General features: G+C 56.1%; 5 protein-coding genes and 2 long non-coding RNA genes across 19 annotated transcripts; 3 read left to right on the plus strand and 4 right to left on the minus strand.

Annotated features, from left to right (window-relative positions):
* The first annotated feature begins 1,748 nt into the window (after positions 1 to 1,748).
* Positions 1,749 to 24,389, plus strand: LOC134475931 (death-inducer obliterator 1-like). Its single transcript, XM_063248050.1, has 2 exons — positions 1,749 to 2,014; positions 20,412 to 24,389. Exon 2 carries the CDS (start codon positions 20,505 to 20,507, stop codon positions 21,345 to 21,347), a length of 843 nt encoding a protein of 280 aa, XP_063104120.1. The 5' UTR covers positions 1,749 to 2,014; positions 20,412 to 20,504; the 3' UTR covers positions 21,348 to 24,389.
* Positions 24,390 to 30,995: 6,606 nt separating this feature from the next.
* LOC134475933 (uncharacterized) lies at positions 30,996 to 37,420 on the minus strand. The gene is made up of 2 exons (XR_010047258.1): positions 37,301 to 37,420; positions 30,996 to 31,586 (listed from the first exon to the last, which is right to left on the minus strand). It is a non-coding gene; the product is annotated as an uncharacterized LOC134475933 (long non-coding RNA).
* On the plus strand, positions 37,044 to 53,439 carry Tcfl5 (transcription factor like 5). 8 transcript variants are annotated; one of them, XR_010047251.1, is made up of 7 exons: positions 37,046 to 37,794; positions 38,821 to 39,004; positions 39,254 to 39,416; positions 40,975 to 41,221; positions 42,829 to 42,970; positions 43,066 to 43,223; positions 43,423 to 43,628. XR_010047251.1 is itself a non-coding variant. In XM_063248053.1 (6 exons), the coding sequence occupies exons 1-6, from the start codon at positions 37,172 to 37,174 to the stop codon at positions 43,621 to 43,623; spliced, it is 1,560 nt and encodes a 519-aa protein (XP_063104123.1). In that variant the 5' UTR covers positions 37,044 to 37,171; the 3' UTR covers positions 43,624 to 44,047. The 8 variants fall into 8 exon arrangements, 7 of the variants coding, with proteins under 7 accessions (XP_063104123.1, XP_063104124.1, XP_063104126.1 ...); XM_063248053.1 differs by lacking the exon at positions 43,066 to 43,223 and having other exon boundaries at positions 37,044 to 37,794; positions 43,423 to 44,047; XM_063248054.1 differs by lacking the exon at positions 43,066 to 43,223 and having other exon boundaries at positions 37,044 to 37,794; positions 40,978 to 41,221; positions 43,423 to 44,047.
* Positions 53,440 to 53,605: 166 nt separating this feature from the next.
* Positions 53,606 to 71,938, minus strand: Col9a3 (collagen type IX alpha 3 chain). Its single transcript, XM_003462812.5, has 32 exons — positions 71,783 to 71,938; positions 71,251 to 71,319; positions 70,100 to 70,135; positions 69,478 to 69,549; positions 68,897 to 68,950; positions 68,196 to 68,231; positions 67,942 to 67,965; positions 67,656 to 67,709; positions 67,362 to 67,415; positions 67,029 to 67,070; positions 65,918 to 65,974; positions 65,444 to 65,497; positions 65,102 to 65,155; positions 64,830 to 64,883; positions 64,583 to 64,636; positions 64,151 to 64,204; positions 63,541 to 63,594; positions 62,927 to 62,980; positions 62,775 to 62,828; positions 62,343 to 62,387; positions 62,183 to 62,236; positions 62,039 to 62,092; positions 61,554 to 61,607; positions 61,351 to 61,422; positions 60,118 to 60,153; positions 59,673 to 59,717; positions 58,459 to 58,491; positions 58,158 to 58,304; positions 57,989 to 58,043; positions 57,398 to 57,580; positions 55,111 to 55,188; positions 53,606 to 54,131 (listed from the first exon to the last, which is right to left on the minus strand). Exons 1-32 carry the CDS (start codon positions 71,846 to 71,848, stop codon positions 53,941 to 53,943), a joined length of 2,043 nt encoding a protein of 680 aa, XP_003462860.1. The 5' UTR covers positions 71,849 to 71,938; the 3' UTR covers positions 53,606 to 53,940.
* Positions 71,939 to 75,453: 3,515 nt separating this feature from the next.
* Positions 75,454 to 82,217, minus strand: Ogfr (opioid growth factor receptor). 2 transcript variants are annotated; one of them, XM_013144567.2, is made up of 7 exons: positions 81,990 to 82,217; positions 79,920 to 79,988; positions 79,237 to 79,315; positions 78,413 to 78,491; positions 77,677 to 77,743; positions 77,068 to 77,216; positions 75,454 to 76,699 (listed from the first exon to the last, which is right to left on the minus strand). In XM_013144567.2, the coding sequence occupies exons 1-7, from the start codon at positions 82,158 to 82,160 to the stop codon at positions 75,751 to 75,753; spliced, it is 1,563 nt and encodes a 520-aa protein (XP_013000021.2). In that variant the 5' UTR covers positions 82,161 to 82,217; the 3' UTR covers positions 75,454 to 75,750. The 2 variants fall into 2 exon arrangements, with proteins under 2 accessions (XP_013000021.2, XP_063104122.1); XM_063248052.1 differs by lacking the exon at positions 81,990 to 82,217 and adding an exon at positions 81,262 to 81,451.
* Positions 82,218 to 84,396: 2,179 nt separating this feature from the next.
* Mrgbp (MRG domain binding protein) lies at positions 84,397 to 88,882 on the minus strand. Its single transcript, XM_003462813.5, has 5 exons — positions 88,703 to 88,882; positions 88,097 to 88,218; positions 86,141 to 86,222; positions 85,813 to 85,887; positions 84,397 to 85,388 (listed from the first exon to the last, which is right to left on the minus strand). Exons 1-5 carry the CDS (start codon positions 88,848 to 88,850, stop codon positions 85,201 to 85,203), a joined length of 615 nt encoding a protein of 204 aa, XP_003462861.1. The 5' UTR covers positions 88,851 to 88,882; the 3' UTR covers positions 84,397 to 85,200.
* LOC134475932 (uncharacterized) lies at positions 85,388 to 89,145 on the plus strand. 5 transcript variants are annotated; one of them, XR_010047254.1, is made up of 4 exons: positions 85,388 to 85,952; positions 86,118 to 87,467; positions 87,569 to 87,729; positions 88,076 to 89,145. It is a non-coding gene; the product is annotated as an uncharacterized LOC134475932 (long non-coding RNA). The 5 variants fall into 5 exon arrangements; XR_010047256.1 differs by having other exon boundaries at positions 86,118 to 86,319; positions 86,395 to 87,729; XR_010047257.1 differs by having other exon boundaries at positions 86,118 to 86,281; positions 86,395 to 87,729.
* Positions 89,146 to 109,732: the final 20,587 nt, after the last annotated feature.

Raw genomic sequence — 109,732 nt, forward strand, 5'->3', positions numbered from 1 at the left:
ATTGTTCTCCACTGAGCACTTGCTATATTCCTGAAGTTTGAGAGTCGCCCAGGGTTGCCTCACAGCCACTGCTTAGGTAAGGAGGTCAGCAGCCTACAGCTCATGTACAGCTGCACCTTTCCCAGTAGGGATCCGTTTGATTTCCTGCTGTTCCTATTTCCCCCAAGCAGGCACCAGGCACCAGGGTGCACCCGAGGAGGAACTCGGGGTTTGTGCTCAAGGTGTGATTGCCTCCCTCTCCAGGCATGGATGATGTCGGGACCAGAGCAGTGAGGACACATCTGAGGCCAGCAAGCCCCTGAGGAAAGAATTCAGGAAGACCTGGGGGAGCCGGAGAATCCTGGCCCCACAGCAGAAGGGCGCTGGGGACACGGAGGGGAACCCTGCCAGGCAGAGGCTGTGCAGCCCCTCCCTGCGCCACAGCAGGAGGCCAGGGCGCAGGGAGCTGGCCAGGGAGTTCCTGAGCACAGTGTGGCCACCAGGAAAGGATGTGGTTGTGTCCCTTGAAGAGTCCACAGAGCCAGTGTCCTGTCTGGTGACCCCTGTGCAAAGCGCCTTGGGAGGGTGCGTTGAGAGCAGCCTCCAAATGAAGAGGGGACCAGTGCCCAGCTCCTGCTGTGCGAAGGAACGCCCCGCCCCTTTTAAGAAGGCCAGAGGATGGGCTGAGCCATGCAGCACCTCTGACAGTGATGGCGATGGCTTCCCTTTGGGAGCACGTCAGGATCACCTTCCAGGAAAGCCAGAGCCAGAAGCAGCAGTGGGGTGGCTGCAGGGTGTCCCCAGTCACCTAAGAAAACCGCTGAGGGAGGGGCACCCCAGCTACACTGCAGAGGCCGAGGCAGGCAGTGCCGGCCACAGTGCGCTGCCCCGCAAGCTGGACACTGACACCGAGGCTGCCCAGAGGGCTGTGAGCCAGGCAGCAACAGATGACAGAGCGCATGCATTGGAGGCAGCAATGATGTGGGGACCTGAAGACAAAGACCCCAGGCACCTGGGCAGACCTCAGCCTGAGGGCGAGGGCTGTGACCCCAACGCCATGTCCTGCGTCTGCTGCCAGCCTCTCAGCAACAGGTGGGTCAGAGTGACAGGCGGGGAGGTTCCTGCTGGCTTTCAGAAAAAGTCAGGGTCCTACCAGGCAGAGTACTCTCCGTCTCCATCGGGTGGGATTGGTACACAGTTAGACTGGAAAAAGCTGCACAGTCCCTGGGGGAGAGACAGAAGCTGGAGTGCAGATGACTGCCTGCCACCAGCCCTCCACGCTGCTGCCACCAGCAACACTTTTTGCTTAGTTCCAGTGTTGAGCAGCAGACGGCGGGCAGAGCTCATTGCTCCATCCCAGAGCCACCTGCACCCAGGGCTGTTGCATCGGTGGTGTGGGCGCATCTGCCGTTCCAGATACCCAGGGCAGGGGCCGGGCAGCCCAGACCCTGCAGAGCGCAGACCCAATGGTGCCCGTGTGGTCTGTGCTGGCACAGGTGCCCGGGAGGCTCGGGTACCCTGTGGACCTGTTGGTGGCGCAGTGTTGCTGCTGTGTGCAGGCACACGCACAAGCCACAAATTCACTGTGAAAAATTTCCGGTGGAGAAAATGACGGAGCAGGCTGGTTGCATGTGACTGAAAGGGAGGGGAAGGACGCACACGTCACTGACCTGCGCTTGGGCCGGTTTGGCCTCCCAGCCTGTTGGGCAGTGACTGTCGCCATTCCCTCCCCGTCCTGAGACACCGCTTTGTCCTCTCAGGGTGGTGATCTTCTGTGACCGCTGTGAGGAGTGGTTCCTGGGTGTTTCTGAGGCTCGAGGGCAGCCCTTGGAGAAGAACAGGGATCCAGCACAAGGGGACTGCAGAAGCCACCGATGACCAGGAGCCTGGGCGCAGACCCAGAGGTGCTGACGACATAGAACGCAGGAGCAGCGGGCCAGGCACGCAGAGTGCCTGTGCCAAGCAGGGGAGCCAGGGCGGAAGTGAGGAGACTTCAAGCTGCAGCGGTGAGAAGCCCACAAGGACGGCCCTGCCTGTGAGTACCTGGCAGCCCTGGGAGTGCGCAGGGGTGGCCCTGCCCATGGCCGACTGGCGGTGAACAGAAAGCCAGAGCCCAGAGGGGTCCTCCCTCTGCCAGAGGCAGCTTTGCTGGCCGTACAAGGCCTGTGGCCTAGGGTGGCCCACAAGGAAGTGTCCTTCACTCAGATTCCTGCTCAGTGCCACGGGCCCAAAAGAGCCCTTAGGACAAACACTTCCTGACCTCCTATGAATGTTGCTGCGTTTTCCTGCAGGACTCAGACTTGACTGCGGGGCTCAGCACTGAGCACTGAGCACTGAGCCCACCCCAGGCCGGTCTGTGCCCAGGCTCTTCTCGAGCTCATGCCCTTCCTGTTTCAGCCTCCCAGAGTTCTGGGGTGACACGTGTGGTCTCCCATGGCTTACTCTGCCAGTTACTATGCCAACACCTGCCCCTCTGCCTGGGTTTGAGGTCCTGTGTGTTTTGCATGTGTTCCTTGGCTCAGTGCCTCTTTTCCCTGCCAGGGGTCACTGCCTTCATGCCCTTTCCCTCCTGGCCATGGCTGTCACATCTGCCACCCTCAGCAATGCTGGTGAGAGCTACCCGCCACTGCGGTATCTCTGGTCCAGTTGTGTGACAGCCGACTCAGCGCAGTTCGCCTCGGCCGTCCCAGGCTCCTGGCTGCCCGCCTGTTCTTTTGCAGGCACAGAGACAGTGAGGTAGGGGGCGCCATGTCTCTGAGCCTCTCTGCCCTGCCACGCTCGCCGTGTGTGTGCCGCACACTGAGGCTGCAAGGTCCTGGCCACTGCAAACCAGAAGGGAGGACATGTTAAGAGCAACTGCCTGAAAACGTGGTGTCCACTGGTAATGCTCGTTTACTAAGGGAGGATCCCCAGTTTCCTGTCTTCAGCATTGTAGTTTGACCTGCCCCACGTTAGCCGATGTTTCACGGAGACTTGGCTTTGGTGCAGAACCCTGTGTCCCGCTGATGTGATGTTCCCTGGGGAAGCGTGAGGGGCGCCTGGTGGCTGTGTGGCCTGGACCTTCAGACAAGTTTTAGGGTTGGTCAGCAGGCATGGGCAGGCGTGCTGCTCCTTGTGGGCCAGTGCTCTGTGAGGAGTCACAGCTGGAGGCCACACACCGAGGCCCCATGCCCCAGCTCAGAGCCTGGACCGCAAAGCTGGCCCAAGACTTCATGGGGCGCCACTGGGGCTGGGGACTCGGCTGGGAGGTGTCCCTCCTGGAGCCCTCGCCTGTGCACAGCATGCGTCCCTGCCGCCTTGGTGACGGTGGTACTGAGGAGTCATCACTGGTTTTCTGGAGTCCCTGTGGGCACCTGCGTTTTAATTGTCATCCCTGCGCTCCTGTCTTAACCACATCAGCCCCACCTTCTGCCAGGGCCTCTTACGTCCCTCCAGGCCCAGGGCCTCCTGTCAGACTTTCACCTGGTTAAGCCTCAACTTTGTGACTCCAAATTGTCTCACCGGAGCCACCATTTGGTCTTGGGGACCCAGCTGTGGGCTGCAGCATTCGCACAAGGGGCTCAGAAAGAACACTCTAACGGTGCAGCGCAGGAAGTTTGTTTAAAAACTACACCCACGTTGGAGCTGTTGGAGCTGAATACACCTGCAGGGCTGTGGCGTGGCCTGGGCGTGGCCACACTGAGGCTGAGGAGACACCTTGGGGGGCAAGATGGGCCACAGCCGAGACCACCTGGAGGCTCTCTCCTGGGATGGTTCTTCCTGAGTGGTATAATCTGTTGCTTGGAGGGCCCATGGGCCCCGCCCAGGTTCCTGCTCAGGTTTCCTGCATTTTCCACTCTAGCCCCTTCCTCGTTTGAATATTAGGGAAATATGGGCTGCCCAGAGACATTCCCTGTCTTGGCCCACAGTCTTGAGCTCTGCGTGGTCTGGACCTTCAGAGGTCTACAGAGGGTTTTGGTCCTCCTGGAGCCTTAAAATCACACATCTGTCTCATTCACCTGGGCCTCCCTCCGCGTGCTGGGATACAGGTGTGTGCTGCCCCGCCTGGCTCCCTCTCCTCATATTTTGCCTTTTGTTTTTGAAGTTGATCCAGAGTTGGTTCTGTGATCTCATGACGCAGCATAGGCCATTACCTAGGTAACAGCCCGTCAAGGGAACTGTTCTGGATCACCATCAGCCCGAGGCAGATATGTGTCCTGGGTCTCATCCCTGCTCGTGGTCCTTCCTCACAGTGTTTCCCAAAGAGTTGTATGAGCCTCACTGCTAGCACTCCGGTGGGGTGCGGGCCTGAGTGTCCCGCTGCGCGCAGGGCCAGGCTCTGGAGAGTGTCTGTATCATGTGCAGCAAACCCAGGTCTCCAAGGCCAGATCCAGATGCAGATTCACCACTGCGTGACATCAGCGTGTCACAGCCCTGCACAGAGCCCCAGCTTCCTGCAGGTAAAGTCACTGCTGCTCTGGCGTGCTCGGGGCAGTTAGTCCTCTTCAGAGGCCTTTGGTACAACTCTTAGGAATCCACCAAGCTTGGGACTTGTGGGTTTCACACACTGCACACCGCAGGAGTGGGCAGTTCAGTCTGGACAGTGTTTTGCTGCTGCCCACAGATGCCACAGTGAACGTCCTTGCTGAAGGGCGAGCCACAGTCTGGCGCTAGGGGTCCAGGGCCCCAGTTCCTCTGCAGTGCTCAGGCTGGGACCCCAGCCCAGGTTTGCTGTGGTGAAATGAAAAGCCCTCAGGCTAGTGTGCAAATCCCCAGATTAGATCACACAGCTTGGATCTGTCCTTGTTTCTCGGTCTCCTGGTCTGACGTTAAAGCCTAGACTTTTCTTTTTGAGACAGGATCTTGCTGTGTAGTTCGGTTTGGCCTTGAACTTACCATGTAGTCCAGGCCGGTTTCCAGCTCACAGTGATCCTCCTGCCTCAGCCTCAAGTGCTGGAACTTACAGGTGTGTGCCCCCACACCTGTACATGCTGATATCTGAGTTGGAACCCTCAGGACACATCTTCCCTGCTGGGAACGGGTTTGCAGGTCAGGTTCGCAGATGCTCTCACCTCTGTAGCACTCTCTGTCCCTTCATCATGCACCAGCAGGTTGGGCGCCCTGATTCCAGAGTGCAGATAGTGTTGTACTGCCCTCTTGCTCAGCCTGCAGCACAGCACTTAGGGGAGGCACTGAGGCAGGTGGGTGCCGGGGTCAACTGAGACCCCAAAAGGCCCAAGATGGGAAACAGGATCACAGGTAAATTCAGGGAATCAGCTGCTGCATCCTCATACACTGTAGGTGGGCTGAGAGGTGAATTTTATGTCATCGGATGCCCTTTCTCAAAGATCCACCAGGACTGGCAGCTCTGCCACAGCTCTTCTACAGAGGGACAGTACTCAGAGAAATGTGTGGGCACAGGGCAGCTGCTGCACACCACTGCGCCAAAGCGTGTCCTGCAGCGTCCGTACCACAGTGCAGGAAAGCAACAGAGGGTTTGATGCGGCCAAGCCAGCGGGGTGTTTGGCTTCCACCCAGCTCACCCCTATCTGTGCATCCAGGGTAGAAAGACCACCCCTGAGCTCCAGGGGGTGCTGAGGAGACCCGGTGTACTGACAGAGGGAACACAGTGGGCGTGGGGAGGGCGGGGTCCGCAGTTATAGCTGCTGTGTCCTGTGTCACTCGAAGGGAACTGAGGGATAGGAGGAGCTCAGGGGACCATCTGGGATGCCTGTTTCTGTGCACAGAGGCGGCAGGTCCAGCTCTGCTCTTCCTACCTTTTCTGCTCAGCAGCTGTGCTGTGAGAACACACAGCACCAATTCAAAACTGATGGACACCCAGACTACAGCACGCAAAAGGGACACACTTGGAGCTTCATCCAAAGGGCAGAGATGCCCCCTTGCCCCATTTCCTCACCTTGGGATGGCAGGGCACATCCCATCAGCCTCAAGGAAAGGCAGGACAGAAACTCGAGGCCTTGTCCCTGCCCTCCCAGCTGCCCACAGGCTTACATCTGCTGGCCAGGGTGGGTGGCAAGGTGCAAGGGAAGCTGAGGCCTGCGGTCCTTTCCTCCTCTGACTCCTCCCCTGCTTCTGGACCTCTCTGTCCACCTCTCTGAGGGCAATAAGGTGCTGCTAAGTTGGAGAGGGAATCTCAGGCCTTGCGCCAGGGTCTTCTCCTCCTCTCCCTCCCACAGAGGGCACATAGGGTTCAGGACTGGAAGCCAGCAGACATCATGGCCCCTTCCTCCCCTTCTGCCCTGCTTCATGTCTCCCCTCAGCACTCCTGCATGTCCTCCTCTCTGCACTCCTGCATGTCCTCCTCTCGGCCCGCCAGCATATCCTCCCCTCTGCCCTATGCATGTCCTCCTCGGACCTGCATGTCCTCTTCTCTGCCCTCCTGCATGGCCTCCTCGCTGCCCTCCTGCATGTCCTCCCCTCTGCCCTCCTGCGTGACCTTTTCTGTGCCCTCTTGGACGTCATGTTCCCTGCCCTGCATATCCTCCCCTTGCCCTCCTGCATATCGTGCACTCTGTCCCCCTACATATCGTCCGTTGTGCCTTCCTTGAATGTCCTCCTCTCTGCCCTCCTGCATGTCCTCCCCTCTGCCCTCCTGCATGTCCTCCTCTCTGCCCTCCTGCATATCCTCCCCTCTGCCCTTCTGCATGTCCTCCCCTCGGCCCTCCTGCATATCCTCCCCTCTGTCCTCCTGCATGTCCTCCCTTCTGCCCTCCTGCATGTCCTCCCCTCTGCCCTCCTGCATGTCCTCCCCTCTGCCCTCCTGCATATCCTCCCCTCTGTCCTCCTGCATGTCCTCCCTCTGCCCTCCTGCATGTCCTCCCCTGTGCCCTCCTGCATATCCTCCCTTCTGCCCTCCTGCATATCTTCCCCTCTGCCCTGCATATCTTCCCCTCTGCCCTGCATATCCTCCCTTCTGCCCTCCTGCATATCCTCCCCTCTGTCCTCCTGCATGTCCTCCCCTCTGCCCTCCTGCATATCTTCCCCTCTGTCCTCGTGCATGTCCTCCCCTGTGCCTTCCTGCATATCCTCCCTTCTGCCCTGCATATCCTCCCCTCTGCCCTCCTGCATATCCTCCCCTCTGTCCTCCTGCATGTCCTCCCCTCTGCCCTCCTGCATATCCTCCCCTCTGCCCTCCTGCATGTCCTCCCCTCTGCCCTCCTGCATGTCCTCCCCTGTGCCTTCCTGCATATCCTCACTTCTGCCCTCCTGCATATCCTCCCCTCTGCCCTGCATATCCTCCCCTCTGCCCTGCATATCCTCCCCTCTGCCCTCCTGCATATCCTCCCCTCTGTCCTCCTGCATGTCCTCCCCTCTGCCCTCCTGCATGTCCTTCTCTCTGCCCTCCTGCATATCCTCCCCTCTGCCCTCCTGCATATCCTCCCCTCTGTCCTCCTGCATGTCCTCCCCTCTGCCCTCCTGCATATCTTCCCCTCTGCCCTCCTGCATATCTTCCCCTCTGCCCTCCTGCATATCCTCCCCTCTGTCCTCCTGCATATCTTCCCCTCTGTCCTCGTGCATATCCTCCCCTCTGCCCTCCTGCATATCCTCCGCTCGGGCCTCCTGCATATCTTCCCCTCTGCCCTCCTGCATATCCTCCGCTTGGGCCTCCTGCATATCTTCCCCTCTGCCCTCCTGCATATCCTCCCCTCTGCCCTCCTGCATATCCTCCCCTCTGCCCTCCTGCATATCTTCCCCTCTGCCCTCCTGCATATCTTCCCCTCTGCCCTCCTGCATATCCTCCCCTCTGCCCTCCTGCATGTCCTCCCCTCTGCCCTCCTGCATGTCCTCCCCTCTGTCCTCCTGCATATCTTCCCCTCTGCCCTCCTGCACGTCCTCCCCTCTGCCCTCCTGCACGTCTTCCCCTCTGCCCTCCTGCACGTCCTCCCCTCTGCCCTCCTGCACATCCTCCCCTCTGCCCTCCTGCACGTCCTCCCCTCTGCCCTCCTGCATATCCTCCCATCTGCCCTCCTGCATGTCCTCCCCTCTGTCCTCCTGCATATCTTCCCCTCTGCCCTCCTGCATGTCCTCCCCTCTGCCCTCCTGCATGTCCTCCCCTCTGCCCTCCTGCACATCCTCCCCTCTGCCCTCCTGCACGTCCTCCCCTCTGCCCTCCTGCATATCCTCCCCTCTGCCCTCCTGCATGTCCTCCCCTCTGCCCTCCTGCATATCCTCCCCTCTGTCCTCCTGCATATCTTCCCCTCTGCCCTCCTGCATATCTTCCCCTCTGCCCTCCTGCATATCCTCCCCTCTGCCCTCCTGCATGTCCTCCCCTCTGTCCTCCTGCATATCTTCCCCTCTGCCCTCCTGCATGTCCTCCCCTCTGCCCTCCTGCATGTCCTCTCCTCTGCCCTCCTGCATATCCTCCCCTCTGCCCTCCTGCATGTCCTCCCCTCTGCCCTCCTGCATATCCTCCCCTCGGCCCTTCTGCATGTCCTCCCCTCGGCCCTCCTGCATATCCTCCCCTCTGTCCTCCTGCATGTCCTCCCCTCTGCCCTCCTGCATGTCCTCCCCTGTGCCCTCCTGCATATCCTCCCTTCTGCCCTCCTGCATATCCTCGCCTCTGCCCTGCATATCTTCCCCTCTGCCCTGCATATCCTCCCTTCTGCCCTCCTGCATATCCTCCCCTCTGTCCTCCTGCATGTCCTCCCCTCTGCCCTCCTGCATATCTTCCCCTCTGTCCTCGTGCATGTCCTCCCCTGTGCCTTCCTGCATATCCTCCCTTCTGCCCTGCATATCCTCCCCTCTGCCCTCCTGCATATCCTCCCCTCTGTCCTCCTGCATGTCCTCCCCTCTGCCCTCCTGCATATCCTCCCCTCTGCCCTCCTGCATGTCCTCCCCTCTGCCCTCCTGCATGTCCTCCCCTGTGCCTTCCTGCATATCCTCACTTCTGCCCTCCTGCATATCCTCTCCTCTGCCCTGCATATCCTCCCCTCTGCCCTGCATATCCTCCCCTCTGCCCTCCTGCATATCCTCCCCTCTGTCCTCCTGCATGTCCTCCCCTCTGCCCTCCTGCATGTCCTTCTCTCTGCCCTCCTGCATATCCTCCCCTCTGCCCTCCTGCATATCCTCCCCTCTGTCCTCCTGCATGTCCTCCCCTCTGCCCTCCTGCATATCTTCCCCTCTGCCCTCCTGCATATCTTCCCCTCTGCCCTCCTGCATATCCTCCCCTCTGTCCTCCTGCATATCTTCCCCACTGTCCTCGTGCATATCCTCCCCTCTGCCCTCCTGCATATCCTCCGCTCGGGCCTCCTGCATATCTTCCCCTCTGCCCTCCTGCATATCCTCCGCTCGGGCCTCCTGCATATCTTCCCCTCTGCCCTCCTGCATATCCTCCCCTCTGCCCTCCTGCATATCCTCCCCTCTGCCCTCCTGCATATCTTCCCCTCTGCCCTCCTGCATATCTTCCCCTCTGCCCTCCTGCATATCCTCCCCTCTGCCCTCCTGCATGTCCTCCCCTCTGCCCTCCTGCATGTCCTCCCCTCTGTCCTCCTGCATATCTTCCCCTCTGCCCTCCTGCACGTCCTCCCCTCTGCCCTCCTGCACGTCTTCCCCTCTGCCCTCCTGCACGTCCTCCCCTCTGCCCTCCTGCACATCCTCCCCTCTGCCCTCCTGCACGTCCTCCCCTCTGCCCTCCTGCATATCCTCCCATCTGCCCTCCTGCATGTCCTCCCCTCTGTCCTCCTGCATATCTTCCCCTCTGCCCTCCTGCATGTCCTCCCCTCTGCCCTCCTGCATGTCCTCCCCTCTGCCCTCCTGCACATCCTCGCCTCTGCCCTCCTGCACGTCCTCCCCTCTGCCCTCCTGCATATCCTCCCCTCTGCCCTCCTGCATGTCCTCCCCTCTGCCCTCCTGCATATCCTCCCCTCTGTCCTCCTGCATATCTTCCCCTCTGCCCTCCTGCATATCTTCCCCTCTGCCCTCCTGCATATCCTCCCCTCTGCCCTCCTGCATGTCCTCCCCTCTGTCCTCCTGCATATCTTCCCCTCTGCCCTCCTGCATGTCCTCCCCTCTGCCCTCCTGCATGTCCTCTCCTCTGCCCTCCTGCATATCCTCCCCTCTGCCCTCCTGCATGTCCTCCCCTCGGCCCTCCTGCATATCCTCCCCTCGGCCCTTCTGCATGTCCTCCCCTCGGCCCTCCTGCATATCCTCCCCTCTGTCCTCCTTCATGTCCTCCCCTCTGCCCTCCTGCATGTCCTCCCCTCTGCCCTCCTGCATGTCCTCCCCTGTGCCCTCCTGCATATCCTCCCTTCTGCCCTCCTGCATATCCTCGCCTCTGCCCTGCATATCTTCCCCTCTGCCCTGCATATCCTCCCTTCTGCCCTCCTGCATATCCTCCCCTCTGTCCTCCTGCATGTCCTCCCCTCTGCCCTCCTGCATATCTTCCCCTCTGTCCTCGTGCATGTCCTCCCCTGTGCCTTCCTGCATATCCTCCCTTCTGCCCTGCATATCCTCCCCTCTGCCCTCCTGCATATCCTCCCCTCTGTCCTCCTGCATGTCCTCCCCTCTGCCCTCCTGCATATCCTCCCCTCTGCCCTCCTGCATGTCCTCCCCTCTGCCCTCCTGCATGTTCTCCCCTGTGCCTTCCTGCATATCCTCACTTCTGCCCTCCTGCATATCCTCCCCTCTGCCCTGCATATCCTCCCCTCTGCCCTGCATATCCTCCCCTCTGCCCTCCTGCATATCCTCCCCTCTGTCCTCCTGCATGTCCTCCCCTCTGCCCTCCTGCATGTCCTTCTCTCTGCCCTCCTGCATATCCTCCCCTCTGCCCTCCTGCATATCCTCCCCTCTGTCCTCCTGCATGTCCTCCCCTCTGCCCTCCTGCATATCTTCCCCTCTGCCCTCCTGCATATCTTCCCCTCTGCCCTCCTGCATATCCTCCCCTCTGTCCTCCTGCATATCTTCCCCACTGTCCTCGTGCATATCCTCCCCTCTGCCCTCCTGCATATCCTCCGCTCGGGCCTCCTGCATATCTTCCCCTCTGCCCTCCTGCATATCCTCCGCTCGGGCCTCCTGCATATCTTCCCCTCTGCCCTCCTGCATATCCTCCCCTCTGCCCTCCTGCATATCCTCCCCTCTGCCCTCCTTCATATCCTCCACTCGGGCCTCCTGCATATCCTCCCCTCTTCCCTCCTGCATATCCTCCCCTCTGCCCTCCTGCATGTCCTCCCCTCTGCCCTCCTGCATGTCCTCCCCTCTGTCCACCTGCATATCTTCCCCTCTGCCCTCCTGCATGTCCTCCCCTCTGTCCTCCTGCATATCTTCCCCTCTGCCCTCCTGCATGTCCTCCCCTCTGTCCTCCTGCATATCTTCCCCTCTGCCCTCCTGCATATCTTCCCCTCTGCCCTCCTGCATATCCTCCCCTCTGCCCTCCTGCATATCCTCCCCTCTGTCCTCCTGCTTATCTTCCCCTCTGCCCTCCTGCATATCCTCCCCTCTGCCCTCCTGCATGTCCTCCCCTCTGCCCTCCTGCATGTCCTCCCCTCTGTCCACCTGCATATCTTCCCCTCTGCCCTCCTGCATGTCCTCCCCTCTATCCTCCTGCATATCTTCCCCTCTGCCCTCCTGCATGTCCTCCCCTCTGTCCTCCTGCATATCTTCCCCTCTGCCCTCCTGCATATCTTCCCCTCTGCCCTCCTGCATATCCTCCCCTCTGCCCTCGTGCATATCCTCCCCTCTGTCCTCCTGCATATCTTCCCCTCTGCCCTCCTGCATATCCTCCCCTCTGTCCACCTGCATGTCCTCCTCTCTGCCCTCCTGCATGTCCTCCCCTCTGTCCTCCTGCATATCTTCCCCTCTGCCCTCCTGCATATCTTCCCCTCTGCCCTCCTGCATGTCCTCCCCTCTGTCCTCCTGCATATCTTCCCCTCTGCCCTCCTGCATATCTTCCCCTCTGCCCTCCTGCATATCCTCCCCTCTGCCCTCGTGCATATCCTCCCCTCTGTCCTCCTGCATATCTTCCCCTCTGCCCTCCTGCATATCCTCCCCTCTGTCCACCTGCATGTCCTCCCCTCTGCCCTCCTGCATGTCCTCCCCTCTGTCCTCCTGCATATCTTCCCCTCTGCCCTCCTGCATATCTTCCCCTCTGCCCTCCTGCATATCTTCCCCTCTGCCCTCCTGCATATCTTCCCCTCTGCCCTCCTGCATATCCTGCCCTCTGCCCTCCTGCATATCCTCCCCTCTGTCCACCTGCATATCTTCCCCTCTGCCCTCCTGCATGTCCTCCCCTCTGTCCTCCTGAATATCTTCCCCTCTGCCCTCCTGCATGTCCTCCCCTCTGTCCTCCTGCATATCTTCCCCTCTGCCCTCCTGCATATCCTCCCCTCTGCCCTCCTGCATATCCTCCCCTCTGCCCTCCTGCATATCCTCCCCTCTGCCCTCCTGCATATCCTCCCCTCTGCCCTCCTGCATATCCTCCCCTCTGTCCTCCTGCATATCTTCCCATCTGCCCTCCTGCATATCCTCCCCTCTGTCCACCTGCATATCTTCCCCTCTGCCCTCCTGCATGTCCTCCCCTCTGTCCTCCTGCATATCTTCCCCTCTGCCCTCCTGCATGTCCTCCCCTCTGTCCTCCTGCATATCTTCCCCTCTGCCCTCCTGCATATCTTCCCCTCTGCCCTCCTGCATATCCTCCCCTCTGCCCTCCTGCATATCCTCCCCTCTGTCCACCTGCATATCTTCCCCTCTGCCCTCCTGCATGTCCTCCCCTCTGTCCTCCTGCATATCTTCCCCTCTGCCCTCCTGCATGTCCTCCCCTCTGCCCTCCTGCATGTCCTCTCCTCTGCCCTCCTGCATATCCTCCCCTCTGCCCTCCTGCATGTCCTCCCCTCTGCCCTCCTGCATATCCTCCCCTCTGTCAACCTGCATATCTTCCCCTCTGCCCTCCTGCATGTCCTCCCCTCTGTCCTCCTGCATATCTTCCCCTCTGCCCTTCTGCATATCCTCCCCTCTGTCCTCCTGCATATCTTCCCCTCTGCCCTCCTGCATATCCTCCCCTCTGCCCTCCTGCATGTCCTCCCCTCTGTCCACCTGCATATCTTCCCCTCTGCCCTTCTGCATGTCCTCCCCTCTGTCCTCCTGCATATCTTCCCCTCTGCCCTCCTGCATGTCCTCCCCTCTGTCCTCCTGCATATCTTCCCCTCTGCCCTCCTGCATATCCTCCCCTCTGCCCTAGTGCATATCCTCCCCTCTGTCCTCCTGCATATCTTCCCCTCTGCCCTCCTGCATATCTTCCCCTCTGCCCTCCTGCATGTCCTCCCCTCTGTCCTCCTGCATATCTTCCCCTCTGCCCTCCTGCATATCCTCCCCTCTGCCTTCCTGCATATCCTCCCCTCTGTCCTCCTGCATATCTTCCCCTCTGCCCTCCTGCATATCCTCCCCTCTGCCCTCCTGCATATCCTCCCCTCTGTCCTCCTGCATATCTTCCCCTCTGCCCTCCTGCATATCCTCCCCTCTGCCCTCCTGCATATCCTCCCCTCTGTCCTCCTGCATATCTTCCCCTCTGCCCTCATGCATATCCTCCCCTCTGCCCTCCTGCATATCTTCCCCTCTGTCCTCGTGCATATCCTCCCCTCTGCCCTCCTGCATGTCCTCCCCTCTGCCCTCCTGCATATCCTCCCCTCTGTCCACCTGCATATCTTCCCCTCTGCCCTCCTGCATGTCCTCCCCTCTGTCCTCCTGCATATCTTCCCCTCTGCCCTCCTGCATGTCCTCCCCTCTGTCCTCCTGCATATCTTCCCCTCTGCCCTCCTGCATGTCCTCCCCTCTGCCCTCCTGCATGTCCTCTCCTCTGCCCTCCTGCATATCCTCCCCTCTGCCCTCCTGCATGTCCTCCCCTCTGCCCTCCTGCATATCCTCCCCTCTGTCAACCTGCATATCTTCCCCTCTGCCCTCCTGCATGTCCTCCCCTCTGTCCTCCTGCATATCTTCCCCTCTGCCCTCCTGCATGTCCTCCCCTCTGTCCTCCTGCATATCTTCCCCTCTGCCCTCCTGCATATCCTCCCCTCTGCCCTCCTGCATGTCCTCCCCTCTGTCCACCTGCATATCTTCCCCTCTGCCCTTCTGCATGTCCTCCCCTCTGTCCTCCTGCATATCTTCCCCTCTGCCCTCCTGCATGTCCTCCCCTCTGTCCTCCTGCATATCTTCCCCTCTGCCCTCCTGCATATCCTCCCCTCTGCCCTAGTGCATATCCTCCCCTCTGTCCTCCTGCATATCTTCCCCTCTGCCCTCCTGCATATCTTCCCCTCTGCCCTCCTGCATGTCCTCCCCTCTGTCCTCCTGCATATCTTCCCCTCTGCCCTCCTGCATATCCTCCCCTCTGCCTTCCTGCATATCCTCCCCTCTGTCCTCCTGCATATCTTCCCCTCTGCCCTCCTGCATATCCTCCCCTCTGCCCTCCTGCATATCCTCCCCTCTGTCCTCCTGCATATCTTCCCCTCTGCCCTCCTGCATATCCTCCCCTCTGCCCTCCTGCATATCCTCCCCTCTGTCCTCCTGCATATCTTCCCCTCTGCCCTCATGCATATCCTCCCCTCTGCCCTCCTGCATATCTTCCCCTCTGTCCTCGTGCATATCCTCCCCTCTGCCCTCCTGCATGTCCTCCCCTCTGCCCTCTTGCATATCCTCCCCTCTGTCCTCCTGCATATCTTCTCCTCTGTCCTCCTGCATATCTTCCCCTCTGCCCTCCTGCATGTCCTCCCCTCTGTCCTCCTGCATATCTTCTCCTCTGCCCTCCTGCATATCTTCCCCTCTGCCCTCCTGCATGTCCTCCCCTCTGTCCTCCTGCATATCTTCCCCTCTGCCCTCCTGCATGTCCTCTCCTCTGCCCTCCTGCATATCTTCCCCTCTGCCCTCCTGCATATCTTCCCCTCTGCCCTCCTGCATATCCTCCCCTCTGCCCTCCTGCATATCCTCCCCTCTGTCCTCCTGCATATCTTCCCCTCTGCCCTCCTGCATATCTTCCCCTCTGCCCTCCTGCATATCCTCCCCTCTGCCCTCCTGCATATCCTCCCCTCTGTCCTCCTGCATATCTTCCCCTCTGTCCTCGTGCATATCCTCCCCTCTGCCCTCCTGCATATCTTCCCCTCTGTCCTCGTGCATATCCTCCCCTCTGCCCTCCTGCATATCTTCCCCTCTGTCCTCGTGCATATCCTCCCCTCTGCCCTCCTGCATATCTTCCCCTCTGTCCTCGTGCATATCCTCCCCTCTGCCCTCCTGCATGTCCTCCCCTCTGCCCTCCTGCATGTCCTCCCCTCTGCCCTCCTGCATGTCCTCCCCTCTGCTCTCCTGCATATCTTCCCCTCTGCCCTCCTGCATATGCTCCCCTCTGCCCTCCTGCATGTCCTCTTCTCTGGCCTCCTGCTTGTCCTCCCCTCTGTCCTCCTGCATGTCCTGCTCTCTGCCCTACTGCATGTCCTCCTCTCTGCCCTCCTGCTTGTCCTCCCCTCTGTCCTCTTGCATGTCCTGCTCTCTGCCCTCTCTGTCCTCCTTTATGTATTACAGAGGTGAATTGAGGTCTCTTAGCCTGCCTGGCTCACAGCGCTCACATAATTTCTACTCTCCCACAGTCACACATCCTCGGCCAATCCTTCCCTATGAGTTAATAAAATCTCGGCTTGGCCCTTGGCCCATGCCTTTGTTCCTATGCACCTTTCTCATTGGCACTGGTAGGACCCGTTGGCTCCTCCCAACTAGAAATATGTCTCTGTGTCTTTATTCTCATTGTGAGTTGCACTGGAAATGGTAGACCAGAATTAATTTATTGGAATTAAGTTTTCCATCGGATTAGAAATATAAACTTCCCAGACTGCAGTGAGGTCCAGGAAGGCTCTCTGCACTGTGGAGAATTTTTCATCTGCTTTATTTTTCCTAGGCCTAATTTATTCCTCATTTTGGCTGAGCACCACGCCTGAGTTTCCTGTGTACCTGACACGCTCTGTGGAGGTTTCCTCCGTACCTGGAGAAACACTTAGCTCATTTCTGAGCAACTCCCTCAGGGAAAGGACTGGTGGATCAGGACTCCAGGCTCCGTGGAGCCCGGGACACTTCTCACACAGCATGGTCAGCCTGCGGCATGTGCAGCTGTCCAGGAGGCTCTTAACATCCAGTTTTACTGCCTCGCTTGGCCCTTGGCGGGCTTAGCTGGTTGCTGCGACTCCTGCTTTTCTTTCTGTGTTCACTTTGCTCCTCCCGAAAGTCTCAGGTTTTCCCGCAGCTTCCGTGTAAGGACACACCCAGGCAGAGCGGGCTTTCTCTTCTCTACCAGCATCGGACCCCATGGTGCAGAAACCCCCTCTCTTTGATCATGTGTATTGAACAGACCAGGCTGCCGACCTTTGGGAGAGGGGCAAGAGTGAGACTTTGTTTCTCAATCTTTCAGGAGCCGGAGCCAGCCTAGCAGGCAGGTGGGCAGGCCTGGGGCAGGCACGGCACACTTGATTGCCTGGCACAGAGCTCTTTCCCCCAGCTCTTTGCTGGCTGAGTCTAGGGGTCACAGTCTGTTGGAGACAGGTATGAAGCAGCTCTGAGCAGGACTGAAAATGAACTGATTGGCTTTCTGTGTTTTATCTGTCGAGTCTTCCAACAGGGTTAGGTAGGCCTCTTGCCTGGTGATGGGAGCTGATTTCTAGTGAGTGAACCTCTATAAATCACCACTGGTCCTGGCTGAGGCCTGCAGTGGCCTGTGATGCCACAGATGAAGCCACAGTTGAGGACACCTGACATGGACAAAGGCTGCAGTCCCCTCACACCTGCAGTCTCACTCCTACCATAACGTAAATGTCGTCCTGGAGATGAGACTGTTCTCCTAAGTTGGCATAATTAACTGCTTGGTGACGTCTTGGAAGGGACTCCCTAGGTCCTGCTCATTCCCCACCCCCCATCCCCCACTTTCCTCAGGATCCCCGCCCTTTGTTTGGACCCAATAGATAGGGGAGGCCCAGAGAAGCTCTTTGTCTTATCCCTCGTTGTAACCACAGAGTCAGAACTCTGGGAGAGGACTTCGGTCCCCCCAGAGCCCTAAAATCACACCGCTCATCTCCTCATCTCATTTCGGCCTTCGCTGTATGCTCCTTTGGGGGAGATGGAGCTACATCACGCCCCTAACAGTCTCTCCAGATTTGGTTCACTTCCTCTAAAACCCTTTGTGAGTTTATAGGCACCGCCACAGATGGTAACTGCTTAGCCGCGGGACTTTTCCAATCAGAGCGTGTAGGGAGCCCACTCTCTCATCCACTCTTTCTCCCTTTGTTTGGGGGCCTTTGGGGTGCACAACCTTGGACTCATCTGCAGGCAAGTTTTGTCCAGCAGTAGCTTTTCACTCAAAGTTAAAGACTGTATTTTCAAAAATGGACTGCTTTAAATTTCCGTTTCTTACAGCTGAAAACACTGAACTCTGTTCCTGGAGTAAGAGCCCAAGGCTGGTAATGGTTTTACAACTACTTCTGCTTCAGGAAAGCCTGGCGGTGTTCAGGCTTCCAGTCCAATGGGCTGTGTCCTTTGATTAGCTGATACGTGGCCCTAGTATTCATCTCAAGTGTGGAATACGTGAGTGGCCGTGTGCCCCACATCCAAGAAGGCCTGTGATCATTTTGGTGTGGTTGGCATGGGAAGAGCCATTCCGACTGTTTCGTTACTTTTCTCATAGCTGAGACAAAATGCCCCACATCCAGAGTTAAAGGTGGAAGGTTTGTTTAGCTCACAGGTTGCAGAGGTTTCTGTCCATAGGCAGCTGGTTCCAAGGCAGGGTGGCTCATGGCAGAGGGCATCGCGGAAGAGAAATGGGCAGAGGGCAGCAAAGCAGCAGCAGTAACCAGCAATGACAGCTCTCTTCCCGTCCCTGATAGTCCAACCGGGCTACCTGCCCTCAGGGAGCACTCATTCCCAGGGCGGGGGCACCTGGATCCCAGCACCACACACCTCGATCCCCGCCTTTGAAAAGCTCTACCTGTGATGACATAAGGTGTGGGGGATGTGGAGTCACTTTGAAGGCCCTAGGCCCCCTCGGACCTGCAGTAAACAATAGCCCCCGGTATGTGAGACAGAGGCGGGACAGGAATGCCTGTTCTCAGTGAAGTTCTTATCACCCTCTGAAACCATGTTGTGTGACCTGGCTTTGTTTACAGAGTCATGAGGAAGTGGCCGACCACCTTTTGTGACACTAGCAACAACATAATTAACAACATTCTTGGGCTAATGAATTTCCTCCTGGGCTAGAGGGGCTAGAAGAATTGATGTTGATTAACTTAGATGAACATTGTAGTCTGTCACATTGTAGCTTGTCACAAGGAATGCTTTTTCTCTAGTTAATTGTCTGTGCTCTGTGAATTGATCCGGTTTACTATATAAGAATCCTAGAATAAAGACTGGGGGTGCAGTGCAGTGCAGGCAGTTGCAATTGCCGTCTCTTCTGTTTCTTTTCCGAGCGCTGCACCCCCCGTGTCCCGATCTGGTGTATGTGTGCCTTTTCCCGGAGTTCAGAGTGCTCTAGACACTCCCGACAATAAGGCTTTGGGGGGCATCTAGACAGGAGCCCTAACACTGACCTGCACCAGTGGAGGGTGTCACTTTTGTGCTGCTTGACCAAAACCCCCCAGCCCCTGACAGATGCCCAGGTCCCCCAGTGTGGAGGCAGAGGAAGTCCATCCTTCTCTTCACAGCTGTTACTTCCACAGATGCTGCCCCCCAGCTCTGGAGGACACTTAGGGCTGGCATTACGTCACACACATCATGAGGGATCACCTCTGGGCTTGGTGGTGACCATGGCACTGAGTCTGCTGGCACCAACCAGGGCCCAGAGTTGTGCTACTCAGACACCGTGGGGAGAAGACCAGGAGCCCACTGCAGCAGAGCCACTGAGGGAGCAGTTACTAAATCTCCTGCACAGGGCCAGCGCGGGGCTCCCCACCCCACCTCAAGCCACTGTCAGGCACGGCTGCGCAGGAGGCACGGGCCTCTCACTTCCTGATCATCCACTGTTGTAGCCCAGCAGGCTCCCTCCCAGCCAGAGCTGCTGTTAGAGGGCCACAAGGGGCTTAATGATACCTATCCCTGCTGGCTCCAGAAGGCACGGGTTACCGCTGAAACACCACGGTGCATTCTGCACTGACTGACAGCTGCTGTGCAGGAAAATGGCTCTGCTCCCCAGCTGAGCACGAGGCTATCACCTGCTCAGCTCCTTCAGTGTGCGACCTCACTGGCCAGTGGGGCCAGCTGCCATGTGTCAGGTCATCTCCGTGCTTAGTATACCTTCAGGATTGGGGGCCACGCGTAGTAGGTACTTCTTTGGGTGGGATGGCCTGTTTGAGGGTATGAAGGACACTTGACTTCTCCACATTCATCTGTGCACACCATCTGTCCTGTACCCCTGCAGGCACTGCCGCGAACACCAGCAAACCCAGCACTGTGTCTCCTGATGCAACACAGCTTCTCATTTTTGCACATGGCCTCCCGGCTCCCAGTAAATCCCACATGGATAAAGCAGGGCCAGACTGTCCAGGAGACCTGCCTTCCCTGTGGTCCAGAGGACCAGCTTGTCCCACATTGGAGCAGAAGGCAGGTTTGCCAGATCCCCGCTTTTGAAACATCCAGAAAAGCAGTGTTCACACACCAATGTTCCTACTCTGTTCATCCTGAGCTTAGGGTCGAGGGGTGTGCACTGCAGTGTGAACCTCTGATCTAAGTCGCTTCAACTTCGATGCCTGTAGGAATTCTATTTCAAGCAAGGATCACATTCAGATGCCTTTAGCTAGACCTCCCCATGTCTTCGCCCTGTGATGTGTCCTTTTGTACCAGTTTCTGAGAACCGGTTTAATGAGCACACTGTGTTTATAGAGCAGTCTGAACTGCTTCCAAAACCCGAAGCATGCACCCATTTCAGATGGCTTCATTTTTTCTCTCAATTTTAATTCCATCACCAGGAACAGATGAATACTTCACTGGTCACCGCTAGCCAAGGTGGCCTGGTCCTTTGTTGCTTAGTTCGGTATATTCTGCCTTATGTACCTGCTGAGCTCCTATACTAGACCCAAGACAGCTGCTTCCACCCTCACACGTGGTGAGGACATGAAGGGCCAGGTTGGGGCTTCGCTCTGAGAATCCCAGCGTAAGAGGGGATGCAGCTCAGGGCACAGCACTGCTCAGCCTATGTGAAGCCCCTGTGCCGAAGAGGAAATCAAAGAGCGGCTCCTCGGGCGGACGAGCAGTGACCACTGTGTGCGCGTGGCCTCCTGCCCTCCTCTGCACTCCTGCGCCGGCTTTGTCTGCAACTGTTGGAGACACAGAGGGACTGGACCCACCTGGATATTTTGCAATCTGCTATGGCTTTGCTTTAGTCTCAGAATCTTTCTCTACCTCTTAAATATTTCCCTTGAAAGCCCTTTTTGTGAAGCCAAAACCTAGATTTTGATTTAAAATTTTACTAATACTTTGTTTTTCAGGCCTTGAGTCACCACGTCCAAATCCGCTCCTTGGGTTGGTCATCAGTGAGAAACAGAAACACCTTCCAGAGCCTGTGGAGCTGGACAGAATACATGAGAAGGCCCCCCTGGACACGCCAGGCCGTCACCGCCTCCCTGCAGCCCCATGGTCCAAGAGGAAGCCCCCGAAAAGCCAGCCCTCTTCTGCAGCTGTGGGGACCCCAGCAGCTCTGCTGCCTCTCTCTGAGGCCCCTGTTTGGAAAACACTCTCCCCAGGGGCCACCTACAGCATCACCACTCCTGCCACAGCAGTGCCAGCTCCTGAGGCAGCTTCACCTGTCCCTTCGAGGCCTACGAACCCAGCCTCGCCACTGCGGTTCCTCCTGCAGACTCTTCAAGGGGAGCTCCTCCCCGGCGCCTCCTCCCCATGACCTTGCTGGCCCGACCCCACCTCCCCAGCAGGACGGCAAAGCCAAGGGCCAGGCTGGGCTGTCAGGAGCACTTGTCCTCGATCCCATTGTCCAGCAGTTTGGCCACTTCATAAGCAGTGACGCTCAGGAGGAGGAGAAAGATGACAGGCCCTATGACCCAGAGGAGGGGTACGATGTGGAGCGAGCCTCTGACACCCCAAAGTGGCGGGGTGTGAAAACCATGCCTGGTGCTGCAGAGCAGGCTGAGGTGGCCTATGACCCGGAAGACGAGACCTTTCTGGAGGTGGCCAGGGAGACCGTCGCTGACCTGCCCAACGTAATGTGCACAGACCTGGGCAGCAGCTCCCAAGAGAGGCCTGGGGACCACAGGGAACGTGGGCCTCCTCCCGCTCAGCAAGGGCACCAGGAAATTGGGGAGGAGCTGAAGTCTCTGCTGGCTAGAAGACAGCGCTTCCCCAGTCAAGGACCCCAGGACTACTCACACTTGGGATGCAATAGAGACCCCAGCAGAAAGCAGCAAGCCTGAGACTCTCGCCAGGGCCCTGGCAGGCAGCACACAGGGTGCTTCCCTCGCACACAGCCGGCTAGGTGCCTTGGCAGCCCAGGGACCGGGGCATCTGGTGCCCGAGCTGCAGGGAGCAGGCTGCACTCATGACCATGCAGCAGTCACAGTCAACTCCAGCGGCCCCCAGGGAGCACCCGTGGCTCAGCAGCTGGAGGCAGCATGGCTGACCTGAGCAGACAGCACCACCGTCCCGATTTTTCAGTGCCTCCGAGCACCCGCACTCAGCCCAGGCTGCATCTCCAGAACAACACTCAAAAGGGGTCTGCCATTCAGCCCCAGTCTCCTTCCTTCCTTCCTTCCTTCCTTCCTTCCTTCCTTCCTTCCTTCCTTCCTTCTTTCTGTATCAGGAATCAAACTCAGGACCTTTGTTTGCCAGGCAGGTGCTGTGCTGCTGAGCTATATCCCTGGCCTCTGTGACCTCTGTCCTGGCACATTTGGGCCAGAAAAAATGGTCAGGAGGTCAGGTGAGAGCATAGCAGGAAGTGGGATGAGGAGAAAAGCTCGGACATAGGGGAAGGGAGGGACAGACAGACAAGGATGGGCTGCAGCTTGGACTGGGTCCTTGACACCGAGAGGAAAGCTATCTGGCGAGCAGAGTCAGAATGGGCAGTTGCAAGATGCAGCCGAGCTCCCTGCCGGACCGAAACACACGGTGCCTGCAGCCAGGTCCCAGGTCTCCAGCACGAGACTTCAGCAGCGCAGTCTGCTCCGCTCCCGAGCTCCCCGAGAGTGCAGCACTGCCAGGCTCCTCCAGTCGGTGTCTCCCACCCTTTCCAAGCCCTCCCCCAGCTGATGCTGTGTGAGATCCCACCCACAGATCCCAGGCCTTTGCATCGTTCCAGCAAAGAGCCGCAGGTGTACATCAGATGGCAAGAGGAAAAGCACGTGGTTACTGGAGATGGCAGGAAGACTCGTGCAGGAGAGTCCGTGCCCGCAGAGAGAAAGGCGATGTAAATAGGAAGGTGGTGCTGGGACCCCAGGAAAATAAAAGCACACAGACCAATCAGGCTTTTGGAATTTCATAAATGTGTGCCCCAGTCCGGTGCTCTCACTGGCTGGCCGGAGTAACTTCCAGAGTGCTGAGTGACCCCAGCACATCACGAGCCCCTTGGCCATCCTGGAGTGCGCTCTGGTTGAAGCACATTCGTGCCGTCCACCCGCAGGGAACTTTAATGAGGTCTTTGTGGAGGGGAAGTTACTGAAGTCAGGCTCCAAGCTCTGACACACGTCTCTGGCCTGGAGCTTTGTTATTATTTCTGCTTCTCCTAGCATACTGGAAGGGCAGATCGAACCGGGGGTGCAGCCCAAATTCAGGTGAATGGAGGGAGAGTGGTTTCTGGCCCCAACTGTGCTCCTTGTACTATCCTGCTGAGAGACATGGTCCCCAAAAATCTTTAAGGGGTACAGAAGGATAAAGGTCCATCTTCTATGACTGCTTCCTGCTGAGTAGGGGTGCTGGCCCTACCTGTGGAGACCGAGGCGCACTTGCTCTGTCTGATCTAAGGGGCTGGAGGCCCTGTCTGCCTTGAAGGATTTCTTGTCAAGCTGAGGGCACGGAGGTGGGTTCTGGGCTCTGGCCATCACCAGTAGTGTAACAGCTATCAAACAAGAACAAACAAGCTTGACCAAAAGGTTAAGTAGGTACATCTAAACAGTAACCCTACAAGAAGCATTGATAAATGTCCATCCAGGAAAGTGACCAAGCTCTCCAGTTCCGAGACTGGGCAGAACACCCACACTCAGACACAGTGGTTCCTAGCAGATCTGGGAAGCGCAGTCTGCTAGCTTCCAGCTGCATCTCCACTGTTTCAGCCTGGCGGGCACAGGAACCGCACCCCACTTTAAGAGAAATAACCCCTCTGCTCTGTCGAGGCTGGTCAGCTCATCAGGCTGTCAGACCCTCGGCCACCATCAACATAGCAGACATGGGCGATGAGCTTTAAGGCTATAAGCAATGGCTGCTCATTATCTCCGTTAGAAGCACTTTCTTTTAATTATTCAGGAAGACCCCAAGACAGAGAAAAAGAGTGCTGTTATAACCCAGGACAAGGACTCCAGTGTGGTGAACCAGAGTACCGAGGCTAGCTCTAAGGTTTACTTGGGGGAACAAAACCCACTTACCCGGTTCAGCACAGGGTTGGCGTTTTCTCTCTGGAAGAAGCTTGAAGGTGCACGCTGGTTCTCGGTGTATGAGGCCTGAGTGCCTCCGCATCTTTGGGCATCTCAGCTGGCTTGGATTTCACTGCTGGCCAGCTGTGCGGTCCTCGTAACCTTTTCCTTTCTGCTGCAGTGCAGTGAGAAACCAGAAGGACCAGACATCTCAGCAGGCCAGACCGAAAGCTATGGTTAGTGTATGGAGACGTCAGCAAACCTTCAGGGTCCCCGTGAAACCTGCCCAGTCTTCCTTTGCGTTGCTGAAGATCCATAGGGGAAAAGGGGCTTGAGAAGGCATCTGAGTAGTCAGGTGGGGTGGGGTGGAGGAGGCGTACCCCTAAATGGGCCCCATGGGCAGGAGGAGCTGTGGGAACCCAATAGGCTTACCCCTGGGTCCAGCCGCCAGGGGGGACCTTACCGAGCCTCTCCTGCTGGGCCCCAGCCAGGCCTGAGCCGACGGGGAGGAACTCCCTGGGATGGGGGTCATAGAAGCCACACACAGCCTGCTCCCCGCCGGTCCCCTCATGGGACTCTCTGGTCCTGGAAGCTGTCCAGGTCTCCCTGGTGCACTCAGCAGAGCTGTATGCTCGGGGCCTTGTGATGGCGCTGGTACTTTGGACCTCTGGACGCCTCCCTAGGACCACAGCCGCCACCTGCAGCAGGGCTGCTCTCCTGGCTGACGCTTTAAACCAATTATCAAGCCACCTAAAGTCACAGAATATCAGTCTGAAAGAGGAGCCGTGGCGCTTTTCTCAATAAAACCCAAACCTGGCAATGTTCTTGTAAATGTGAGCCTTGCCTAAGAAACAGGCACTTTAACAGCTGATAATCTGCTACCTGCCAGTAGGTGGCAGTGCAAGGACAGGGACAAACACGTCTCTGAGAAAATCCCGGCCAAATCAAGCAAAATAGGATTTAAAATACACATCCAGCATCCGTGCGGCTCGCGGCTTTTGAAACATGTGCACCTTTGGATGGGACCCTCATCCCTTCCGAGTCTCTGCCTCTGTCATGCATTTTTGCTAGATCAAGCCACTAAAAAGATACGCATCAGATGATGAAAGAAAACTTCACAGTGCAGAAACTACAGGTCACATGTTTGCTTAGACGGGGATGAAATCTTGAGGCCACGGATATTAAAACCAAGGCAAGACCAAGTAGAAAGAGCTTGAGTTGGAGAAGTCCCCCAAGAGGGACCACTGTGGGGTGGCCCTAGGAGCCAGGAGAAAACGGTTGTCTCATCTCTTACACACACATACACACACACTGGAGTGCAGAGCGCCCCCAACAGGGGCAGCTGGTGCAGCCCTGCTGCCGTCCAGGCAGGGGGAGGGGGCAGCCCAGGGTCAGGTCGCTGGGGCCGTCCCCCTTCTGCTGCCGCCCATGGCTCACCCAGTAGGGCCTGCGGGGGCTCTCACCCAGAAACACACAGAGATGGGGCGTCAGGAGCAGACCCCGCAGGAGTCCACACTCTGCCCAGTCCCCCAAAGCTACCAGCCACGGGGACTTTTCTGGAGCTGCAAAACCAGCACAGGACAAGGCCCGGGTGCTCCTGGCCGCCTGGCAGCGCTCTCCAGCTGGTCCCGACCCCCGCTAATCTGTCAGGGCTGTGCCCTCTCAGCTGCCCAGCCGTGTGCTCTTCCCTTCCAGCCCTGCTGGATGGGCCACCCAAGCCTCTCACCAGGGGACTCTTCAGCCGGCCTCCACGCAGAACCCCCCTGACAGTCGCACCATCTCTGTAGCGGGCCTGAGGGGTCACAGGCTGTGGGGCTTCCCTGTCAGTTTCAGGGACTTCACCCACAGCTGGGAGGGTGAGGGGACAGGTGTCTCCTGCCAGGGTAGTGGCAGCCTCCCACTGCAGGCCCGTGTCCAGCAGCCTTCTAGGAACTGAGGCCTCGCAGAGATTCGGGTGTGGGGAGGAGTGAAGATTTCCTTAGCAGAGAGCAAGGCTGACCAAGTGTGGGAGGAGTCACCCCTGAGCCCCTGAGGTCCCAGACCACAACCCTGGGACATGAGAAGGGCGGGCACTGCCTGCAGAGACCCCTCAGCCTCCGGTCCTCCAAGGCCATCCCTCCAGCTGCTGGGCATGAGATAGAGCGCTGCTGTGCCGAGCACCACGGTGGTGGGGACTAGGTCTTCACGGGGTGGCAGCTTTGAGCGGCAGCTGTGGGCAGGGGAGACAGAGCCACAGTCGGACTCCGCGCCCTCCTGTGAGAACCCTGCCCGCCCCTGCAGGGTGCTGTGCCTAGAGCTGCTCCCCACACCCCCACCCCCCCACCCCGCATCAGTGCCCACTGCAGCAGCGCCTGGCCACGCTGCCTGCGACCTCCTGCAAACGCGGCCCGAAGCTGTTTGCCTGGGGCTGAATGTCTGTGTCTCTAGTATTCACTCTGCAACCCCGTCCCAGAGGTGATCGGTGGGGAGGGCTCAGTCCCCACGTGTGGGCTCAGGGCGCCACTGGACAGGAAGGAAGGAGCTGGTCAGCCCTCTTTTCTTTCCCTCTTTTTGATAAGATTGGCTAAGGGTTTGTCAATTTTATTTAATCTTTCAAAGAACCAACTCTTTGATTCATTGATTCTTTGTAGTTTTTTAGCCTCCAGTGTGTTAATTTCTGCTCTGATCTTTATCATTTCCTCCCTTATACATGCTTTTGGATTAGCCTGCTTTTCTTTTTCTAGAAGTTTGAGGTGCAACATTAAGTTGTTTATATTTGCTGTTTTCCTGATATGGATATTAACTGCTATAAATTTCCCTCTTAAGACCGCTTTCATTGTGTCCCACAAGTTCTAGTAGTGTAGTCATTATCATTCAACTGTAAAGACTGTCTTAATTTCTTCTTTAATTTCATCTGTAACCTGTTGGTGTTCAGTAGGGTGCTATTTAACTTCCATGTGTTTATGAAGTCCTTGTGGTTTCCTTTGGCGTTGCACTGTGGTAACTTCAGTTCCTTTGCACTTACTTAGCGTGTGCTATGAGCCAGTGTGTGGTCTGTTTTGCAGAGTGTCCCGTGTGCAGGTGAAAAGAATGTGTATCTGATGTTGTGGGGTGGAACACCTGTAGACATCTACTAGGTCCATTGTTCAAAAGTTTGATTTCTAATATTTTATTATTGATTTTCATCTAGTTGATCTGTTTGTGACAGTGGGGTATTGAGGTCTCCCAACACAACTGTATTAGGGTTTATTTGATTTCTCATCTATTAGTAATTGTTTTATATGGTTGGGTGCACTGGTATTTGCAGTGACTTTCTTTATTTTTCTTAATCAGTTTTGGCTTGAAATTCACTTTGTCTGCTTTTTTCTGGGTTCCTGTTACATGTAGTATTGTTTTCCATCCTTTGACTTTCAGTCTATGAATTTCTTTTTGACTTAAATGTGTTTCTTGGATGTAGCATGTTGTTAGGTCTTGCTTCTTGACCCATTCTCCAGTCTGTCTCTCTTGACTGGGGAACTGAGACCATTACCCTTCATGATTATAACCAATAGGTATTGACTTATCCTTGTCATGTCGTTGGCTCCCCTGTTTTTCTCCCCTCCCTCTAATTGTTTGCCTTCCCTGGTGGATTCCTTCTGTTGGGGTTCATGGAGCTGTAGTCCTTATTATCTCTTTATAGAGTGTCCTTCAGAACATTTTGGAGTGCTGGTTTGGTGGTCATAAATTTCCTCAGATGTTCTTTTTCATCTTATTTGAAGTATCTTATTTCTCCATCAAGTTTGAAAGATAGTTTTATGGGGTACATCAATCAGAATTGAAAGTTGTTTTCTTTTAGAATTTGGAGTACTTCACTTCAAGTTCTCCTTAACTTGAAAGTTTGTGCCGAGAAGTCAGCTGTAATTCTGATGTGCTTTCCTTTATGGATGATTTGTTTCTTTTCTCTAACAGCTTTTAGGATTCTAGTCTTGTGTTGAATTTCTGGAATCTTGACTATGATATGCCTGGCTGTAGATTTTGTTTTTTGTCTTTTTCCTTTTTATCGGTACTGGGGATCGAACTCACGAATGCCTGCTTGCAAGGCAGGCGCTTATGCCGCTGAGCTAAATCCCCAGCTCCAGATTTTTTTTTTTTTATCATTGGTAATTGAAGTTCTATCTGCCATGTTTATTTGTATGTCAAATTCTTTTTCTCTACCAGGAATGTTTTCTGTCATGATGTCTGTGAACATTATTTTAGTGTCATCTGTGGCATCTCCTACTTTTTCGTTGACTCCAAGCACTCTTAAGTTATTCTTCTTTGTCTCACCAACAGCTGCTGTATTGATTTCTCATGGTCCCTTGCTATTTTGAGAAATCTTTCTTTTTTCAGTTGCTAACTGCAAGCCTGTCTTCAGTATCTGAGATCCTGTCCTCACATTGGCCTAAACTGCTTCTAATACTTTAAATGGAGATTTTATTCTCCTAGATATCTACTTGAATCTGCTTTATGGATTCCATTTCTTTCCTATGCTGCACTTTCATAATTTTCTTAAGCTTGTCTATTTTTTGTCTGTGTCTGCTCTAACATTGCTAAGCATGGTGTGTAGTTTGGTCGTCTCTGTAGTTATCTGAGAGATTACTTCCGATTTCATGTTTCCCAGAGCCTCATTCAACTGGCTTGTTTCCACTTCAGAAAGACCTGGTGGGTGCTCTTGGATTGTCCTCCTCATTGCCCCCTGGGTTTGCCTTTGGTGAACTGGATGCTGGGGTTGCATTTTGCTTAAGTATCTTCTCATTTTCTTTTCTCTCTTTTTTTAGTTTAATTCCTGGGGTGATGCTTGTAAGTTGCCTAGGGTGGGTTGCTTTATTGCTTGTATTTTGGACCTTTAGGTGATGATTACTTCTCTGAGGTAGCTTCTAGGTGCAGCTGGTTTTTGGGTTTTGAGTCAGTTGGAAGATCTCTTCAGTTTGTTGATGAGAAATTGTTGCTTGTTTGGCCTGGTCCCTGGTTCTTTGGCACTGTGCTATTGTATTTTCTGTGACCTTTAGTTAATCTCAGTCACGGAATACCAGGACCACAGCTATTTAGAGCAGTTATGTCAATTTTGGCTATAGTGATACCAATAGTATCAAACACAAGCTTAGGGAACAACAAACTGAGCTAACAATTTACAACTTTTAACCACGTGAACTAGACTTGTGATTCTATAACAAAATGTAAAACAAACCAGATAATTATATGCAATATGTAAGTCTATAATGTGTCAATTTTGCCCTCAAGGGTTAAAATTTAAAATGAATTAAGGAGAAAATAGAGAAGTGTGAGAAGAGGAAGAGATTAGAAGTAAGGTTGGAGGACAACGGGGATCACACAGTTTGGAGAAACTGGTGCAGAAGACTGAAAGGAAAGAGATGGAAGAGGTAAGAGGAAGAACAGAGCAGAACCACACCCACAAAGAGGCTGGGAGCCGTGTTCATACTCATATGAAGGAGAAAGAGAAAACAAAACAAAACTTAAAAACAAACAAGTACAACAAGAAGAAAATGAAGAACAGTCCACTTCTGTCCGGGTTCCCCGGTAGACAGCCTGTGGAGACAGAGTCCTGAACCGGGCGGCTCTATTCCAGCAGGCCGGCAGTTGCTTTAAGGCAGAGTAGTGTGTGAGTGATCTCAGCAGGCAGCCCTGAGACCAGACTCACTGGGCTCGCCACAGCCCAAGCATTTCCCACAGATCTGTGCCCAGCTGGGAGCTGCTGGAGGAAGCTGGCAGTGGTTGTGGGTTTCAGACTTATCCGGCCCAACTCCAAAATGGCTCCCAGCTAATTGCTCTCTCCCCACAGGAGGACCGAACCCTCTGCACTCACTGCCAGCCACTCCCCTTCACTGCTGTGTTCTCTGCAGAGGCCTCCAGGTTCACCAGCTGTCACCAGCACAGCGACCGTGCGTCCCCAGGTTCCACAGTTCCCCGCTGCCACCACCCTCTTCCTTGGAGTTTTTATTTTCACTCTCTCCGTGGGTTTCAATGCGCACTTCAGATTCTTCCTGGGCCAGGGGACCCACTTCCTTCCTCCCCGTCTGCCTCACAGTGCTGCATTCCAGTGTTTGGATGGTGACTCTCAGAGGCTGATCTCTCTGCTGCTTAACACCCTGCCATCTTTCCAGAAGTCACATTTCTTTTTAATAGAAATATTAAAAATAGTGCAGAGAGGCCCCGTGTACCTTGAAAGGTTTTGGCCCAGACAGGACACTGTAGCCAGGAAAGCCACAACCGGAAGCAGGAAGCCCATCTTGCCCTGCCCCTAGGAAGTTACCTGTGATGCCATCTTCCCGCCCCTGGAAATTTACATATGGCGCCAAACCTAGGACCAATGGGCTACCTGTGCATCCCTAATGCCCGCCTTAGGTTCCACCCCAAACCGAGGCTATTTACAGGCCCCCACGCCACGTGTCCGACGGAGAGATCGCCGGACGCCAGCGGTGGGGTGCCGGTCATCTCTCTCCGTGTTCTCAGAATAAAGGCCGCTTTTTATTTTATATTTCTCATCTTTTGTTAATATTTTTCATCTTTTGGAAATAACTCTATCATACCTCTCACCCAGTCCCCTGCCTCCCAGGGTTACATTTTGTTTTTAAAGAGCACACTCTCAGAAGTGGAGCTGATAAGGAACATGGGTGTGTGTCCACTTCTACTCCATCTGTGACAAGTGCTTCCTAACCCATCAGTGTTACCAGCACACAGCAGCCCATGGCCAGCGCCATCCTCAAGGTCAGCCCCACTCTTCTTGCCCCCAGTGGCCACTAATCTGCTCTCCACATCCATAACTTTGTCATCTCAGTGCTGTGACCTGAAAGGAACCAGAGAGTACCTTCCTGCTAGGGCTGCTAGCGCAGACACCACTGACTGGAGTGTTAACGAATCGTGTATCCTCATGGCCATGGGGGCTGGGAGCCCAAGTCAGGCTGCCAAACTGTCCCTCTGTGGATGAGAAGGGGCCTCTCTCTATGGTCTGCACCTGGTCCCTCTGCAATGGCTTTTCCCTTGTCAGTTCCTTTTATACTAAGGACTTCAGGCCTACTGGGTTAGGACCCCATTCTAATTATTCATTTAATTTTAATAGGACCTACCACCAAGTACATGGGCATTAACATATGCATTTTTATGTGCTTACGTCAGTCCATAACATCAATTTATCCCTGATAGGAGTCCTTTTCAGATATGTAGTTTGCAAGGATTTTCTCCTAGTCTGAATGTATCTTTTTTTTTTTTTTTTCAGTTCTAGGAATTGAGCTCAGGACCTTCTGTGAGCTAAACACTACAAATCCTGTGGCTCTGTGTCCAGCAACTGGGAAGCTTGGTGAGATATGAGCTCCAAAGGGTGTGGGTTGCCCTGGCCTCATGGCATGGCCTATTGCAGTCCTCCTGGTTTCTTTCTTGGTTTCTCTGCTGTGCTTTTGTGCTCACTCATAGCTTCAAGCGCTGCCCTCTCAGAAGCACAACTCCTCCCAGACCTCCTCCTGAAATCTAGGCGAAAGTCTTTGTGACTCCTTTTTATAACATTTTTAAATTTTATTTACAATGTAGTAAAAATACAACAGAATAAGAGAAAACAAAACCAGTCTAGGCAATGTAGTGACACTGGTACAGAGCTTCACAGCAGGACACTGGGACAGTAGTAACAGGTGCTATAGTACATCTCGTTATCTTCACAACAGTTGTCCAATCAGTTAGGTATAGCGAAATCAAACCAATAACAGACCATTGTAAAACCAATTGAAAGAGAATATTGAATAGAGCATAACAATCATTACAAAACGTAACAGTGAAAATAACCTTTGCCTTGAACCAGAACAGAAGGAAATCCCCCTTCCTTGCTATACTGCATATGGTCATCCTCCCAAGAGATGCTCAGAACTCTGTCCCCAGTTGCTGAGGCAGGGGATGTTTGATTCTCAGCCCGCGCACCTGTAGGCTCACGGGAACAGCTGACTGGTTCTCCTCCCAGCTGGTGCCAGGGGCTCTTACCAAGAAGACGGGCAAATTGCTTTCTTGTGCAGCCGCCTAAGTCCAAACTTAGGTGGGGTCTCAGGTGGCCACTTCTGGTTCTCCCAAGTCTTGGTGACTCTTGCAGCATGCCTGTAAAATCAGCACCACACGAATGATGCCAGGGTTCGCTGCCAGTTCTAGAACTAGTCACACACTGCAGATTGTAGCTGCAGAAGCCTCTCTGTACCTGGATGGCTGAATTCTGAGAAACTCTTTCCTAGTTGGCTCTTAATAGAATGGGCTCCCTCAGGCTCTCTTCTCAAAGCAAACTTTGTCACACTTGCACTTTTGAGCCTGCAAAAAGCAGGGTCCTGCTGATTTATGAGATATCCTTAAGGCTTCTTTCCCTATTGTACTGATACAAACTACTTGGCTTCTTTTTAATGCTAATCTTTTCAGCAACCAAGCTCTCCAAGGCCCTAATTTCACAGGCTCTAACTTAGTAGGTACTTCCTTTCTGGCCACCAGTAAAACTTTGCAACTTAGCTGTTATTTTTTGGTCCTGATTTTGGTATATATGGTTAAAAGCAGCCAACAATACTCCTGCAACAGCTTAAATGTTGGGCTACCTTGAAATTTCCTCTGCCATATAAATTAGCCAGCCACCCTAAATCTCAGTCACTAACCAAGTCTCAAGACATGGGAAAGATAAATTTCTGAGTACAATACTCATAGCCTCTGGTCCAATTAATTGCCAGTGGAGTCCTTGTTCCCAGTTGAAATCTTCTAAACCATGCTTTAACAGTCTGCATTTCTATCACTATACTGGTCTTCTGAACTCTGATGAAACTCTCCCAAGTGTGGCTTTACAGCATTCTGAGTCTTCTCTAGCTGAACTTTGCATACATTGCTTCTAAGCTAGTCCCATAGGCTTCTGAATTGCATGATCAGGTATTCAGTAATACCTCAGTTCCCAAATGCTTCTATTTGTAAACAATTCAGTTTTCTTTTCTTTTTTTAAAATTTTATTTAAAAGGAAAAAGACAAAAAACAAAACAAAACAAAGTGGTATAAGGGTTCAAATAATACAGAACTACCAAAAAAATAAAAAGTAAGAAATCACCAGTTAATAGATAACATATTATCATCTTAGAGATAGTTGCTCAAGTCACAGTATCAAAGCATACAAAGTGGACATTCAAACAGTGAGACTGCAAACAGTTGTGTTCAATGATCCAACCAAAAACATTAATATGGTCAGCTATTTAACACCCCTAAACACACTTGCTGTTGTATCCTTTAGAGCACTTTTTTTCCCCTCTCTTTTTTACAACAATTCAATTTTCAAACAAAGGCATTCAACAAAATTTGTGCTTCCATTCACAGACTGCACATCAGGTGACAAACACAACCGCAGACACTTTCCCCAAGTTTGTAAAACAAATTAAGCTTGTCAACCAGGATACTTCTGTAATCATGGCAACAACCCCACTCCTGGTACCAAAAATCTGTATTAAACCTCACTAGAGTAATGTATTTAATATAATAATAATGGTTGAGCAATTCAATTAAAGGTGGAAGACCTGGAACTCACTGCAGTGTCTTGTTGGTAGCTGAAGGGTCTACAGTGGAAGGCTGAAGAGTTTGTGCTGGAAATTATACAAAGACAGAAGCCCCTCTGAAGAAACAAAAGCGAGGCTTTCTTCTTCAGTACCTTTTTTTTCCATTCAGGCTGTAAGATTATTGGCTGGTGTCATTCACATTCAGGGTAGGTCTTCTGTCTTCAGTAAACTCATTCAGCCACACTCAAAACTATACTAGTCCAATTCGTTGGGAATTTCTTGTTCAAGATGACACAACAGTTAACTGTCATGTCATGCAAAGATTTTACTGATTTCAATTACACAAAACCAGTAAACATATTTTATATATGTGTGTACATATTACATATATACACACATATACATATTATATGTTTACTTGTTTTATATATTATATATGTTATAGATTAAAAACGTGGTCAACTTAATGCCAGCTGAATTAAATCATCATGGTGCTGAGTGTAGATATTCCACCTCAGGAAAGTTGCCAGCATAATTAGAGACATGGAGAAGGCGATGGGAGGCATTGAGGTTCTCCTATGTGTTGCTGTTTGAGCCGTTGTTTCTCCTGGAGAAGCTCTGTCCTTACATCTAGCATTGCTTCCTGGCTCTGGAGGGGAAGACATGTGTCGCTTCATCTCCAGGATGAACTCTTCATGCTGGCTTCCTAGCATGTAGTCAACTGTGCTTATCATCAGAGGAGCTCGGAGCCTCTCTGTCACTGAGGATGGCAGTGGTGATTTTCAGGACAGCCCTGGTTTCTGTTGTGAGTGTGACTTCTTGGTTCCAGCATAGCACCCTCAACCTCACAGCTCCTTCATCTGATGGCACAGACTTTCTAGTTTCCACCACTGACCTTTGGGCCTTCACAACATGGATCCATAAAAGAGACTGGCATGAGTCCTTCTTGTGGGTTCTAGACCTCCAGTTGGACTCGTAGGAGGCATTGCATGAGCCCTGGGTTTTCATCGGGACTCATACAGGACATTGCTGTGGGATTCAGGCCTTTGGCTAAATATTCTATGTCTTTGGTGTTATGGATAGATTTCCTGCAGTTTCTTGTGTTAATTCTGGGTGACCAACATAAAACAATATTATAAATTCCATGTCCTGGTTTTAATTTTTCTCATAACCCCTGACTACAACAATATGTTTATTGGTTTTATAATTTTTTTTTTTTGGTACCAGGGATTGAACTCACAACTGCACGCTTGCAAGGTAGGCACTTACACCGCTGAGTTAAATCCCCAAACCCTGGTTTTATAATTTTTTATAATACCAAGAATTGAATACACAGCCCTCACACTGAGCTCCATCCCTCGCCTTTTTAAAATTTTGATACAAATAAATAAAAATTTAAAATAAATAAAATTTTAATACAAGGTCTTGCTAAGATGCTAAGTTGCCCAGACTGGGCTTGAAATTCCAATGCTCTGAACTCAAATATTTTTGAAGTACTGGGATTATAACTGTGCCCTGTCACACTCACTATAATTATCATATATTGGTACTACAATCATGTGGAGTTAGCTTTCCGTGTCCATTGTAAATAAGGGCTCTCATCTGAGGTTTTTTTTTTTTTTTTTCAAAATGAGTAATCAGCTGTCCTGATGTCCCTCATTTAGAGTCCATTATTTCTCTACTGAGGGGTTATTGGAAATGAAAAGTATACTACTACATACATAGTATATTTATTTGAAGAAAAAGGTAATACAAAAAAAATCAGTAAACGTTCTGGAGATAAGCTGTGAACCATAGTAGAATGAGGGAAAGATCCATGGTTTCCTTCAAAGAAAACCATGCCTGAGCTCTCAGGACTTTAAATATCCAAATTCCTATACAAAAATTGATGGCAATGACTGAGACAAGGATACAAAAATAGAAGACACAGTAATTATTTTCAAACAGCAAATACGAGACTTTTAAAGAGTGCATGTTATATGATGCTATCTAAAGTACTTAGATTGGTTCAGATTTAATGCAACCCCAGTCAAAATACCAAAATCATTTCTCACAAAGCCAGAGAAAACAATCCTAAAATTTATAGGGAATCAGAAGAGACACCGAACAGCAAAAGCAATCATGGACAACAAAAGCAAAGCAGGTGATATCACAATTCTAGACTTGAAGTTATATTATAAAGCTACAGGGATGAAAATATCATGGCACGGCATAAAAACAGGTGTGTGGAGCAGTGGCACAGAATACAAGAAGCAGAAACAACCCAGGCACATACGGCTATGTTATCTTGGACAAGGGAGCCAAAAACACACACTGGAGGAAAGCCTCTTTAATAAGAGGAGCTGGGAAAATTGGATATCTAGATGCAGAAGATTTAGTCTAGATCCATTTATTTCATCATTACTAACTAAAAATGGATCACAGACATAAATATTAAAACAGAACCTACTGGAAGATCAAGCAGGTTAATTCTTGAAGACACAAGTATAGGTAAGGACTTTTTAAACAGAACCCCAATGGGAAAAGGAATGAAACCAAGAACCAACAAACGGGATCATATCAAATTAAAAAGGGTCCACACAGCAAACGAAACAAACAACAGAGTAAAGAGACAATCTACAAAGTGGTAAAAACTTCTGCCAGCCGTTCCTCAAACAGAGGACTAACACCATGAATATGTAAAGAACTCAGAAAAAGACCTAATCAAAAAATGGACAATTAAAATAGACACTTCTCAGAAGAAATGCAAATGGCTAATAAATACATGAAAAAATACCATCACCGGCCGTCAAAAAACTGCAAATTAAAACTACACTGAGATACCATCTTGCCTCAAAAAGAATGGCTATCAAAAAAAAATCTAATAACACTGCTGACAAGGATGTGAAGGAAAAGAACTCTACTATACTGTTGGTGGGAATTTAAACTAGTACAACCACTATAGAAATCAGTGTGGAAAGGCCTCAAAAAGCTAAAACACATTCCATTTGACCAAGGTGATCCCCTCCTAGGAATCTTCTCAAAAGAATTAAATCATCATATTATAGTGATCCATGCATACTCAGTTTATAGCAGCACAATGTATAAAAGCCAAATCTCGGAAGCAGTGTATATGTCTATGGATAAACGGACAGTGAAAATATGGCATTTATACACAACGGTGTATTACACCGATGCGGAAAAATAAACGAAGCATTCACAGCTGAATAGATGCGACTTGAGAACATAATGTTAAGTGAAATAAGTCACAGATGCTCACACATTGCATGGTTTTTCTTATACTCTATAAAACTCTATAGAAGAAAATAGGAAGCTCAAATATTCCCAAAATTACTATTGTGTTTTAAAAATATTCCAGTATACTTTAACTTCATTTGTACCGATAGTTAATCTCAGTTTGTTTTATGTTTCTTTTTTGTAAAAATCCTTTTAAATGTTTTTAAGTTTTGTCTTCAGCAACTACTTGAAGATAACCACACACAGTGTAATAACGACTCAGTCTCTTACTAGTTGGTTACGAAAATTAATTTTTTCATAGAAAAGCAAGTGCCTAGAGTGGGCGGGGCTTGTGGGCGTGGCCGGGTACCAGGGGGCGCGGCCCGGAAGGGGCGGGAGGCGGGACCAAGCATCAAGAGGAGCGCGCGGGATAGGGTATGGCCGGAAGGGGCGTGGCCCGACCCAGGTGTGACTGAGCTTCGGGCAAGGCCGGCAGCCGGCAGTACGCAGGTAGATAAGGACGCAGGCTGGCCGGGGGACCCACAGAGGAGTGTGGCGGGGCAGGGGGCAAGCTCAGAAAAGAGCACAAAGGCGCGGCCCTGGTGTAGACCAGAGCGTGAAGAACCGTCAATCTCGGGGACGCACGGCGTGAGCACGCCCGCGGCGGCCTTCTGGGCGCCTGTACTCGCAGTGGCCGCCGGGAGGGGGCCGAGCGGTTGGGTGGGGGCGGAGCCCGAGCGGCGGGTGCCGGAGGGGCGTGGTGACGCAAGGGGTGGGGTTACCGTTGCGAGGCGGGGCGGGGCGGCGCAGGCGCGCTGCGCGACCTCAGCGGTTTCCCTCCCCCCAACGACGAGCCCGCGGCGGCCACCCTTGAGTGCTAGCGAGGCCTGTGTGGCCTCGCAGCCCGCGTCCGCGTCGCCGCCCCCGCGCCCCGCCGTTGGGCGGCGCCGCGCCGGCATGTCGGGCCCCGGGCCTCGGGAGCCGTCGCCTGAGGCGGGCGCGGCGGGCGGCGACGCGGGCCCCGAGGGCGCGGGCGGCGGGGACGCGGCGCTGGGCGAGCCGGGGCTGAGCTTCACTACCACCGACCTGAGCCTGGTGGAGATGACGGAGGTGGAGTACACGCAGCTGCAGCACATCCTCTACTCGCACATGGAGGCGGCCGACGGCGAGCTCGAGGCGCGCCTCGGCTCTACGCTGCTGGGCGGCCCCGGCGCGGGCGCAGGCGCGGGGGCGGCGGGGGCGCTGTCCACGGCGCCGCCCGTGTACCCCGTGCTGTGTCCGCCGCTGGCGTCCGACGCCCCCTGCCTGGGCCACGTCGACTTCCAGGAGCTGCGCATGATGCTGCTCGGCGAGGCAGGCGCGGCCGAGAAGACGCCGGGCGGCGCGGACGGGGCGCGGACGCGGGCGGACGGCGCGGCCAAGGAGGGCGCGGGCGCCACGGGGCCCGAGGGCGCGCCCGAGGCCCGGGCCAAGCCCGCTGTGCGCGTCCGCCTGGAGGACCGCTTCAACAGCATCCCTGCCGAGCCGCCCGCGGCGCCTCGCGGCCCTGAGCCCCCCGAGCCCGGCGTGGCGCTCAACAAGTGCGTGCGCGGAGAGGAGGGAGGGTCGCCTTCAGCTGTCAGTGGGCTCACGGTGCAGCCTGGCTCCTTACGGGGCCAAGACAAGTGGAGATGGGGGTGCAGTCTAAATGCCTGTCAGGCCTGGGGCAAGACTAAAGATAGGTTCTCTGATCACATTCCATGTTCTGGTAGGAGGTGAAGTCTGCTGAGGCGGGCTGGGTGGGGCAGCTGGTTGCATGCCAGGTCCCAGTGTAGTAGACACAGGGTCCCAGTATAAAATGCGGGAGCGCCCTCTGACTTGCATCTTCTCAGGCAGCAGACCCCCGGGTCCAGGTGACCTGAAAGGTGTACTCTATGCGAGTGCTGAGTCCTCAGCCCCAGGTGGCACCTTGGGGAGTGTAAACCCTCCATCTGGCTCTGTGCTCAAAAGGAGGAAGAATTGGGACAAGTGCACGCGGGGCTCTGAGGATGCTTGGCTCCTGTCACCTTCCTAAGTGCCACAGAAAGCCTCTGCCTCCCCCAGGGCTAACAGGGTAGGGTGTGGGACGATTCGGGCCTGGGGAGGGAAGATCAGAAGTGTTAGGGGATTCGGAGCTGTTAAGACAAAGCCGCGGCCTGCAGCAGCTTGTGGCCACTTGGTGACCTGCAGGGGCGGAGGAGGCTGATGCCCTGGCTTTCCATTCATCCGCAGGCAGTGGCTGCCCTGTTGCCCATCCTCACTAGGGTTTGGAGGATGACAAAAAATGTGAGTGTGTGGAGGAGACTCCGGCTCACTTCCTCCAGGAGGAGCAAGAGTAGATCATTCCCTAGCAACACCGGTTGGTGGTTGTACAGTAATTTCCGGTGAGGGTGTGCTCCAGAGTCTAGGGCAGCGAAGGCCAACCTTTTAGAGCTTTCCTATGATACAGACTGCTGTAGCAAGCATGCCATAGGTTCACCACCAGTGGTCTAAGGTGACCTCTCAGGGTGGTAGTGAGTGATAGCATTGTTTCTAGAATCCTGCCACCTGGTCTTTTCAGCTTTCTGGATCTTCTTTTGTCTTGGCAGTTTGGTAACTCTTATTCGACATCCATCTGAATTAATGAATGTTCCTCTTCATCAACAACAAAATAAATGTACAGCATTAGTGAAAAATAAAACTGCCGCTGCGGCTACTGCTTTGCAGTTCACCTACCCCCTCTTCACAGGCACATGCTCCACGGGTGGAAATTCTAACCTTTCACAGACGCAGGTGGGAAACCGATTTAGAAAGTTTCCTCTACTATAGTGAATGGATGGATTTTTAACGTATTGTACATAGACTTTCATGGAACTTACAACCTTTAAAATTGAAATAACATGTATGGTTTGGGCTATATTAAAAATCTTTAGTGAAATGCTGTCAGTAGCTTTGAGGTTACTTCTGTCAAATGCATTTTATTTGTGCAGGAAATAGCAGATTAAGCCACATTGATAAAATTTCTGTTCCATTTTTTCTTAGAGTTCCAGTAACTCATGTTCTGTACTTGAAGCTGCCAAGCACCAGGATATTGGACTGCCAAGAGCATTTTCTTTCTGTTACCAGCAAGAGATCGAATCCACTAAACAGACTTTAGGTAGCAGAAATAAAACTTTGCCTGAGCAGGTTTGGATTAAAGTGGGAGGTAAGCCATAAAGTAGTGGGTGGTGGGCAGGCTCCCTGCCTGAACCTCGGCTGCAGGCCCTTTTAGCCATGAGGAGCAGGGGAAAGAGGCGGTTTGTACACACCCGACAGTTTTGTGTGTCTTAAGGGTTCGCCTTACACCCTCTTCCCATCATCTCGCTTTAAACATTCTTTTGAATTTTAAACATCATAATTCATCTTAGTACAGAAGCATTGAAGTTGAAGGTTTTTTTAGAAGTAAAACGATAGACTCCAATCTTAGTTTTTATGACTGAAAGCACTTTATAGCTTATATTTGTTTTATGCTCTGAGTGCTGTAGGATTTGAAACCTGCTGAAGGCATAGCAGAGAGACGTAATAGAAAGGTACTGCAGGTGGTCAGGAACTAGACTGAGATCAGAGGCCATAAAGTGATTAGAAAGTTTGGGAAGTAAGAGGGCTACTCAGGGCAAACATTGCCAGCCTTGAAAATGAACTGTTAGTCCCTTCCTCCCTGGAAAAGATGTTTTTCAAGTTACACAGTAAAGTAACACTTACATTAAGCTTTTGACAGATTGATGGAATAGGGTGGAGACTAAGAATCATGCTGGCTCCATCAGCCATTTCTTTTTCTAGTTTGGGCATTTTATGCAGGAAAGAAAGGATTTGTCAGGAATCAAGATGAGCACTGAAATGTGCCTGTGCTAACTACTGAGGTTAAGAAAGAAAATATCACTGAAGCCTTTAAAGTTCCTTTTCTGCCCCCCTTGAAATGTTTCCACTTCTCTAAAATTTGTATGAATAATCCCTGGGCTTTGTGTGGCATATGGGATTGTGTATCTATACACCTGCTAGTGAGATGCCTGCTCGTGTTTGCTGGGAATTTGTCAGGTTTCTGTAGCAAGTGCACACAGCACGTGGCATAAAAGTCATGCTGTTCATCACTGCTTTTGGAAGGAAACTCACTTCATGGTGAGGACATATTTAATCTTAAGCCACTAAGTTTTGTCTTCCCTTTTGAGTAGTGCAGAAAAGTTGTAGTTGTCACATTAGAATAATTGTATTATAAGGAAAATGTCTTTTTGAAGAAGATACTTCTTTTCCATTCTCAGTTTTACAAAAGGACAAGTTCTTGACTCTTTATAGGTAGCATCTTTATTTTTATTTATAGGTAACTAAAAACGGGCACATTTTTGTGATACTGGGCAGTTGAACCCAAGGCTTCATACTGAGCTGTATCTCTAGCCTTTTTCTAATTTTGAGGCAGGGTATGTTCAGTTGAGCTCAAACGTGTGAATGCCTGCCTCAGCCCCCTAGAGAAGAGCTAGGTTGTTGAGTGACACTTGGAAGAGAGTTTCTAGTTCAGGTGTAGATTCGTGCTTAGGTTTCAGTATCCAAGTAGGTATGGACCTCAGTGCAGCTGCACACAAATTCCTGTTGTCACAGCTGTGGTTCAGTTCTCTGCTGCACACCCAGTAATATTTCTACCTTTTGAAAGCCCCCAAATACATTCTACATTAATGGGGATGCGTTAAGAAGGATAAAAAATTGAAATCCCATTTTTTCCTTCTTTTGCAAAGAAGAAGCGCTTTGTAAGCAAGCAATAAATAAGAGGAATCGGAGTAGAATACGTCAGTTGGACACAAGTATAGAACGAAGAGCCCTTGGAGAGATTCAGAATGTGGGCGAAGGCTCTACAGCCACACAGGGCGCCTGGCAGTCCTCGGAGTCCTCACAATCAAACCTGGGGGAGCAAACCCAGAGCGGGCCCCAGGGAGGAAGGTCTCAGCGTAGGGAGAGGCATAACCGAATGGAAAGAGATAGAAGGTAATGCGTGCGCTTGTCAGGTCACTTCGTGTAGTTATCCTGGACAGGCAGGTTTATTGTGGATAAACAGCAGTTAGCGCCTTTGTCCAGAGGGTGGGGAGGAGGCAAGAGTAATAACTTTGGTTTGCTCGACTGGGGATCCCCGAGACTCCCAAGTTCAGTGATTCTCTAGAGGACTTGGGTCCATGACTTATCCAGAGAGGCCACATGGGTGAAGGCACATGGGGAGAAGCTCAGGGGGATTGGATGGAAGGTTCAAGGAGTCCTTTCCCTGTAGGGTGTCTGGGACTCGCCAATTCCCTGCGGTGGTCTAACAGTGCAGTGCGGTATGGCCAAGCAGGTGGGCTCATCTGAGACTGACCTTAGTTAGGACAGGCCACTTAAGTACTCCTGCCGTGTACACAGCTTCAGTGTTCAAGGGAAACCCTGGCAGGGTTCAGCCCTGAAGGCTATTCTAATCTCTCGCGGTCTAGGTTCCCAGACACTGCAGAGGGCCAGTCTGCTCAGCAAAGCTAGCAGGCCACTGGATTACCTCTGTGTGACAGACAACTTGGTCCTGCATTTTGTTTGGTTTTTTTAAGAATGTTGGGAAAGGAGGAGGTTAAAGCTGAAATGGTCTATGGTCTCTTCTATGGATTTCATCCATGTTTTTCTATGTAGACTCAAAGGTGATTAATTTTTCTCTGTTGCAGTGGAGTTTCTTTCTAGTGTTTCCCTAGTAGTAATACTTGATTAACTTGGTCATTTATTATGCATACCGTATACCAGTTTCTGTTTTAGGCTCAAGAAATAAATAGCACTAAGTGAGACACATTCAGCTTTGTAACTCCAGAATTGAATGTCCCGCCAAGGCAATTTACTGTTTTTTTGTTTTGGTTTGTTTTGGTTTTGTTTTTTTGTGACAGGGGATTGCTTTATAGATCAGGCTGACTTAGACTCACAATGTAGTCCAAGGTGGCCTCGAACTCACAGCGATCCTCCTGCCTCAGGAGGCTTACAGGTGTGAAGATGTATGAAGGGTCTAGAGTGTACAAGCTGTGAACGTGAACTTAGGTTAGGCTTTGCATGTGAGTGGATGTAAGATGTGAAGGGTAAAAAGTTTAATGATAAGATCCAAACTGTGTTTAAAACACTAAAAAGGTGAGGTTTCTGCATATTGACAGTGGTCTGATGGGTTTTAGTCTGGGCCTGTTGAAGCATCTGAAAGCTGCATGAGTCTTTGTACAGCAGTTGGCGCATGGAGAACACATTCAGCCTTCTTGGCAGGAAGCGTGATCTACCCAGGAGGGGCGCACACACAGTTTTCCCTCCAGTCTTGGAGTAGATCCAGCCCAGACTTAAGGATGTGGACCTGACCCCTGAGAAGGAGATAGGGAAAACTGTGCTGGGAGCGGGCCCGTGGGTGCCCCACAGGTGTTCTGGCAGCCTGGAGCCCAGTAGTGGCGTCCGTGGACGGGAGCACCGCCACAGGGCCCTGACCGGCTCGCCCAGGGGTCCCAGTGCTCAAATAGCTCCGCAGTCAGCTTCCTTTGAGTCAGACAGTGAACCGCCTGCTGCCCGTTTGCTCACTCGCTGCTCTGTGTGATTAACATGGGTTTTGACTGCAGGCGCAGAATCCGCATTTGCTGTGACGAGCTGAATCTTTTAGTTCCCTTCTGCAATGCGGAGACGGATAAGGCGACAACGCTTCAGTGGACCACAGCGTTCCTGAAGTACATTCAGGAAAGACACGGGGATTCCCTTAAAAAGGTTAGTATTCAAGCAGGCCGCAGAGCTGTGTGAAGTCTTGGGAGTTTTACGTAGCAGCGTTCCAGTTTACCCCCTCTTCCCTTGGATGTCTTCAGTTGCCGTGTTTCCTGAAACTGAATGTGAAATAATAAGCGCAGTGTGAACAAAGCTCCCTCGGCAGTAGTGTAACTCGGCAGTCGTTAAAGTAGGAGCTGCAGTCTGGGCGTGTTCACGGAGGTGCAATGTGTGAGAGACGCGAAGGGTCGCTTGTCAGGTGACGTATTGCAGACCACCACAGTGTGCGGTGTATTGCGCGGGGTCCAAACAGCGTGTAGGATGTGACTTTTGCCCTCAGAAGGCAAACAGGTTACATCTGTGGGCTGAGGGACGAGGGATGAGCCGGGTCTTCAGTGTGTGTGCACTTCGGCTCTCCGGCAGCCTGAGGCCACTTAGATTTGTCTGACCTGTTGCAGGTGGTGATAACCAGCAAGCCCACTTGCTTCTGCTGGTTTGAGGAGGCGCTCATTTGGCCCCAGGAGCGTAGAGGAAGAAGGGTAGCAGTCATGAGTCGGTTATGTGCTATGCCTTGGGAGCCACGGTGCTGGGTGCCGGCCTCAGAATTCTGGTGGTCAGCACCAGTAGCTCTTTGTCTGCCAGGTGTGATTAAGCCATAGTAAAATAAACCCACAGTGCCCTGATTTTGTGTCTTACCCAAGAGCTCTTGGGCAGTTGCTGTTGTTGACCCCAGCAGGAGTCTGCCTGGAGTTGGCTGAGATGCCGCAGTCTAGAGCCTTTTTAGAAAGGACGCCTTCGAGGAGCCCTTCCACAGTCAGGCTGCGCCAGGCCACCTTCCTGGGGCCTTGCAGCGGGAGTGTCCTGTGCTTCTCCCTCCTCAGTGTCTGCATGACAGTTACATCTTGTGAATTGCGTGATTGCATAAATTCTTTATTTCATTATACGTTTCATTGCATTTTAAAGCAATACTATGTTGGCTTTATTCTAATTGAGTCATTTACAGTTATTTATATGTAGTTCTTTAACGTTTGTTAGTAGTAGACTGCTGGTTTATTTTAATAAAGCTTTAATGTTTTTAAATGACTTAATGTTTGGCTCTCTGTACCTGTTCATAGTAAATTATTACTGATGAAATTCCATCATGATACAGTAAAGGTACTTAAAACTTTTGAAATAAACTGTTAACTAGATTAAAAACTCATGGATGTTTTTTGTGGGGTTTTTAAATTTTATTTTGGATATTATGTTTTGCCTGTTATGTTTTCTGGATATTTCTGAGGTACAGTTGCATTGAATTTGTAGATTGTTTCTGGGTCAGATTATCAGACCCATCCCAACAGGCAGAGTAAAGTCATCCGTGGGGAATGGGAACACCACTAACCTGAACACTTGTACTTGATTATTTCCATAGTAGTTTCCCTCTACCCGCATGCATATTTTTGTTCTTAAAGATGCAATAATGAAAGTTTTCTGTGATTTTTCTGATTCATCAGTGCGTATTTCACTCAACAAACATTTCTTAGTATAACAAGGCATCTGCTCTAGACCGGGGTTCCCTTGGATAAGGCAGCGCCCCTACCAGCATGGGAGGACACAGCTGGCCACAAACAGTGAACACGGTGGTGTCGGAGCCCGCTGCAGGGTGGAGACGCTGCTGTGGGCCAGTGGGCAGCAGCGGGCCTGTTTGCCGAGGATGGTCACTGAAGCCTTATGCTGAGGAGCCTGCATCGCAGAACGTGCAGGCTGCGGTTCCGTGGGTCTTGGGGTGGGCGCGTGATTAGAAGAGGGTTCTGCCTACAGTGGTGTCACTGGGGTTGGAGTACAAGGTCGTCAGGCCAAGGAGCGATGGACCTGGGTGTCCTCCCAAGAGCTCCTGCAAGGTTTCAGGGCGGGAAGGGACATGAATGTTTTACAGCCATCACTCACCACTGTGGCGGCAGGGGTCGGGGGCTGGATACCCTGTAGCCTGTAGCAGGAGCTCTGGAGAGAGACGCCCAGGCCAGGACGGCAGAGGAGCGGCTCCCATTGTGTTTGCCAGCTGTGGAGGGCTCGGATGGGTAGGGAGCCACGGGACGGGGCTGCGGTGAGCTCGGCGTTCCAGGTGGAAAGTGCTGAGCTGTCAGGGCTGTAGCGTGGTTGGGAGTGTTAGCAGCTGAGCGAGCAGCTCGGACGGTTGGCTGTGTGTTCACGTTCACGGGAGCACCTGGGGTGCGGGATACCTGTGTGCCTGCCCCCATCTCAGCAGTGCACAGCTGCGTGTTCGCCTCCATGCGTTCCCGAGACTGCGCAGACTGGAGTCCTCAGCTTGGGGTATGACTACATCTCTGCACAGCCCAGTGCTGTGGTCGGCCCCGGAGGCTGGTGGCAGCTGTCTCGTTTCCTGTCATGCTCAGTCACCATTCATGTTTTCCCAAATTGTTCTAAAAATGATCTTTCAGCAGTATTTTCCCCAGTTCAGTACCTAGCCAGGGATTATCCATTGCACTGACTCTGGTTTTCAGTCTCTAAGCTACATGGCATTGGCTCAGTGCTTGATGGTAATTTTTAACTATGGCGTCCCTTCAGACGTAGAGAAAATCACACAAACTGCACAAAAGCCTCCTGTGTACCCACCCAGAGTTGCCCTGTGTTCCCTGTTCTTTGTCTTTCCCAGCCCTTGTGCAAGCCTCTTGAGTGGGTGGAGAGTGTGTCACTGCTGTCTGCCAGTACCTCAGTGGTTACCTTCTAAGTACATAACTGGACCACAGGACATGGGCGCTGTTGTGATACTTAGTTCGTCCTGGCTAACACTCAGGTGTTGCTGGTTGTCCCAGTGCTAGCCTCCATAGCTTTCTGCAGTTGGGGTCCAGTCCACAACTGTAGGTGACAGCTGTGTTGTGGCGCTGTTGTAGATTGGCAACTGTGAACCTCAGTGAGGTACTGGAAGCTCTTTGCCACCGTCCGCCTCCATCTCCTTCTGGGTCCCGTCACGGTGAGAACTGGGAGCTCTGCAGCCGTTTCCCTGCTCCTCTGTTCCCTTGGCAGCCACCTGCTTCGCCACCTCCTATGACCTTGTGCTCTGAAGTCAGGCCCTTGCCTGGTTTTTCCTTTTGCTATCAGCTTACCCGTTTCCTTCTCTCCTCGTGTGTCCTGACAATGGCCGCTGTGTCTCCCATCCTCTTGCAGGCACTCTGGCTCCCATGTCTCCTGCCAGCACCCATCCATTCTTTTCTCTCCTTAGCTGCCAGCTCAGTGCCATCTGCACACTTCTCTCCCTCTTCTCGACTCCCAGCAACCTTCGGAGACGGGTCCTGTGCTAGCCCCAGACACACCCCTTTGCTTTTGTGCCCTGGAGGATCCTGCCCTCCCTGATTTCTTCGCCCACCCTTGGCCTGCCATCTCTCCTCAGTTCTCAGTGATGGGGTACTCCCAACATGGCCCGTGGTCCTGAAGCTGAGGGAGAGGAAGCTGGAGAGCCCCCATCAGTGTGCAGTGCTTGCTGTCCCTGAGGTCAGTGGGCTGACTCTCCTGCTGTGCAGCACCATCCTGAAGACCAGAGCGCTCTCTCCCTTGTTAGGAACCCAGCTTGGCTCTCCTGGGGGAGTGCCCGCCTTGCTGGCGTGGTTGGTAGGCATGGAGTGGAGGCCTCCTGTTGAACCCATGTGCGCTGCAGTGGCTTTGGGGGCCTCATCTGGAGCTTCCCGTGTGTTTGTGTGCGCTGCTGCTGGTGTTACCATGTAGCCCACTTGGCACCTTCTCGGGTATCATCTTTGCGGACATACCTTTGCCTGTTACACAAGCAGCAACAATTGTGGGTCATGTGATCATGTCCTTTATACTCTGGCATATGTAAGTTCCCTTCTGCGAGAGACCCATGCCAGGTAGGTCGTGTCATCCGGCATGTACAGCTTGGGATTGTGAGTGCTGTGCCATGCCCCATGCACGTGTGCAGTGGCACCCTTGCGAAGTGTGGTGCCTGTGCGGCTGCTGAGAGGCGCTGGCACTGAGCCTGCCGTAGAGGTGCAGGCCGGGCAGCGCTGCGCCTGTGCCCGGGCAAGGGGCGCAGTGGGCAGCAGCTGTGCTTCAGCATCTCACTGGGCCCCTGCAGAAACTACCCAAATGCTTGTGTCACCTTTGTTCACTAGTTGAACACATTGCAGAGGAATTTACCACCGTCAGCTCCTGAGCAACACCTGCAGCTTGTACGTGGCAGAATGGACCAGCAGCTGTGTTTGTGACCTGTTCTGTAAATAAAGAATCTTGGGAAGTGAGTCCCTGTGTTCTCTCTGCCCTTCTGAGTCTCGAGCTCCGTCTGACCGTGTTCTGTGCGCTCGCCGTGGGCCAGGCTCTGGTCCTTCGGAGCCAGGCAGGTTCTGCTAGGTTCATCGCTGGCTTCTGGCGTACAAGTCAACGGTGATGCTTTTATTGTCATGGGTTACTCGTGCCATTTAAAATCCTACACCTGTTGTTTCCTTCTTCACTGGTTTGTTGGCGATGACTCAAGTTGAAAGTTTGTTTCGTGATTTTCAGTCTTTTAAATTTACATTTAAAGCAAATTTCTTAGTACTTGTTTGAAAATAACCTGTGGTAATGATTTCAGTGTCTCAGTAATTTTTGTTTACTTCAACATGCCAGTGCTCAAAAGTCTAATTTTCCATATATGTAGAAGTTTTTAAGGAAACACCTGTCTCTCACCTCTGTTGACCATTATGGTCACCGGAGATGCTCTGTGTTTTAAGCAGCTTTAAGAGTCTTGTTTCATACCGGTTCTCTCTGCATCCCTCATGATGAGCAGCTGGCCCCCAAAATTTTAAAAGTCTATTGAGGCTTCTACCATGACCTCTTATATTGTGAGTTATTCTGAGAATACTTGGCAGTAGTGTGTATTTTCTGGGAATTCTATGGGTTTGTTATGCTGAGATAGTATATTTTGGGTCTGGATATGGCTGAATTATCCAGATTGGTCTCCAGGTCCTGTATGCAAACCATCCAGACTGAGCTTCTTGAAAGACTGGGAGTGTAGGAGTATGCCTCTGCCCTGGACGTGGAGGGTGAGGTCATTGAGATTAAAATGTCTCTTAGCCTTTTCTCTTTTTCTGCCAAACATCTTCCTAAAAGACTGGTGAAGACCTCTCACTAAGATCTGTCAAGTCTCCTTAGAACCATCGGTATTTGCTTTATGTATTTCAAGTGGAAATACACAGAAACCCTCACCTCTTCCGACTCCTTCCAACTGTACTTTCTATCCATTCCTTTTTCTCTCAGCCCTCCACTTCAGCTCCTGACGCATAGACCATGCAGCTTTCTTCTTAATAAATTCCTGATATATTTTCTTATATACAATTAGAGCATCTGGAACGATCAGTTTCACATCTAAGTGTTTCTTTGGTCAGATGCCATTTCAAGATGTTTTGGTAAGTTATAAAAATTTTTTTCTTTTCTTTTTTTTTTTTTTTTTGTTTTGTTTTGTTTTTTGAGACAGGGTCTTGTGTGGTTCAGGCTAGTCCTGAACGCATTACATAACCCAGGCTTGCTCGAACTCCTTATGATCTCCTGCCTCTGCCTCTTGAATGCTGGGATTACAGGCATGCACCACCATGCCTGTCCTTCATTTGCTTTTGTTTCTTGTAAAAATCCTTTCAATCTCAGCCCTTCCCTGTTTTGTAGAGATAGCTCTCTGAGCTAGTATAAGGACAAGAGTAGAGATCTGTGTGTTTCAGGCTTCTGTTTCTTGCCGGTTTAGGGTGGGGTGCTCCCTGGACAGTGGAGAACTACAGTGTAGCCACGCTGCTTACCCTGTCTTCGTGGAGACTGACCCCTGGGCTAGTTGCCTTGCCGCGTGAAAATAGTTAAGAACATTGAAGTGCTTTCTTACAGCTGAAAAAGGATTATTTTCTTCTGACCGACCGTCATAGAACTTCTGAATGGTAAATGGTATAAAATAGAGGCAAACTCAGCTTGCTTTATATGCCAAGGTGCCTGGCTCCTCAGAGGCACCACAGCCTGGTCTCAAGACACTGCAGAGCCACGCTAACCAGGACAGCATGGTCCTGGCCTAAAAGCAGACATGTAAGGCGGTGCAGAATTAGAGGTCCCAGGAATAAACCTACACATCTGGCCAGAGACAGCTTTTCCAACAGGTGGGCTTGTGGGACAGATGGCCACGGTAGAAGACTGCAGGTAGACTCCTGTTGCTCATGCTGTATAAAACCTAATTCAAAGTGGTTCAATGACATAAATATAAGACCTGAAACTACTAGGGGGAAAAGTGGAGGAACACGTCCAGCCCAGGATAGCCAGTGATTTACAGGGAACAAAACCATTGACAAGAGGGATTTTATTAGAAGATTTATGCACAGCAAAGTAGACAGTCAACAGAGTAAGAAACGACTTGCAGAATGAAAAAGTAACTTGCCAGCTAGTCACCTCAGAGACATACTATCCAGAGTATTTAAGGGTCTCCAACATTGGACCAAAACTTAGATACTTCTCAAAAGAAGTACAAATGTGCAATAAATATAAGGGAAAATGTGCAATTTCCTTAGCTGTGATCTAAAAGTAGTACAAAAGTGAAGGAAATACAGATAATAAATACAAATAAGATACCATCCTCTAGAATACCTGTTACTAAAAACAGAAGTAACAAATGCTGGTGAAGATCAGAGAACAGGAGGCATCGAGCCCAGGGGGAGTGACATCCCAAGTCTTTGAGTCATCGTGGGAATGAAACCTGGCGCTGGCCACGAGCTGGTGACCCTTGAGGACACAGTGCGTGGAGCCAGCCTTTTTTGAGAAGTCTCACTGAGATGCCCAGGCTGGTCTTAAACTTGCCGATGCTCCTAAGTAACTGGGGTTACAGGCGTGGCCTCCGCGCTTTGCTAGAGGGAAAAACTTGTGCACTGTTGGGTGGGAATGTAAATTACATAGAGCAACTCTGGAAAACAGGATGGAGAGTCCTCAAAAAACTGAAAACATCTGCCAGATGGTCCAGTGAATACCATTTCCCAAAGGAAATGGAATTGGCCCGTCAGAGCCTCACACACCCGTGTTCTTGTGGCGTAGCAGCTGGGATACAGATCGGCCTGCGTGCCCATCAGAAGAACTGATAAAGGAAATTTTACACAGTGAAACTTTATTCTGCCATAAAGAAGAATGAATTCACCTCCTTTGTAGGAAAAGGGAGGAAACGAGGACAGAAGCTAGAATCAAGAGGACAAGCTGTGCATGTTCTCTGATAGTGCGTGGCAGCTAAACAAAGTTGGTCTAAAAAGTAAAGTAATGATTTGGAAGGATCGGGAGAGTAGACAGCCTAGCTGTGACCGGTGCGTGTACGTGTGTCAAAATGCCCTGAACAGCACTAATACCTGCAACTCACTGCAAAGTAACCTAAATTTAGGGAACATTAATGTATGTACAGATACAATTTCTGAGTGTGGGTGTGGTTAGAAATGGCAGATTACTGTAGTCAGGTATCACTGAAGATGTGGGTAAGCAGTGTTGGAACCACTCTCTACGATCAGAAGTTACCCTGAGGGCGGCAGAGCATCCACACTCCTCCTCCTGGCCTTGAGTTAAATAGAAACGGACTGCAGCAGTAGCAGAAGCCGCACAATCAAAAGTTGGACAAAAGGCTTAAACCAACATTACTTCCGAGATGTGTATGAATACCAGGAAGTACATGAGAAGGATCTCACCACTGATAGTCGAGGCAAGGCACAGAAAACCACAGTGCACCCCTCAGGATGGCTGTGACCAAAGAACTGAAAAGGAGTTTTGGCAAACACGTGGAGAAACTAGAATCCTTGAGCACTGTTGGTGGGAATGGGAAATGTTACGGCCACTGTGGAAAACAGTGTGACAGTTTCTCAAAAAGTTAAAAACAATTGCCATGTGATCCCGCTATTCCACTTGTGAGTTAAACCCAAAAGAACTGAAAAGCAGATCCAAACTGCTGGTGTCAGAAGCTCACAGCAGCACCACTCACAGTGGCCGAGAGGTGAGGACAGTCGGGTCCAGCAGATAGCGCTCGCATAGCGCTCGGGTAAACAGTGGTCCTTGGATACTGCGTGTGTGCCCATTGTGAGTCGTTGTGGGAATGAAACCTGGCGCTGGCTACGAGCTGGGTGACCCTTGAGGACATAGAGCATGGACCCGGCCTGTACGGCGTGCTGCCGCTCTGTGGTCCCTGATGAGTCGGACTCCGTGAGAGGGGAAGGAGAACCCGGGAGGCCGAGGACTCGGTGTGTAAGGGGAGCAGATTCTGCTTGAAATGATGGAAAGTTTTAGGAAAAGCTAGTGCTGCTGGGTGGGCACCACAGGCATGTAACACACGGTTAAAGTGACAAATTTTGTCGCGTACATTTCACCACAGTAAACATAGAAACTTAGTGTTACTTGCCTACAGGGCTGTGCTTTAAAAAAATTTCCAAATGTACAAAAACAGAGAGTCTGTAATAATGAATTTTCATGTCCTTAAAAGACGTTTTCTGGCATAATTTGTTTCACCCCCATAATCCTCCCTCTGTAAGTTATTTTAAAGCAGCACCTGCCTTCTCGCCTCAGGCACAGGTACATTTCCACGAGGCAAAGGGCTATGTGAAGCGGCAGGACTGTGGACACACTGGTCCTCGATCCCGTCTCTGCTCCGTTCCTCTCTGAGGCACACAAGTGTCTAGTTAGGCTTGTTGGAAGTGGGCTCCAAATACTACATTTGGTGGGCAGCGCCTGAGCATCTTTCACTCTGTCCCTGTTCCCCACTTCTCCGTACCACTGATCGGCTGAGCCTCTGTCCTGTGGGGTTTCCCAACCTCGCACATAGGTGGTGTTCGTCTCCTGCCTTTCCTGTGAACTGGCACCCTAAGTAGACTTGGTGAGGTTTGGGTGGGAGGTGTGCGGCCTCTACCTCCCATGCTGTTTCGTGGGGCTGGGACTGACCCTTTGGGGCAGTAGAAATGGACCTTTTTCTGGTCCAGGGGATTGAACCCCAGGGCCTTCAGGTAGAGCTACCTCCTGGCCCTTTTTTTAGGTTTTTCTTTGAGACAGGATCTTCCAAAGTGCACTAAATTGCCCAGGGTGGGCTCGAACCTGAAATCCTCCTGCCTCAGCCTTAATAGTGCTGGGGTTACAGAAATGTGGTACCAGCCCCAGTTTAGAATTGAGACTTTTTAGACAGCAGAGAGGCAGGATGACATGAGCAGGGACCCAGAGCTGGCAGGGCGCTGTGGGGAACAGCACTTGTCTTACATGGACAGAGCTGCCTTAGTGTCAGCACCTGACCCCAGGCCAGCCACAGTACACTTAGCAGTGCAGAGGGTGGAGCAGATGCTGCGGGGGGCGTGCTGCAGTATAGACACTGCTGACCTGTGCGCACACCGCTGGTTAAAATGGTGATTTTTCTTTTTTTTTGTTTGTTTTTTTGTTTTTTTCATTTTTATCGGTACCAGGGATCGAACTCACGACTGCCTGCTTGCAAGGCAGGCGCTTATGCCGCTGAGCTAAAACCCCAGCCCCTAAATGGTGATTTTTCTTCCATAACTTTTACCAGTAACAAACATGGCCACTTTTAAAATGTGCTCAGACATCTTGAGAACTTGTTGGAAAAAAATGTATGCATAGTGTAAGTGCTAGGGAAAAGTTTGAACCCCTGTGTTAATCACACATGAAACACCCTAAAACAGTGTTTTGAAGTAACTTACGTAGCTTTGCATTTCAGCCTTTTTGCGTGTGAAGACAGCAGTGTTCCGGTCTCTGAGTTCAGTACATTAATGACCCCTTCTTGGCTCTAGGAATTCGAGAGTGTGTTTTGCGGTAAAACGGGCAGAAGGCTAAAGCTGAGCAGACCAGACTCCTTGGTGACGCGCCCCGCACAGGGCAGTCTGCAGAGCAGCCCCGCACTGGAGACCAAGTGACTGGGCCGGACAGGAGTGCTGGGGAGCCGGGGCTGCTCGCACGCGACCCGGGAGCTCTGCTCTGGCAGTGCGACTCCCAGAGCCGTGGCCGCATGGACGGGACTCCAGGAGGGACTGTGAGAGCACATTTTCCAAAGTATTTACCTAGAACAGAGCACTTGTGCACTAATGTCCTCTGAGGTCATTTGGGGATGAAGACATCTTGTGTTAGTAAGTAATTTCCAATTACTGTCTGATGCCATCATGTTTGCCTAACATGGTAACTCACAATGGGAACATCCTTTGTAACTTCTACTTTCCTTATTTTATTTGCATTTGAAATATGCCCCTTTAGCAATTGGAAGAAGGTAAATTGTTCTTAACTAGAAGTAGTTTGAGAATTTTATTCCACTTGTTGTATGACTCCCCTCGTATTTCCAGTCTCATGGTACTTTGTGTTGCAAAATGCGGTACTATTTTAACTTTGCGGTAAACATTTTCCAGTCTCCCTTTGAAGCTACTTTTGTCCATATGTAAAATATTTTTTCAGTAGGCAGCTTAAGTGCCCACATTTTCCTATTACATGTAATAAAGCGTGTTTGGACGGAACTCTGCCGTGAGTGGCCTTATTTTGCAGGACGAGGTGGCGCCTCCGGCACAGGGCAGACAGGGCGGAGGCTTCCGCCCAGAAGTGGTGAGGCAGGCGGGGCAGGCAGGCTGCCGAAGGGACACCACCCACCAAGCACCTTCCACTGCAAGAGCACTAGGCCGGAGGTTGGGGTATCATTTTATTGGGGCTGTGCAGTCTTTACACAAACGCTATGTAAACCAGTCGCAGTCTTAGCCTGCGGGGTCACAGAGGCCTTTCCACACGCACCCCGCTCCCTCCGGACATTGTGAGGTTGAGGTATTGTCGCAGATGAGTGGGTGCCAGAAACACTGTGGACAGGACCTGGGCCGGTGGCACCGTCGCCACGCGAGGCCTGGTGGCCGCGGCAGTCCAGGAGCCTGTGGACTGACTGCTGGCCATGCTGGCCGCTCCCGGTGACCTCGCTCTTGGCTGGGGCCAGAGCCTCCAGCATCGTCGATTCTCCCTTCCTTCAGTTCTTCCTATGAGCTGCGAGGGCCAGACTTCTCCCCGGTCCCTCCTAACACGGCTCCCTGGCAGGCAGAAGTGTCGCAGATCCCCGGAGTTCCCTGAGCCCCAACGGCGCCAGGAAGGCCGGCATCGCCAGGAAGCCCAGGCTCACCGTGGGCGCCATCACGGCCGTCTTTGCCGATGCCAGGTACGCCTTGTGGCCCTGGAGACCAGATGGGAACAGAGCTATGAGAACCCCCAACCTGACTCAGCATGCGCTTTGCTGACCCTGGACAGGACCGGGAGCCAGCAGGGCCGAGGCCTGAAGTGGGCTGGGGCAGGCAGGTCACAGGGCCAGAGTCCGTGTGGAGAGGGTTTGGGTGGGCCAGGGAATGGGACAGCTCTGGGGAGTCCTGAGGGTCACCAAGGGCAGAGGTGCCTGCCCAGGTGAGGTGGAGGCCACGTTCCACAAGGTCGCTGTCTGCCAAACAGCACCTTGGAGGTGATGCCTAAGGCCACTGTGGTGCAGGGACAGCAGAGCCATCACCTCGAGATGGGCTGGGCACACACGTGCCTTGCAGGGGCCCAGGGGAGGCTGGAGGAGCCAGGGAGGGAGTGGCACCCGCGTGCGTGTGCACACCGAGAGGCTGAGGCAGTGACGGGGACCTCCTGCAAGTCCTACACACGGCAGGGGCTGCGCATGCAGGGCTGGGCAGCGACGTGCTGACCATTTGCACGGGGTGTCTTTTTTAGCAGTGCTGGGACTGAACCCTGTGCTTCACTGGCAGGTGCCATGCTGGAGAGCTACATCCTCAGGCTTCTTTAAAACTTGACTTTAAAACAGGGTTTGTAAGTTGCTCAGGCGGACTTCAAACTTGCAGTCCTCCTGCCTCAGCTCCCAAGTAACTGGGATTACAGGCTTGTGCCACTGTGCCCAGCTTTCATTAACATTCAAAAGTTGAAATGCATGAAGTACACGCAAATCAAGAAAATCTATTAGAATTCAACTGAAACAGACGAGAGCAGCTTTAGTTAAGGAGTACTTACCCAACCCACTTAGCTAAGACAGACACAGGGAGGTCTGTTTATCGATTAAATTTTACGTTAAAGTACTTCAGGCAGTTGGTAATGCTGACCCTAAGAAGGCTTTGCCTCTTAGGAGAAAAGCACTTCTCAGAAACCGAGCCAGGCGCCGTTCCTACCTTGGAGTCCCTGGTCTCCGGGGGGACCATCCAGCCCTGTGCCCAGGGCGCCCTTGTCTCCTCTGTCACCCTGACTTCCTGCAATGAAGGTGGACACGGATACATCACTAGGGCAGCTGGCACAGTGACAGGACAGGGTTGGATCCCGCAGGGATGGAAAGCAGGGCTCCCTGCTCTGCACACTGTTCTGTTCACGGGAGCAAAGTCACTTAGAAATGTGCAGGTGTCTCCTACACAGACTCCGCAGAGGGCAACATGTGGCCCACCCTGCTGCCCGCTGACCTCCCTGCCGCTGATGGGCAGAACTTTGGTTCAAAATACTCAGGCTTGAGCCATTGGCTACTGATCTGGTATTCATTTTTATGATTGTTGACCCCTGCATTACCTAAGGGTATTTAAAGTGTCCTGATGGCATTCAGATCTTCCCTTTCTGTAATTTGGCCTATGTGAGTCATGGTAGGGGAGGTGTGTTAAACTCTTCCAGCAGGGACAGCAGATTTCTCACCACAGGATATCAGATACCACACTACTGGTAGACTTACCCTGTGTGCGCGTGTGTGTGTGTGTGGGGGTGTACTAGATATTGAACCCGGGCACTGCTGACATGCACCCCCAACTCTGAGAGAGTCTCCCCAAGTTGTCCAGACTGGCCTTGAACTTGTAATCCTCCTGCCTCAGCCTCCTGAGTAGCTGAGCCAGAGTGAACTTCTGGTCAATATAGTAACACATGTAAGGCAAAAGGCACTGTTAGCACTGTTATGCTGGCCTGGTGCTGGCAGTAACACCGCCACTGTCAGGGCTGTGGTCTTCTGATGCTGGCCAGAGTTGTAGGCACCTGATTAGCATGAAGTCCCAAAGCCCCAGAGGGATGATTGTCCTCCCCTTGGGCAGTGGGCTTCCACCGGTCACTGCAGCCCTGGGAAGTCTGCTCCATTGGCTCTGATGCAGTGTGCCTGACCTCCTCTCTTGGGGCACTGGTGGGGGACGGGGGCGGCTCCTCCTCAGCTGCCATGTTTCCTGGGGTGAAGAGGCGGCACAGCAGTGCTGGGAGCCTGTCTGGGTCCCCAAGTGGCCACAGTGCATGGGCATCTTCCGGTACACAGGCTGCCTGGAGCCTCCTGCAGCAGCCGGCACAGGGCAGAGGTGCACTCTGGCTGCAGTCCCCAGGACAGCATCCGTTTGTGAGCATCTCTCAGTGGCCTTTACGCCATTAACTAACCACAAACTGCTCTTCCCAGAGAGGATCTGACGTCTGTTCTCAGCAGTCTAGAAGGAATTCAGTCTGGGGAAACCGTACTCTTCTCACACTCGTTTGTGTGGCACTGAACTGCGGAGCCGGCCTGAGGAAACCCCGCCCGCCCTGGAGACGTGGCCAAGGCACCCGGAACAACTGGTTCGGAGCAGACGCTGCACCTGTGCCTCAGGTGAACAGGAGGAGCTGGGTGGCGACACTCAGGGACCCCCAAAACAGGCGGAAGGCATCCTGCTCCCCGCCTGCTCGCTTCCCAGCTGCTGAGCCCCGGATCTCAGGGGAGGAAGGGAATGCCCAGAGTCTGCCCTGACTCTCTCTGAAGCTGTTTCTGGGAGCAGGACATTGCCAGTCGGTCACATGAAATGAACCAGCATCACAAGACCACCTGATGGGGTCCAGCTTTCCAAGGGTCAGTGCCCCGTTTCGCGTCCAGGACCCAGACCTGTGGCACTGATGGGCTGTCACTCACATAAGTTTTTCAATTCTTACCCTCAAAATAGGATTTTGAATGTTTGAATTTTGCCTTTTGCAAGGGACATTGTATATGCTGCCAATTTTGGGGAAGACACATGTTCTGAGGGCCCCTGTTACTACTACTCACATTTTAACCAGTCCCTTCCCGCCCAATGTTCTGTTGAGAAAAATTACACAGTAAAAAAGTTCTGGTACCCACAGGATCAGGGGGGATATACTGGCTGGGCCCTGAAAGCTGAGGTCCCGTCCTCCTGGGAGTGACCTGGGGAGCCCCTTAATAATCTCCCCAAGGAAGCAGCGCTGATGACTGGGTCCTTAGAGCCTTTTCACAGGAGCCCTAGGAACGGCCATGAGGGTAGGAGGAAACCCAGCGCAGGCTATGGGCTCCGCCAGTGCGAGCACAGGCCAGACAAGGCCAGAAGGCGGTGTGCTTACGGCCAGGTGACCTGGAGCCCATGTGTCTGTGGAGGAGACGCTGCAGACACTCGGGGCCTAGGTTTTCTCGTGGGGCTAGTGCGGCTCTGCCCACACACAGTGACCGGTGTTGGGCTGAGTACTCACCTCTGGGGCCAGGGTCTCCCAGCTCTCCGGTGGGACCACGGTATCCAGGAGGCCCTCGAATACCAGGGTGGCCGATGGAGCCTGGGGGTCCTGGGGGTCCTGGGGGCCCAGCTGGACCAGGCCGACCAATGGAGCCTGGTGCTAGAGGCTTCCTCAGGTGTGCAGCTAACTGTGCAATTTGCTCTTTTGGAAAACAAGGCACAGCATTTATGTCAGAATTATGAAAATATTTTAACGTAAGGCACAAATCTACACTGCCTTTCAGAAGGAAGTTTCCATTTATCGCCCATGAGCAAGTTTTACTGCATTGGGTGGGCAGCCTTCCCTGTTCCTGCAGGGTCTCAGATTCTGTGAATTAGGGCTACAGACACCCGCTTGGGGCCTCTGGGAGCTGTCCCTCCAAGCCCTGAGGTGCAGTGACTTGGTCCTTGTGACTGGCGCCTCAGTGGGTGTTTTAGGTGCCTGGCAAGTGCCAGCATGGTGTGGGGCCCTCTCCCGTACAGAGGGCAAGAGCTGCTCACTAGGGTGTAGGCATGGAGCCCACTTGCCCACCGGAGGGTGGGCAGGAGGAGGAGGGCAGCAGCCACTCACCGCTGATCATGCCGCCACACAGCTCCCTGATGCGCTGCTCGCTGGCCTCTTTCCCCTGGAATTCACCCCAGCCCATCAGCAGGCTGGGCGTGCCCAGTACTGCCGCCCCAGTAACTGACCTCCCAGGATAGCCAAGGCCAGGCCCTGAGTGTCAGAAAGAGCCACGCACCGGAACTCCAGGTTTCCCCGTGATCCCGGGGACGCCCTGCACGCCCTGCAGGCCCACAGGCCCTGGGGGGCCCGGGACGCCCTGGACACCACTGGTGCCGTTGGGTCCCTGGATGCCTTTGGGGCCCAGCTCCCCTCGATTGCCAGACTGCAGAGAAAGAGAACAAAGGGGTCTGAGGAACCCTGCTGGGGCAGGGCTCGGCCATCCTGAGGCTGCTGTTCCCTGCAGTGCCTGTCTTGGTGGCCAGGACCTGGCCATGCAGGCGCACGGGAAACCACTGAGGCCTCTGCCCGGCACCTACCTCTCCTTTGGGTCCAACGGAGCCGCTGGGACCCTAGGAGAGAAGAGGGTTCTCTGTTACCTCAGTGCTGTCCTCAGACAGGGTAGGGTGGGGAGTGGGTCCCCACGGACCTGCCAAACCCATGAATAGCGAAGGGTGAAACTTTAAAGTCACGTGCAAATGCTGACGAGATTACTTCTTTGTGTTCTCCTGTGGAGACTTCTGATGTTGCTGAGCATAGGCACCATGGGTGCTTTAACACTGATTTCCCTGGAGAGTGACTACTGTAACTCCGTGGCAGCTTCTGGCCGTTACTCTGTTACCATTGTTTTTAGGTCTTTGGTACCAGGACTCGAACTTGGAGCCTCCCACTGGCCAGTCAGGCACTGTGTGCAGAGCTCTCTCCTGGCCCCAGTGTTTTTATGAACGACAATGGGCGGAGTGTCTCTGTCCTAAAACTCCAGGTACTTGTTCAGATGGGTCCTCAGGGACAACCAGACCCAGACGTGTGACCAGACACAGCCCTAATTAGACAGCAGACGCATGTGCCGCAGGAGATGGGACAGGGCACACACACAGCGGGCACCAACTGCCACAGCCACAGCCAGGAAGGGCAGGTGGATGCCCCATGCCCGGTCCCCGTCAGTGTACCTGAGACCACGCACACAGACTCCCAGCTGGCAGGGGCTCGGCGCCTCTCAGCCGCTGCCCACTGCTCCAGCAGTGGAGGGGAAGCCAGGAAGCACTGCTTCTGGGATTTCAGGGCCCAGCTGCCAAGGCTGAGTAGGAATTTGCCAAAATAAATTAAGCACAGGCCACTGCGTAAGAAGTTCACTTGGGGCCACTGGGGGCCCCAGAGACCAGGTCCCTTTGTGTTTTCCCTGCACACAAAGGACGGACTCAGTTACAGACTGAAAACCGTGTCCCACAGAAAACCTCAGACGTGACGATCTCTCATTTCCGTCATCCCAGGAGACACAGGAGTCCGTGAAGCGATTTGTTTTATACTCAGCCATTTCCACCCCGAGAATGCGGTTTGTACCCATGCAGCCTCACCAGTGACTGATTCATTCAGCTGAGGACCTCAGGTGAGTGGCGGGTGTGCAGACCCGCACTCCCGGGGGCGGGGCAGCTGTGGCCAGGCCTCACACCTCAGGTCTCCCCCAGCAGGCGCCATCTGCTGGCCTTGTCTCCTGGAGGGCTCCCTACCCACACTGTCCTGGGACCACACTTACCAGCTCTCCTTTGTCCCCAGGGAGGCCATCAGAACCTGCGATGCCCTGGAGACAACACACCCAGGGTTAATCATGGCTGTTTCCTGTCCTAAACTCCTGAAGCTCCCGGCTCCAACCCAAGACTGAGGCCAGGACTCAGGCTGGTGCCCGCCTTTGAACAGAGCATCAGGACCACAGAGGGCCTCTGCTCTGTCACAGGCCAGGGCAGGGCCCACCAGGCTGAGGGCACTTGAGGCAGGAGCAGGCTCCTCAGGGACGATGCAGCCACCCCTGAGCTCCTGGGATGGAGGAGCCTTTGTGGGGAGCGCTACAGTGACCACATGGCTGGCTGTGGCACAGGCATGGGCAGCTGTGCCCAAGGGAACGGGGAAAGGAGCTGCTCCAAGCTGCGAACGGACCCCAAGCGGTGGCCGGGCGGCGCCGTGCACATACTGTGCCCACTCACCTGGTCTCCCTTCGGGCCTGTGGCACCTCCTGGGCCCTGGGCAGAGAAAAGGCTCTGCTTAGAGACACCGCAGGCACCGTAGAGACAGTGACCCTACCTGGACCACACCTCCTTGCCTTCGTAGGAAGGGGCCAGAAGCCCATTCCCAGGCCAGGGCCTGTCTCGGGTGCACAGGTGGATGGCAGCTCCAAGGCCTGTGCCCTGTGGGCCGTGAGCATCAAGAGCCTTCCCTACAGAGCACCTCCCACCGCTGTACCAGTCCTGGTGGCCACGGACCCTCTTTATCATCTTCCCCTTGAACTGTGAGATGGGGACCATGTCTGTGGAGCACTCCTTAAACACAGCTAGCGGCTGAGTGTCTAGGGGTACAGAGCTGCCCGGTGGGCCTGAGGGCTCGGTTTGATCCTCAGCCCTGCCCAACAAACCAGGTGAGGACCTGCCCCAAGGCAAAAGGTGTGCCCCTCCCGTGGAGTCCAGGTGGCAGCAGGACCAGAGCTGCACAGGCGCCTGCTCACACCCCGGCTGCCCTGTGAGCCCGCCTGGTCCTGGGCGGCCACAGCATCTTGCTGAACTTCTGAGTGTTCTGCCCAAAGTGGACAGAATGCCCAGCGCTCCTCAGTAGACGGTGGTTTCTCTTGTGCCCCACATTTGCGGCCAGGTCCTGGACCCTTCCATCAGCAGGCCCACATCTGTGAGTGCTTCACCACTGTCCTGCAGGGTGGCCAAGGCAGGCACACAGGCCCTCAGGGACCTGGTGCCATGGCCCAGGCCCATCAGCCTGCACTAGGGTGATCTGAGGTATCCTGAGCAGGCAATGTCCCTGGGCCCTGCGTGTCTGCAGAGCTGAGTCACTGGCTGCTGCAAGCCCGGCAGGAAAGGGACCTGGAAACTCCCTGGGCAGCAGCGTGAGCCTCTGCCAAGTTAGGCGTCTGTGGGCCCCCACAGATGTGGTGACCTCTCTCCTGCCCCAGTTGTTGGGGCACAAGCCAGGCCTCTACATGGAGCTGAAGGCAGAGTGGCCTAGATGAATGACTAGGCCTGGGGATGAATGACAGAAGAACCAAGGGGCACTGCCTTCAGAGCTGGCACCACAGCCCTCACCACCCAGGTGGGTAGCCGCAGGCTCAGGTGGCCACTGGCCAGCAGGGTGTCTGCCACCTGTGTCTGTGGGACCACAGTGGGGGCAGGGTAGGGTGCACGAGCAGTACCCCACCTGCCAGGACAGCCACTTACCTGGTCACCCACTTCACCACGGAGGCCTTGGGGTCCTGGGAGGCCAGGATCTCCTATGCTGCCTTTCTGGCCCTGTGGACAGGTCCCAAGGGTCAGTGCCCACAAAGCCCAGCCAGGACCCTGGCCCAATCCCTCAGGACTCACTGCCCTGGCCTGGGCAACCGGGTCATAGCACCAGCTAAACCCTTACCCAGTGAACCCACCTGGAAGCCTCGGACGCCAGGGGGTCCAGGAGGACCTTGTGGGCCAAGGGCCCCCTGAAAGACACAGCTGTGAGTGGATGCCCTGCATTCAAGGTGTCACCTTTGAGGGGCCAACCTCTGCTCCTATGGTCCCAAGCCATCTGGCCAGGTTGCTGGGGACAGAGGCAGCTGCCTCCCGGGGAGGCAGGGAAGGGGCTCTGGGACCGTTTGTCAGGCTGGACTTGGTGCCAGCACCAATGCCCAACACCTCCCCTAGGGCCCAGGGTTGCAGAAGCCACAGGTAGAGGCACCAGACTTAGGAACTCCCACTTGAGCTTGCGGGGATCTCCGATGCAATGTGGCAAGAACGTCCCAAGAACAAAGTTTCCCCGTGGGCAGGGACCAAGAAGATGATGCTCCTGTCTCCCAGAATTCCCAGCTTTTGAGAGTTCAACCCATGAGGGCACCCAAGCACTACCCTATCACTTTGCCCACCCCCCACTCACCGCTGAGCCCCTGTGGCCAGCCTCGCCACGCTCCCCAGGCATGCCCACGTCCCCCTGCCAGAAGAGAGAAGGACATGAGGCAGGGTCCCCCATGCACTTGGCAGGGTCCCTGCGTGCACCCTGGGGAAGGGCCGGGACACTTACAGGGATGCCTGGCTCTCCGGAAGGGCCAGCCTCGCCCAGCTCTCCAGCTTGGCCCTGCAGAAGGGAGACCCCTCAAGTCCTACATTCCCCTGTCCAGGCCCACTGTGCACCCACCACCCTGCCTCCTTCCCTCCCCCACCCAGAGGCAGCACCCACATACCAGCTCTCCCTTCTCGCCTTTGGACCCTGCTCGTCCAGGGAGGCCCTACCAGGACAGAGCCAAAGTCAGGACTTCCCAATCCATGGGCAGAATGCACACGGGCAGCCAGAGCTGCACCCAGGGATGTGGAGTGCTGAGCCAGAGATGCTTGGGGATGAGGAGCTAGTCCAGGCCTGCCTGCCCCAGGATGGGGTTCAGACAGCTTCCTGAAGTGCAGCTCCAGAGCCCCTGCAAGAGTCCCCCGCTAGGGCAGATGGGGATGCAACCCCACAGCACATGGTGGTGGGCACAGGCACGGTTACGTGCCGCGCACACAAACGTGTGAGCACCCACCCACAAGGGCCCACTGGGCACTGTCCCCAGGGCCTCCCACAGGAGGGGGGGCCTGCAATGGCAGCCTGGCCAGCCAGGTCCCCCCTGCCCAGTACTCACTGGCAGCCCGTCAGGACCCTTCTCTCCTGGTGCTCCATGGCGGCCGGACTCCCCCTGCAAGGACAGTGAGCAGGGCGGGCAGTGTGAATGTCAAGGCCTCAGGAAGCCGAGCCCCCTAGTCCCTCCCTAGTAAGCCCCTGCCAAGCACCAACCTTCTCGCCATCAAGTCCTGGCACGCCGTCGCGGCCGTCCTTGCCTGGCATACCCTGGGGATGAGACACAGCCCCTCGAGTAGAAAGCAAGACTGCCCCTGCCCTTGCCCTGAAGGTGGCCCCTCCTAGCCACCCTTTTCCTGTCCCCCAGCTCCGGAGGGTCCCGTGGCTTCATTGCTGAGGTGTTCCCGTGGAACCTGCCACCCTCAGGGACACGCACAGGGCAGAAGCATGGGCAGGGTCACCGGCTGGCCAGGGTGCCCAGGACCCCCAGGACATCCCGCTTGGTGCCTGCCAGGCCTGCCCCATCACTCTCGCTTCCCACGTGATGGCGATGGCGTTGCCTGCTGGGGCTGAGAAGAGGCACAGGCAGGGGCTGCCACTGAGGCGGGGGCTGTGGGTGTGGAGAAGGGCGTGGCGGAGTGTGAGCACACAGAAGGGGCCTTGGGAGTGGAGCCCGTCCTGTGGCGAGTCACACGCCTGCCTGGGAAGTCAGCCTGGGGCTGGTGGTGGCCAGGAAGCAGAGGCAGCTGCAGAGGCTGGCATGGGTGAGGAGGGGAACAGGCAGCCTGAGGCCTGCGCTGGCACCCGCACTGGGGCAGGAAGGTACTCACCGGCTCCCCGACGGGCCCAGCCACACCAGGGATCCCTTTGGGACCAGGTCTGCCCTAAAGACACACAAGTGGTGACACGGCTGCAGTGGGGACCCTGAGCTTTCTTCCCATGCGGGCTCCCTACTTCCTGCAGCCCAAGCCTCGCCAGAGCTGGGCCTTGGGTGAGGGCAGCTGAGCTCTGGGCCGCGGTTTCTGTGGGTGCGCTGCCACAGTGGCACGGCAAGGCTGCCTGCTGTGCTCCCTGCTGCTGGGGCTCGGGGTGGGTCTGCGGAAGGGCCCCTTCATTTCGAGTGATAGTTGGTCCCTGACCTCACGGTGATTCTGCTGTTCCCTCCCTCACCCCGCTGCACAGCTGGGCAGCCAGGGTAGGGGTGACAGCTCTGCAGGGGCCAGGGCAGGGGCTGCCCGGCCAGGGTCTGAACCCTGGGGCAGAGCAAGGGCTGCCCTGCCTCCGGGCCCAGGCCTCACCTGTCTGGCGGCTTGCCCCACTCACCCTGGGAGTTGATGTGGGGCGCCCCAAGTCCCCCCACATGTGCCCCTACTCCAGACACAGTTGGGAATAAGATCTAGTTCTTCCCAGAAGGACCCACAGAATCACCCTCTTACTTACAAGGTCACCCTTGGGGCCTCGGAAGCCCTCTGGGCCCCTCTCGCCTCTGTCACCCTGGGAATGACAAAAGGCACAGGGACAGAATGAGCAACCTGGACCAAGGTCCCTGAGGCCCCTCCACGGCCTGCCAGGTCTCTGGTTGTGCTCAGCAGCAGCTGGCATGATGCTGCCATGGGTTACTGGAGCCACAGGGATGAAAAAAGCTGAACACCCAGAACGGCCCAAGAGGCAGAGCAACCCGCAAGGAAGGGTCCCTCCATGAACCTGCCCTCAGCTGTGCCAGGGCCCCTCCAGATGTGCTGAGTCCCCCACAGGTGCCCACAGTACAGCACAGCCCGGGGCAGGCCAGCTCAGGGCCAGTGGGCTGAGTGACACAGCTAGAGGAAGGAGGGGACCTGCATGGGGCTCCCCTCCCCCTAGACACACACGTACCACTTTCCCGGGTGATCCTGGTATGCCTGGGGGCCCTCGGAATCCAATGGGACCCTGCAAGAGAGAGGGCATTTAGGGTACTCTTGTAGGAACAGAGACTCAGAGTGACCCAGACACAGCCGGCAGGACAAGAGCCCAGCACTGCCAGCTGGACTCTTGGTCCCAACTGGACTTGTCCCATATGGGTCCCCAGCCTCCGGGGCTGACCTCAGCTGGCCACATCCTGTGACCAGGCAGCAGGACTTACCCGGTCCCCAGGGGGCCCGAGCGGCCCCGGCAGTCCTCTTAATCCTCGAGGGCCCTGTGGGGAGAAGCCAGAGATGCAGAGGCTGTGCTGCACCCCAACCTGAGGCTACTGCAGGGCCCTCCCCCAAGCTCTGCCTCAGGCCAGGCCCCAGGCTGCTTCCAGCCAGCATCTTTGCCTTAGGTACTGGCTGACTGTCCCCAAAGCCTGGTTATCAACTTGGGGGTCCACCCATGGGGCTCCCCTTCCACCACCTTGGCCCCTCTTGGCCTCACCTGTAGCCCCACAGCACCCAGAATACCAGCAGGGCCAGGCGGGCCGGGGTTGCCCTGCAACACAGAAAGCAGTGGTCAGCATTCAGGCTGGGGCTCCCGTACCTCGGCTGCTGCAGGTCTCCCCTCCTGGCAGCAGGAGGGCCTCATGCTACCTAAGCGTTGGTCCCCATCTAGCCCATCCTGTCCACCAGGCCACCCTAGACCTTACCCCTAGCCTGCTGTGACATGGGCAGTGGCCACAGTGACAGAGACAGGAGTGACAGGGCCCCAGAAGGCCTCGGTGCCCACTCCTCTCAGCTGCCCTTCCTGGGTCAGCAGCCCCAGCATGGCCAGAGGACCTACCTTCTCGCCGTCTTTGCCGACTTCTCCCTGTTCTCCTTTGTAGCCCGTGGGCCCCTGCAAGCAAACAGGCAGACCCCTCCAGCCCTTGGTGTCCTCCCCTGTGGCCCTGAGCTGAGGCCGGAGCCCCACTAGCTCGGACCCAGTCACAGTAGCACTGCAGGTTCCGGACCAAAGCCCAGGGCCCAGATAGCAAAACTGAGGCCCAATTCACCCCGTGCCCCACGTGAGAGCCTTCGGCCAAACCAGACAGGCAGCACTGGGGCAGGGTGGGCCACGGTGCCAGTGCCCAGTCCTCCCTGGGTCTCTTGCAGCCCAGGCCCAGCCAGGCCACGTCAGCTTCAGTGTGAGCTGGATGGAGAGGGCTGGGGGACAGCACTGCCCCCACCTCCTGTGATCCCGACCCCACCCCTTCCAGTCCCACAGCCCCTCATGACCAGCTGCCAGGAGGCCCACATCACCCGCACCTCCACTCACCTTGAAACCTGGCATTCCTGGAGGCCCAGGGGGACCTGGAGGGCAGATGGCGGGGCACTGTTGGGAGACAGAATGGTCAGGCCCTCCTGGCCCCCCAGAGGTCAGCACCCAGGGGCCCCGAGAAGGGCCACTGCACATGGCAAAGAGACTGTGGCTGAGCCCAGACAGGGTCCTGTGGGGTGTGGCCAAGGTTTGCGGGGGGCCAGGCTTGGCTGGACACCCCTCAGAGCTGCCCAATCTCTCTGCAGACCCTGGGTTTCAAAGCAGCTATTCATGAGCAGCTGCCGGCTCCACAGAGGGGCCTTCATCTCAGAACTGCCTCGAGGAGGCCCAACCACAGCCGCGATGCCCAGGCCCGGAGCCCACCTGGCGCAGCAGCCAGGCCTCAGCGTGCAGGGCCCTTGTGCTCCTCCCTGAGCTGAGCAGGGTGACCCAGGCCTCTGCGCCCCTGGCCCACCTCCAGAGCCAGCACCTCCCAGTCCGGGTGCCCGAAAGCCTCCCTCGCAGGCAGCACAGAGTGAGAAGAGAGTGCTCAGGGCTGCTGTTAAAGCCGTTCAGAGCTTTCCCTCCCAAGCACAAAACCGCAGACACCGACTGGGGATACAGCTTGGGGGCGCAGTGCCTGCCTGGCAAGCATGAGGTCATGAATTCGATTCCCTATACCAAAAAAACCCAAAAAGCAGAGAACCGCAGACACTGCTCTCTGATGCTGTGAACAGCTGCACGGAGGAGAAAGGTCTGTTTCTCTTCACAGGACTGACAAGGCCCGAGGTCAAGACCAACATGAACCCCGGGAGCTCCTGAGGTGAGGGCGGTGCCTGTCTGCACCAGACAGGCAGCGTCTGCTGTGCCGTCTGCAGGACAGGACCTTCCGAGCCTAAATTGCTGTTGTTCCTGGGTGGCTCAGGCCCACACCAGAGCAGGGCAGGTGCGAGGGAGGGGCGGTGGTGCCCAAGCTGTCTGCCCTGAGCCCCGTCCCCGTCCCCTCCCTGGTCCACCTCCCTGCTGGGGGAGCAGGGCCCTCTCTGGTGGGAGTGTGGCTGCCGTAGCCTCAGGTAGACCCTACCCCAATGGGGGCACCTCTGCCCCTTCACAGCCAACAAGTGCCCACCTGCAGGTCCGTAGCACCTTCGGGAAGGACCCCAGGCTGCCCCTGGAACACAGAGAAAGACAGGTCATCCATTTGCCTCCAACCCACTCTGATCATGACTTCCTCGCTCACCAGGATCTTGGGGTCCGCACGTGGCCAATGTGGGTGTTGCAAGCCCCTCACCAGGGCAAATGACAGTGGCAGGACATCTGTTTGGGGGCGGGGTCCTGCCCTGGACTCTGTCCAGGTTCTGTCTACTCCCAGGGAAGGCTCCATATCCTCTGGGGAGCAGAGCGGCACCCAGGCCACTGCTCAGCCCACCCAGGCACCCCAGAGCGCCCACCCTGTACTCACAGGAGGTCCTGGAGGCCCTGGGGGCCCTGGCAGTCCCGGAAGTCCATAGGGTCCCTGGGGAAGGGTAAGACTCAGGGCAGGGCCAGCCTCACCCAGTGAGGGCCCCAGCTTTGCCTGCGGTCAAGGACCTCCCGGTCCCCCTGCTCCAGGTCACTTCGCCACCCGTCTGCCTGTCTGGTGACCTTACGTCTGGACTGCTTGGGCTTTTGTCACTGCCCAGTGAGAAAAGGGAAGGAAGAAGGGGAGGTTACGGAGCTGTGGCTGAGGAGGTGAGCTCCGCTAGGGGCCACTCACCGGGGGACCACGGAGGCCAATCCCTCCTGGGAGGCCGCTGACTCCTGCCTCTCCCTGGGAAAGGGAAACACTGAGGTGAGGAGGTGGCACCCAAGGAGGCTTGCAGACCCTGAGAGGGTCGCCTGTGACCAGTGCACCCCACTGAAGGGTAGGGCGCTGGGCATGCTGTGGTCAGGCCATGCCCCAAGAAGCCCCACCCCTGCCATGCCCAGGCCAGCTCTGTGTGCAGAGGCAGATCTGGGAGCCCACATGCTTGGGTGGGGTGCATAGGGCAGTCTGTACTCACAGGGGGTCCAGGGAGGCCTTTGCCCTGCAAAACCAAGCCTGTGGTCAGGGTACGGGTGAGGTCTGCCCTGCCACCCCCAAGACAGTTCAGATGGGTCCTGGAAGGGACCCTTCCCAGGGTGCACAGCCCAGATAGGAGCCAGGGTGGGGTCCCCAGTCCAGAGCCCCAGGGGCAGATCTGGGTCCCTGGAGATCACTGCTGTGGCCAAACCTGCTGTCTCCTCAGACCCAAGGAGAGGCGAGGATGGTACTCACCCCCAGCCCAGGCGGCCCTGGGGGTCCCAGGCTTCCCTGAGAAAAAAAGCAGGTGTCAGGGTGCTCTGGGGAAGGAGCTTCACCTCTTCTCCACAGGCGCCCCACCCCAATCTGGTCCTGCAAGTCCTCCACGGGGGAGCAGGTGCAGGAGCCCCACTAACAGATGAGCGAGGCCGAGGCCGAGGCAGGACTCACTGCTGGCCACTTACGGGCAGCCAGGAGTACACCCTTCTACCCAAGAAGGGCCCGAGAGTGGGGCCTTTAGACCCCGTCTGACCACAGAGAGGTGACCCTGGAAACTCCACAGGAAAGACACATGGGGTGCAGACCTCGGGCATCATCCCTGGGCAGTCCTTGCCCATGCTGCCCCACTCAGGGAGGAAGGAGAGAGTCCTCAGAGCCAGAAGAGGAGGGGCTGGCAGTAGCCAGGCATGTCAGTGTGTGATGGTCAGACCCAGGGGACTTGGTGGCAGACGTCGAGGCCCTTGTGGTCGGTCACCCCACGGTGGAGGGGGAGCCACCCCCCACTCCAGCTACCCCTGCCACCGGCTGAATGCAGGACCACTTGCACCAGACATGGGTTGGAAGAGGGGAAGCCAGCTATGGGGGCTGGCCACACGACACCTGTGCCCAGCGCCCCTCTGCTGCCATCCCTGCCAGCGGACCTCACCACATCACTGGACATGGGGGCCAGCACTTACCCGCTCTCCAGGGGCACCTCTGAGTCCAGGAGGTCCATCCCGCCCAGTCAGACCCTGGGGAGCAGAGGAGGGAAGCATGTACCCTACCCCAAGGGCACAAGTGAACCACAGCTGGTTCCTCAGGTCAGATGTGTGCAGAGGTTTCTCAGACCCAAGGCCTGGCCCTGTCCACCCACTGTCCTCAGAGCTTGGGGTGAGGTGGGGACAGCCAGCAGGAAGCTAGCAATGGGGCCCCATGAAACAAAACCAGCAGGACTGGAGGCTCACTCCTACTGGGCTGGAGCCATGCCTGCCCCCCCCCAGGGGCTTGCCAGGGGTGGAGGAGCCCAACAGTGGTGCCTGTTCCTGGCTCATCGAAAGCTGGCAGGACTTTGAAGGGACTGGGACAGAGGCCAGGGACCCCACTGGGGACTTCTGTCAGGGCTGGGTCTCCTGCCTGAGCAGGCCCAGCAGGAGAAGAGCAATTACAACCTGCCCTTGGCGCTGGATTTGGCAGAGCCCCTCCAGGGCAGCCGCAGTGCAGGGGGAGGGGGAGGGGAAGGGGGAGGGGGCAAGGCAGGAGGAGGGGCTGGCGTGCTCACATCCACTCCTGGAAGTCCCGGCAGCCCTGCCTCTCCAGGCTTTCCTGGTTTCCCTGGGGTCCCTTTGGATCCCTGTATGGAGGGGGTGGCTGAGGTCAGAGGGACGAGTCCTTGGCTTTTAGCAAGAAAAGGAGGACTTCCTGGGCAGGACTCTGCCCAGCCATCTCAAGGGTCCCTTTCCTGGAGGCCCCACCCTCATGGCCCAGGCAGGCTGCCCCTTCCCAGCCCTTGGTTACCCGGTCAATTCAGCATCCCCAGCCAAGGCCCAGCAGATCCCTGTATGGGACTGCAGTGGGCCCAGGGCCCTCAATCCCTGGAACTAGACAAGTTGAGGGACTTGGCAGCTCCCGCCTGGGTGGACTACAGGGCTATTGTCCTTCCACAGCTTGCCCTGGCAACGGCCCAAAAAAGCTCCGAGCCAGACCCTACCCAGAGACACTGAATCCCACGCATGCCCCTCCTACCCTTCCTGGCTTCAAACCCTCCTGGAACTTCAGAGGCCTCATCTGGGGCGACACAGGCTCAGCATGAGGGGACAGACATCAATGACCTTCTGTTCCCTCTGCCCATCCCCCTCCAGACTGGAAATGGGCTGTCCCCTCCCCAAGCCAAAGACACTCACCAGAGTCCCAGGCAGACCCGGAGGACCAGCCTCTCCCTGCAGAGGGGTAGATGTTACACAGGGCCCCTGAGACCCCAGCTCAGGAAATCAAAGCAAGGTGGCCTCCAATTCTGTCCAGAAGGCCCAGCCCCATGGAGTCTAAATGGGGTTCCCCAGCCCCTCTTGTCCACACCCAGGGCCTCCTGCCCTCACAGGCCAGCACTAGGGAAACGGGGCTGACAGAAGGGACTCAGCCCTTGCAGGGCCACGCAGCACCTGACACCCTGAGGGCACAGGGACACAGCCCCACCCTCACGAGCAGGCTGCAGGCCTGGTCCTCAGTGCTCCCAGCACGGGGGCGGGGGGGGGGGGGGGGGAGACAAGAGCTCTGGAAAGCAGGCTTTGGGACACCCAGGCTCCCCCTGCTGGGGAGGCAGCAGCAGCACCTCCTTTCTGGGAAGGAGTTCCAGTGGCCCGAAGTTCCTGGATGCTCAGCAGCGTGAGTAAACTCCTAAACTGGACTGTGGGCTCTGGATTTAAGGGGAGCCCAGAGCCCCAGATGCCAAGCCCCAGTAAGAGAGGCAGAAAGAGGCCACAGCCCTGGGCCACACAGTCCAGGGTCCATCGCGACCCTGAGCGCCAGCCCTACAATAAGGGAGGGGAGGGGCATGGCCACCAAGGCTAAGTCCTCAGGGACTCCGGAAGGCTGTGCAGGGCCATTGGCCAGCACTACGGGAAAGGACCAGCCCTGATAGGATAAATAAGGTCCTCAGCCCAGACCACCCTCTTGGGGAGGTACCAGCAGCCCCCCAAAGTGGGCCCCACCTGCCCTGGGACACTATGGAAGACACCCCTTCTGGGGCATGGCTGACCCTCTCCACCCCTCACTGGCTCCAGCCCCAGGGAGCTCCCAACAAGAGCCCTGGCCCCATCTGTCCAGAGAGCCCAGGGCTCTGCCCATAGGAGCGCAGGGGTCATGCACCTTTCTTAACCCGCAATCCTGCCCCAAGGACCACCCAGGCCAGGCTGTGGCCCAGCAGGCGGGGACAACAGGTCTTTGTCCTCTCACTGCCCACCCTGGTTTCCCCACTCGCTGTCCGTTGGGTATGGTGCTGTCCCCACCAGCCCAGCACCGCCAGTTCTAGAACCCCTTGAACCCCATCCCAACTCACATCAATGCCATCCTTGCCTGGCTTCCCAGGTGGGCCTGGGGGGCCTGGGGGGCCGGGAAGCCCCACTTTCTGAAATAGAGAAGAGTCTTTAGTTGGGCCTGCACCCCACCATGGTGGCTTCCCAGGGCAGCTCCACTGGGCAGCCCCAGGCTCTGTCCCTGTGCCAGGGTGGTCACCACAACTTCAGGTCCCTGCGCCTCAGTCCTGGAAGCTGGCACCCAGGGCTGGTGATGCCCCTCACCGGCCAGGGGTGGCTGGGCTCTGGTCCCACGGGGAGCCCCAGGAACAAAGGCAATATTGTGCGTCCAGGCTGCACCGGCAGGGGCCGGGTGAGAACGGGATGGAACGGAGGACACATCCAGGTGTCATCTGTGGGGACTCAGGGCCGGCAGTAAGGCAGCCCCACATCCCCAAGAGTCCCCAAGGTGTACATAAGCCCTGGCTCCGTGGTGGACCTGGAAGCCAGGGTCGCCCCTGACTGGGACGCCTGGGCCCCACGCGGCCGCCCTTTGCTGGGAAAAGCTGCGCTCACCTGTGCTGCGGTGGCTGCCAGGAGCTGCCCCAACAGGAGCAGGGCCAGGCTGGGTGCTCGGGCCATGGCTGGCGGTCACTGAGCAGTGCTGGCGGTGGCAGCCAGGCAGGCGGTGGCAGACGGTGGGCGGTGCGCAGTGCGCAGGCTGGGCATCCGGCCGCCCCGCCCCGCGCGCATAAGCCCCTCATTCAGCCGGGCCCACCTGGGGCGGGCGGAGAAGAAACCAGGCAGGCTGGCCCGCCCTTGGGTTAAAATTATCCGGGGACTGGCGCGTTGGACACACACATCTTTCAGAGTACAAGAAAGACTCCTTTCTCCGTCGCTCCCAGCCGGAGTGTGGCTGGGAAAAGCCCCTCCGTGACGGGCGCCTTTTTGGAAGGGGGGAGGTGCTGACTTAGCTGAGGCCCCTGCTGGTCCTCTGTGCCCAGGCCACCGCTCGGCCTGGCCCGAAGGGCTCCTTCTCCGCAGCCAGGCTCCCAGCTTTGAGGCCCATGACACCGTCGCCGCGTTGGTTCCCACCCCTTTCTGGGTGCACATGGGCACCTCTTCTCCTGCTCAGGGGGCTCTACCCATGTGCAGCGCATTGACCATGGTGGAAGCCCACGGAGTCAACGCCCCGTCACCAGTGACATGTATCAGGACCTCGCCATCCTCTTGGGCACCTTGGGCCCAGGGGAAAAGGAAGGGCACGGCTGGACACTGCGTGGGATTTGGTTTTTGTCTTGAGAAGAAATGGAAGCTATCCATCCTCTACCCAACTGCCGCTGGCAGAAACTTGAGAGAGCCCCTCCCTCAGAGTAGTTACTGGATCTCAAGCAGAGAAGAGGGTCCCCACACCACTGACTGGAAGGATGGAGACAGTGCGATGCCCTTCCAGCCATCCCTGAAGACAGCGCCCAAAACACTGCCCCTGCAGTCTTCGGGTGACCCTTCACCACGCTCCCCAGCCTTGTAGCTCCCGAGCAGCTGGGGCTGCAGCTCTGCTGGGCACAGTGAGCCATGGGTGCCAGCTGCCCCTGGAGTGTCCCTGCAGCAGTTCCATAAACATCGGGGTGATGGCAGTCCAGGCCGCTGGCTGCTGTGGGCTGGGCTTACTAAGTGCCAGTGGCATTGAGCTTTTCAGGCATGCTGCCGCCAGCCGGCTCGCCATGAGGGTTATTCTGTTTCAGACTCGAGTCTCCTTGGATCTCTGCAGGCTTTGTGGTCAGCCTTGCCCCTACAGGCTCACCATCAGTTCAGGCAGCTGTCTCAAGGGAACCCTGAAATCCACCTCCCTCAGTAAAGGTCTAAGAGCGAGCCCAGGAACTCACAGTCACTGGCCTGCCCTTTGTCAGTCAGTGTCCCATCACAGCCGCAAGGGAGAACTCAGTAGCTTTCTAGTAGATAAAGGTCACGAGTTATATTTTGCTATAAAATTTTTTCATGATAAATTTCCGTGAAGAGGAAAACCTGCAGAAAAGGCTTCCTTCCCTGACAGCATGTGCAGGTGGCAGCTCTGTCGCCAAGCCTCGGCAGGTGCCAGCCGGCCCTGCAGTGTGCGCCGGGGAGGGCGCGTGCGTGGCAGCAGCTGACTGAGGCTGTGCCACGGCACTCTTCCTGCAGTGAGTTGATATTTTCTGGATTTTGCTTTCAGGGGATCAGTAAATAAAATCTTGTTGAAACTGGAAAACCAGAAGGGGGCAGGGAGCCCCCAGGCCAGTGAGGAGCCCTGTGAGCAAATCTGCCAATCGGGCAGAGCACACCCAACACAGCCTTGTCTTGGCACTGGGAGTCTGAGGCTGTGGGCCGAGCGCCCACGTCCCCCATCCTAAGCCTGGGCTGTACTGAGGGGGTCTATCTGGGGCAGTCCCCTGGGAAAGCTGCTCTTATCTAGCACTGCTGTGACCCAGGAGGGCAAAGCAGTGTTCTTGGGCAAGCGGGAAGCAGCAGCTGGGCCAGAATAGGGGGTCTCTCATGAATAGGACTTTTTCTGGGGGGAGTGGGGTTTGAGACAGGCCCGGCTATGAAATCCAGGCTGGCCTCAAACTCAGTCCTTCTGCCTCAATCGCCTGAGGACTGGGGTTACAGGCATGCACCACCTCCATGAACAGGAAACTCAGGGCTGCTGTGGCAGGATGACAGGGTGGCAGCACCCAGGCACCGCTCCAAGACCAAGTCACTTATGGGGCTCACCACACTGGCAGGCTCCAGGCTGCCTCCGGGAATGTCTGGCAGCCCCAGGACAAGCTGGCCAAGGGCTCAAGGCTTTGCTTAGGGCTTCACCTCTAGTGCACAGGAAGGGCAGGGGACACAAAGTGGCTGCAGGTGAGACTGACTGCCCCTGCCCAGGGGCGGTGACTGTAGAGTCCCCCCCACCCACCATGGAAGAAGGCTGTCGGCTGCTGGCAGCCCTGGTGTCCTGAGCACACTTCAGGGGGGCAGGGAGAGGGGGACACCAGGGACTGGTGTCTTCAGAGGTAGGTCGTAAGACACGGACAGGGTATGCTCAGACCACAGGGCTGGGGGTGAGGGGTCAGAGCAGTCTCCCCAATCCCAGGGCTTGGAAACAAGATCCTGTTCCCAAGAAAGCAAGGGTGTGGCCACTCTGGCACCTGCTCCTAACATCCCCACCCTGCCTGGACTCACATGCAGCTCACAAGGGCACCCTGGGTGGGACTCAGGGAGATCAGCAGCCTCCCACCTCAGGTGGAAACCATGGGCCAGCACCCGTGCTGCCCTTGACCTCCCCCAGTCCGGCCTTCAGCCCCGTTACAAGGCCATTCCCACCTCTGTCCAGACCCTCGGCTGGGCTGGCCAGGCCAGGGTCAGGGAGGGCAGACTTCATCAGAACCCAGAACCTCTGGTACCCATCTTGAGCTGGTCCCCCGTCTGAGAACACTGCTCTCCTAGAAGCTTAGGGGCAGGTGGGCCAGAGTCCTGGCCATGCCAGGCTCAGCACTGCCCCCTCAGAGCAGGCTTAGGACTATCTGACTCGAGCCCCGAGGTCAGAGGGACCCCACCAAAGTGCACCCAGTGCCTCAGTCTCCCCTCCATGCGGAAAACTCCATTAGTCGGGCAACCCAGAGTGAAGTGCTGGGGTCCCACAGCTTTTGCGGGGGGCATCTCACCAGGTGGGTTCACCTTCACCATTCTGCCCAAATGCAAGTCCGTGGTCCCTTGGGGAGCTAAGCTGGAGGTCACTTCAGAGGCCCCAAAATGGCTCTTCACTCCGGCGATATGGCAAGGCTGGGGAATGGGGGAGTGTCTAACCTCAGGGGGCAACGCTGGGCTGAGGGGGACTGCCTAGGAGGAGGCATGTGACCTTCAAAGTCAGATGGAGCTGGGGCCCTCGGGAGAGAGCCCCAGTGGGGAGGGTCGGGGAGCAGAGCTGTCACACCCCCAGGTCACAGCATGCAGAAAGGCTGAGTCTGGATCTGTAACACCTCAGCCCCGGAGGACACTGCGCAGTCCCTAGACTGAGCCTTGGGCCCATGACAAAGACAGCCAGACGCCGGCCCTGGGGCCTCTAACAGGACAGGTGCATGGTGGTGCCCACGCCTGGGACAGGGTACCTGGGGGGGCTGTGCCCCTGCCGTAAGGGACTCAGGGGAGTGGGAGTCCCAGAGAGGGGCCTGTGTTATGAAATCAGCCCCGTGGGGCACAAACAGAACCTCAGCCCATGCCCCGGGGCCTCAAAGTCCAAGGAGTTTATTCAGAAAAGACCTCGCTGGCACCAAAGAAAATGAACCCCCTCCCGCTGAGGCCTCCCCCACCCGTATGAGACACGGGGCTCAGGGGAGCCGAGTGGGAGTGCAGTGAGGTAAGGAAGCTTTTGAAGGCCTGGGCCTTCCCTGAGGGCAGGCCTCAGTCCTCCCAGAGGCCACTGGAGTGACCACCAGGGAGAGGCCAGCACTGCCAGGCACCGAGAAGAGCCAGCAACAGGGCACCCGGGCCCAGGTTTCCCTGCACAGGCGCTGGCTCCCCATCCCTTAAGGCTTTCCAGGGCTGACAGGGGCGCCGGTCCAGGCCGCCTCTCCCGTCGCATCCACTGAGGCTGCTGTGGCGGCAGGCCCAGGCCCATCCGACGGACTCCCAGGGGCGGCCTGCTCCGGGCCTGCCTGGCTTTCTGGGTCCCCCTCGGTGCCACCCTCACACCTCTGGGCCTCAGGGTGCTTCGCGGGCGCACTGGCCCCTGCTTCATCACCCCCGGCTTCCTCCTCCACCTTCCTCCGCTTCCTCGCCTCCTCTGTCAGCCTGGCTGTCGCAGGCTGGGGACAGGGCGGCTCAGGCTCCCCTGTGTCACCAGTGCCCTGACTGAGGGCGCAGCCCTCCAGGTTGAGTGCTATCTTCTCCACCTCAGAGGCATCCTGGGGCCCCGGCTCCCCGGGGGCCTGCTCCCGCCTGTTGGCCTCCAACTTCCTCTTCTTGCTCTCTTTGGGGCTTGGGGGGTCGGCCTTATCCTCCTGGTCCCCCTCCAGGTTTCCTGGGTCCTGGAGCTCCTCCCTCAGCGGCCCGGCACCCTTGGCCGGCACACTGTCCCCTCCTTGGTCCTGCTCTGGCCCGCAGATCTGACCCTGGCTGCCAGCTTCCTGGAGGGCATCCTCCGGGACCTCATTTCCCTCCACCTGCCTGGGGCCGGCCGGAGGTGCGACTGCAGTTCGGGGCCTGAATTTCAGCAGCTTGTCTCGGGGACCCCACACAAACTTGCAGCGGGGCTGGAAGTGCTGCCAGGCGAAATGCACGAGCTCTCGGCGCTGGTGCCGGCAGCGCACGGCGAACAGGAAGTAGTCCAGAGCGCTCTGGCGCACGCCGGGCAGCTCGCACCGCACCAGGGTCTCCTCCAGGAAGAAGCGCGCCAGCGGGGCCTGGTAGTGCTCCAAGCCCAGCTCGCCCAGAGACTTGAGGATGCGCGTGATGCGCAGGTTATTGTGGCTGCGCCTGTGGGAGGCAGCCGGGGGTGAACCAAGGCCCAGCGGTATGAGTCTCGCCGAAACCCACCGTGGCCGAGGGCCTCTGCAAGCCGCCCTGGGGTACGGGACTCGCCTAGAACCAGAAAATGGGCAGGAGCCCTGCAGGGCATGCCGGAGGGGAGCTGCTGGCTAAGAGGGCTTGAGGCAGGATGACCCCAGCCCAGGCTGACCATGCCATGCGCACTGCCTCTGCTTCCCCGAAGAATGGATCCCTCTAGGTAAGGAACTCCCTTTAAACCCTCACGACCCTACCAGGTGGGCACTGTGCCACTCGGCGGGCACACCTGTCTGAAGCCAGCACCCCTTGGGGGCACTGGGCAGAGAGCCGGTCCTCACCAGTTCAGGTTCTGGAAGCGCTTGTGGTAGTTCTGCGCCCGGCGCACGGCACCCGTGTCCCGGTCCTCTAGCTGGATGCCATAGAAGCCAAGCATGAGCTCGTAGGCCCGGATGAGCCGCTCCCTGACTTCCTCGGAGCTTTTGAACGCCTGGAAAACACCCCTAGCAGTGCTCAGGCCACTGTCCCTGCAGAGTGTCACGGGGCCTGGCACTGGGCCGGCCGATGCCTCCTTCAGGTCCTGATTCCCTGATTCTGTCTTGAGGATAAATGACAAGGGACAGGGGAACAAGCTTCCTGCTTCCCTCTGAGCTGCTGGCCCCTGGACCATGCAAGGCTGGCTTTGCCCGAACCTCCTTTGCTGGCCAACGGCACCGCCCTCTTGTACCTTGCTCCTGCTGCGTTGGCAGTGCCCAACCTCAGGCAGATTTCTAGATGCCAGCAGAGACACTGAGGGGTGGGGGAGTGTCACTGCAGGGAGCAGCAGCACCCCAAGGCTGTGTCCCTCTCATCCCAGCAGCCCAAGGTGGCGCTACATGGTGGCACATAGGGGAGCCAGAGAGGGTTACTTCCCCGTCCCCACCCCCAGCCCGGCCCAGAAGGGAACTCACCTCAACCTCCTTGAGTGTGAGCGGCTTGGCGTGCCAGTTCACTCCGGGTTCCCGCAGAGGAAACAGCCTGTGCAGACACAGAGAGGCAGCCCTTAGGGCGGGTGGCCAAGTGCAGCTCCCTACCCTCTCTGGGCAGAGGGCTGCAGGCAGGACTGGGGGTCAGGACGGTGGACTGTGGCTGACTACAGCCCAGGGTGATGCTAAGCAGCTGGCTCACCTGCCCCTGCTCAGGGCTCTCACCTTTCACCCCTTCTCTCAGGCTGTGGGGGTACAGGGAGTTAGGCCCATGATGCACCCCATGCCACAGGCTGCCCATGAGCTGCCCAGCAGGTGGCCCTCAAAGCTGAGCACGCAGTTCTTCTGCGGCCAGGTCACATTCTCCCAGGTCTGTGGCATCTTGCCAAGGCCCAGCTCAAGGCCCTGCCAAACCCAGGTTTGGCCCCAGCTGGCCCCGGGGCCTCAAGGGTTTGCACGGAGGCTGCAGGCCTGCCCATCCTCCAAGAGCACATGTGCAGCCTTCCTGTGGCCCCAAGTGCCCTGCTGGACTGACCTACGGAGCTGACCCGAGATGCAGCAGCGCCCAGCAAGGCCCACCCCAGGGGTGCAGGCATCACCTGCAGGGTGGCCCCCAGCTTATGGGAAGGATGACGTGCCAGAACTCACTAGGGAGCAGTCAGAGGCAGCTGCAGCCAGGGCCCCACCCTTCCCTGGAGCTCCGCCATGCGCTGCCCCTCACCACTGGATGTAGGAGTGATTGTCCTCCAGCAACTCGTACTTGTCCTTCCAGTTCTGAAGGATGTCCTCAACGAAACAGCCTGTGAGCCAATGGGGACAGGTCAGCCATCCAAGCCACCCTGACAAGGCCTGGGACAGTGTGGCCAAAGCGCCCCTCACCCCCAGTTTCATCCTGCAAGTTCCTTATGGACCAGCAGGGCTATCTGTGCTTCACTGGCGGTACCACCTTTGGGTGGGCAGCCCTTTGGTTCCTTTGCAACCTGCTGCTGAGTGGGTAGAGCCCCTAGACTGACTCGTGGCTGCAGAAGGGGCCTCATGGTCCAGCTCGGCCCATGGCTCTCTGCAAACAGAACCCCAGCAAAACCCAACCCAGGAACACAGTCGAGCCCATGTGTGCGAAAGGCCCCATGGCTCTCAGCTGTGTGGCCCACACGGCTGTGCTGCCATCACCCTGCTTCATTTTATGGTGAGAAAGAGGCTGCACAGGCTGGTGGGCGTGGGCAGGCACCACCAGCCTCATCGGCACTGAAATTTTAATTTCTTATTTTTGTATCACAAAATACTATTGTTAAACCATGCAAAAGTCATTTATAGCTTACTAGTTGGCATACCTTGCTTTTCTGAGGCAGCAGCCGAGTTCAGCAGTTTGACAAGGTTGATGTGAGCAGAAAAGCCTCCAGGGTATTCTCTGGCTCTTAGTTCCCCAACCCTAACCGAAACTTTGATGCCCCTGGCTGCCCCCAGAGGGTGCTGTGAGGCTACTGAACCCCAAACCAGTTCCCAGTTCACTGCCCACGCAGTTCAGGGCACAGTTTCTGCATTTACCATTAGGCAGGAAGCGGATCTCGTTTTTGTAGAAACTCAAGTTGGGCATGTCACCATTGGACTCTCGCTCCACCAAATCCTGAAGAGCCAAAGGGGATGGTTAGGGATATGTCACACAAAGCTTGTCCCTGAGGGCCTCTCATAGACTCCTTGTTCTGGGAAGTGGTATTTGCAAAGCTCCAGATCTCCAGAGGCTGACCCGAGCCCCCAAAGCCTGGCCGCGGCTCCTTACTTCGGGCGAGGCTGGGTGTGGAGGACAGTGCCACCCTTGCCTCTCCACCGGTGTGGGCCGGGGCTGGGGACTCACCTTCCTCTGTACCTCAAAGCAAGCCCCAGGGGTGCCTGAGATTCAAGGGGACAAAGCATAGGGACCGAGAGTGACCCCTACCCCATATGGCCCCACACCATGTAGTGACGCTGATGGGGGTGTTGGGAGGTGGTGTGGTATGGTTTTAGGTTTTAAAGCTGGGAGCAAGGGCTCAGAGGGGAAGCAACGCACGTTGACCGCCCCATCATTAGGGGAAGGCCTGGGCTTGGACAAGGGACACACTCTGGAATCCTCAGCAAGAGGAGATTCCAGGAGGACACCAGACATGCTGACTGAGGGCCGACTCGAGGGTTTCTGTGTCTCCAGGGTGCTGTGGGGGCTGCTGCAGGGGCGGCAGCGGGTCGCGGGTACCCACCGGGTAGTGGTGCCGGTAGCGGCGCATATCCTGCATGGCTCGCCAGTTTCGGGTCCCTGTGATTTTGGACTGGGAAGAGAAGGAAAGGGTGAGGCTTCTGTGCACCCCAGGATGGGGCGAGCATCGTGGCCAGGGTCAGCTGTCAAGAGCTATCTTTGACAGGTCCTCCTCCTGACCCCTGATCTGGCTTCTGCTGGGGACTCCAGCGGGGAAACCTGGATGCTAGTGAAGTCTCCCAACCCTGCACAGAATCGAGGCAGCTATGGCTGAGGGCTGCTCTACTCTGGCTCTTCCAGGGATACCAGGTATCCACCTCAGATGGGGCAGGCACTTCCACCGCCATCTGTCAGCACTCCTATCCTCAAGCCCCAGCTCTGTCTCCTCTTCCCAGGTGCTTAGGCCACCCTCATTCTGGCCGCAGCCCATGACTTTCCCCTAAGTTTCGAAAATCCCACAGTACTTCCTGTCGCCAGGCTGTGTTCCCAGGGCAGCCATATTGCCACAGACAGCTCCAGAAGGGGACCCAGCTACTCGGGCTGGCTCAGATTCTCTGCCCACCCCCGTGGAGAGGTTAGGTCCCTTCCCTGGCTCTCAGCCCTGTCCTGTCAGCGGACAACTTCTCAGCAAGGTGGGCGGGGAGTGTCTTGCTGTGCCTACCCCTCAGCCCCACTCAGCAACTGAAGCCCCTGGAGGTCCAGGGCGGGGCCACGGGTGACCGGTGACAAGAAGGACAAGAAACTCTGTCCTGACCCTGCTCTGTAGGATGGTCCTGCCCTCGGTGGCTGAAGGATGAAGGCCTGGGCAGCACACCAGCAAGGCTTGGGACCAGGGAAGCCCCAGGAGGGGCAGGAAGCCAGCCCCCCATCCAAGCTCTAAACCCCTTCCTGCCTCCAAGCTCTAACTAGACAGGACTCCAATTAGGGTCTGGAGCACTCTCTCCTGATTTCTAAACCAGGGCCAGCTAAGACGAGCTCTTACCCAGGCAAAGCAGCTGGAAGGAACTCAAACTTGGAGAAGCTGACCCTGCCTCTCCCTGACCTCCCACTTCTCCCTAGGCCAGCAGCTGCCAGGCGCAGCTGGGAGCAAAGCCAGACAAACAGGCGCACACTTGAGGCCTCTTTGGGGTCCCACGCAGGGCAGCTGGGGAGGCGCGAGTGGGTGTGCAGCAGGAGGGAGGGGCTTGGGGCTTGGCGGAAGGACAGAAACCCTCCAGGCAGGAGGCAGAGGAAAAGGACCTGAGGTCACAGGCACTGGGCAGGTCAAAGCAGGCACTGGGCAGGTCAAAGCTGGCACTGCTTCAAGAGTGCAGCTCAAGAACAGTAGCGGAGGGGAGTGATCTTACACCGCATCTTCCTGGAGGCCACAACTAGAGCCTGAGCCTGCTTCGGGTCCCCTCCCACCGCTCCTGGGCTGGCCGGTAGCACTGCAGGTGCGCTGGGGGACGCAGGGCAGCAGGGGCCTTCCGGGTAGGCTCAGCAGTCCTCCCAAGTTCTCCGGCCACGCCATTGGCCACTCCACAACAAGGAGACAGTCGGGAAACCAGTAATCCCTGCCACGGTAGGAAGCCACCTCGAAAGCTCACTCCAGGCTCCCAGACATTCTGCACCCCACTTCCACACCCGGGGCAGGACGCCGCAGCCTCACAGGAACGTCCAACCCGCCGAACGCCGGTAAAAGTCACCCCAAAAGACGAACATCAGCGCGACCGAAGTGACCTGGAGGCCTCCTCGCAACTCACTCAAGGGCAGCCTCCTAGGCCCGGTCCCAGAGCTCGGTCCTGCCTGAGCGGGCGTGGGGGGCAGGCGGACGGGCTGAGGGGCAGGAGCAGACGGAGCCGAGCCCTCCGGCCCTCCCCTGGCGGGCTGCAGTAGACAGCAGGCGAGTCGCCGGCGCGAAACCGGCGGGATCGAGCGGTGACAGCCACCGGGGCCGACGCGCGAGATGACAAAGAGAAGCCAGGGACGCGCGAGGCGCCCTGAAGAAACGCCGCCCGCGCACGACCGCGGCCTCGCGTGGCCCACGCAGGGCCCGGGCCTGGGGTCCACGGCGGACGGGGCCTGCGCGCCGCACCTGGAGCGAGCCGGGCCCGGACGCCCGCGGCTCCCCGGAGCCCTCGTCCTCGTCCTCGTCCTCGGCGCCCACGTCCGCCTCGCCCGCGCCGGCCTCGTCGCCGTCCTCGCCGTCCTCCGCGTCTGCGTCCTCGTCCTCCTCCCAGGTGGAGTCGCACTCGGGGTCGTCCATGCTCGGAGGGCGGCGGCGGCGGCGGCGGGCACAGCGGAAGCGAAAGCGAAAGAGGAGGAAGCGCAGGGGCGGGGCCTGGGGCGGAGGGCGGGACCTGCGGGGGCGTGTCTTGGGGGCGGGGCCTGGCGGGAGGAGGGGCGGGGCCTGGTGGAAGGAGGGGCGTGGCCGGATGGAGGCTCCGCCCACGCCCGCGCTCCGCCGAGGCAGACCGGACTCCAGCAGCCAGGGAGGGGTAACCCTCTCCCCGCGGAGCGCGCACTCCAAGGAGTCTCGCAGGGGTCTGCTCCCCTGAGACAGCCCTTACAGGTTGTCCATGAAGGGTGTGTGGCCCCCAGCCGCTCCTAGATCGTCCGCCCCTGCTTCAGCCCAGCCTCGAGGCGTCCTGGAGGACCCCTGACCCGGTGATGCCCTCACCTGCCATCTGGGGGCTTCCTTTCCCAAGAGCCAATCTTCCTGCTATCTGTAGCTGGGGCCATGTTCAGCTTCCCAAGGTTGCTGGCAGGGCCCTGCCCTGAGGTCCCCTCCGTAGACAGTGGACCGTGGGGTTTGCCTCGCCAAAGCCCTCAGTGTGCAGAGTGTGGTTCACGGACATGAGCTCCCGGCGCCTGTGTCAGCTTCTCGTCCACGCTTGCAGGGCTGGGGCACACAGTCTTGGAGGCCAGGAGGCTGAGAGGAGTGGAGCCCATCCTCAAGGTCCCTTGGTCTCAAGGCTGCCCTCTCTGTACACTGCAGGCTTTGAACAGCTGGGAATCACAGCCCGCTGCAGTTTCCAACATCTGCTGGAGAGGCCCCCTGGGTAGGAAGCTTCCTCTAAAACTGGTGTGCCACCTTGTTCCAAAAAACCCTAGGTGAAACTCAGAGCTGGATCTCAGACTTGCCATTAAGGACGACAACTGGGGAGCTGCTCCCACCTCCACTGGGGTGCCGTCCCACTCCTGGCCAGCTGGCAGGCGATGAGTGGCTGCAGGGGACCGGCCACTCTGTGAACGGCATGCAGCCTTCTGGCTGTAGCCTCCACATGTCCCAAGCTTCACTCACTGGGACCTCCCTCCTGCCTGGCACCTGAGTCCACACTGCCTTACTTTCCCAAAGGTCAGTTGTGAACCCATGAGGCTGTGGGGTTCTGGACATATCTGCAGGTTGCGTGCTGGACAGGAGGTGTGGCCTTGCTATGTGATCTGAAGCCAAACCTAGGTTTACCATCACAGCAGGTGGGGGAGCCGCAGGTGGGCATCAAGAGGGAAACAGCTGCACACCCTCTGGCGGATGGGGGGAGTGTGGGTGGGTGGCCAACCCCTCTACTGCTCCAGAAAGAGGAAGAAAAGCAAGCGGAGCACCGACACCACCGCCCTCAGGACAGCACCCCCTTGTGGACTCCCCAAAGTCAGGCTTCTCCCGTGGACTGGGAGCCCAGCGGCTGGGCCAAACGTAAGAATTGACACTGAGTGGGGGGTGACCTTTAAGGAGAGGTCACATGCGAGTGGACGCTTGCCCTCGGTCAGGGTTGGCGCAGCAGCCCTCACCCTGAAGCCTCCCGGGCCTTGCTGCAGTGCCCACCTCCCCACTGCCACTCTCGGACAGGGCAGGCAGTGCTGACTGCAGGAGAGAGTGCAGGGGCAATCAGGGCGTCCATCTGGGCCTGCTGGGCCTGCATCTCAGACGGGGCAGGACTCAGTTCTGACCACCCTCACAGATCCAGTGCGGATCTGTCTGGGCTCTGCAGAAAGTAGACCATGGGCCTCACAGCCGGGCTGGCCCATGAGAGTGAAGACGCAGGTTGAAGACTGGCTGCCCCTGAACCTCAGGATGCCCTTTCTGTGCCGGGGAGCCAGCGCCAGCACTGTGCTCAAAGCCACTTGACTGCCCCGTCTGGAGGTGACGGGGAATTTGGCACGGTCTGGGCTCAGGTCTCCGAAGATGGCAGGAGAGGAATTCAGGCCCAGAGAGGCATCAGGATGAGCAGGACAGGGCAGGGACACCGGCCAGGGGGAGTGGCAGGCCTTTGCCAGCAGCCTCAGGCCCAGTGCCAGAGGACAGCTCTGGCTGGCCTGTGTGAACTGATTATCAGGTTCAACAAAGTAACCACCTGGGCCTCAGGTCTTCCACCTTAGGATTTCTACATTGTATCGAGCACAGCTCAGTTGTTTAAGTGGGCTCTTCTGTTACAAATCTTAGAAAAATACTTCCTGCCGAAGAAACAACTAACCTCCTTTGATATCAAACCACATGACCTGGGTCGACTTTTTTGTGCTTTTAATGTTCCCAACCAAATGAAGTGCACCCCAGGGTGCACCAGGGCCACCACTGCCTCAGCCCATGGTTGTGCTTTCCCGTCACCCTCATTTGGTCTTTTCACAAGTCACCAGAATTACAAAAATAACCACTACAAATTCTCTGTATCTGGCATATAAAAACTGAGCAAAAAGTATCTCAGCAGTTGTTACCTTGAAACAAAACATCTCAGAAAAAATACAACATAGGTTTAACTTCTGCAGTATTTTTGCTCATATAAAACACTAGTATAAAATAGGTTTCTTAAAAATTAAATAGTGAAATACCAACCAAATTATATACATCATTACAGTACAGTGAATGAGGCAAAATATCCAGTCCTCAGGTTCTCGGCTGGGGGACGTCCACGCAGGCCAGTAGTGTGACGTCCAGGCTTCCTTCTCCTGGTATCCTGGTCAAGGCAGGAGGGAGGCTTAGAGGGCCAGGCGAATGTAAGGGGGGAACCCAGGGAGACGAGGGGCTCCTTCTGAGGACAGAGGGCGGTGTTTTATTGCTTGCTGATTCAAGTCTTCTCTGGGTCTCCTCCAAGAGTGATGGACGAAGGTCGAAGCCCTGGGAGGAGGCAGAAGGCAGATCCGGCTGGGTTGATCCTGGTCTTTCAGATCCGTGAGTCCCCAGAAGGGCTGGCAATGCAGTGGGAGCCTCCACGAGTGTCCCTGTGAAATGAACACTTGTGCCGAGGACTGAGGGCAGGCAGTAGTAGCTTGAAGCATCAGGATGATTCTGCTGCCCCCAGGGGTCCAGGTGTCTATGTTCTGCGCCGCTTGGCAGCGCTGGGGCTGGAGGGGTTACTGTTTGCTGTGAGCACTTTGTCGGTGACCCGGCTGCGCTTCCGCTTGTCCGCCCCTTCTTTGCACCCCAAGTCTGAAGAGTTCTTCTCTTTGTCTTTGCTGGATTTTTCTGTTGCTTTCCCCAAGCTCCCTGAAGATGAGAAAACTGAGAAACAAAATCATTTCACTGAAAACAGAACACTAAGCATCTCAGTTCATCTTTCTGTTCAGTTAGAAGTCAGAATCTACATGCGCAACTCTGAAGGCAACAGGCTTCCTCCTGGCTAGGGAGCCCCTACAAGGGGGCCAGGTGCTCCTGAAGGCCTCCCAACCATGAGCCTCAGTGTCACACACGCAGGCTTCCAGGCTTTGCCCCAATGTCAAGTGAAGGGGCAGCTGAGCACCTGGCTCTCTGCATGGGAAGTGCAGGAGCCCTGCACTAAGAGGGCCATGCACCATGATGGCCTGTCCCTGGACTCGCCATATTGCAGGCTTTATGACCACCTGGCCGTGCTCTGAACTTTCTAGCTGGGGAAACAGGGTCACGAGCTCTGAAGAGCACAGGGGCCATTGCGGAGCTCCACACTTACCATCGTCAGCCCCGCTGTGCGGGTCCACGTCTTCCTTCATCTCCTCTTTCATTTCCTCTTCAATGATCACTTTTCCTGTGGAGGAGACGGCTGACGTTCACTGGAAACCCACGGTGATGGCCAGCACTGGGGACGGTCAGGTCAGCACTGCCCAACTCTTGCTGCCCACACAGGTCTTGGTGTCTGTCACATGACTGCTCCTGAGCAAAGTCCTCCCCAGCCCACAGGTTCCCAGGACCTCCCGTGTACAGCAGAACCCGCACACCTCCCGCTGCTGGCCCAGGTCTGGCCTTTTCTATTCCCAGGGCTGACCGCGTCCAAGTCTCACCTTCTCGGACCTCTTGAATGATCTCTTCAGGAAGGACGAAGTTCCTCTCTGGATTTGGGAAGGGAAGAATCTCAGACTCATGCTAAGGAAGAACAGACCATTTTGTGTTTTCAAGAAACAAAGAAAATGTGATGTGAGCAGGTCACTAAAGATACACAGAGGCAGCTAGTGAGGAACGGGTGAGCGCTGTGACCTCTGGAGGCTGCGAGTGGGTGGCACTCAGGGTGAAGCCTTTCCCTTCCTTCCACCTGCAGGGTCCACTGTGGCTCGGCTTTCCAGATGGACAGGGAGGGCTCAGCCAGGCAGACCCTGCAAGGAGCCTCGGGCCAGTACCACTGAGAGCCCTAAGGAAGCTGCAGTGCGGCTCACCACTGTGGCCTTTTCCCCACACTGTCCAAGGGAAGCAGGTCCAGGGAACAGTGACAGTGAGGGAAGCTCCCAGGTGCCTCCTGTTCCTGCCTGCATGGCAGGTGCCACAGACCCTGAGGGCATCAGCAGGGCAGGCCACATGCACCGAGTGCTGGCAAGGTGAATGCGGCAAGGTAAGAAGGCCTGACTGGGCTTCCTCAGGTCACACAGATCAGAGGGAACAGGACCCCTGCACCACAGGAAGCAGGAGGGGCACGATGGGCCCCTGAATGGGGATTGGGAGCCAGGCGCTTCTATCAGCAGCCCGGGTATAAGGTGAGGCCAGGCAGCTTGGCCTAAGTGTTTCTGTCAAGGGGCTCAGTGCCAGGGGAGGGGACGACCGGGTCTTGCAGGCCACTGTGTCCTCTGAGCCAGCACCTGTGCCTGTGCTCTGGTGCTCTCTGTGTTTCCCAAAGACAGGCACAGTGCTACACTGATCCCTCTGGATCCTGGTGCAGAAGTATGTGGACACCAGTGCCCCAAATAACAGGCTGCTAGCTCTGGGAAGCCAAGAGTGGGCCCCTGACCCTGCAGGTGGTGCCCAGGAAGCAGCACCAGACTAACGCACTGGATGTATGGGCAGGAACAAGCAGACTACAGGATGCAGAATTCAGCAGTTTGCTACATCTGGGTTCCCAGGTGCTGGTCACCCAGCACAGACTCCGTAAGACTGTCCTCCACATGGGCTGCAGGCACCAACTCTAGCTGCAATCCTAAGGGCATTCCTATGGCCAGGCTGTGGTCTGCCCTGTCCTCTTCCTACAGCTCTGAGAGGAATGTGCAGGATTCACCAGAGCCAAGCAGATTCTGTGCTCAGCCTCAGTGGCACAGCACACACCCAAGTCCACCCGGGAGGATCAGTGTGGCTTCATATCCAGGCAGGAAGCAAAGACTCTGCCGCCACCAGCACCCACTCTGGGTACCCTACTCCCAGCCCCAGCTCACTCCAGGAACACTCCCTTTGACTTCCTCCCAACCTTGGCTGCCACAGCACTCTGACATTTGCCCTTTCCCTGCCAGGAACATCCGCCCATTTCTCCTGCCTCCTCCATTACCTAGTGACCTGCTCAGCGCCCCACCACCCCAGTTATCTGGTTTCCCTGCTGGCTCTGAGCTCTGTGAGGACAGGGCCTCTATCTGCCTCGCTCTCACAGAAGCTGCTTTACTTTCAGGAGACTCAGGTAAGATCATTCTCTACCAACAACACTTCTGGGTAATGGGAAGACTGACAACTAGAGGCCCGTGCTTCTGCGCCCTCATGTGCCACTGTTGTGGGTGCCTCTCCCTAGTCTCGGGCTCCCATTTATCCCTGGAGACTTTTACTGACTGCCCAATCTAAAGCAGGGTTTCTCAAAGAGCAACCAGCTCCATCACTAGGCTGGTGCCTTCCATAGCACTGCTGAGCTCTCAGGAGCACCAGGACTCCTCCGAGGGGCAGTTCTGCCCAGCAGACCCCCATATGCCTAGTAGTGGCCCTGACCTCTGGAAGACAGGGTGTGGGGTCTCCTGTCTCCCCACTGCCCCCAGGACTGGAGGAGTCCAGCTCACCAGTGCCTGCATGTCATACATGGTGCTCAGATGGTCCCAGATGACCTTGGATGGAACCTGCCGCCCGATGTTCTGGCTGAACTTGTCCCGGATACAGATCATGTGGAAGTGCCGGTTCACACCTGTGGGAGGAGGGGCAGGGCAGCATGTACAAGGGTGGGGGGCAGAGAACTGTGCTCACCCCGGGAACGGAGGGGTGAGGCAAGTCTGGAGGAAACAAGAGGCTCGGATGGGGAGAAAGAGGACGCTGGTGTTGGGGTAGCAACAGGGGGGGTAGGCCTCTAGGACAGGCCAAGTGAGACAGGGCAGGCGTCAGTGCGGGTGTGGGGGGGCGAACGGTGAAGGGGCCGGGCAGTGGCAGGGAACAGGGAGCAGGGTGTCGGAGATGGAGGTGGTCTCTAGGCGCAGGGCTACTGCAGGGAGCGAGGGTATCCCGGGTCGGGCAAGGCGGGATGTCCTCAGGGCGAGCGTGCCCTGACGTGGAGGGTCACAGGCTGGAACCCGTAAGGACCGCGAGCGCGGGGAGCCGGGCGCCGGCTGCAGGCCCCGCCCGCCCCGACGGTTGCGGCCGCCCCGCCCCCACGCGGGTCCGCGGCCGGCGCTCACCGACGGGCTTGTGGCCCAGCATGGCGTGGAAGAGGCACACCTCCACCTCGGGGCTCCACACCACCGTCTCCTCCGCCGGGCTCGTGGCCGCTTCTCCCGGCCCCTTGTCGCCCGGGGCGCCCCCGCCGCCCACCTCGGCCTCCCCCATGGTCGCCGGCGAGCGACGAGCGCCCAGCGCGAGCAGGCGCGGCCACAGGCTCCGCGCAGGCGCACTCGCAGGCGAGCGGGCGCGCGCTCAGCAGCGCTCGCGCGCGGGCTCACTCTCCGCGTTGGCGCAGACGCAACGAAGGCCTCGCTTCCGGGGTGCGCCCCCTGGCGGCCCGGCCCCTCTGTGGGACAGGTCCCTGCTCCGCGGAGCGAGGGGGAACCGGAGGCGCTGACCCGCAGGGATTTAGAAGCATTAAAGCCCAATAATAATAATAAAAAAACCTGCATCAAAACAACGACAACGAAACAAACTTAAAACCTTTATGTTTCAAAGAACACTATCCAGAAACTAAAAGAACCCACAGAGTGGGAGGAAATATCTCCCAATCACTAGGAACTCATATGCGGAATGTATGAAGTGCTCCGGGGAACCCAGGCACAGCAACCCTGCACCTGGAGGTGGGCACTGGGCGTGGGGTCCGGGGAGCTGGGACGGTGGGCGTGGGCAGCGGCCGCGGTCGGTGCCGCGTGCAAGGGGAGGAAAGCACGCTAGTTAGGCTGTGGCCGCGCTGCACGCACTGCTACCCTTAGACGATCAACCGTGCTGCAGAGCTGTCCAAACAAAAGCCGCGACAGCCGAGGTGCCTGCAGGCGTGGGCGCCTAGGCGTGGGCGGGGGCGCTAGCAAGCCAGAGGCCGGACCTCTGGGGTCTGCACCGCCTCCCGGGGCTACGCGCTGCGTCCCGCTACGCTCTCGGGACCAGCGACTCGGCCGCGCAGCAGCACTGGTTCGGGTTGCTGTTTGGGGCGGGCGGGGCAGCACCTCGGAATTGTAGGCTGCTGGGCCCTCGGCTCCGCCCCGCCCGCCAGGCCCCGCCTCCGCGCTCAGGCCACGCCCACTTGGGGGGTTCAACTTCGGGAGGGTCCAGGTACCAGCTTCCCGCGATAAATGTAGTCATTACAAACATGTACTCATAGAAACATTTTTAAACACTCGAGAGATTTCAGGCAAGCACCGCGGAGAATTTGGACCCTCATCTAAACAAACCGGATGAAGAGTGTATATCACTTCTGCCTTACATGCAGAAAGTCTCAGATTTGAGCTCAATGAAACTGTGGCTGAGAATTAACTTTTAGCCTAGTATCCGGCACAAACCTGTAATCCCAGCACTCTGGGAGGCTGTGGCAGGACGTTTGCAAGCTTGAACCCTAGGGTAATTTAGCAAGCCACTATCTCAGCATGACTTCTAGAAGCCTGGTGATGTGGCTCCGTGTGAGGCCCTAGATTCAAACCCCAGCACTCCAGAAACAAAGCAGCCCGTGTACTCTGGGGTCATGCTTCCTGGTCTTCATGCTTCCCCGTTTCTTTTCTGCTCTAACATCCCAGTTGTGCGACCCAGCAAGGCCCAGCCTCTGCAGGACTCTGCCTTCTCTCATACAGTGTAGTAAACAGTCCTGTGCTCCAGAGGTTCCACAGAGGGCAGGCCAGCTCCTGGCCCTGGCCACTCCCTTGGGCCTCTGGTTGTTGGCAGGTGTGGCTCTGGTCAGCCTCGTCCGGGATGGCTCAGGGACTCCCCCTCTGATCCCATCTGTGAAGGGGAGTCCAGAGCTGTGTGCTATGGTGTGGGTGCCATATCCCTCCTGTTTCTGACCACAGCTGGGCCTTTGTTCGTGCCCTCTGCCTGCCCAGCATCTGGGAACATCAGGGCCAACTCCAGGGCCCTGGGGAGAGCATGAGATGCCACATGGCAGAGCCTGGCTGTGACATGAGGAGGGGCTGGTTGCGTGCACCCCATGGGGACACCAGGAGGGCTCAGGGGAGGAGCTGTTCCCAGGTGAGGGCCAGCATCAAGGGCCTGGAGGGGCCCTTGAATTCAGCCCTAGGGAATTCAGCCCTGGGGCTAGAGCCCGAAAGGGTCCAGAGCTGTGCAAGGGGAAGCCATGCTTGGAGATGGGTCTGTCTCATCCTCATCTCTGCATCCCTCTGTAGTACAGAGGGGGAAGAGACAGTAACAGTGGCTCTTTGGGTGGGCGGGACATGCAGAACAGTGTGCCACCCTTTCCTGTGTGTCCTTTAGTAGGAGTGGTTTGCTTTTGATTTTGTTTTCAAGACAGGATCTTTCTCTGTAATTCGGGCTGGCCTTGAACTCACAGCGATCCTCCTGCTTCAGCCTCCCAAGTGCTACAACTGCAGGCGTGCACCACCTTGCCCGACTGGTTTTTGAACCACATCCATGAGTCGCCTCTTTAGAAAATTAAGTGAAAACTCTACATGGCAATGTATTACATTTACAATAAGAACAAGCAAAGTTGGTGGGTCATGATGACACCCCAGAACTCTGGGAGGCTGAGGCAGGAGGTTTGAGCCCAGGTCTGGCAATTACTGACTTGGTGAGACTCTGTCAATGAAAAAAAATTTTGGCAATGTAGCTTGGTGTAAAGACGCTTGGTTCAGCCCTCAGTACAGCGAGAGAGGGAGAGAGGGACAGAAGGACAGAGGGACAGGGGGACAGAGGGAGAGAGGGGACCTGGGCCTGGCCCCTTCTCCGCCATCTGCCAGCTCAGGCCGATCCCCCTGCAGGGGCACTGTGCCCAAGGGCTCCCCTGGGCGACAGTCACCCTCCCGTGCTCTCTGATGAGGCAGCTGCTGAGGACATGAGCCTTTTGAAAGGAGCTGAGACCGCAGAGGAAGGGACCTGACCACAGCCCTGTCCAGGACTGAGCCTGAGTGGACATGAGGCCTGGCTCTGCCTGACCCCTTTTTCACCCCAGGTCCCCGATCTCTTATTCTTTGGGAAAACTAATGAGAACAAAATTATGGTCTGTTCTCCGCTTTCACCAAAGAAGCCTGATGTCTTACCAGAATTCAGAGTTGAGTTTCAGGAAACCCCCTTGGGGACCAATCCCAGGCCAGCCAACCGCGGCTTGCAGTGGACATGTGGCGCCGGTAGGGGGCGCTTCCCACCCACAGTTGAACTCAAACCGGTTTCTGTTTGAAACTCGCAGCAGAGCGGGAACAAGGCACTTCCTGCTGGCTTGGCCCTGGCAGTCTCCAGCTGTTCTGCTCGTGAGAGGCCTCAGGAATCGCTGTGGTGCCCTGAAGGCAGGTGTCTCTGCCTCTGGGCTGGGCTCAGCAGGTTTCCGCTTCCGGGGACTCAGACCCAAGGACCAGAGAAGGATCTGGGCACCCCCACGGCACCCTGGGGCAGACTTGGGGTGTCAGGCTGGCTGCCTTTATCATCCTCTGCTTTTCCAGTTCTGTGGGAATAAGCTTGTGTTCATGGCCATGGTGGGATGCATTGCCCTTCAAATCCTCATCACAGTCCTTTGCCATCAAAAACCTGAGCTGGGTGTGGTGGACACACCTGTAATCCCAGCACTCTGGGAGGCTGAGGCAGGAGCATCACAAATTAGAGCCCAGCCTGGGTAATTTAGCAATTTAGCGAGAACCTGTCTCAAAATAAATAGTTTAAAAAAAAAAAAAAAAAAAGAAGGCTTGGGATGTGGCTCAGTGTGAGAGCCCTGGGTTTAATCTTTAGTACCACAAACATCACAAAACAAAACACAAACAAAAAGCCTAGAACGGAAGGCCCTTTGACTAATGGCAAAAGGTGACTCTGAGAGCACAATGGCCCTGCCTGTGGAGCCTGGCTGGAGGCCAGCAGGTAGGACCAGCGTCAGGCACACAGAGGGGTCCTCCTCCCTCTGGCCAGCGGCGGTGTCCACATGTCACGACCATGTGTCGTTCATTCCTCATGGAGAGCCTTCCTGTATTGCCCCATTCCCTCCGTAGCGGGTAGAGAAACTGAGCCTCAGGAATGCTGGGTAACTATTTTGTTATACCAGCAAAAGGGAAGCCAGTCCAGGCTGTCCTCCTGCCTCAGCCACCTGAGTGATGGGATTGCAGGCATGTACCACCTGCACCACCATGCCCAACGGGAGCAATTCTTACAGGCACAAAAAGTCACTCAAAAACAAGGTTTCTGTGCCCCAGCCCTGCTGCAGAGTGCACTGAGCATGAGATGCAGGAGATGGCCCAACGGAGGAAACCGTGAGCCCCAGGCCCTGCCCAAGGACAGTGAGTCCAGGAGGACTCGGGTCACTGTGCACCCAGCACCTGGCTGCCAGCTGTCAAGAAAGAAGCTGTGTGGGACACGGGGACCCCAGGAAGCACAGGGAGCTGGGGCTCGGTCCTTGGGTGCGGAGGGCTTATCAATGGACACCATGCTTTCTTATTGATAATTGCATCTTGTGACATTCACATGCCTGACTAGATAAAAGAGAATTGGACCAAAAAGTGGGCGTGTGCACACGTGTGCGTGTGTGTACATGTGTGTGTGTGTAAGTGCATTGTGACAGCAGGCGGACAGCAGAAAGGCAGGAGCTCAGGACGGAAGGAGGATCCAGGTGTCTCACCAAATTACAAAGATGCCTCCGAGGGTGTGAGATTCTCCCGCAGCTGAGACCAAGCAGGCGCTGGGAAGCAGCTGGAGGGGCCTCAAGCACCGCCTTCCAGAGCCGCAGGAGCTCGGGGAGGCGGTGGGTGGGGCAGAGCAGCAGGAGATGAGCGGGGGGGGGGGGGGGGGGGGCTGCGGGCGGGGCCGGAAATCCTTTTAGCAGGGTCCGGGAAAAGTTTCTCTAGAAAAAAAGGGATGGGAAAGCAAATCTGGCAAGATGTCAAATGTCGCTGAACGGGGGTGGGGGGGGTGGGGGGGGTGGGGAAGCTCTTGCTATGAATCTTGTAGCTTCTCTGAAATTTTGAAATTACCCAAAATAAACAGTGTGGCAAACCAGCGTGGCGGCTACAGACCCATAATCCCAACCCTTGAGGAGGCTGAGGAAGGAGAACTTGCAAGTTCAAGTCCGCTTAGGTAATTTAGCAAGACCGTATCTCTAAATAAATAGATAAATAGGCCTGGGGATGTAGTTCAGTGGTAGGGTACTGCAAAGACAGACAGGGAGAGAGAGAGAGAAAGAGAGAGAGAGAGAGAGAGAGAGAGAGAGAGAGAGAGAGAGATCTCAAAGACTTAAAAATGTACAGTTTGGGACAGAAGATATTCAGAAGAAGCCTGCCACTCCAGTGCTGCTCTTCTTTGTTAATAAAGCGTGTGCACATATGTGCGCGTGTGTGTGCACATGCATGTGTGCATATGTGTATGTTGCTAATAAAGCGTGTGTGCAGGGTCACACGTGGTGGATTTTGAATCCTGGGCTCCCTTAGCACTCCACACTGAGCACGCCTGATGAAACCGGTTCCGCAGAACTGCTTATACCAATCCTTCATTTCACTGTGATCCCCAAGGGTCAGAGGATGGGGTGGTGGTTGTTGGGGGTGGGGCGGAGGAGCAGGGATTTGAAAGAACTGGGCCACAGGCCTGGCCCCTCCTCCGTCCCAGCCCTCAGGTGACTCTGTGCAGGCTGACCTGTGCAGAATCCCAGAAGGCGGTGCAGAGGAGAGCCTGCCACAGGGTCGGCCTGTGCTGGAAGAGATTGGAGAGGGCTTCCCAGAGAGGTCCTGAAACAGCCTTGCATCTTCTGCCTTCTGTGCACTGTGACCAGGCACACATGAGACTCTCTGCCAGGTGCCTGGGCTGAGTCCCTGCCACCCTGGAGGCACATTTCTGTCCTGTAAGGGGCTGGCACCCCAGCCAGATGGGGCATCAAGCAAAGCTAAGCGGCTGCCAAGGAGAAGAAAGGGCTGCAAGCCACCAGACTGAGCCCATCGCTGCCACAGGAGCCACGAATGCTGCTCTCACGCAAGCGCTCAGGACAGGATGCTGCCAGAGAGGAAGGCTCAGGGAGCTGCAGCAGCCTGAGGCTTGGGGTTTGAAGATGGGCCCTGATACTGCATCCCATGTGGAGCAGGGTCCCCATCCTGCCTCTCCACAGCACCCGTCTGCTCTGCACAGGAAACAGGGCTCCCAGTCTAAGGCCGGGGCGCTTCTGTCATCAGGCATCAGCCCCTCTTGGCCTCTTCCATCTGTCCTGCTGTGTCACTGAGGTCGGAGTGGTCAGGCTGGCTGTGGTGACCCTAGGCTGTGGTCAGCCGGCTAGGACGTGGGTGTGACCTGTCCATCATGGAGATCAGATGCGCCCAAGCCCCGCACCTGGGGCCAATCAAGAGTGTTTCCCTCAGTTCTTTCAAGCTCAAGCAGGTTACTGAGAGGACGGCTAGGTCTGACGTTGGCCTGAGAGTGGGGGACAACCACCAGGAAGCGGGGGACCGCGGCAAGCTCCTCCAGTGGTGTGCTCTCGCTCCCCAGCATGCACTTCTTTTTGGGGATTGAACTCACGACCTTGCACTTGCTAGGCAGGTGCTTATTCTGCTGAACTAAACTCTTGGCCTTCACACTTCTTATCCTACTTAAAAAAATGTAAAACCTCGCTGCCTTTTGCACTTGTCTGCCGACTCTTAGTTCAGGACGATAAGAATCCAAAAAGAGTCTCTAGAAGGTGTCCCCAGTGCCCAGAATCCCATGCACACTTGCCCTCTAGGCTATGGTTGGACTGAAGGGCAGGCAGGACCCTCCCTGGACAAACACCATCATCAGAACAAAAGCGAGTGCCAGCTCGGAGCCATGTGGTGCTCCAGGTCTGTGCAGCCCTTGAGTGTCCTTTCCTCCTGGGCAGTGTAGCCTGAGGTCTGGGGCTGAGGAACAGGGGGTCAGTCAGGGCTTTTCCTGGTAGGGACCAAACATGTGTCCACCTAGGCCTTGGCTGTGCTCGCCCCAGGAGCCTGAGATCCTTGCCTGAGCTCTGAGCTGCTGCCCACATGCTGGACACACCCCTGGATGGTTCGATCCATGCAGAGCTCAGTCACGGCCTTGGTTACTGAGGCCGGGGAAGCCAGTCAGCGTTGACCCATTCACTGGGCCTCAGGGGCTGCCCTGGAGGTGTAGCCAGCTGCAGCTGGTCACGAGCCTGGAGGAGCCTCTCCTGCCCCCGCTGAGTGAGTTTAGGGCTGGCCGAGGTCTCTGCCCAGGGCGAGCGGTCCTCGCTGGCTGCCCCCATGGGACATGGTCTTCTTCGCCCCTGGACTCTGTGGCCTCATTGCTCTTCTCTGGGACCCAGTCGCCTCCCCACCTGTCAGGCTGTGCAGTGAGGGAGCCGCTATCTCCCCTGCGACCTGGAGGAGGAACGTTACCAGTGTTTACCATGTCCCTTGACACATCACAACTGACTCCTGGAGGCGTCAACAGACAGCAGACACGGTCCTCACTCCCTGGGGATGTGCGTGGGCTGCAGGGAGGCTGGGAAACACAGCGCTCTCCTTCACCGCCCTGAACGTCAGCTAGCAGTAGAGCTTCCTCAGCGGGTGGCTGCGAGCCGGGCTGCGTGGGTTGCCAGCTCTGGGTGGGGTGGGGTGGGCCGTGCTGGAGGAGCTGCTAGCTCCCTCTCCTCGCAGGGTCCAGCAGCAGCTCTGGAGCGCGCCCCCCCCCCACTCCCACCCCCACTCACACTTTTACCTGACCCTGCTTCCAACCACCCTGGGTGTCCAGGGCTTCCTGGGCAGAGCAGCAGATATTTTCAGGACTCTGTGCCAGCTGTGGAGAGCAGCATGAGACAACCCCGGAAGACATGCAGGAGAGCTGGCACTGTGGGCCGAGCCATCCCCTTTGCATTTTTGTACAACATGCAGGACTCCTGGTCCTGGCCGGTCTTCTCGAGGAGCCTTCATGCCCTTAGAAGTCACCTGCAGCAGTTTCCTGTAGCTCCAGGAAGGATTCGACCCCAGACACTGAGGCCGAGAGTTGGGCCTGTGGCATGGCCAGGACCCAAGGGTCACACACGGCTCCTCTGGCAGAGGGCAAATGTGGCGAGTGCAGACCACCAGCTGTGGCCAGCAGCCACTGCACAATGCCAAAGAGAGAGGGTGCAGGCCCAGCCCAGCCCTCCCACTCTGTCCACTCGCTGACCCACTGTGCTTTCCCAGCCAGTCCTGCATTGTGAGTGTGCTTCTCCCAAGCACCCATCAGAGACACGGGGAGCAGAGCCTCGGTGGCTCAGGAACTCCAGAGAGTGGCAGGGATTCCAAGGTGAGCAGGACTTCCCTGCCTTCACTGCCTTCAGAGATGAAGGCCACTGAGTCCACCCAGGCCCTCGGGCCACCCTTGCTCATCTGCAGCTCAGCCCCCATCTCAGAGCTCGGCAGGTGCATCTACGGCGTTCTCGGGAGGCCCACCAGGCCAGGCCTGGGATTCTGGCAGGGTCAACCACTCCGTGCTAAGATACGGTGCTGCACGGGGTTGTGCTGGGGTGCCCCAACCCCAAGGCTTCTTGAAGAACTTACATAGCGTTGGAGATCGGTTTTATTGTCCCCCTCAAATGCACATGAACACTGGACTAACACACGAGCATAGTCGTGCAAATCTTTCTTCTCTGCTGCTTTTCCTCCTCTTCTTCCTTCTCTTCCCGCAGAGTTGGTGTCCAAACCCACAGCCTCAATCGGGATGGGCATGCGCTACAGTAACTGGGCACATGCCCAGTTATTTTTAATTTTGAGACAGGTTGGCTTCCAACTTGTGATCCTCATGCCTCAGCCTCCCAAGTAGCTGGGATTACAGGTGTGTGCCAAAACACACCTGGCACAAAGCATTTTTAATAGCAAAGCCTTGAGACACTTTGATCAGCAGAGCCTTGGCATATGAGTTGCCGAAAAGCTTACTATGGGTGGGATATTGTGTCAGTTTCCCACTCCTGCTGTAACAACTTGCAGCAAACCTGTCACCTTGAGACAGTGCTCATTTGTCACCTCCTATTCTGTAGGGCAGAGGTTCCTGGGCTGGTCTCTCGGTTCAGGGTCTCAGAAGGCTGCAGCAAGGTTGGGGCCATTTGGTTTCCTGGTAGGGGGCACTCTGGAAGCTTCCTGCTCTTCCCTGTTGGAATCCAGTCTCTGGACTCCAGGGCTGAGGCCTGGTGCTTGCTGGCCACCGGCTGGGCTGTTCCCAGCTTCTGGAGGCCACCGTGCTCTGGCTCCTGGCTTCTTTTTCATCTCTGAAGGCAGTAAAGGCAGGGAAGTCCTGCTCACCTTGGAATCACCTTGGATGCAGGGATTCCACACCCCGCATCTGTCCCCAGGGAAAGAGGTGAAATCCTCCTTCCTATGGTTCCTGAGGCTGCAGAGGATGCTCCAGGGCATTGGGGGGTCTCCCCCCGCCCACTCACCTGCCATCTGCACTGCACCTGCAGTCTCCTTCGCCTTGCTGCATAACATGGCCACATACAACTTCTGGTTGCAGTCTGCCCTGAGTCCCAGATACCAAACGTCTTTCCCAGCACGATGCAGATCTGGGGCTCTGCCAGGGAAAGATCCACAACTGCAGTTAAACGAAGACCCCCGGGGCCCAGCAGCGAGGGAGCACGGCTGCATGTGACTGAAGGATCCTGTTCACTGTCCCGCTTGGGCGTCCCTCGTAGCCTGCATGAGCTTTTGCACCTTTGTTGTGTTGCACTGTGTGCTATAAGAGAACCATGTACATTTAGAATCATGCATAAAAAGTGAAGACGAGATGTAGAAGCAGGTTCGGGTCAGGACTCATAGAAAAGCTCATGACCGTTGCCGGCTTCTTGGCCAAGTGATGAACGCAGCCACTTCCTCTGAAAACTCCCGAGCGCAGCCTGGAGTGCGAGGCAGCCAGTGGCATCAGTGTGATTACTCCCAGTGACATATGAGGCTGGTTCCCCGGTAGGACAGAAAGGGGATCACGGGCACGGTACCCTCCTCCAGGGCGGGTGGCTGGGAGGTGGCCAGTGGCCGAGCCTGCTGTTTCCTGTCATGAGGATCAGTATGCTGGGGCCCAGCAAGACCCACTCTGTCTGGGCACCTGCATCCTTCCCTGAGCAGGGGCGCCACTTTTGCATGTGCAAAAAGGAAGAAGAGACTGGAAAACACCTTCTGGGGCCTGGAGACACAGTATCCGGTCCCCAGTCCCTTTCCAAGTCACATGGAGTTGGAGTGACTTGTGCTTGTCAAGGAAATAGAATTAAAAATAAAATCTCCCGCCACAGTGCAGAAAACCTCTCTGAGAAAGTAGAAGGGGAAGAGAACGGTTTTACCAGAGCAAACAGTAAACCACCTCGCACCTGCGGCCCGGGCGTGTGCAGGACGGCGAGGAGCCCACGCTGCTGCGCCAGGCGGACATGGCCGCTGCATGCATGTTCCCGAGATAAACAGTAACCAGCCCTCTGGTGGGAGGACGCGACAGCACGTTGTCACACACATTCCATCCCAGTCCACCTGGAAATCGCTGTTGCCATCTGCGCTAGTTAATTGGTTTCTCCGAAGGGAAAATAAACTTCTCGTATCTTTGTGACAGGAGGCAGTTTTGGATCATCCTGCAGCTCGAGTAGGCTCCTGCCCACCGGGGAGGCTGTGCAGGGGGCTGTCGTCCTGTGTTTATGCTTCAGAGACAGATGGCTCCCAGGTCCTCCAGAAAGGCACTCCTGCCGTGGTAAGCTGGCAAGAGGCTTGTTGGGCTTTTAAAAAGGTTTATGTATGTGTCAAGTACATCCCGATTACCAGTGCAGGGTGAAGCTGTACGAAGTCTCTTTTCTGCACTAGGGGAAATTAATTCTGCTCTTTGGATTTATGTTTGACAAGCCCCCACCCCCCAGAGCTGGTGCTGCACTCTCGGGTGCCTGCCACAGGCTGGGGGCACGCGTGGGCCTGGTCCTGGCTGCCAGTCTCCTGGTGAGGGGATCCGTGTGCCTGGCGCCTGTGAGCCTGTTTCCCCAGTAAGATGGCTGTGCTGCTGTCCCTTTGCGAGGCTGGTGAGGACAGGCAGTGGCACAGGGCACGTGAACCAGCGTTGCCACAGTGGCTGAGGCCAGGCTGGACCGACACCCCCTTCTTACTGCAGGGGTGGAGCCTGGTATGGACTGCTGGTAGGCACTGCTCAGAGGGCAAGGAGATGGGGGTGTCTGTGGCAGGATTGGGGGCCTAGGAGCACAGGTCCTAGGTGTGGGGCTCAAGGCTCTAGCTCTGCCTGCAGTCACTCCCGTGAAGCTGCCTTATGGAAAGGCGTCTCTGGCCACAGACACAGTCTCTCTAGAGGATCTGCCTCATGTGGGTCTTGATGGCTGGCCTGGATCAGCTGCTGTGGCTGGGCGTGGGCGGGCTGGGGTGCAGGTGGAAGGAAGTCCTTCAGATCCATCACACCCCAGCGCCAGGGTATTCTCCTCACACAAGTGCCAGCCAGGGCCGAGGGAGCCTGCACCCTTCCTCCTTGGCCTCCTCCGCCTATGTAGAGGGGATGCAAGGGCCACCAGTGGGGCTGCTGCTAGCAGGTCCAGAGCCGCTGGCGAGCACAGGCTCCCAGGCCTTGTCCACAGGGCAACCCAACTGGGGTGGAGCTGCACTGAAGGTGCCCGAGGCTTCCATGACAGCTGTGGGACTTGACACCCCTGCCTGGTTTAGCGCACACAGTAGGGCTCATTAAATATGTTTTGAGCTCTGGGAACAGGCCTGCAGGCTGAGAGGACGCTGTGGGGGCAGGCGCAGAAGCCCTGGGCGTTATTATCAGATAGAAAAACACGTGGGTATGTGGGCCTGCAGGAGGTGACATGCTGTCCCCTTCAGCTGTGGGCTACCCCGCAGACCGGGCCAGCACCACTGGATAGGAGGCAGGGCAGCTGTTCTGCACTCACTCAGGACGTGGCCTGGCGGCGTTAATGGCCCACAATGGATGCTCTGCCCTCTGAGCCGCCACAGGCACCGTTCCCAAGGCAGATGAATGGCCCGGCCGCGGCATGGAGGAGCCAGACTGTCGGCAGAGGGAGTGGGCGATTAAGGGCAATTTGGGCCCAAGAGAAATGGTTGATGGGGGAAACAGCCAGACACACAGGCTGCAGTGCTGGCCGGCTCCCTGTGGGTGCCAGGGTGGCCTCTGCCTGCTGCACTGGGGCGACTCTGGGGAGGCGGGCTCTCGGGAGAATGCTGGTCACCATGTGAGTCCCTTGCCCATGTGTGCCCTGGAGTCTCCCTTCCTGTCCCTATTGCCCTCACCTGGGCTGCGCTCAGTACTGCAGGGGCAGGGTAAAGCTCCAGGGACCCTCCCAGGGGCTGTGGGCAGCCAAAGGAGGGACCCAGCTGTTCCTGCAGCCCTGCCCAACTCTGACCTCTCTGTGTGTGGTTGATACTGGCCAGGGGGCAGCATCAGGGCCCCTGCCTTGCATATGCTGGGAAGCAGCCACTGGTTCAATCCCACAGCACCAGCCCTCAGCCTCCGGGGGTGTTGCCAGGAGCTGCCTTTGGGTCACGGTGAGCAAGGAGGCCTTAGCAGAGTTCTGTGGGGGAGCAGCCTCTGCTCCAGGTCCCCAGCCCTGACAGTGGACGGCTGCAGGCTGCCAGTGGCAGCATCTCCCCTGCTCTGCGGATCTGTGGGCTCTCAGAGCTCCATCCCCCAGGGCACCCTCGGCCATCAGGTGGGGTGACAGTGGAACAGCCGCGTGAGCCTGTCTGCAGGGAGTTAACAGACACAGGAGAAAATTGATAAGGAGGGGACCGGTGTTCAAGGCTCTGAAGTGAAGGGAACACACTGGAGCGAGGGAGATGGATTTCAACTCGGCCTTCAAAGGGGCTGAGACACCAAGCAGAGAAGGGAGCGGCTGGAGCCAAGGAAAACAGGATCATTAAGATCAAAGCCACAGAGGCGAGCAGAGAGCCACCTTGCTCAGATAGGAGCTTTCCCGGTGCTGAGGGAATCTGAGGCGTGGGTAGAAGTGACAGTAAAGTAACCTGTAGTCCCTTCATTAGCACAGTAAAAGCCACACCTGGAGGGAGACGCTGCTGCACACAGGGGCTTGATGAGAGAGGCACAGGGCCAGTCAAAGCCCTGCGTCTCCATGCTACGGGTGGGCACATAGGGTCGCTCCTGGCTCTGACTCCCTGCCCTGAAGAGGGCCCATTTGCTGGGCCCAGTCCTCCTCGCCCAAGGCTGCAGCACTTGCACTCTCCGAAGCCTCCACAGCCGGGTGGAGCAGCAACGCTGGGCACCTGTCCTGCTGGTGGCTGCTGAGCCAGAACTCACCTCTCGGGACTCAGTCCTTGCAGTGCCGCGGTAGGGAGATGCTGGAGGCCAGGCCTTCCCAGCACGGCGTTCTATGTGCTGCACCCCAGCCATCCTTGGGCGTCGGAAGGTGTCACTGTGGGGCTGCGATGGTCCCACCTGAGGTTACCACAGGGGCTGCCCGGGCCAGCGTCTGGACACCAGGGGGACAGCAGATGTCAGGTGTGTGAAGCTGAGGACGCCCTGGAAGGGAGGATGTGGACCCCAGGCTCCTGAGGCCGAAGCTCACAGTCCCAGAATTTGTGGGGCTGCCGAGTGCTTAAAATGTGGCTTTTGTGTCACTGAAGAACTGCAGTTTAAATTTTTATGTAAAATAATTGGAACTTAAAAAAACTGACACTTCATTTGCTTATTGGAAAACTTCAGCTAACTACTGTTGTTTGGAACAACATATGTGAATTTATTTTCTGAACTCTGCAGTTTACAAAATCTAAATACAGACCGAGTATTTCCAATGCAAATTTAGCATCTAAATCAAGAGGTGCTGGAACATAAACTACATCTCGCTTTCAAAGACTTCTAAGGAAAAAAGAAGTAGCAATTTCTTATATTCATTTTACACTGAAGTGATAATTAATTGGATGTACTAGATTAAATTAAATATGTTATTAAAATGAACTCTGCCTGTTCCTTTTTACTTTTTGGATGTGATTATAAGAGACATTGGCATCACACGTAGCTGGGCGTGGTGACACCTAGCTGTCATTTTAGCACTCTGGAGGGAGGCTGAGGCAGGATGGTAGCAAGTTCGAGCCCAACCCAGGCAATTCAGTTTGCCTCACAATAGAAAATAAACTTAGAAAACGGTTGTGTATGTGCGTAGCTCACTAACGAGGCCCTGGGTTCAAGTCTTGGTGCCACATGCGTGAGCACACACACGCAAACACAAAGCTGAGTGTGCTATTGGTGCCGCATCCTGCCTCAGGGTACCTAATGGCGTGGTGCCAGCAACGTGTTCTAGAAAGAGTGGGGGTCCGTATTTCAGTTTGGGGGGCCATACACTCTCTGGCTGTAGCAAGAAGGTAGCCAGAGGCAGTGTGAACAGCTAGCTGTGGCTGTGCACCTGTGAGGCCGGGAGGTGGAACCAGGAGGGCCGGCCCTGGCTCCTCCCTGCATCCTGGGGCCTGTGTCCAGCGGGTGCTCATGGACCAGCTCCAGAGCAGGGAAAGGAAACAGGGTAGGAGGCCCCGGGTCTGAGCACAGCGGGAGGGGAGGCAGCGGGCAGCTCCTGCTGGACTGGAGAGCAGGAGCCCGGGGCTGCTTTGAATGTGCAGAGAAATGTTCCATCATCAAATGAAAGGCATAAGGAGTGGGTCAGGCCACCAGTAACCGAGCTCAGCCCACCACCGTGCAGGCGCTGTGGGCACAGCAGGGACTGCGGGCCTGAGAAGAGGTGTGGGTCTCTGCTGGACACCATTGACCTCTGACAAGGACCCCAGCACTGCACGGCCAGGCCAGTTTGGTTTTAGAAGCATCGAAGGGTGAAACTCTTTTTTTTTTTTTTTTTTTGGTCTTTTTCATTTTTTTCGGTACCGGGGATCGAACTCACGACCACCTGCTTGCAAGGCAGGTGCTTATGCCACTGAGCTAAACCTCCAGCCCCCAGGGTGAAACTCTTAATCTGAGCAACCTCAGCCCTGTGCGCACCCAGGAGGATGCTGGGTTGCCGGGCTGTAGTTGGGCAGCATGATCCTCGGGCACCTGTACATGTGCAGCTGTCTAAGCCTGTGCCCAGGTGCTGCTCTTAGGATGGCCGCACCTCTGCAGCTGCTGGCGGTGCCTGGCAGGTGGGTGGCGATGACTTCTGGGCGGCACTATTGAAGACTGCATTTGTACTGCGTGCTCTTTCATACCCAAAATGTGTATGAGTGAATGAAGGCTTCTATGTTTCCTGTTTTGAAAGTTAAGGTGCGCACAGCAGGCTGGGAGGCCAGGCACTGGGGGTGGAAAGACAAAACGATTTGCTCCAGCTTCCGTGCAATGCTGGGGCTGGGAAAGTGGGCTAGGGGGCTTCCCAGCTTCTCTGGCTCTGACGGTTCAGACTGGACTTTCCTGTGCACAGGCAGTGCATCTCTTGAAGATAAGAATGACACACGGCTAGCATCTCGCACATGAAAGCTCGATGCTTTTCCACAAGGCGCTCTGGCTGGGAAGCGTGGGTTCCATCACCTCTAGCCAGGGAGCTCCAGAGCAGGGCGAGAACTGGTTCTGGCCAGTCTTGGGGTCAGAGCTTGCTGCGCTGGGCAGGGGGAGAGCAGCCTCCCAGTGGAAGGATGAAGGCCAAGGTTATTTCAAGTGGATCCAGCACGACTCAGAGCTGTGGTCCTTCTCATCTGCGCAGTAAGTGACACACATTACCTGGTCCCCTCTGATGTCTGAACCAGGTTGGCTGGCTGTGATAAAGTCTGCAGAGCAGAATCCACTGGGGCAAGGTGAATGGACAGAAGGCAGACATACTCGGGCACCAGGATGGCCATGCTGGGTGTTGGTCTAAGTGCGGGCCCATTTTGCAGACAGCAGTAAAGGCTAAATCAAAAGGTGGGACTAATGTAGCACGGAAAAGATGAGGAACATTTTGCCAGCAACTTCCAAAGGAGGCTGCAGACTTTAATTGCAAACGCCTAGACCACACATGGACTCGATTCTGTAGAGTGTATGTAGTTGGCTAACGGTTCAGTCACAAACCCACAGGCCCTGCAATCCACAAACACCGATGCCACCATAAGCATCAACGTCAGGGTTCACACAAAGAGCACGGTGAGCAGGGCCTTCAGTGTGCTTATGTGGAAGCATGTGGTCAGAAACTGACCAACATTACTGCCCCCGCCTGCATCTATGGATCGGGGGAGTGGAGGCAGCTCTGGGTGCACAGCTGGGCCATTTGGAAGATACGGAGGCATTAAAAGCAGTGGCACACCAGGCGTGGTGTGCAAGCCTGCAATCCCAGCACTGCGGAGCCGAGGCAGCTGGATTGCCGCGTTAAGACCGACCTGGGCTACACAGCCACGGCCAGCCTGAACTACATAGTGAGCCCTTGTCCCGGAAGAAAAATGCAGTGGAGATACACTGAGGTGGCACAAGCCCTCGGTGGATGACAAGAAACCCACAGCAGATACCAGCTGGTGGAAAAGCAGGCTTAAATTTAAGGACAACCAGGAGGCGGGCTGGAGGTTCCTGGGGTTTTCCTTCTCCACTCCCCATATGTGACCATCACTGATGGTTGCAGCCAGTGCATGTGTAGAGTCCCCCCAAAAGGCTGCTTCCTAGGGCCACCCTGAGTCAAGGGCTGGAATGCTAGGCATTCACCGGGGAGGTGCTGGGTGTGCAGGAATAGGAGGTGCGCTTTCACGGGAGCTGCCCTTGGACACCTGCGCCTCATCTGATGCCTTTGTCTGAGCGCCTTGCTTCAGTGACCCCGTGTGCTGAGGCTGCAGGGGTAGCTGGATCCACTGGCTCCCGTGAGTTGGTCTCAGGCTGCTGAGGGAAGCCTGGTTCCTGGGTGACTTCCCTCTTTGGGCTTAGCTGGGGTCAACAGGCACCTGGGTAACCCTGAGCCTCCCATAGAGGCCCCTTGCTGGACTCTCCACCCTGCATCAAATCACCAGTGCCCAGAGGAGCTGTGGGCTTGGCGCAAATGAGGCAGAGCCCTGGGTTTCTGGCGAAGCTGAGGAGTGGACAGATGGTGCAATCTCACAAGTGGCTCTTTTCAGACTGGACATCAGGAGGCAGGGCCTTGGGCATCTGCATCCCCAGAGACAGCTGGCCTGGAAGCACACAGGCCTTCTTCCAGAACTGCATCTCAGAGAAAAGGGGCCAGAAAGGCTCGAGTGCAGCCTGGAAGACTCGTGTGTGTTCTGGGTGGTGGTGGTGCTGTTGGAGGAGACACTTAGGGTGGTGAAGTTGGGCCCCCCATGCTCCCACTCTGCTCAGAGCTGTGCAGATCTGAGGACAAGGGCATGTCCAGTGGGTGCTGTGGCCTGCTTGATTTCATGCATCTGTGATGTGCCAAACACATAAGAGGCTTCTGGGACCACAGAGGGCCTCCAACTCCTTCAGCCATGAGTTTATGATCATCTGTGGGGACACTGCTCCAGGATGGGCCCTGGAGGACTATGGGTCAGGCTACAGGTCTGCTCTGCCAGCCTCCAACACACAGTGGAGGAGGAAGCGGACTTCTACTCGGTCATTTCTTCAGTGGATTTTCTGAGTGCCTGTTAGGTACCAGCAGCCCTGCAAAATCAGGAGTGAGCTGACTATGTGACCGAGTCCTCGGCGGAAGGGGCTTACGCTGCTCCTGTTCCCCCTCAGGGCCCCCGGGAGGGGCCAGGGCTGTGGAAGCCCCTGGGCTCCAGTCTGCACTCTCACAGCCCTACCTGCAGACGTGGTGACCATCCTGTCATGGAGCCTTGAGTGTCAGCAGCAGCAGTGCAGCCAGGGACATGGGGGAGAGGCAGTCATGACCCTGAGCAGAGATGGGCTATCTGTGAGAAGCACCACGTTTAAAAGGAAGAACCTAGAATCGTGAAGGGAGCCTTTGTATGTTTGATCACCAAAGCCACAAACACTACAAGTGGCCTCAAGGGTAAGAAGGACCCTCTGCTTAGATGCAAGGTGAGGATGAGGAGACCAAATCACGGTGGGCAGACATGCACACCGCTTGACAGAAGGGGAAAGGACCAGGCCAGGACGGATGCCTGGGTGTGGCTTGTCAGCAGCTGCTGGGCAGTGGCATAACCCCACCTCTGTGGCCAGCGCTCTGCACAGGCACTGTTGGGAGCCCTGGGGCTGGCCACTGTGTCCACTGTCTGCCCCCTTAACCCCAGCCCACGGTGAGAGCCTGTATTCCTGGGGAGCTGGAACTTGCTGGGTGCCTCTGGCTTGTGAAGGTGACTAGGGGAAGGTCCTCTTCCTGGGCTGCTCAGGATCTCCGTCCTGGAGCAAATGTGGGCATAGGCTCCTGCAGAGTCCTGGCTCTGTGATGCTGGGCCCAACACTGTGACGTGTGACATTCCGGGGCCTCTGCCATCCTGTGAGCTGTGAGCCTCGGGGCTACTGCTCCCACCTGGCCGGAGGGAAGGAGTTGATCTGAGTCTCAGCTCTGCTGCTGAGGTCTTCAGGACACTGGGCAGGTCATTCCTCTCCGCCAGGCTTCAGTTTTCTGTCTGTGAAGTGTTCACTGGAGGGACGAGGGGACCCCCCAGCTGTGGGCTGTTGCAGGCAGGGGGCTGCAGCTCACAGGCTCTGCAGGGCGAGACCCTTGTCTGGGGGTGGGCGTTGAGGCCTGGACACTTTCTGCTGCCCCCAGACCCTCCTCCGGATGGGGTCACTGTCCTCTTCCCAGGCGGCCTCTGGCTCCTGTCCTTCCTGGCTCCTGTCCTCCTTCTCTCCCTCATGCCTTGCTTAGCTTCCTCTCTCTGTCCTGTCTCCCTCCTCTGTCTGGCCTCCTTCCCATGCTATCTCACCCATGCCAGAGTCGAGGCTGGTGCTGGCATCTGGGCTTTGTCCACCACTGCCCTACCTGTGACTGTGTGGGACGTTTTTTGTCTCATCTTCCTGGCTGCAGACTCTAAACTAGGGCTGAGTGTGAGCAGATAGATTATTTCTTCTAGAGGCGCCTCGAGGAGAGAGCCTGGGGGGCTGGGCTTAGGAGCCGCAGAGGGTGAGGCAGGTGCCCTTCGGGTCCCTGGTCCAGGCGCAGCTCCGCAGGTGACTGCCCGCAGAGTGGGGAGCATCTGGGAGTTTATCCAGCCCATCTGCCGTGGTGAGGGCTGGTTCCCGGCTGTGCAATCGGAGCCAGGTCTTCTTGCTCTTCGTGCTGTGGGCTGACGCACGGGCCATCAGTCCTGGGCCAGCAGGGCAGCGGAGACTGAGCTGAGAGGGTCAGGCTCCCCGTGCTCCCTAAGAGCCCCCTGCCTTCGGTGCTCCCTCGCAGAGTTCCCCCATGCCCAGTGATCCTGCATCATGAGTTGGGGTGGCAAGACAGGAGCTGCAGGGCTCCAGGACCCACAGGATGGTCCTGAAGCCTGTGTGTGTACTTGTGTGGGATATGTGTGTATGCATGCTCGTTTGCACACAGTGTGCCTGAGTGCATGTGTGTGAGTCTGTGTACACACAAGTGTGTGCCTATGCACATGTATGTTTATGGACAACATATGTGTACATGTGAATGTGTGTTTAGGGTGCAGGTGTGCACAAGTGTGCATGTATATGTGTGTGCATGTGTGAATGTGAGCACGCACTGCATGTGTGTATACGTGTGTGCACACATGTATACTGGGGGCCTCTACAAGCAAGAGGTGGGAGCTGGGCGCCCCCCCTCCCTGGCAGTGCCCTTCCCTCGGCCCATCCGCTCCCTCCACATCACTCCTTCCACAGACTCCGCCTGGACACGGTTTCCATGGTGCTCTGATAAAAACTGAAATTCTAAGCATAATTGCAGGGAGTGGCAGGGACGGTGGGGGAGGGGAGCTTCTTGAGCAGGAGGCTCAGGTTGGTTTTTCTCCTTCAAATGCATTTGAAATGGACAGAATTTTCTGCCCAGCTCTGGCCTGCTGCCTGGTGATGGCACTGGAGCCACCGTTCTCTCCTGTCCAGGCCTGCACACGGGCCAGCTCTGCAGACCCACAGGGTGGGTGCTGGCTTCAGTGAGGCTGGGGCTGATGGTGGCCAGGGTCAGGGCTGGCTTCCTGCTGCTCCTGACCACACTCTTTGTGACTGACTGGGAACTTCCCCTTCAGGGCCTCGAGTGCCTCTGGAGCCAGTGAGCCATTTGGGAATGTAAGGGCTTCGGGAAGAGAGGTGGTGCTGTCCCCGAGAGGCCTTGCGGGTGACGGGAAGAACGAAAAAGGGGAGCATGGACGGCACAGGGGTTCTGGGACCCAGGGCCACTGGCTGTACAGGGCTGGAGGGGCTGCACTGGCCTTCGGCAGACTCTGGGTGACTCTGCTGCTGACCACCTCTGACGTCGAGGACAGAACCGTGGGAGTGCCATCTGCAGCACCGCCCTCTGCCCCACAGAAGGTGGCTCTTGGCTTCGGACAGCCAGTACGCTGAGGCCTGGGGGTCCTGCTACAGGAGAGGAGGGAGACCAGGGGCAGGAAAGGGGACAAGGCCAGCAGGCACCTCCTAGGGCGGGGTCCCATCAGCCTGCCTGCAGGGAGCCAGGGAGGGTGGCTCTGGAGCCGATGCTCCACTGCCTGTGCACACATGTGTGAGACTCCTCACACCACCCAGCACTTACTGCAGTCGACATGGTTCACCCCCAGTGTGTGTGTTCCCATAGCTCCCCACACCGTGACCCTCAGAACAATTCTGGCCTCCTCCCCTCCACCCTGGAGTCTGCCTAGGAGAGGATGGGGTATTCAGACGGTGTGGGTGGCTCAGCGGGGGGTGTGAGTGGGGGAGGTGAGTAGGTCTCAGTGGAGGCCGCAGGCTGTGGACCAGGGCACGTGGTGAGCAGGTGCACTGCAGGGCCGGGCTGCTGTGGGCAGGAGAGTGGGAAGGATACGAGGTTGGGGTGGGAGAGTGGACAAGAGGACAAAGGGGCAGGGGCTAAATGCCAGGCAGGGGCTTCTGCCAGCTTTGCCAAGTCTCCTCTGCCCTCCTGGAGCTGGGGCGGGAAAGTGTCTGTCACGACGTCACAGGGCTGCCTCTCTGTCTTCCTCAGATGCCGATGGTCCGACTGGGCCCTGTGGCCAGTGGCTGCTTCGAGTTACATTCAGATTCCTCCTTCTTCCTCCAGAACAGTGTCCCTTCCCCAGGATCTTGGACAGCTTCGTTCAGGAGAATGAAATTGTGCTGACACACTTTGGTCTTCC

This window comes from Cavia porcellus, unplaced genomic scaffold, assembly GCF_034190915.1.
Source record: "Cavia porcellus strain 051 isolate PalLab524CR breed Dunkin Hartley unplaced genomic scaffold, mCavPor4.1 scaffold_5, whole genome shotgun sequence".
NCBI classification, from domain to species: Eukaryota; Metazoa; Chordata; class Mammalia; order Rodentia; family Caviidae; genus Cavia; species Cavia porcellus.

Excerpts from the sequence above, each read along its gene's own strand:
- Tcfl5 (XM_063248053.1), top strand. The coding sequence starts at position 37,172 with ATGTCGGGCCCCGGGCCTCGGGAGCCGTCGCCTGAGGCGGGCGCGGCG. Across the intron at positions 37,795-38,820 it reads CCCGGCGTGGCGCTCAACAA|TTTGGTAACTCTTATTCGAC; the intron begins GTGCGTGCGCGG and ends TTGTCTTGGCAG. Across the intron at positions 42,971-43,422 it reads ACGGGGATTCCCTTAAAAAG|GTGGTGATAACCAGCAAGCC; the intron begins GTTAGTATTCAA and ends GACCTGTTGCAG.
- LOC134475931 (XM_063248050.1), top strand. The coding sequence starts at position 20,505 with ATGAGAAGGCCCCCCTGGACACGCCAGGCCGTCACCGCCTCCCTGCAG.
- Col9a3 (XM_003462812.5), bottom strand. The coding sequence starts at position 71,848 with ATGGCCCGAGCACCCAGCCTGGCCCTGCTCCTGTTGGGGCAGCTCCTG. Across the intron at positions 65,498-65,917 it reads CAGGAATGCCAGGTTTCAAG|GGGCCCACGGGCTACAAAGG; the intron begins GTGAGTGGAGGT and ends GTTTGCTTGCAG. Across the intron at positions 59,718-60,117 it reads CAGGCCCGAAGGGAGACCAG|GGCATCGCAGGTTCTGATGG; the intron begins GTGAGTGGGCAC and ends TGTTGTCTCCAG.
- Ogfr (XM_013144567.2), bottom strand. The coding sequence starts at position 82,160 with ATGGACGACCCCGAGTGCGACTCCACCTGGGAGGAGGACGAGGACGCA. Across the intron at positions 77,744-78,412 it reads AATCACTCCTACATCCAGTG|GCTGTTTCCTCTGCGGGAAC; the intron begins GTGAGGGGCAGC and ends GTGTCTGCACAG. Across the intron at positions 77,217-77,676 it reads TCACACTCAAGGAGGTTGAG|GCGTTCAAAAGCTCCGAGGA; the intron begins GTGAGTTCCCTT and ends GGTGTTTTCCAG.
- Mrgbp (XM_003462813.5), bottom strand. The coding sequence starts at position 88,850 with ATGGGGGAGGCCGAGGTGGGCGGCGGGGGCGCCCCGGGCGACAAGGGG. Across the intron at positions 88,219-88,702 it reads GCTGGGCCACAAGCCCGTCG|GTGTGAACCGGCACTTCCAC; the intron begins GTGAGCGCCGGC and ends CTCCTCCCACAG. Across the intron at positions 85,389-85,812 it reads GCACAGCGGGGCTGACGATG|TTTTCTCATCTTCAGGGAGC; the intron begins GTAAGTGTGGAG and ends TTTGTTTCTCAG.